The sequence below is a fragment of the Balearica regulorum genome, chromosome 3 (assembly GCF_011004875.1).
Source record: "Balearica regulorum gibbericeps isolate bBalReg1 chromosome 3, bBalReg1.pri, whole genome shotgun sequence".
NCBI classification, from domain to species: Eukaryota; Metazoa; Chordata; class Aves; order Gruiformes; family Gruidae; genus Balearica; species Balearica regulorum.
The window spans coordinates 115,324,696-115,435,321 of record NC_046186.1 but is presented as its reverse complement, the minus strand read 5'-3'; the positions used below and the strand labels follow the sequence as shown (position 1 = coordinate 115,435,321).

General features: G+C 42.8%; 2 protein-coding genes and 1 long non-coding RNA gene across 4 annotated transcripts; 2 read left to right on the top strand and 1 right to left on the bottom strand.

Annotated features, from left to right (window-relative positions):
• The first annotated feature begins 19,225 nt into the window (after nt 1-19,225).
• Nucleotides 19,226-72,067, top strand: VPS54 (VPS54 subunit of GARP complex). The gene is made up of 24 exons (XM_075749672.1): nt 19,226-19,384; nt 19,839-19,948; nt 29,661-29,822; nt 30,691-30,932; nt 32,921-32,999; nt 35,951-35,985; nt 37,310-37,441; nt 40,084-40,469; nt 45,038-45,164; nt 46,157-46,264; nt 49,440-49,495; nt 51,336-51,432; nt 51,912-52,249; nt 54,132-54,261; nt 54,711-54,892; nt 55,693-55,805; nt 57,145-57,208; nt 58,949-59,054; nt 62,571-62,658; nt 64,327-64,448; nt 64,560-64,640; nt 68,331-68,438; nt 69,379-69,473; nt 71,444-72,067. Exons 3-24 carry the CDS (start codon nt 29,687-29,689, stop codon nt 71,547-71,549), a joined length of 2,931 nt encoding a protein of 976 aa, XP_075605787.1. The 5' UTR covers nt 19,226-19,384; nt 19,839-19,948; nt 29,661-29,686; the 3' UTR covers nt 71,550-72,067.
• Nucleotides 72,068-72,689: 622 nt separating this feature from the next.
• UGP2 (UDP-glucose pyrophosphorylase 2) lies at nt 72,690-98,903 on the bottom strand. 2 transcript variants are annotated; one of them, XM_075749674.1, is made up of 10 exons: nt 98,885-98,903; nt 92,402-92,529; nt 91,743-91,850; nt 79,564-79,749; nt 78,031-78,164; nt 77,072-77,369; nt 75,803-76,000; nt 75,373-75,615; nt 74,771-74,875; nt 72,690-73,795 (listed from the first exon to the last, which is right to left on the bottom strand). In XM_075749674.1, exons 2-10 carry the CDS (start codon nt 92,513-92,515, stop codon nt 73,688-73,690), a joined length of 1,494 nt encoding a protein of 497 aa, XP_075605789.1. In that variant the 5' UTR covers nt 92,516-92,529; nt 98,885-98,903; the 3' UTR covers nt 72,690-73,687. The 2 variants fall into 2 exon arrangements, with proteins under 2 accessions (XP_075605789.1, XP_010303261.1); XM_010304959.2 differs by lacking the exon at nt 98,885-98,903 and adding an exon at nt 98,240-98,587.
• A 3,524-nt stretch (nt 98,904-102,427) lies between these two features.
• On the top strand, nt 102,428-104,338 carry LOC142601334 (uncharacterized). The gene is made up of 3 exons (XR_012834937.1): nt 102,428-102,535; nt 102,966-103,104; nt 103,995-104,338. It is a non-coding gene; the product is annotated as an uncharacterized LOC142601334 (long non-coding RNA).
• Nucleotides 104,339-110,626: the final 6,288 nt, after the last annotated feature.

Genomic DNA, 110,626 nt, shown 5'->3' with positions numbered 1-110,626 from the left:
CTGGATGCCGGTGTGGAGCCAGTAGTGCAGTTGCGTATGTGCGTGTCTGACTGTAGAGGGGAAGGAGAGGTTCATGCCTAACACACAACCATTGTTAAGCCTCTACCCCATTAAGATGATACGTTATGTTTTCATTATACTTCTCTATCCCTGCTCCCACCTCCCAAAAAAACCCCCACCACAGAATAAGGTGTAGTCTTAGCAGAACTGGCTGTTTCTCTGGGTAGCGTTATGCAAAGATAACCCTCTGGAGCTACCCCCGTGTTCTCTGCCTGTTGTGTACTTTTCTTGACCCAAACTGGGCTTGTTAATCCCATTTTAAATGGGCAGAACATGGACATTCAAATGCCTGGGACACAGAAATCCCACTGTCAAAAGCAGGATAGCAGTGGTTGAGTAATTGGAGGAATAATTCCCATACAACATGCAAGCTAACTAAAAGCAGTAGCTTTGTGGTTCCCTATTTGAGTTCCCCCTTGGGCTTCTGTTCTTTAATAAACAATTTAAACAGAAGGTTTTGTGCTCTGTAAACTGTAAAATGTATGTCAGATTAAAAAGTAAAATGATCCCTTTGACTCAACCAGCTGACTGAAGTGCTCTGAACTGCAAGGCCTTTGCTTCTGAACACATTTGGGAGCTGGGAAAAGTGCAAAAGGTTGCGCTGCTGCCTTTGAGATGATTACAGCTCTGCTTGCATGCAGCCTAAATCAGCGCCTTGTACCTGCAGAAACCAGCCCCAAAGGAGATCTGTGCCCTTAACCTGCTTTCAAAGTTTGTTTGAATGGAAAAGAGGCATCAATGATGGGACAGAACTATTCCCTGGCAGATCTCCATAGGTATGTGGGACTGATGAGGGAGTGCATGTGGAAAATGAGGTAAGTGTAGGCCCTTTTCTAGCTGTAAAGTTTTGTGAAGATCTGCAGAAGTGCAACTGGAAATCAGCAGGTAGCTTCTTGCTGTTTCTTTGTGCATTGCTGCTGTGTTCTGTGCAGTTCTGTGTGGTGTGTAATGCAGGTGATTTAATGAGCCAATTTGCTTTTCAGCTGTAGGAAATTGCATGGATTTAGCACTGGTAAAAGGCAGCAGCTTGGCACAGCAGCTGGCTAATGAAGCCCCCTTTTTTAATATTTTTTTTCCCAAAGCAGAAGTGGGGCAACTGTTGGTGTGCTGGCTCACAGCAGGGCAGGAGCATGTTGATGGGGAGGTTGCTGGGGGCTTTTCTGGGGAAGGTGGTGGGTAACCCAGCACCAAAGGAGCGCGCTGTTCCCTTCAGCCATTGGGTTCAGGCAATACCACAAGCGCGTGGTTAGGCTCTGAGATGTGTGGTGCAGGCTGGGGATGAGGTCTAATTCCATCTGAGCTAGGCTTTTTATACCCACAAGAATAAGACTGGTATCCTGAAAGGTTTAAGGATGTGATGAAGTCACCCCAGCAGTCCTGTACTTGAAGGTGCTCTGCAAATCCCATAATGACCCTGCTGTGGCATGCTTGATCTCTTTCTGAAGAGACACTTTCCAGGCCCCATTCTAAAAATACATTTCCAGTTTTGCAATATAAAGCTATTGTGATCACTACAGCTACCTACCTGCATGCTGTCTTTCTGCCTGGATTGGGTCTGGCTGCTGTTGAATTAGAACCAATTTCCTGGTCCTAGTCTTGGCTTGTGCAATCCCTCCTTCCTTTTCTGTAAAAACACTGGCAAAGCTCATGTTAAAAATAGACACCATGCCTGTTTTTAATTCTAGCACTCGGCTTTAACATAACGGCTGTGATCATCCTGGAAATGCAGCTTCTAAGGCTCTTTCATGGCTATGGGAGATCACTTGTACACATGCTGTTGTGCATACTGGGAAAAAGGTCTGGGAAAGCGTCTGTGGGAGCTACGATGGTTCCTGTGACTTGCGTCAGGGGCTCTTTGGCAAGCGTGGTCTCTGCAAGGGCAGCAGGCAACCTGCCCCTTCCCAGGTGCTGCTTCCAGGGCAGCAGCAAGAGCTCAGGATCCTGTTTTGCTTGCAGTGAACAGTGTTGTGTTGAACCAACTTCAGATGCGGTATCCCATGGTAACATGCATGGTGACAAAAGCAGAGCTGGGAAGCACTGGTGTGTGCTATTGCACAAGAAACAGTCGGCTGCTTCAGCTGTGCTGGGTGCTACTGGTTGTTGGTCTGGTCCTGACTCCCTCCTGAAAGCAAAAGTAGCAGATTTGAAGAGCAGAAAAAAAGTGGTTTTATTCCCTCCAAGATAACCTGCCCCTGTGAGAGCAGCCATCCTGAACACAGCCTCGGGGGACTGCAAAATCTGCAGGAGGACTGGTGGCTTCGGACATGCCTGTGCATCAGTGCAGTGGTAGGGAATAGCATTAGCCATAAGCCCCAGTGCCTGAATCTTTACGTTCCTGCCTTGGTCCCCCTGTGAGCTGCTGCTGATCCTCTTCCTCTCTCCAGCCCCGGCAGATTTGGTCATTTCCGCAGCTGCAGTAAGCAGGTGACTCTACAGAAGCAGGCCTGTGTGGTTTGCCTGGCGCTACCTTGTGTGGGATCAGGTTAGGCATCGGCTGGGGCTGCATCCCCTGAGGCTGAGCTCGGGAGGACGAGTAACCAGAGGCAAAGCATCAGCTCTGGCAATCAGGAGCTCCTTGCCTGCTCCCTGCCCCTCTTGATTTTGCTGCTAGCATGCCCAGCTCTGTCGTTGTCCTACTGCCCCTCTTGCTGGGCTGGCAGGAGGAAACAGGAGCTAGCACCAGCGTCGCCCTATTTTCAGGCCTGTGATGTTTGCCTGGCTCTGCGGATGAGGCTATGTTTGTGGCAACACCGAAGGGACCAGCAAATGCTCTGTTCTGCCATCCCTGCCGAGCGCCTAGTGCTACAATGCAGGGAGTTGAGACATCTCTCATCCTCTGCGTGGGCGTGAGTGACCTTACAGATCAACTAGAGAAGCACTTTCCTGCTGGCAGAAGCAACTCCTGTGTAATTTGGCAATGTCTGCAATATCGTGATGTTTTTATTTTGAATGCTTTTGCTGATTTACTGTCCCTAAACAGCTCTGAGGCAGGAGTAAATCATTAATCTGCTCTGACTTCCTTCCTCTACCCTGTCTACGTACGTAATAACAGCTCTGTACTGAGATCGCTACTGGAGATGTGCTCTTTCAAAAACACGATGAGGGTAGACTCCTTTGGAGTTGTAACTCATGCCAGGATTGTCTATTTTTCCTCTTTCTAGTGGAAAGGTCTCATTAAAAGGCTTCCCCTCCATAGCACTTGCACAGCACATGATGGACTCCTGAGGATTCCCTGTGAGCGCATCGCATGAAGTGTGAGCAGCATGGAGAGGGTAGATAGGAAATGATAGTTCACATTTTCAGACAGTAGATGGAAGTGCAGTACACAAATCGCGGGGGGGGGGGGGCGGGAGGGAGCAAAAGCTTCCTTATGTGTATTCTTTATTAACTCCCAAGATCATTCTGTCTGCTTATTTATAGCTCATTGTCTTTGTCCTTGTATTTGTTTCTGCTCCAACCTCCCAAAAAATTAAATCAGATTCACTTTTCTCTGCAGTTTTATCTGGCAGTTTCTCAGTCATGTTCACTGGGGCTATGGTTATTTTTTAAGTGCTTCTATTGAAATATGTGACTTTTAACTCATTGAACTATGTTGGCTGGACTCAGGCCCTGCAAAATGTGTTTTGGAGGGGGTTTTTTTGGTCATCTTCAGCCTAGACAGGCTTTCCCTTCAGTCTCTCCTGAAAAATGCTGGAAATGTGAGCTGGTCAAGGATAAGGGAAGAACAGTGGCTTTCCTGGGAAATCAGCCCAGGATGACTCTTGTGGTAAGCCCAGCCTTTCATCTCTGGGCTGAGAGGATCTGCTTCTTTCCCTGGGTCATGCTGAGATCCCCAGCACCTCCCACACACCAGCGCTCTGACACCTGTCAAATAACTTCTTCATATGACTACATTCCAAATGGGATCTACCTGTGCTATTCCCTTTGGCTGGCTGCAATTCAGGAGCTGAATGAATACAAAGCCTTTAGTGCTTCCATATCCTCTTGTCTCCAAAATAATATTTTTAGCTAATTCCAGAAGATTTGAAACAAATGCATGCAGCGATATTCTAAACTTGCCTGGACGCAGAGCTAAAAACTTCAGTTTGCTGTCATGCGCTGTAGGAAAGGAATTGAGTCGACTCATCCTTTCCAAAAAAAACATGATTTTTTTTTTTCTGTCGTGTGGGAGGAGGAGAGAATTAGTTATTCAGTGGAATGAGGACAATTAAAAGCAAATGCAGCTTCCAGCAATGCCATCATCTGTTCTGTTAGCCCTGAGCAACATGGAGACAACCTGGCTTTTTAACTGGCCTCTTTTTTTCCTGTCTGGCCTGTGCTTCCAGTTGGCACAGTGACTGACATTTTCAAAAGCCTCCGTAGGACTGAGATACAGGTGTGCACCTGCTTTCATTTTGCCTGGACAATCACCTTAAATGTGACTTTAAAGGGGATGAAAGGCTCCAAATTGCAGTGGATTGAGAGGTAATGGTCTCACCTGCCCAGTTTGCCTTTCCGTGGAGTGTTGCCCTGTAGTGGGGACATGTCCATGGGTCCTACCACGGGAAGAACCTGTGGTGCCACCCTCCACTGTTGCTGGAGGATAAACGTTGTCTGAGATGGGTCGCAAGGATGCGATCACCTCTCCCATCTGCTGCCCCTTCCCCACAGCCTGTGGCCGTGGCAGCTGGCTGGGCAAAGCCAGTCCCAGGCTGTGCAGAGCACAGCTGCTGGGGCCTCAGTTCATTTAATTAGCTTGCTTCACTTCTAAAGGGGAGCTAAATCAATCAGAAGATCTTTTAAATGCTGCATAACACCACGGAGCATGGATATTTAACGCTTTTTCACTTATTCGCATTAAAAGTGGATTCAATGCAGCTTTCCTGAGAGGCAAGGTAAGCGATACCAAAGACCTCAGCTCCACCATCGCTCTGGCTTTTTTCAGTGTTACTCAGCGTTTCTGCCAGCGTCACTCTTTATATCATTTGGAAATCTCACTCCTCCTGTTCTCGAGCAGGAGAAGCAGAAGGTGTGTGCAAGCGCCTTTGGGCGTTGATGAATCAGTGCTCACGTCGCACTCCTTGGCAGCTCCTGCCAGCTGCCTGCCAGGGAACGCCATCACCAGAGCTGGGGCAAGTGCCTTTGCAAAAGCGGGGCTAGACTAGAGACTGTGCCAGCCCTAAAGGAAAAAACGCCCCAGCAACCCCATCCTTAAAACAATATTGCCAAATGCACAGTATTTATACAGTAGAGTGTTTTTCATATGGTGGAGGTCTCGAATTAGTGTTCCACACAACAGCATAAATATATTTATAGACCATGTGTGTCTGCATTTTGTTATATTTTTATCTTTATAGCCTAATGTTTAATAAAGTCAGGCTGTATTTATGTTTCTGCAGAAAAAAAAATGTTGAATGGTATCATGCAAGAGGCTGAGGCTCTGCTAGCCCCAAACAATCTTTCAAGATTGTAATTTAGGGGATAATTCTCACTACTGAAGTATAAAGGTGGGATGTCAGAGGTTGGCTTCCCCAGGACACAGCAGAGGAATAGAAGAGCAGCTGTGGGAGTCCCCAGGGTGGAGGTATTTAACCCACCTTTGCTCTTGGAATTCAAAAAAATAGCAATGCATCCAGTGTATTCTGTGTAGCAGCAGTTTCTGAATGACTCTCCTCACCCCAGCCTGCCGCCTGGCTGATCCTTACATCCTGTATGCGCACTGTCAGTGATCACCTTATGTTTGCTCCCAGATCCTGAGCAGCAATGTGAAGCAGCATCAGGTCCGGGTGCCTCCCGGGTGATTCTGTCCTGTTGGTGGCAGAGCCTCCACTGGGGAGCTGTCAGCTAATGCATTTAACGTGGGCTTTTCTGACAGTGGAGAGTGCTGTTAATCATAACATTGCTCCATACTTAGTCAAATGTCTTAGAAAACTCCATTACGACTGCCTTTTATCTGCCAAACTTGTTATCTCAAAGGAGGAGAGCTGGTTTGCCAGATGTGAGTTTTTCTTCCAAAAAACCCCCCATGTTCATTGGCATTATGTTATTGTCCTTTACATGTGAGCTCTGACCAACTTTCTCTTTATTTTGCTTAGTATGGATGTCAGATGAGCTAGTCTAAAATTGTAGTTCTGGCTCTCTTTTGAGTACCACATCTCAGTGTCTCTGGAATTTCCCTACTATTTCAAGGGGGGGGGGAGAAAAGAAACCAATAAGAGTTCCCAGATTGCATCAAGCAATTTTTATATGAGTTTTAGATGCAAGCTTCTTTGCATCAGCTGATTTTAAAATGTATTGTTCATAATGTAACTACAAATCCATGGAAGGTCCTCTCCTGCATTAGTCTGCCCCATGGCAGGGTCAGCTCTACCCAAATCCTGCTGGCGAGCGTTCATCTCCCTTACCTTTTCAAAATCTGCAGAATAATGGAGACGCTGGAGCCTCTCCAGGTAGCCTGTTCCTCGGTTCAACTATTCTCCTAGTGAGAAATTGCTCTTCATGAACTTAAAGCCCTCCAGAAGGAAAGCTTTAGCATGTTACTTGTTATTGCCTCCACAACCCAGAGGATGTGGAGGCAATAGTTTTTTCTCCCTCCTCCTAGCAGCCTTTTACATATGTGAAGGCTGTGAGCATGTCTCTTCTCAGCCTTTTCTTCTCTACGCTGAAGCAGTCCTTTTGATCTTTTTTCATAGGTTGTGCTTGCCAGATTGCCAGGATTCTTGCTTCTGTTTCCTGAGCTCTGTCTTCAACTTTGTCACGTCTTTCCTGATTCCTCCACTCGCTGAGTGAAATGAGAAGGTCCCTGCACGCTGTACGTCCCCTCCAAAGCCTCTTACCCATCTCCTCCAGTGAGGAAAAATATCCTGATGGTTCTTTGTTTCAGCACATTTCTGCATGTCAAGAAGCATTTCAGTTTTGGGTGCCTGAGTCCCGAAGGTTGAGCAATTTGGATCTTCTGCAGAGTCCTTTCAGGTTTTAACTGCAAGGTGAGGGGAGTTATCCACACCAGAACAACCCTCCGCAAACAAATATTAGTGCTGCTGGCAGTGTCACTGCTGCACCTGGGAGAGGGGCTCTGCACCCCTAGGACAGGGGTAAAGCAACTTCCACCCTGAAAAACATGACGGAGAGGCTCCCTCCCTGCCGTGGGCTTCTGCGCTTCTCCTGGAACACCCCCGATTCATCGCTCTTCAGGGGAAAGATCCTGCATTAGGATCGGTCCTATGCAGACCAACAGTCTTACACAGCCAGGCTGCTCACATCTTCCCCATGAAACCAACTCATTAATGAACGAAGCTAGAACTCATCAACTCCCACTGTAATAAGATAAACTGAAAAGCAAGTTGAGACCAAAGATTTACCTACTGTTTGGGTTGTTGGGGTTGTGTTTTGGTTTGGGTTGGGTTTTTTTTCTTAAATTAAAAAGCAACCCAAAGCAAGAGATTTTGTATTCTAAGCACTTGTGCAGAGTTTGGAAATGAAACTGTTACAACTTTCTGCAAAAGGTATGCCTGTTATTGATTGACAGCTTCCCCTGCATGACACTGAATGAACTCGTCCAACAAATGGACCTAGCAAAAAAAAAAAAAAAAAAAAGGAGGAAAGGTGCCTAACAAGCCTTAAACCTCTGATATTCAATTTATTAAAATTTAATGATGAGTTATTAATAATGAATGCAGCCAGGAAGATGGGAGAACTGCAGTATAATGGCCTTGAGATTTCTAGTTAACCAGATTTCTCTACAGAGCTGCGAAAGAAGAGGGCAGCTTTCAAAAGGATGAAAAGACTCCTCTGAGGGACAGATCTAAAGCAGCAGTCTGCAACAGTCTCTGCGGGCTGGGTAGAGTGGTTGGTGGAAGAGTATTTTAAGTGTTTCTTTCATTAAAAGCTGAACTGGGGGTGGGTGGAGGCCATGTCTTGTAAGGAAAAGATGATTTCGAATGCCAAGACCTTGAGTATAACCTAGGGAATTGGGGTCGTTTCCTCACTGATGTTGATTTCCTGTGTGAAATTAACTCTTTCTCCCCTCGGGGTACACACACAGCAACACAGCCTCCTGCCTCTTCAGCCAGATTTCGGGAGCCAGTGTTCCCATGGTGGTGGCTGTCAGGGACACACCAAGGGACGTGATGAATGTCATACCCTGACTAAAGCAACTCGCCTGTCCACCTCACAGTAACGTTGTCTAGACTGTTTCCTTTGGTGGCTGTGTGAGCCAGTGTTATTCAAGTGAAGATACAGCACATCTGTGACTTCCCTTTCCTAGCTGCCAGGCCAGCTGCCTTATCAAAGAGAGAAATGGAGTTGGTTAGACACAACTTGTTTTTGTAAGCCCATAGTGCTTGCTTTAGGATCATGTGGGTTTTTAAGCTTGATTAATGCTGTATTTGGATGTCCCCCTAGATATCAATAATAGGTTCTCTGGTCCTGTGGGAACTCTCCTGTCCCCAGAGTTTATAAAGTCTTTCACTGACAACCATTTGATTAGTTTCTTGAAGGCTCCAGAGTAAATTTTACTCCGCCCTGCTGACTCTGAACTCCTCTCATCTCTCTTAACTATTGTTTAAGCTATTCTTTCCCTCATCTGGCCTGTATTTCCTGTCTCTGGTTGTTAGTATGAAACGTGTTAATAAGCATCTGGATGCTATTAACATATTTTGTGAGAACAGAAGCAGGATAAAAAGTAGCAATCGAAGGCAGAGTCTAACGTAGAAGTAAATTTGTGTTCTTTTGTGTTTGCATCAGGAGCAACCTCCCAGAAGAAGGCATCTTTGCACCTCTCTTGTGCTTTTGAAACAGACCACTAGGACTGATTAATGCCAATCAGGTAGGTATAAAAACATAGTACAGACAAGGGAGTTGCCATGTGGTAATAAGGTGTGCTTCCACAGGATCTAGAGGGTATTAGAAAGAGCTTGGTGTGCCTGTGGTCATCTCAAAAAAAAACCCCTGTCCCAATAAGCATTCCTGTTCTGCCTCTGCAAGCAGAGAATAAAAAGGGGCAGGACTGAAGTGTGCTGATCAATTTTCTCCTTGAAATCTCAAATACCAAGTGTATCTGAGGCTCTTTTGAATAGTCACCAGCAGACCAAGTAATTCGAGGCCTCACCCACACCACAGTTTATTCAGCCAGCTACTGTAGGTCTTTTAACAGAGGTACTTTTTACTATGGCACAGGCAGCTTATTAAATCAAGCACTGAAAAATGTCGCTTTGATTTTGACACACTACCCACAAACTCTGATGTATTTTCTGTTATGTGTTGTTGTCAAGGTGAAGAAATTATTTAGTGTGGATTTTTAATTACTTTGATCTTGAACGCTGATATAATTTGGAACGGAAACCATCCTAGACAAATAAAGAGGTGGTGCAACAGCTGACCAGACCTCTGCTGAAGAGCCAAGCTCTGCAAATCCAAGGAGGTGATTTTGGTCTCGTTTCTATCTCTAGCTTCTTCAATGTAGTTGCTCGGGTCCTACGGAGGTTTCTGTCAAGTAGACACCAGGAGACAAGACAAGACATGTATTGTCTGAAATCCAGGTAGGCTTCATTTCGGGCAATTTGGGGAAAGGCTGCCATCTGCTGTAAGACAGAGCAGTTGCTGGAAATAAATCTGACCTAAATCAAATAGTCACGTTGAAGCTATGATTATCTTAGGATACAAGCAAGGTAAGACAAGCGAAGACAAACTTTGCGCTCTACAGGCACGTTGATGTTTTCCACAGGGATCACTCTCCTAATAACAGCTATTATCTATCGCTATAAAATCATGCCCTTAAGGGAAAAGAACCGTCCTCTTGGTCCCCGTCTGCTTTAATCCCTTTCCAGTTGAGGTCAGAGATGGGCAGAGGGGGATTGAGGCAGCGACACATGTAGCACTGTTCAGGCTGGGGGAGCCTGCTGCGAGGGGACAGTGTGCTGCTTCCTCAATTTAATCTAGGTGCCCATGGTACTTCCACTCTCAGCTGTAGAATTTTAAAATGCACAAAGGTGTGTGTTTTTTCCTCTCAGTGGTATGTGTGTGATACCTAAGACAGCAACAAGTTAGCTTGGCCACTTCTGCATTACTTGGTTGAGATTCCTGTGGCGGTACTCTCTACCAGTGGACCTTGCAACCTACAGCACAGCAAAGTCTAAAAACCTCTATAATTCAGGGCCTTTATCTCTGATCTTTAGAATAAAATCTGTACTGAACCCTGTGGTAAAACTAGAATCGAATTCATATCTCTGGAAGTTCCTAAGATCCCAGCCTTGCTTGCTTGATACCTTCTTTAGACATCACCAACTTGGTCTGCTTTTTCTGTACTTTTTTCTCACTCCACATCATCACTTGCTTTGAAATGGCACATTTTTGACTCACAAGTACTCTTAGAAACAAGAGCTTTAGTTTGCCTGAGTAAAGACAGAGTAAGAGGCCAGAAAGAATTGTTCCAAATAAAGGAGGTTGCATGTTTTGCCCGCTACCTCTTCCAATTACTATCCTTACCTCAATTTTCTCGTGCCCCGTGTTGGGCGCCAAAAAAGACTGTGGTGGGTTGACCCTGGCTGGGGGCCAGGTGCCCACCAGAGCCGCTCTATCACTCCCCTCATTCATTAGACAGGGGAGAAAAAGTACAACGAAAAAAAAGCTTATGGGTTGAGATAAGGACAGGGAGAGATCATTCACTAATTATCGTCACGAGCAAAACAGTCTGAATTTAGAGAGGAAATTCATCTAATTTATTACTAAGCAAAACAGAATAGAGGAGTGAAAAATAAAACCAAATCTTAAAACACCTCCCCCCACCCCTCCCATCTTCCCGGGCTCAACTTGACTCCTGGCTTCAACCTCCGCTCCCCCCTCAGCAGCACAGGGGGACGGGGAATGGGGGTTACGATCAGGTCATGACGCGGTGTTTCTGCTGCTTCTTCATCCTCAGGGGGAGGACTCCTCTCATCGCTCCCCTGCTCCAGCATGGAGTCCCTCTCATGGGAAACAGTCTTTCACAAACTGCTCCAGCGTGGGTCCCTCCCACGGGGTGCAGACTTTCCGGAAGAGACTGCTCCAGCGTGGGTCCCACATGGGGTCAGAAGTCCAGCCAGCAAACCTACTGTGGCATGGGCTCCTCTCTCCACGCATCCACAGGTCCTGCCAGGAGCAGGCTCCAGCGCAGGCTTCCCACAGGCCAGAGCCTCCTTCAGGTGCCTCCACCTGCTCCGGCGTGGGGTCCTGCACAGGCTGCAGGTGGAATCTCTACACCCCCTCATCCTTCCTCCATGGGCTGCAGGGGGACAGCCTGCTTCACCATGGTCTTCTCCACGGGCTGCAGGGGGATCTCTGCTCTGGCGCCTGGAGCACCTCCTCCCCCTCCTTCTGCACTGACCTTGGTGTCTGCCGATGTTCTTACATCTTCTCACTCCTCTCTCTGGCTGCAAAAGCGCTAACTGTTTTTTCCCTTCTTAAACATGTTATCACAGAGGCGCTGATTGGCTTGGCCTTGGCCAGCAGCAGGCCCATTTTGGAGCCGGCCGGCATTGGCTCTGTCAGACACAGGGGAAGCTTCTAGCAGCTTCTCACAGAAGCCACCCCTGGAGCCCCCACCCCGCTACCAAAACCTTGCCATGCAAACCCAACACACATGGAAAAAGGTGGGAATAAAGGACAGAAGCTCCTGACACCCTGCTTGTTTTGTAAAAAGAAATTTACTGCATGCCTGTGGGGTGGCAACTCCAGTGGATACATGTTCCTGGAGTCCTTTAAGAGTCAAACACCTCCTCTCGCGCATGCTCAGACAAAAAGGATGGACTTAGGAGATGTAGTTTCTAAAACATTTGGGTTGTGTATTGTCTGCCTGCTTGTAGGCACACATCCATCCCTCTGCCAGACGGTGCCTAACACACTAAAACCCAGTAACATCAAGATGTTTTGCTGGGATACCAGGATGGTTGGAAACAATGAGGTCTGGGAAGGAAAATAATTGATTTTTGGCAGTGTTATGTTACAGTGGTCAGGAGATCTAACATCAAATATTGCTGAAAAGATAGTCAGATCAAGATGATAGGTACTCAAGCCTAAATGGTGGAAGCAGAAAGATGCCAATAAAAGACAGGCAAATATTTGTCAGCAGTACAAAGGTGTTGGTCACACTGGTGAAAACACCCAGGGTGAGATGTAGACAGAAAAAAGAAATGAGAGAGAGAGAGGGGAACTTCAGAAGTATCTCAAAGAGCAGCAGGATTACAGAAAGAGTCTACAGCTGCAAAAGGAGAAGTCTTACTTATACCTTGATAAGGCATCTTAATCCCCACAGATGATGTAAATAAATGCTATAGGTGAATTCCATACGCATCAGGCACTCTTGGTCTTTACACAGCGATTCCTTGTTGCCAAACAGGAGAATCTCCTATATGGTTTTCAATAACTTCCCGTTATTTAAGAGCAAAGCCCTGTGTGAGTCCATGGTTGATGATATTGGAGCTGCAGCTCAGACCAGACTGTTTCCTATGACACTTCCCTGAAAGCATCCCACTGGAATCCCTTCTTTTGTAATGTTGGGGTGGCAGTGGCCGAATTCAAAGGGAGCATTGCACATAACAAAGCTAGCCTGGAAAGCTGACATAAAAAAAGCCAGAGCTCCTGATGACTCAGGTATTAATGTACTCCACTTCATCAGAATAAGCTGCTATCTGATAAAATGTGCTCACTCCAGATACAGAAGCAAGAGCTTTTAATTTTATGCAGCCTCTTTATTGGAGGCTAACAGTACGAAGAAGAAACTGGGTTAAACGTGGATACATCTGCAGCCTGTCTGACATGCTGAGGAATGACTTAGAGCCAGGAGGAGCTCTGTTACCATTGCAGACATGGAGGAATAAAAGTCTTATCATTTAGGAGCAACGAGAGAGATTTGGCATCCCTGTTTTAGGGGCTGTCCTTGTGTTGTGACAGTGTCTTGATGGAGTCTATTAAGAAACCATCCCAGATAGAGCCATTGACCTCCATTACCCTGATCCAGCCACTTTTCGTTCCTGCAGGCCCCTTCTTCTCACACGCTGTGCACTCTGACATGCAGTAGTGGCACTCTCATCCTCATCCACACTCATCATGAGTGGTGGCACACTCTCATCTCTGAATGAAAATGTGGGTATTGTCCTCCAGGGTCAGACCAGGCACCCATCCTTCCCTAAATCTTGCCTCTAGCAAGGATACAGCATGCCAGGTGGTGCCCATGAGCGCAGAGGTGGGCCAGTCATCTCTCTTCTTTACATACACGGGTCTGATCCTGAGGTCTAATAGTTAGCATTTGGTTGACATGATAAAAATAACCTTCAAAATGGTTGTAGGTGTTCATTTTGAAAGCTGCTAATGTTGCCCTATAAAACTGCCATCCCATTTTGCATTTTTCTAAGCTTCTGTCTTGAAAAGTTTCTTGTGGCATTGAGCGCCACGCTCCACTTACACAAGGCATGGAAATGTTTTCCTTGCTATTGGCATGAAAAATTCAGTCTTAATATCCCTTCACATCACTGAAGACAAGGAGAGCAGAAACTCCCCATCTGCTTTCTCTGCAGTGTTCATTACTTTACATATTTCTTTTATAATCCACGCTTCCTTCAAGAGCTTTTCCTTGATGTTTGGTTGTTCCTATCATTGTTTAATGCTGCTTTTTTAGAGACAAGGTTACCCACTACCCTCAGGGTTCCTGGGGGACCTGCCCCTCTAATTACATTTAATCATTATTTTCCCTCCTATTCCTTAAGGATCCCAATACCTTGTTCATGTTTTACTTATAGTATAAACTGAGCAAAGGTTTTCTGTGAAAGTTTCTGCAAGCAGGGACCTTCCAAAACACTATACCATCCCAAGAAAGGAGCCCAGATATTACGAGACAGAACCCAGCTTTCACAATACTTGGCTACTAGTTCTGCCACCGAGCAGTAATACGCATTTCCTTACTTTTTATTGTCTCTTGCATTTTCTCATATCTGGGGAAACATCGAGCTATTTTGTTCTTTTTACTGTTTATTTTCTACATCACAAACCCCACTGTTTCCCTTGTTTCTTTTCCAGGAAGACTCTGCAGAAGACTCCTGAACTAGAATGAGTGTAGGAAAAAACCCCGTCACATTTCTGTTGTTTTTCAAGAATGCTATTTTAACTCACGTATCTGAAAAAGTAGTGGTAGAAACTTTTTCCTGGCTAAAACTACTGGGAACTGGACTTGTTTGCCTAGAAGACTCTTTGTAGGACTATGCCCCACGTGCACAGGAATAAGGATGTTTGTTGTTTTATATCACCAGGGCACTGTAACACACTGGCAGCACTGAGTCACGTTCTCCTGCAAAGCCAACGTGGCCCTTCACAATCAGCAGGAAGCAGAGATAACTGAAATGCTACAGTCACAAGATTTACCGTAAAAGCGTACTTTACAGACATAAGTTGTACTTGAAGAGGTAGATGGACAACACATCAAGTGAACTATGGTTGACTGACTCACAATTTCCTCACTAAACTTTGCTGGTAAAGAAAAGGCCGTTCTTACCTGCACAGAACTGCCAGCACATTCAGGCTACGAATACGAGAGTTTGCAAGACCGGCCATGCTGCATGCCCAGGGTAGTTTGTTATGGTTTAAACCAGCCTTTCTTCTCAAAGTCACTAGAAACCCCCCATGGAGTATCCTACAGTCTGGGGGCAGGAGATATCTTGGGCTGGAGTGGCGGTGTTACTGCCACCATGGTGTTTAGTCAAAAGATGACAGTCAGAAAAGCAAGCAGCAGGAGGTAACTGCACGCCTGTCACCCTTTCCTTCTGGTCCACAAATATTATGCAGCATTAGTTTATTCTTCCCAGGGGGAAGAGAGGGCTTTGCTGTTAGTAGAAAATGCAATAGAACAGTAACAACATTTAATTCAGAGATAACGTCAATGAAGCATAAGGTAGAAAATCAAACAATTAAGGGAGAAAACCAAACTATTTGTTACTTTCGTTGTGTGAGAACAAGACTCCCTTCATGGCAACTGAAAAATATTAAAGGTCATGGGAGGGTGCCTGGCTAAAAGGTCACTTTGAGGGTATGGCTTTCCCCTGTGTCTTTGGCACAATTAATCATTGTGGATTTGAATGTACCTCTCTGGTGAAAGCAAAACACAGACCTGAAGCTTTCAGCAAGATCAGTACTTCCTGGGCAAATGTCAACTGAGGGGTAGGTCCACCTCCACATAAAGATCATTTCATGCTAAAAGTGAGTGATACAAAATTTTTTTTTTTTTTAAGCTGCTCTAAGCAATCAGCTGAGATTAACCTTGCAAGATGTCTCCCTAGTTAGGGTGAAGATGCTTCAATATCAGAGGTCTGAAGCTCACCAGCTCAGCACTGAGGTCAGTCCTGCACAGTAGGAGTTGGCTCCAGCTCAGTTTGCAGACCAGGACTGGACACATTGCAGCAGTAAGCGTCTCAGTCCACAGCACATCCAAAGGAGGCATAGAAAATGGTATCCATGCTGCAGCACTCACTTTCAGCCTCAGACTAACCCATAGGGCTGAAGAGGAGAAACTTGTTTATCACTGAGGCTGTGGGAAGGGCTTTCCCTTCACAAACAGCAGCTCTAGTTAATAACCACCCACAGCCCCTCCTCTGCTAGGGATTCCCTTTCTTTTTGCCTTTCCCCTCCCTTCCCACCTGCCACTTTGCCAGTGGAAGGTGGTCATGTAGATACTCCCAGGCCCCTTTCCAGAAAGCCAGACTACTGAAAGCAATCAATGAATATGCTTTGGGCAAATGCAAACTTTCTGTCTCACTTGTACTTGCAGGAACCATGGGAACACCCCCAGCGAGCTGTGAGCAACGAGCAAGGCAGAAACACCATCCTCAACCCGCATGGCTGAGGATATTTCATCTGAGACAACAGTAAGTAACACAAAGTAGAACTGCAATGGAGGACAGGGCTAACGCCACCTCCATCCCTCCCACAGCCTCTCTGATTTCATTGACTTTTTCCACGTGAGTAAATTCTGCAAACTCAGTCTTTCTGCAGTTTGCATCTATATACAGTGATCAGTTTTACGTTATGCTCGTGATCTCTTACTTTATTGCAACTGTGTTGTGTTTTGGGGATTAGAAGACAGATAGGCTCCAACTAATGTGATCCCCAAACAAAAAACAAAACAAAAAACTCCACAAAAAAACCCACCATGTTTTCCCCATGGGGAGTGTGTTGAATGTGTGTGTCTGCAGTCTGAATATGGCTGACTAAGAGACAGAGACAAAGAGATTTCTGCCAGGTAGGGGAAAAGATGCTATGAAAATATTGTGAGTGACGTTTGCAGGTTGCTGGAGGGAAATTCCCATTGGCTTCCTATCAAGCATTTAATATTTAACATGGTTTTTTTAACTGCTTTTGCTGTTCCAGCTTCGAATAAAGCCTGTTTGAGCTGTGCTGAGCTGATATTAATTCCAGCACCTCAGAAAGCCAAAGATGGTATTTTGAAGCATGAGAAGGTATATCTTTATTTTCTAAAGCACATCTAGGAAAGGTATAATGGATGTAAAGAGAGCGCAGCAGTGGTGGTAACGACCACTGACACTGAAGCCAACAATTATGAAGTCATAATACTAAACTAGTATTTCTTTCTGGTATGCTACATTTTCTGCTCTTCAAAGTCATCGTATAAACCAGTTACCTCTTGCAGGGTAAGATAGGAGATCAGATTTCATTGCACCTTTGCATGCAAAGCAGCAAATGGTGCTATTTCAACCTACAGCAGCATCTCCTGGACTGTCACATGTGTGTAAGTGGCAATCAGCGGACCAGGCTGAGTAGCCAGCACTTCAGTCCACATAGGAGCATGTTAAGCTGTCCTTTCAATAAGCTTTGTAATGAAAACTTTGGTGCTGTGTGAGCTGTGAGCTGCAAAGACATTGTAAAAACTGCTAGGCATATTCTATTGCAAAAAAACATTGGGATCCACAGCAGCAGTTTTCACTCACCAGTTGTTGCAGTTTTAGGACATTAACCTGCATCAACAATAGCACCACCACCACCAGCAAAAACACCCAAACATCTATCTTCAGTGCTAGGCGTGAAATGATCACTTCCAAACAGGGCTGGAATATTTTGCTGATACTGTAAATAAAAGGTAGTCAAAGGTGCTCCCCATGCCTTCGATAAATTGTGATGTTGCACGACTAGGGCTGCCAGATGTGCAGGCCGGGGCTGTGATTATCTCAGAGAAGGGTCCTGGACTGGTCTCCACCATGTTCATGGGCTTCCATGTGGAGTGTGGATGAGGAATTTTCTTGGCTTTGTAACATGAGGCCAGGTGGGGCCTTGCAGATTGGAAAGTGAGTGGGGAGTAATTGTAAGCTAGGCATCTTAAGATCCTTATTTGTGCTCCATGGCATTACTCGGTATTTTACAATCAGAAGTCTGGGGAGCCATGGGTGCATCCAGATGTGCAGTGGCCTGACAAAGTGAAATTAAGCAGGGAAAGCAGGAAAACTGCAGCCACAAATTTCCACTGGCCTCTGAGGGGAAAAGCTAACAAAATCCTCCCACCTGCTTCTCTCAAGTGTTCCTTTCTGCAGAGCTGATGGCAGGAATGAAATGGGATACTGCAACCACAATATGCAGCCTCTCCAAAATTGTGTCTGGAACAAAGCAAATAACATCCTTAATGCAGGGTTGTGTGGGGAACAAAGTGTCTCCACAGTTCCCTTGTATTTTCTTCCTGCTATTTATCGTACGTGTGTATGTATGTCTTTCTCTCTTCTGCATCTACAACTCATTCCTTCTCTTGCAAAAAGCCCAGCCTGCCACACCAGTGATTGGTGCGGGGTCGTAATGGGTGTCAGCAGCTTTCTGTTGCCTTTAGTACATGCGACAAGAAAAGCTGAAGGCAGGAGCCTGCTACCTGGCAGAGGAGCATCCCCAGCCAAAGGATGAACACAGGCCAGGTCAGACACATCTCTCGAGGAAGCCATCGAAGAGTCCCTGTGACTCCCGGGCACCTGATCCTGGCAACAGCCATTTGGGATTTACTGGTCCAGAGTGCGCAAAACAAATTGTACCGAACAAAGGTCTGTCAACATTGCCGAATGAGGAGCAAAGAAACATCTTCAGCCCGGCTGGGGTGACACTGGTCTGTCTGGCGTCAGCCCAGCTGGGCAGACACAGAAAAGAGTTAGCCAGGGTGTGAACCTGTGGATTTCTACATATGTGCATTTATGCATCCCGTAGCCACGTGCCTCTGCTTGCTAACACAAATGGAATCACTGCTATTAATTAATCAGAGCCTCCCTGTGTTTTGATACCTGTTGTTGACTGCTGCAGGACTATGGCTGAGAATTTACCTTTGGGCATCAGGCTGTTATTGCTTTATTGGCACCTAACGTATCCCTGTGTTTCAACATCTTTTGTGGCCTGAGGAAGAGTTACAGCCTACAATATGTCTGAATAAGAAGTTACCAGCCAGGGGGTTGCTGGGTACGATGCCCGATTAAAGTCTCTGAGTGTGACTGAGGCCACCTGGTATGATTTCCCCCACAGCTGTGCAGCAGCCGTGGCCAAAACCCATGCAGAAGCAACCATGGTCACAGAGCCCATCTGCTGTGGCTCCCCTCCCCTGCTCACTGCTGGCTTGGGGGGAAGCTGTGAGGCCTCCGTGGCACTGAGGAGACCCTGCTGTCCCCAGCCGGGGGCTCTGCTGTGGTGCATTTGTGGGACACCATGCACTCCGGGATGCCAGTGCTGTAGCTGTGGGGCACTTGTGATTCTCAAATGGCAACATCTTGGCTGTGAAGCCTTTCAAATAGTGTGTGCTTTGTGGGGCACTTGACCCTCAAACCACAGCACCTTGACTGTGGGGCCTGTCAAATGCCGGTGCCTTGGCCATGGGGCACTCATGGGGCCTCCTGCACTCCGGGATGGCGGTGCTGTAGCTGTGGGGCACTTACGGGACCTTTCAAATGGCGGCGCCTTGGCCGTGGGGCACTGCGGAGCCTCTCGCCCCGCGGAACGGCGGTGGGCACTGCGGGTAACCCCCTCCGCCCGGGACGAGACGGCGGCACCTCAGCCCTACGGCCTCCCCCGAGGCGGGCCCCGCGCCAAGGCCCAGAACTACTCCCGAGGGGACGGAACCGCAACCCCCAACGTGGCCGGGCAGGGGCAGCCCCTTCCGCCGGCTGCGGCGGCGGCTCCTCCCCCGGGCGGCGGGGAGAGGCAGTGCCTCGGCTCCTCCCGCCGCTGCCGCCGCTGCCGCCGCCCGGGCCGCTTCCTGCGCCGCGCCGCCCTGCACGGGGGGGAAGCTACGTGTCGCCGCGGAGGCGCCGGCGCCGCGCTAGGCCGCGTCGCCCGCCCGGCGCCGCAGGTAGGCAGCGGGGAGCGCCCGGCCCGCCCGCCCGCCGCTAGGCCGCCGGCGCAGGTGCCTCCCCGCCTCCGCCTGCGGCCGGGGGGCTCTCCCGGAGAGCGGCCGGGAAAGTTGAATTTTCCAGGGTGTCCTTTGTTTTTGCGGCCCGGGCCCTCCGCGGGGCGAGGGCTGGGGGGCGGCCAGGGACCGTGTGGGAGAGAGAGGCGGGTGTGAGGGAAGGGGTGCCCACTTTGAGGTGCGGGGGGTGCCGCCCGGTTCTCCCCTTTTCCTGCAAATACACGTTTTGTATTTCCATGGTAACCCCACGATGGGAAATAGGCGGTATCTGAAATCGGTGCCTGTTCCTGGCAGGGACGTGTTGAGTGTGTGGAAGTGTCAGCCTCAAGCCAGGCTTTCCTGGGCTGCCCTGGGCACGGCCGTCGTGGCCCTCTCTCATGTGGGCTCTCTCCTGCAGGTTACTGACGCCGTCCCCAAGCTCTGAGACTGGGCAGTTTTCCGTACAATGCGACGAGGAGAGATATGACGACGGCTTCCCTGAGATACTCCCGGCGTGTTCTCGCTAAGGTACGGCCAGCTCTTTGCGTGGCGATGCTATACGCGTCGGGCACGGCTTTTATAAGCAATTGGTGCTGCCTGCGGAAGTAACGTTTGGAGCAACCATTTGGAGTTTTTCTGTGTAACGCTGGCACACGACACCCATGTTGATGGCAATCGGGATGGACTGGGATGTGGAGACCTGCAGTTGTTGGATCGAAAAACTATGTAGGATTGCAATGGTTCCTGGGCTTGTAGGCAGTCCTAAAGTTGTGTGTGTAGACAAGCATTGTTTCTTACCTTTCCTTACTGTAATTTTTCAAACACACGATGTCCTGTTGAGAGAAATACCCATATGTATTTGTAAAATACTGACCTCATGCACTTTCAACAAAAAAAATTAACTTTTTGACTGTCTAGTTTCAGCCTTAGTTTTTTATTGATTCTCCGTTCCTTCTCTGTTTTTCTTATATTTTAGAAGTACTTAGGATTTCTGTTACAGACCAATTGAGAGATCCCAATTGTGTAAAGTACCTATTTTAAAGAACATAAAAATATTTACTTGATTACAGATTTACCTGTATGGTTTTGAGAGTTTTAAAGTGCAGGTGGTGTGTTGACTTTACTGACTTTCCTGTACCCTGTCTGATAGAGTCCTGAGCAAGAAGAATTCCTGTGGACTTCTGTGCAGCTGTGGTGCTGTGCAATCACAGCTGCTTTGCAGCCCTGTGAAAAAATGCCGTTACTAAAAAACCTGACTGCAGTATGTTAATTGTTGTAGTGGCTGCAGTAATTGCTAATTTAGCCTGAGAGCCCCTGGGACTCCTTCCCAAACTGTAGATTAGACAAAAGCTATAGTTCCCTTGAAATCCTTTGGGCATAGGATGGTGCTTCTGTTGGGTAGGAAAACAATGCTTAAAATGAACTAATTGACAGGAAGTTCTATGGCTGTCTAAGCAAAAGCTGCTGTTCATCTTGTGGGCAACCTCACCAGTGAGGTTTGAAGGCTGCACGCTGAGAAGCAGCTCTACCTCTCCCATCCCATTTGCCGGTAATGGGATCTGTCCTAGGTGGCCCTGTGTCTTCAGTACTGTCTTTCTCTGTGGTGGGATTCTGCTGCATGTGTGGAGGAATTTTGCTTTTCCTCATGGGAGGAGAAAGGGACATACATTTCCAAAGTTGGACAGGAATATTGTTTGCCTGAGAAGTGTAAGGAGCCGCTAGAGAGAGTGAAGAACGCAGACCACAAACTTGCTCTTTGGCAGTTTGTGTGGGAAGAAGTTGGGAAATGGAATCATCTAGGTATCGTTTCTTCTTTTGGGGCAGCAACTCTGTGTAGAAGCCACTTCTGCTTTCCTTCTTCAGACTTTTGGGGAAATGAGGAGCTGCAAGTTTCTCAAGAAGAGTGAAAGGCCACGAGTATTTTATCATCCTTCCAGTTGGGAGTCTCAGTGTGCTTTTGGTTTCTGTTCCTTTTTTTTTTTTTCACCTGATTTTGTTTAGTCCTCGTTTTATTTGATTAATATAGCATAAAGAAAGAAAGGGTGAGTGTGAATGGATGGTCTACATATATATTTCTGGGGCCTCATATGATTAAGACCAGAGATGTATTTACCAGCACATCTAAAATTTGTCTTCCCTGTGTTTTTAACTTTTTGCACCCACCTCACCTAGGTACTAGGTTTTAAAAAGAGATCTGAGTATTCTTTTCAAAAGGTGAAGAATCCTTAATGTATTTCCCCTGTACTCAAAAATGGCAGATCCATTTACTGATCAGATGTTACAAAATATTCATCTTTGGATAGAGAAAAAGCTAGCATATTTCAGGTACTAATCTGTTCTTAAAACAGAAAAAGAAGCCACTTCGGATGTGGGGGTGTGCGTATTTAAGATAGGTTATTAGAATTGGAGTAGCATATCTGGTGCTTTGCAATATGGCATAGAGTTCCCATCAGTTTTACATAGTTACTGTTAGCAGCAGTGTAAGACCTTCCTTTTATTTTTTGGCATTCTAAATGGAGCATAACCATACTGTTTTTTACGTTTATAGAAATATTTATTCTTCTTGTAAATGGAAGCTATTTGAGGGATGAAGTGATGTGAATAGAGGTGATCCATTTCATTTGATCTTCTGCAGGGCAGGTATTAACACCACAAGAACTATCAGCTCACAGGGGTGGCACTCTCTGGTGCTCACCAAGGAAAAGTTTGGGTGGTCTTGTTTGCTGAGTACTTGCCATGCAGAGTGACTTACTGTCTTCTGCTAGTGGGCTGGCATCCTATGTCAAGACTGCTCTATAGGACTTGCTGTGAGGTATGCTGTGCCTGCTTTTGGATAATCCCAGGTCCCAGCTTTTTGCATAATGTCAAAACTATTAAATAGTTTTGGCTCTTTCATAGCTACTTGCAGTTGTTCAGGGCTTTGGTAAGGCTTCAGAAAGACATGATTCTCATGAAAAATCACATTTTTACAAAATTAGTTTCAGATTAACAAATTGAGCCCAGTCCCACTGAAGATCGCAAGTGGAGAGCCTGCACAGGGAAACCTGCTGTTGATGCAAATTGCCGTCAGCTTCTGTCCTTTTGTAAAGTTGAGGCCTTAGTGTTAGAATTTTTGCTCTGGCTGGTGCAGTTCTCCTGCCTTTCCTCAAAATGTCACTGCTCCACAGTCCCTGCCTTTGACAGACTTCTAGCCGGAATGCCTGCCAGGGCTGCTTGATCTTTGTTCAGCTGCATGTACCTCTGTGCAATGATATGAGTTTTTCATATTTCACCATTTTCCAAGAGGATAATGCACACTATAATGCTGATGCCTGAATAAAAGAGTACAAAGTGATTTCACTCTCATCTTGTGTGATAGTGGGGGCAACTAACCACAAGGGCTTTTCTTTTCTGACATATATTTTTACTGCTTTGTTAATTGCTTCTGAATGATTCTGCCACCCCTGGCATGGAAGAACTTGATACATAATGACCTAAATAGCTGTAGGAAGGTCTGTTCCTCCGGCACAGAAGCTGCTTTCCGATTTCAAATTAGTGTTCATCATTGGGAAGTTAGGTTTCCGGATGAGAGGAAGTGCATTTGGTACATTGGGTATGTCACAGATGTTTCATTCAGTACCTGAATAAAAGTGAAATATTACTTTTAAGATAATTTGTCTATAGGGAGATAAATTGCTTTCCAATTTTTGACAGAATGTTTATGCTTGTGTATTCTAAATAACGTGTGTGTATGTGCATGCAAATAACGATATGTTCAGTGATGAGGCCTTTTGGGGAAATTTTTTTAAGATGATCTTATTCTTGTATTTAAAGAAGTGAAGCTCAACTAAAGCGCCTTTTTTTTTTTTTTTTTTTTTTTTTTTTTAAATCTAGTGTTGAGGTGACTTCAGCTGGGGGAAGGAAAAAGAAACCAGTACAAAATATAATAATACGAAAATCGGATGCTGTTTTACCCTGCCCTTGTAGTTGACCCACAGTGCTTTGCAGTGGGGATGCAGTTGTCCTGCTCTTTCTTTCTAGTCAGATTATTTTTTCCTTTCCTGTTTCCCCGTGTGAGGAGAGCATTTTGAAAGACACGATATAAGGGGAGGGTGGTGGCATTACTCTTTAAGCTTTTCAAGTGCTCCTGCTTTTCCACAGTCCCCATTATGCAGTTTGCTGAGAAAGTAGAACAGTCTGGCTCAGCTCAGCACCGTCCAAGGAATTACAGAATTTGCTGGATCGTAACAGCACATGTGGCTAAGCAGGGCTGATGAGAAACACAGATAATTCATATAGAGCTTCCTTCTCAAATTGCTTTTATCCCAGCAAGGCTAATCTGGATGGTCATCACTCATGCTAACTTTGCAGAGAAGGTATACCCTCAGTGTGGGGACATGAGATTTGGGATGCTATTAAAAAATGTGCAGAATGCACCAAAATATATGTGTGTTCATGAATACAAATATGCGTATATTTATTAGGCTTTCAGAAAGGCCAGGCTGACACAGGCTTCTCTCCAAGTTGTGTAAGGAGATTTGATGTTGGAGTGCGCATCAAATGTAGATGGCTTGCCACGGAGACAAGTCACAGCTGTTGTCTGACTCTAGCCTCCTCACCGCCCTGACAATCATCTGCTTCCCACCCTAAAACCCCAGGGTGGAAATAGGCGTTCAGAAAGAGCTTGAGTTAGCAGAAGAGCTTCCGCAGGCATAACCTCTTTCTCTGAAACTGCTTAAATATTTCTGCTGAAAGCTAACCTTGACTTTCCCACTGAAAGAGGGATGTCCATCTTGGGGCACAGGGGCAAGTGTGGAAATTTCAGCCCGAGGAATTAACTGGTTGAAAAAAATTGAAAGCTTGTGTTAGTCCAGGCTGGTTCACTTTGTCTTACAAAGGTGGTGTGTACTTTGCTTATACCAATGGTTTCCTTGTTACAGGGTTAAAGCCTGCTGATTTAGCAAAAAGAGTTGTATAATAATAGAAACCTAAACTTTGAGGGCAGAGTAAATGTATTAGACCAATAGTGAGCACATTGTTGGCTGTTATGGTCCTGGAAGAAATCCTTTGTGCATTTTTCTCTTTTCGTTATGTTTCAGGTATCCTTTTCCTTTAGTATCTCCAGTATTTATCACTTCTAGAAATGGTGAAATATTTTGCTTTACAATGACTTGTGGGTGGCTTCTGATGGTTTTCTATTCTGAAGCATCTTGGGTAACCAGCACAGTACTTTGAAATGTTTTGATTTCACTCTTTTGCTGCGAGACAAAGCCATGAAAAGCAGCATTCATGTTCACAGAGAAACTTTTCCTTGCCTTACTTTTGGGATGCAGAGCGTGCCTCTTGAAGAGTACCTAGCGGCATCCAAGTGTGGCTCATCATGGCCAGTGTGGAATACTTAGAGGAGAACTTGCTCAGTGCTGTATGGTCAGGTGGAAGCCCTAGGCTCTTTCCCCTGGGTGCTTTGTGTCTCATCTCAGATGTCGCTATTTTTGAAGCCAAAATCGAAGTTGGAGAGCAGATTCTATGAATTGTATGAAGGGCTGGAGCTAATAAGCTCCATGTTCCTGGGTGCCCCTTGTAGTACCAGCTAACTTACCTTCAACTTAAATTGGTAGTTTTGATATTATTAGCAGGTTGTAGATTTATTTTCATTTGGGAGGGAGAGCACAGAGAAAGGAGAAACATGAGTTTTTTTACTGCATAAATTGAGACTTATTTCAGACACCTTGCAGGGATTGTGCCGGCTTCATAAATTCTAATTTGGATTGTTAATACAAATTACAGCTTTACAAACTGAACTATGTGCACATGAAAATTCTCAGTAAAAAATAATTAACTCATGTAAAGCTGTGACCTTAAGTTGGAAGTAGAAAATTGGTTGATAAGGCTAATTGAAAACTGCCAAAAAATGAGGAAATATGAAATTAATATCCATGAATAGGCAAGGCTTAGTTTGCACCTTCTCTAATATTGTGTTTGTATAGAGATAATACTGAATGTTTTGATAGTGAAGAGTTGCCATCTGAAAAACAAAGAGTGCATATAATACTCAGAATATGGAAAGACAGTTTCTGAAGAACTTTGTGCAAGTGTTAATACTTACAAAACCAAGCACATGCTCAAGAGTTATAACCATCCCGTGCAATTACTTCTGAGTAATACACTTCGTTGTTTGTTGTGCTGATCTTCTAACTGCTGAAACTTTGGGTGTGAAACTCAAGGGTCAGAGAGTAGTCATCACAAAAGTAACTTCTTAAAATTCATGTGATTAATACGTTACTAACTGCACAGATCTTCTGCTTTGGTGACTATCCAAGCATGGGGTTATTACATTTGTCATCGCAGTCATTTTATTCTGTGCTATATGTTGTACAACTGTGTCATATCATAGTTGCTAAGCATGTTCTTGAGTAAGGATATTTTTTAAGAGGAAGCTGTAAGATTGTTGAATATGCATGTGTTCAGACTGTAAGAATACCATAAATTCAAATCATCAAAGCTATTTTCATTATTGTGATAGTTGATTTTTTAATGTTTAACTTCAGTGATATGAAGTCATTAAAGTGACAGTGTAATTTAATGTCATTTTTTAAACTAAGGAAATTAATACAGTATGTACAAAATAGATTTAATATATTGAAGGCGTGTTGCAAATATAGCTGTTATCCTGTAAGTATTTCCATCATTATTCCTGTACCTAACCCCTAAAGTTTTTTTTTATTGTGTTAGTTTAATACATGTTGCTAGATAACATGTGAGTAAATTATGGTGATTACTGGAGGGAACTGAGTTAATCTAGCCCAGTTTTAATTGGATGTAATTTAAATATTGATGTCATTAAGTTACACAGTTGCATATTCTCATTGCTGCACATAGGCTGTTCTAAGTAGAAGGCTCAGGGGACTCACCATTGCATAATTCATTCTGCACAGGTTGTGCAATTAACTACATTTACCTGCATTTGACTTGCACTTGAATGAGTTAAAATATTCTGCAGCAATTCTGTTCTATGTTAACATTGAGTTTCATTTCTTTGGTATGTTTAAATCAGCAAATTTATATATTGTTGCATATTTAACAAAGCTGATTCAGGAAGCTGGTTATAGATTCATTTGTATATAAAATGTTTAGTAGTGTAGCACAAGGAAGGGCTGTTGGTGAATGAATAAAACTTTTTCAGTTGTGTACAAGGTTAGTGTACACAGCAGGGCTCAGGTGTAGGGCAGGATTTATGTCTTCGGATAGACTTGACACATATTCCTTTGTAATTCAAAATTAATTCAGGTAATATTGTCCAGTTTTCTTTCTCTCTCTGAAGCTATACTTACTTGACTAATTTAAGGACTGCAGTTTGAGGAGTGCCTGGTTTTGGGCAGTACAGATGGGTTTATTCCTGGGCATATGTGGCTGTTCGTTGAGGTTAATTATCCATAAGGTCCTGACTTATGAGGCTGCTGGAATAGCTGGTTAACTATGAATAATTTAGTACAGCGTCATATTGCATGCCACTTAAGAAGGCTTCTGCCTGTGAATCCTTATATCTTGCTGAAATCCACTCAATAGTATGAAGGTTACTGTTTGCATTGATATTTTATTCTACTCTTTTCATTCTATTTTAAGATTTGTCAGTGTACAAAGGCAATGTGAATATTTTATGGTGATAAGTAATAAAAGTACCTGTGCAAGAGTAGGTATAGTTTATTTTTTAAAAAAAGCTGAGGTATTGAGCTAGTCTTCAGTGTTAAATTGTTTTTTAAATTTATTTTAAATCTTGGACTAGCATTTTCTCCACTGAGATTTATGTAGTTGAGAGAATTCACATCTTAGAATATACTTTTAGGCAGTACTTCATTATGGGGAAAGGAGAGAGGCTTAATGAAAGACTTGCTAGCAAGAGTACAAGATTTCAGTGCATTCTACAAATTGCCTTAGTTGCTCATACATCTGGCTAGAGCAGACTGTGTCTCATATTACAGAGGCTTTTTCAGAGAAAAACTGCAAATACAGAACTTTGAAGCAGTTCCAATTGCAGATAAATTTACTGTATGCCTTTAGGAGACTTGATCATTATAACTTAGCACTGGGGTGTGTTTTCTTTAAGAATGCTAAAATGAGAGTGTTCTGTCATTATCATAAACTAGATTTTTCACAAAAACACCCCAAAACATTAGAGAAGAGTTTAATGCAGAAACAAGTTGCTTTGGAAATGTTAAGGGCAGAACGTAAGAATATGAACATGTAACACAAGTAGTAGAGAAAAAGTTTTCTTTGGGTCTTTTTGGGGAGAGAAACTGATACTTTATGTAGGGAAGGTCTTTCAGATGTCTGCAATGGTTTTCTCCCTTTCTGACTACTTCCAGATTTCCATTAGTGCTCCCATTCTCTATCTTGACTAGTAAGTTTTTCTAGTATAAGAAGGGAATCCTCTCCCAAGAAAACCTAGGAGACAGGTTTTCAGTCCTTGTGCAGTATTTTTAGAAAGGGTTCTGGTGGTCTATTGTCACCCCTTCTAAAAGTCACTTCTGCAAATGACAGTGGAAGCACATTATCCTCCTTGTCTTGCTGCATGGTCAGATAGAAAGGGAGAGAGGCAGGTGAACATCAGGAATGGTACCCAGTGGACAGAGTTTTGGGCAAAATGTGTGTTTGTTAGTCATTATGGGTCCATTTATTGGGATGCTCTATTATAGCTGGACGTATCTTAACTCGTCTTTAGAATTGTTTTATAGGACACTTCCAACCTCGTTTAGAAAGTAGAACTTTTTTTCTTTTCCAAATTAGATTTGCTGTAATAGATGTGATGCTGTTAAAAGTTGACATGGTGACGTACAGTCATCCCTTGGCGCCCGCTTCAGCGATTGAAGATGAAATATGCCTTTTATCTTTTTGTGCTCCTTCACAGGGTAGTAAGTAATTTAGGTGTCCCTTAAGGGTTGGTAGTTAAATGCTAAGATCTTGCTAGATATGTTTAGTTCTCCTTAAAGACAAGCATTCAGATCGGTCCCTTTGAACGGGCACTCTTTGAGCTGTACAACATGGGGATGTTTTAGTAAACTCTCAAACCTCTAATAGTTCTGCAGTTTACTACTGACTCAGTTGATACTTTGATGGAAATGCAGCTTTGTTTACAGATGGAAAGAATTCATTGCAGTGTTTAGACCTGGTGTAAATTTTTTAAGGCTGTTTATTTTCAAATTGGGAGCTTAAAATTCAACTAAAAATTAGTGGGCCTTTCCATAATCTGGAGGTTTTTGATCTATGCTTTAATTGTCTTCTCTCTGCAAACACTTTTTATGCTGAAATAAACTGTAGTTTAGTTTACTAGGCAGCCATGAAAAGTTGAATTGTCAATTTTCCTGATTCAAATGATAAAAGATGTCCATGTTCTATGCATAGTATTTGCTTGTGCTTTTCTGGTATGCTTATATTCTTCAGATCCTGATTTGTCTGAAATCTGATGATTTCAATTGCTATAAATCATTAATGACATTGTATCTGTGGGCAGCTGTTGCTGGGCTTGTCTGAATCACAAATGTAGGTCACAGACCTCCTCCTTTGGAAAAACCACTGCATCTCCTGTTGTCCTAACATTAAGGCAGTGCACCAGTTTCAGGCTTCCAATCCTGGCCTAAGCCCATCATGCAGATGGGGTAGTTTTTCTGACTGCCACTAGTTGCTGGTCTGTGACGCAGTTCTTTGAAGGCTGAGATCATTTGTCTCTCCTTGCCCTGCCTGGGCTGTTGTGGTTGTTGTGGAATGCAGCCCCCAGGACAGTGGAAGCACTGTGGGGACCAGATGTGAAAGGTGATGTGCTCCCTGCAGCCACTGAGGATAGTAGCTAGGTAGGAGGACAGAGGAGGTGGAAGGTTCTACATTTGCCCACCCAAGCTTCCTGATATCTGTGAGGAAGTTCTACTGTGAATGTGTGCTCTATGGCTGCAATAGTTATGGCAATAGAAAGGAAGAAGTGCCTGAAAGACTTTTTTCTTTTTTTTCCAAACATACAATTTTATTGGTGCTGTGTGCAAGAACAAACTATCCCCCAAACCTAGAGGTGTAGGAGCTAACAGACTATGAAGTTACATTCTGTCTTTTTTTATTTTTGTGTTTAAAATAAACTTTTCCCTGTTGCTGTTGATATGTGTCTCTTAGAGTTGCAGTTAAAAAAATACAATGTAGCTGATGGGGTGTCATTGTTTTGATACAACCTGTAACCAGAACTTTATGAAAGCTTTGATATTTTTTGTTTCTTACGTAGCTTTCATCAAGTGGTGATTTTATGCAATGGCATCAAGCCACAGTTCTTCACCAGTGCCTCAGTCAAACAGCAGTGATGCTTTCTTTAAAAAGGAAATGGATGCCACAAAACGCTTTCGACCGGTGCAGTCACTGCCTGATGTGTGTCCGAAGGAACCTACAGGTAATGTCGGTGTGCAAGGAGAGTGAAAATGCAGTTATATTTTCAAATCCATTTACAATTGTTCAGTCATATTTTCTCATAAACTGGGTGGAGTGTACTAAGCTATAGTCTTATTTCAGAGTATGCTATAATCCTGCTTTACACTACTCAGCGTCCCTTTGGAGCCATGGGAGAGACTTCCTATTTGCAGCTTGTTTTTAGGTGTCTACATTATAAATGGGATCATGCTTGTGTGATTTCACATTATAGCTATGATCCATACTACATGCAAGAAGAAGGTATATGCTGTCAGAGCCTGTGACTGACCTGTCCAGCATGCTCGGAGTCTAGGTGCATTACTTCTGTGAAACACCCCAGCCCTCTTGCAGTGGGAAGCAAGAGACCAGGACCTGTCTCTAGCACTGTCATAAGTCTCTAGTGCTATCATAAAATAGCAAAACTGTGTTTTGGTCACAGTTATAGCTGCTGTGGTATCGCAAAGCTTAGCTTATAAAAAGGAGCAGGTGGGGTAGGATCCTAAGAATTAGGAAATATAATGGTAAGGAATTTCAACTGTCATTCTGATTGAGTTCAGATTATTAAAAATATGTTTGTGGCTGGAATTTTTTTCTCTTCAATAGAAGCTAATGTTGAACTAAATATATTTAATGAGTGTCAATACACCACTGTGTTCAAAACTTGTGTTGGTTAATCTGATGGAAGACATGCAAGTTGAAGTGTTGCAGGAGAGTATCATGTGTCTTTTACATAGATAATTCTGATCCACTATGTCATCGTGGAAACATGGTTTGCTTAAGAACCACATTTTAGCAAAAATACAACTTTCAGTTTCTCACCTTAACAAGCTGTCTTGTTTTTTGTGCTGCAGGCGATCCCAGTAATTTATGTGACAGCCCATCTTTAGTTGTGGATCAGCACAGATGGACTATTTATCATTCCAAAGTCAATCTCCCAGCAGCACTAAATGATCCTAGGTTAGCAAAAAGGGAATCTGATTTCTTTACAAAAACATGGGGAGTGGACTTTGTGGACACTGAAGTCACGCCTTCATTCTACCTCCCACAGATCACCAAGGAACATTTTGCATTATACCAACAGGAAATCACTCCGGTAAGAACTCACAGTTAGATGCACGTAGTGCTAGCAGCCAGAAGGAGACTTGAGATCCTTCTTCTAATTAGAGATTGTCCGTGCGAGTAGTCCATCATACAGCTAGCTGGTAATTAATTTGCTCTTCAGTGCTTGTTTACTCTTCATTAGGCATTTCTTCTTTTATAATCATAGTATTCATAGTATGGAAAATGCTGTCTAAATTCTCTCTAGGCAATTTCATTATTTTTTTTTTTCATTTGTATTTCTGAATACTGAGCTCTGCACCAGGCCTGATGGTTCATATTTATTCTTTCTGATTACCAATCCTTTTTCTGTAAGGATTGGTTAATGATTGGGCTCTGCAGTGCAACATAGCGTTTTCAGACCTTTGGATCAAATATAAAACATGACTATGTGCTGCAAAGATTGGAGATATTTTTTAAGTGTCTCTAATTTAAGCATTTATACATTAAGTTCTTAAACTATAAATAGGCCTGTCTTGATGATTTTTTTTGCAACAGGAAAGTTTAAGCTACATCTAAGGACACCAGGACCAGTAGGAGACTTCTACAAACTCTTAAAAACAGGTGTCAGTAAGTATGTAGTATTATTTTATTTTTTTTTTTAACTGAAAGAACATGTAGAAGTCTCCCACTGTTTTCTGCTTCCTTGGTTTGTAACTTACTTATTTTTTTGCTGGTACAGAATTGGCTGCAGGAAGTGTTACTTGTGTAAATCATAGCTAAACTGTGTGTCGTGTTTTAACCCCAGCCAGTAACTAAGCACCATGCAGCTGCTCGCTCACCCCTTCCCACCAGTGGAATGGAAAAAAACCTCATGGGTTGAGATAAAGACAGTTTAATAGGAAAACAAAGGACGATTATAATATAATATAGAAAGGCACAAATGCAATTGCTAACCACCTGTGCAGGGAAAAAAAACCCCAATGCTCAGTCTGTTTCCAAGCAGTGATCCCACCTCCTGGCTAGCTTCCCCAGTTATATACTTAGCATAATGTTGTATGGTAGGGACTGTCCCTTTGGTCAGTCTGGGTCAGGTGTCCTGGCTGTGCTCTCCCAGCTTCTTGTGCATCTGGCTGGGCATGGGAAGCTGAAAAGGCCTTGACTTAGTGTAGACACTACAACTACCTAGCAACAACTGAAAACATCAGTGTGTTATCAATACTATTCTCATATTAATCCAAAACACAGCACTATACCAGCTACTAGAAAGAAAATGAACTCTATCTCAGCCAAAACCAGGACAGTATGTATATTCCTGAAAAGGGAATTGTCTGTAACTGAACTATTGCTGTTAGTTCACACATTCAACGTTTAAAACATGCAAGACCTCATCCATTAGCATATAATGCAATGACTGAAAAATGAAAGGTTTTAGGAAGAGGGAACTGACCCATGATGTAGCTTCTAGCAGAGTTCTGTCTAACATCAATGTTCTTTGGAAATGTAATTTCTTATCACTATAGTCTCTGATGGTGTTTACACCTGTAGATAAGTAAGATGCTCAGCATGATGAAACAAGATAAGTGGTTTCAGCAAGATGCTCATTAATAAGATGTCAAAGCAATATCTACTTTGATTTGATTTAATTTAGCAATGAAAAAAGCATTCATTGTGTGTTAGTGTGATTTCTGGATTAGACAGCAAATAGATGTTTGGATATGTAATTACAGTTACTCTATGGTCATAATTATGTGGAGAAGTTATTACTCCTCTTCAATAACTTAGGTGTTCGTGTTCTCTTGAGACGTGAAGATACTGAAAAAACCAACATACTGACCAAAAATTTCAACCGGTGGTACCGTTCACCTGGACAAACATCATCTGAGCCTTTAAGAGGAAAAAAGTGTTATTGTGAACTTGTCAGAATTATTTGGCATAACACAGTGTGTGTCACTGAAAATGTTATGAATGTTCTGTTTTGAAAAAAAATTAAATCTTTTTAAAGCCTCAGAGTAATTCTTTAATATATTTTCTTTTTAACAGAGAGAGAAGGTTCATGAAAGATGCAAGAATATTTATACTCCTAAAGATACCTTTGACAGGACTCTATTACACACCCACGGTACAGTCAAAGCCTTCCTTTAGTTGTTAAGAAGTAATTGCTTTAATGAATATTATAACATACCGATCTTCTCCTTTACTTGCTTGAGACTTTCACGTGCAAAAATAGCTGCTGGTGAACAATAATTGAAAACCCAGATATGGTTGACTAGAAACTTTCATAACCACTACTGCTATTTTGTAGGTCAAAATGCTGGTGATACCCACTCTTAACGTTTTCCTTGGCATATTTGCATTCATGGCAGGTCATTATGTCCCTGGCAGTGTTTTCTTTAACTTCCTTTTATTTAAGATCCATTGAAACTGTTGCATCAAATTTCTAGCGTCTGTTGACTTTGCAATGAAGAATGGCAGTGCTGGGCCATTCCCGTCTCTCTGCCATGAGGATCACGGAATGGCTGAGGTGGGAAGCAACGTCTCAGTATGTTCTAGTCCAACCCACCTGCTCGAGCAGGGTCACCTATGGGAAGACAGTGTCTGGCTGAGTTTTTAATTTATCCACAGATGGAGATTACACAACCTTTCTGGGCAACCTGTTTCAGTGTTTGATCCCCTCACAGTCAAGGTGTTTCCTCATGTTCAGATGGAATTTTTTGCCTCCTATCCTGTCACTAGGCACCACTGAGAAGAGCCTGCTCTGTCGTCTTTACACCCTCTGATCAGATATTTAAAAACACTTATAAGATCCCCCTGAGCTTCTCCAGTCTAAACAGACTCAGTGCTCTCAGCCTCTCCTCATACGAAAAATACCCTGGTGTCTTAATCATCTTTGTAGCCCTTCACTGGGCTCGCTCCAGTGTGTCTAGGTCTGCCTTACACTGGGGAACTCAGAACTGGGCACACTGCTCCAGGTGTCTCACCAGTGCTGAGTGGAGAGGGTAGATCACATTCCCTCAACCTGCCAGCAATTCTCTGATGCCTAATGCAGCCCAGGATGCTTTGCTGCAAGAGTGCACTGCTGGCTTATGGTCAGTTTGTTGTCTGCCAGGACCCCAGGTCCCTCTCTGCAGGGGTGCTTTCTAGCCACTAGACCCCTAGCATCTACTGGTGCCTGGGGTTATTCCTCTACAGATGTAGCACTTTGCCTTTTCCTGTGTTGAAAATGAAGTTCCACTCTGGCCAGTTCTCTGCTTAGTATTTCTCTGATTACTGTTAGCAAAGACTACCTGGCCTTTTTTTTTTTTTTTTTTTTTTTTGGTGTCTGCAGCTCTAGCAAGGCTAGATTTCAAGATTTTGTGGAAATAGTTCAGCTAATTTGATACTGGACAAAGGAAGGCGAGAGGCAAAATGAAAAAGACAAGCAAAGTGAGAAGAAACACTCATAACCTGGAGCAAGCTTTTAATATTTAATTTATTTTAATTTATTTTCTCAAAAATGTTAGCATAAAAGGGTTCATTTGCCAATCACTGTTTGATCTGGCTTGTCTATATCAATGTCTACAGGTAATCACAGCTTCAGGAAGCATTCAGTAGTTTATTCCTTCTGATCAATATCTTTCCATTGGCTTTCTTCCTCCTTTTCCATGCAAAAGGAAGGCCTTCTGTAGGGTTTCTCTGTGCTTGTGTTATTTTGGAATAGCTGTTCTTGAGTGAGTCTGTGGCACATACAGCAAAATAGAAGTTCCTTCTTCAGGGTTAACTTAATCCATTTTGAAAGAGTCTTCTGTTTTTAAAAATAGAAAATTACTGTGTCACCAAAGTAACTGAGATCTTTCCTAGTGGAAACATTGTTTGGTAAACTGAAACTCTTTATTTTCTATAGTTTCTTTTGTTAGCATTGCCTGTCTTCCTCTAAGTCCAGCCCACAAGACTTAGCCTTTCATTTCCATAAGAGTTGGTCTGTCCAAAGACTGAGGACAACAAGATGATTCCTAGGTTGCCTTTTGTATTTCAGTACAAATAAAGAAAGATACAAATAAAGAACCAAAGAGGTGAGAGAAATGTGGGAGATAATGCTGATGTAGCACTTACCATGTTTGTCAAGGATGAGTAGACCATCCAGCTCAAGTACAGGCTTGTTGCTTTTAAAATCCTCACATTTTTTGGCCTCCAGCATGCCCCCTCTTCATAATGCACACTAAGTTAATGAGTCAGAGAGGAAAAGGGGATTTTGGTTGACCCTCAAAAGTCTGAATTTGCCTTTTCTTCAAGTCCTGCTGGGGTACAATGATGCACCTCTTTTTCTCAGGTCAACTGTCTTACCCTCTGCAATTGTCAGGTCAGCTTTCTTCAAGGGAAGGGATACTTCTGTGCTACTTGCTTAGTGTGCTTGTATCTGTGTTCTGAGTCCTCATTCATTTTTCTTACTAGCCTTTGTGCATCCGTCTTCTAAATGCTGTGCAGAAGTGATTATATGGGCAGCTTCAACCTGGAGCATCAAAGTTGGGGTAATGTTGGAGGGATCTTTTACTGGCCCTTGCCAGTTGATTGAACAGTGTGTTAAGGAATGCGAAGTGCTAAGTAGATTGCTTTGTACGACTAACATTTTTGCTGTCAAAGCAGCCTTTGAAAACTCTGAGCATGAGACCTAAACTACAAAGGGCAACAGAGTGTTTCAAGGAATCGGAATGTTTCAGGTTGGATGGGACTTCAGAAGATCTTTACTGCAACTGCCATCTCAAAGCCAGTTCAGCTGTGAGGTCAGGCCAAGTTGTTCAGGGCTTTATCCAGTTGGGCCTTGAAAACCTCCAAGGATGGAGAGTATCAAGCCCTTCTGGGCAGCCTGCTGCAGTGCTTGATTGTCCTCGTGGTGAAAAAGGTTTTCCTTGTGTTCAGTCAGAACGTTTCATTTCAATTTATAAACACTGTTCCCTGTCTGCCCACCCTGTCCACCCCTGTGAGGAACCTAGCATTATTGTCTTGAAAACTTTCTCATAGGGTTTAATAATGTTCAAAGTAATTGTTTTCCATTGTTTGCTCATGAATGACTGCTTGTACTCTGTTTAATTTTAGATAAATCCAGGACAGATCTGGAACAAGTACCTAAGGTATGGTTCCTGTGCACTCTAAGGCTTTATAAGGATTTCTCACATGTAGTCTTGAATATATGAATGTACTTTCTTCTTTTGTAGAAATTTTGTCCAAGCTGATTACTTGAGCTGATTCTCAATAGGATCTGCAGTGCTCAAAATTTACAAAAAGAACAATCTACTTTTTCTTTCTTTTGTTTTTTTTTGTTGTTGTTTTGGTCTTGATTTTTCTTTTACTTAAAGTAGAATACAAATGCCATTACTATTTTATCTTTAATAGTTGAAACCTCAGAGCTGGGCAAAATTAGCCACTCTGTGTTCTAGGAGAAAAGGGAAGCTGAAGAGTTTGATAGAAGCTTGAATATTGCATATTGTACAACTTAGCATTAGGTTTAACTCCTTGAATCCTTAGGCAAAGCCCTCTTGCATATATGCTTGCAGCATATATGATGTGGGTTTTTTCTGACAGGTTGACAAGACACAACTCCAGATTCCATTTCAGTCTGAGTAATTTTTTCTAGTACATTAAGAAGTCAGCGTGTTAATACGGGTCAGCATCTCTGTGCCAGTCGTGTAGACTGTTACTTGAATAGCTGTCACTGCAATGTTTAAAATCCTGGAAACAAGAATGTTTGAGTGTGGTGTGATGCTATGTTGAACCTTTTAAAATTACACTTCATAAATACAGGGAAAAGGGTACTACTGTCTGCGTGGAAGCTCAAGGTTTGTACCAGTTTTGTCAAGTAAAAATGATGTTATCAGAGAGAATTTTAGATTAATCGCACTCTGAGATGTGTACTTAATGTTACATGATACTGACTCTTTCTGTGACCAGCGCGTTTGCTGCATTGTGCTAAAGGAGATCAGCTTGAGGCTCTGTTCCCTCCCAGGCAACACTTGCTGCACCCTGGCAGCTGGCTGGATCCTCAGTCTGGTAGAAGTTATGGCCCCGGAAATGAGCAGATCAGCAGTAGGATGCCCCTGCTATTGAAGAACATTTGCTCTGGTCCTTTGGAGGACCCACCTGCAGTTTAATGCTGCCTACGTTTTCACACTCAGGATGTTTAGATCACCTTGGGTGCTTGATAACATACGTAATTTTGGAGCTGTGCCTTCCACTTTGAGGAAGATAAGACTTTGTCAGATCACACAAGCTTTTAAGGTGTAAAGTAAATAGGTTGTAAAGCCTGGAATGAATTTGTTTGCCTGGATAAATGAAAATTCAGGTTTTGAAAATCAACAATGTCCCTGTTAGCTTCATGAGACAGGAGTTGTGTTTAACTGGGGACGAAAATGCAGGGGTGAGGGAGGTGCATTTATTTCTTTTGTTTTTCTGTTTCAGATTTTTATGAAACCAGATTTTGCCTTGGAAGATTCCTTAACATTTAATGCCGTTTTACCATGGTCTCATTTTAGTACTGCTGGTGGAAAAGGAAATCGTGATGCAGCTTCCTCCAAGTTACTTCAAGAAAAGGTACAACTTTGATACAAGATGTTGTTATCCATTGCAGCTGTTACTACAAAGAAACTCCATTGCTGCTGTTCTGTACTGTTTGTTGAGGCATCACTGTTGTGGGCTTTGTTTTATCTCATTTTACATCAGGCTGCAGATTGCTAGTAGACGATGCAGGAAGCATCTTACTGAAAGAGAATTTTTTTTTCCCTGCTAAATAGATCTACCTATCAAATCTGGAAAAAGAATCTGTATATGGTATAATAACTGGCTCTTTATAAAAACTTAGTGAAGCAGGTATATATTGAGAACTTCATAGATGTGGAGCTGTTTGTTAGGGAAGAAGAGTAATTCCACAAGAAGAGAAAGCTAAAGCTTGTACACTGTCTGTTAAGGCTATTGCTTTCTCACATCTCAGGAAAACTCCAGATTCAAGGCACAGTGGTTTCTGTGCTAAAAGAAATACTAAATCCTGAGGTTTTGTATGTCAGGAGCTTCCTCTTACCTTTTGTTGTCATGTCATCTGCACTGATCCATTTTTGCATTTCACAAAGGACTTGAGTGCATTGGAGAGCATGAAAGCAGAGCTGTTTCTTTCCTGTTGGAAACAGTAGTTTTTACTTGGTCTTTTTAATTATTTTTTGTTAGTTGTGTAGAAAATCCCATAATGAATCATTTTTATGGTACAAATACCCATAAGATGCTTATAGAAAATCTACACAATTTTGGAGTCTGTTTTCTAACTTTAACCTACCAAAGCTTCTGGGAACTAGGGGAGAGGAGAAAAAAAAATTAGTGAGTTGCCTTAAGAAAAAATAACATGGGATCTTCTGGAAGATGTTTCCGAATTTCCAGGAGTTAGTCTTCCTGCTCTCCCTCCAGGTCAGGAGGAAGAGACAGGCTCTGCTGGAGGCTAACTTGATCTTTCATTGGGTTGTCCTCCACACGTAAAGTTGGAGGAGTAAGTCTTTGGAGTTTCTTGTGGCAGTTAACGTTTGAAGATGAAAAAGCAGCGTCTGGCATATGCTTTAAACTCACAAAGTGTGCCTGGGAGCAGCAGGGTGGACACTCAACATGAACTTTGAGTGAAGGAGACCCAGAGCCCTCTCTGATGCAGGAAGTGAAAATAAAACTTTGAATAGCCGTGAGACATGCTGCTTTGGAGAGGTGATACAAATCCCTAAACAGCGTTCTGTTGCCTCCAAAGCCACATGCCTGGCAAATTATTACACTGCTTCATATTACTGAAATGGGCCTAGATTTTTTGTTTTACTTTTTAAAGAGTCTGAACTGCTTAAGGTTTATACTTACCATGTGTAAATAGGCACCCTGCTGCCATAAATATGCTTAGCTCCAGGCACCATTTTTCAACAGGATTTTGAAAACCCTGCCTTAAGCACACATGCTTGGGCTATTAGTGCTTTTGGACTGCTGCTGATTTACTTAAACAATTTCCCCTGATGTTTTTCTCTTTCTTACTTCCTTCCATGTCTTGCCCCGCATTGGGATTGTAAGCTCTTTGAGGCAGGTACTATCATTTCGTTCTGTTTGTTCTACTTCGCTTAGCATAGTGAAGGGACTTGGGGCATCTGATTGGTACAATTGCATAAATAAATTATCATAATAACCCTTTCTTTGATCCCTGTGTCACAGTCTGTCTCAGCTTTTCTTGTGGACTAGGTGTGTCACAGCTGTTTGGAGGATGTTTTTGATGAAACATATTACAAAAAAAGATGGGTTTGCATATTGTATAAATCCTCACCGTTAAATACATGCAGGATGAAAATAACTATAAGAAGGAAACATCCTCCAGCTGATTTTCTTTCCATCTCTGGATGGGCCTTTTGAAATTCAGCATGAAGTTTAAGTGCTTGGCACCTCTTAGAACCAGATCATGTGAGTATTAGAATTCAGATGAGCATCCTAATGCCTCAGTCCTTTGAGTTTGCATATTCAGCATAAGCCAGAACACAGAGCTTTTACAGCTCAAATAATCAGGCCAACCCAGTGGTCTGGTAAGTGTTTGACATAGAGAATTTGAATTTCACGTTCTAAAAGTGTAGGCATACTCTGTCTCAGGGAGTCCCACAGTACCAGCGCACATGAAATACACTTAATAGGAACTCCAACTGGTGGACAAAAAATAACTGCAGCCAGAGATATCCTGAGGATTTTCCTACAAAGAAGAAGCTGCAGCCTTTTAAATGAACAGAGCCATTCCAAAACCATGTTGTCATCAAGTGCAGTTGGGCTGCATCTTTAGCAGCTTCAATGACCCGAAGAACATAGCCTAAGTTCTTACTTGCAAGCCAGTATCCAGAGCTGTCTCCTGGTTAATGGCCATATTCTAACAGTGTGAACGTGCAGCTGTGTGGTACAAAAGCTTGGTTATTTTAAAATTGTTTGGTTTTTTACCTTGTAATTTTCAAGCAGGAGAGGCATCAAGTCAGCCTTCCCAAAGTGATTTTGAGCCTATTTAAAAACAAATGATCAAACCACAATGGGTAGTTATTTGCTTGCTAATCTGACAAAAGGTTTTAATTTTTATTAGCAAAATTTCCTCATGAATCAATAAGACAAATACCCGGAAAGTGTATTTGCATGGTGATTAACTTGCAAAGTCATAACAACACTTCATTTTTCCTCCTTACTCCTCTTTTTAGCTGAGCCATTATCTGGACATTGTGGAAGTCAATATTGCTCATCAGATTTCTCTGCGCTCAGAAGCATTTTTTCATGCAATGACCTCTCAGCATGAGTTGCAGGACTACCTCAGGAAAACCTCCCAGGCTGTAAAATTACTTAGAGAAAAAATCTCCAAAATTGATAAAGTAATGTGTGAAGGATCACTTCGAGTTTTAAGACTATCACTCACCAGAAATAACTGTATAAAAGCATACAATAAATTGAAGTTAATGGCTACTGTACACCAAACACAGCCCACAGTACAGTTGCTGCTGTCCACTTCTGAGTTTGTTGGAGCTTTGGACTTAATAGCAACAACACAGGAGGTGTTACAGCAAGAGCTTCAAGGCATTCACAGTTTCCGGTAGGTAACCATCTAGGTAATTAATAAAATGCAAGTAGAGCTAGAATGTGTTGAGCACATTATGTTGGCTGAAGGGGTTTGTTGCTTTACCTTTGTTTGCTCATTCTTAGAGGGCATAGTACAAAAGGTAGAAAATGTAAGTGTGGCGTAAGCAGAGTGACTAATGCATGTATGTGCCAGAGATTTTTTTTTTTTTTTTTTTAGGGAAGGATGAATTTTTAACATCTAGATGCTTTGTACTCCGTTCTTGTCTGCAGGTGTTTTACTGGTGCAGGGATGAGAGCCAAGTAGTGGCTGGACCTTCATCTTGCAGGGCTTGTAGCCCATAGCTGAGAGATGGTCTGCAGTCCTCATTCATGCAGCACCCCAGAGATACAGTTCTTGCTACACAGCTCCACTCCAAAGCCCCTGTTGAGTGACTGACCTAGGCATGAGGTGTTACAGGAACATGCACGGACCATGTGTTGATTAGGTCAGCTTCCAGCCTGTGCTTGTGCTGGAGGAAGCTTTGCAACCAAAAGCCAGTACAAAGCTGTCAAACCACGGCTCAAAGTGTGGTCTGAGGTTCACAACTGGTCAGATGGGACACGTTCAGCAGTGTCTGCTCTTGTGGAGAGCTGTATTTACAGTGACCAGGGAGCGCTTCCTCTTGCTCTGTCTGACTGAGAAATCCAGTTCTGTGAGCTGCTGAAATCGGGAAGGGAAGAAACAGTGGGAAGGTGCTGCCCAGGCTGCTGTTGCTACTGGTTTTTCACCCATGTTTGCTGCAGTGATGGGATTTAGTGAGTCCAAGGTCCCATGCTGGCTGCTTCTGTTAACAGTGGATGCTTAGAGCTCAACTTGGGAGATGCCGCTGCACTGGGCAAGGTCCTCTGTGATATGCAAGAGTATTAATACAGTAGAATCCTTTTAGCTGATGTAAAATAAACCATTGTAATGGTCATCTAAAGGATAGAAGTGTTGTATGCAAAGCTGCCACTGTGGTATGATGCTAGCAGAAATAGCATATGTTAAATCGGCTCTGAGACTTGCATAAGCCGGTTGAGGTGCTGTATACTTAGTTTTATAAGTTGATGCTGGGAGGGGAGGTTTTTCTGTTTAGAGGTTGTGTGGTTCCTGCAACCTAGTGGTTCCCAGCTTGCATAATAAAAGCATGATCGTTGCTCAGTAACTGTAACATGAATGTTAAGAACGTTAGACAGTTACTACTCTTGTCTGTTTGTTCTGATGACCTCTTCTTCTAACACTACTGGTTTGGAAAAAGACTCAAATTTTATGTAGAAAAGATCTCAGAAAAAGTCTTTAAATATATATATAAAAGTAAATACTTTTTTTTTTGAAAGAGCTAATAAACTATTGGGAGGAAAGCTGTTAGTCTTTTAGCTTAAATGGTCCATCTTCAGACACCTCAGCACAATTTCTTTCCTCTTTACTGTTCCTACTCTCAACCACTTGATTATGGTCAAGGACTTGACTCAGTCCTTGACTGAGTCACTTCTGTATTTACCTAGATGGCAGTGAGTGTACTTTACAACCCTGTGACAACATCAGTCAGAATTAGTTGTGTTTTGCAATCGAGTAACCTATGTGCTACATCAGTAGGGAGTGCAATTCTGTTGTCATTGTGGTTGGTATACGTGATGTCCAAAGAATGTGCTATTATTTTAAAATTACATTCAGATGTGGAACATATTTCCAGGTAAATAAATATTCATCTTGTCTGTAAAAAGCAATTTCTATGAATAATGCTTAGTTGGTTGCTTTGGTAGAGTTAAAAATAGTGATGTGAGTGATAAAAAGCAATTTAAATGCAACCTATATCATCACCCCCACCAGAGATGCAGATGCAGTTGAGACGTCCAGCACGGTTGTTCCCATGTCTCAAAATGGCCTGTGTGTATAGTGTGTCTGGAGAAATAATGTGCAATGGAAAGATGGAGATCTTGGTAAAACTTCTCAGTAGAATGTTATGTTTCTAAATATAAATAAAATTTTAAAAAATCTAAATTGATGCCATATGCACACTTGAGCTTTTTCCAAGAAATACCAAAGGGATGTTCTTGTTTTGTTCTGAGCAAGAATGCTGCAATTGTCAAGTGAGTTAAATACCTGATTTATTTGAAGAAGAGATTAACTTCTAAATCAGTATCTCATTTTTCTAAGTAATTAGTGTATTTTTTCCCCTAAATAATTTTAATCTTATTTAAAAAAATAAAAAACCAAACTTGTTGCTTTAGTGTTGTACATGACAGCTTGTAGAACTTGCTTTTGAATAGACAGCTATAAATTCAGTCATCTCACAGAATCATTCAATATAAAGCAGTAACAAAACTACTCAGATCATCCATACACAAAACTTTTTCTTATTGTCATGCTATATGCAGAAAAACATGTAGTTTTCTTTTAGTTATAGCAAAAAATGAGAGCACCTTAATGGTGCTGTGAAGTAATAAATTGGTGTCTTTAGGTTAATATCTCCAGTGATTACATTTATTAGTCATAACTGTATGGGTATTGTTTGCTACCACTATAGGATAGAATTAAAGTTGTAGAGCTCTTTAAGCTTTTCAGGTTCATCTTTTTAATTTTACAAAAAAAATTAATACTTGCATGTTACCTAAATTACAAATCTGCACTGCCAGTTTTTACATTGCTTTCACAATCCCTGTTGGGGTGATGGAGATGTGATGTTGGGTTTTTTTGCACAGGTATGCTGGGAAACCACACTTTTATACTTTTTTTTTATATACAGTAAAACACAGATACTTGGAAAAATAGTTCTCATCTGTGCATTTTAAAAGAATTTTTACCCTGAACTCATAATTTTACATAAGAGAATTGTAGTATTCAGTCATTGAAAGGACCTGATGTTTGACTGATACCTCTTAAGAGAGATCATTGCCAAGGCATTTTGCTGGAGTATGAATTAAGGTTTGACTTATTTCTACGTGTTTCAGGGTGGAGGGATTTTTTTTGTTGTTAGGGGCTAGAACATCTCGGGTGAAGTGGTGGCAGCAAATGCTGGGAACCCTTCTTGGACGTTTCCATACTTGAGATGTAAGAGGGTAGGTTACGTTGTGTTTCAATGTAGTTAAGCACAGTTAAAGAAATAATTTACCGAAGAGCATCTTTGTGCTTACCTAAGTTGAGAGGCTTTGCGTTGTGGGTGCTAGTCCTGCAGTAAGTTCTGCAACTCCAGTCTTTACATTGCAAATGGTAATCTTAAATTTTGTCTGTTGAGTTTGTTTTGAAATATCCATGATGCAAGTGGCTTGGATGTTTTTCTAGAGGCCAGTTTTGCTTAAATACTCATTTGATATGTGTCCACTCTGTCCATTCCAGCCAATACTTGACCAACAATTTCAAAAGCAGACACATCCCTGATCATTTTAAAATTAAAAAAATTAATCCACTCAAGTCAGATCCAGCAAGATTTGTTCAATTCAGCTCAGTGCTGGCCTTGTGGGCTTCTGCAGGGAGCAGCTACCCTGGTTGGTGCTTCCTCGCACCCTGGCGCTGACTTTGCCCTAAGTGGGCTGTGAGGCCAGATCGTGTGGGCTTTGCATTGGTACAGCAGTGCTCCTACTGGGGAGTCCTAAGATGTTTTTGTTGCTCTACGCAAGCTAGCGGTCTAGCAACACCAGCACTGAAGTAAAGCCAGTGAGCCATGCAAGTTCATTTTCCCCATTTTGTATCCAGGTTTATCTAAAATACCACAGCTCCTGTTAATTCTCATTGACAAAGTGTCTATTTCTTTTTTCTTTTTTTTTTTTTTAAAGTCTGATTTTTACAGATACTTCATGCTCTCTCAGCTGTCAGTAGAAGCTGGAAAAGCCTGCAGTATTTGACATCTCTGAAATTCCCACTTTTAATTTTACTCTGCTCAAAGTTTCTCTAGCTACACAACTTTTAAAGACTGGTTGACATTTCTGATGTGAGAAATTCCCTTGTGGTTTTGTGTGACAACAGTCTGCAAAATGTGGTTTAAAATCTGCAATACATGGAAAAAGTATTTTTCATTTAGAGTAGCATAAAATTGGCAAATTTGAAAACTATTCTGTGTTCTCAGAAAGCCATCAGGTCATGTAAGCTATTACTGTATCTCAGTCATGTGAATTAAATCTGTCACCACATTAAAAGCTCAAATGTTTGAAGTGGAAGAACTTGCAGACTGATGAGCTGAGGGACTGGATGAGCAAAAGTAGTATTCTTTCTTTTTTAACACCTATATACTGACAAGCACTGAGTATTCTTGGTTCTGGTTCACTTCATTGGGAAGAGGGGTACTTGGCACCTTCAAAAAAAAAAAAAAAAAAAAAAAAAAGCCCTACATCCAATTTTTACCCTCCATCAATATTCAAGTCCATATGTTTTGCTGCAAGGTGATGGTGCCCCTGAAAAATGCATGGTTTCAGCTGCTCTAAGAAGTGAAAGATTTGAGCCCCCCATTAGGCCAGTGTTGATTGCATGGAAATTACCTACTGGGTGGTTATTTTCTTCAGCTGTGAACTAATGATTCATTTTCAGGTTGATTATTTAGCTCATATCTCAATGGCTGTTTTTCTTAGGCATCTTGGCTCACAGCTTTGTGAACTGGAAAAGCTGATAGATAAAATGATGATTGCAGAGTTTTCAACTTATGCTCGCAATGATTTAAATAGACCCCTAGAAGATGATTGCCAAATTCTAGAAGAGGTATGTCTGTTACTGAAATAAACTGTCTGATGAATATGTTTGCATCTCTAACACACTTAATTAGCACCAACTAATTCACTCGGGCCCCTAGTAGCAACATTATAATTTTATACTATTTTTCTTCTTGTCCAAACCCCACCCCCTCCCTTTTTTTTGGTGCTTGATAAAATTAAGTAATTCTAACTAAACTCATGGAACTGTGATCCAGTCCTACTTTATTTTTTCAAAATAATCAGATCTCTTTTCTCTGATTAAATGTATACGGAGTTCACTTCATGAACCTCAACGTGTAAGTGGAAAAGAACATGGACTGTCCTATCTACTTGACTGTAAAAATTCAGTTTTGCAGTGAAAGCTGATAGTTGCATGTCGTTCTCATTCTGTCTCCCTATGCATTTATGGGTGTTTGTATCAAGCATGTGGTTGCCCTAAATACAGGCTTCATTTGCAGTATATATTCCTCATTCCTTTGAAGACTGTAAACTTATGAATATTAAGCTGTTGTGATTGTTTTCTAGCCAGGAAATTTTTTTTCTGGATTTTGCCTGTACTAGTCTTCAGTAATTGCTAGACCCCATTAACTGTTTAGTCTTGTTTCATCCATGGGTTTCATGAAATACAGTGAATGGCAATAGCACTTAAATACTCCCATTTCTGCCCTATATTTTCTTCCCACATCTGTGCCGGAACATGATAGATTCTTACTTGTGCTGGTACAATTGTATTTAGTGTCATTCTTGTTCAGGGTAAGGAAATTCACTAATCTTTAGAAATATCCATATTTTTAAGCACAACTGAGGAGCAGGCATGAAAGGGGCTGGGAGGAAGGGACTTTCTTAGCTGGTGTTGCCACAGGGAACTTTGTATACTTAAAGTATGGCATTGGTCTCAAGGCACTGGACTGAGCTGAATACTATTCACCATTGTTTCTTTTCCTCACCTTGACATTTTTAGTGTGTTTTTTATTTTCTTTTTTTTTTTTTTCTTGATAGGAGAGACTTGTATCACTAGTATTTGGACTTTTAAAACAAAGAAAGCTAAATTTTTATGAAATATATGGAGATGAAATGATTATCACTGCAAAGAACATCATTAAACAGGTAAGCCAAATACTTCTAATGTATCTGACAAGGTTGTCCTTAGAAATTATTTTTTAAGTAATTAAGAACAATTCTGATGAAGTATTTGGTGGCCAATGGTCTCTCATTTAGAGCACCTGAGCTTGCAGACACTGAGGACTTCCTGAAGCACAGAGGTCTGTTTGCAGAAAACACCTTCTGGAAGGAGTAGGTAGCATAAGCAGATCACAGCTTTCTCTGTATAATTACCATTGTTCTGAATACCCTGATTTTAGCTTAGTTTGTTTCTTTCTCTTAATGAAATGGTTTTCCCAAATAGTATAGTTGTGTCATAACACTCTGTTTAAAAAAAAAAAACAAACCAAAACCCACGACCAATCCAAAACCCAAAAAAACCTCCACCAAACCCCCAAACCACACCAAAAAGCGCTTCCCCCTGTCCCAACCCTCCAAAAACCAATCAAAACCCCCAAGTTATTTGTGTAAATGCATAAAAGAGAATCAAAAAGTTGTCAGTTGAAACAGTAGAATTCCCAACAAATGCTACAGAAAACATGGCTTGCCTGAATGTTAGCACAGACTTAGCATAGGCACATGATAAAAGGTTGGAAAACATCGTTGCCTCTTTCTAAGAGAGCAAGGTGAAGTAATGAAGAACGTAGAAGTAGTGCTAGCCTGTAAAAATTATTTAAAAAAATTAATTCTTGACCACATTGCTGCTGCTGTTTGCCATTTAGGGTAGCTTATCTATCTTTTCAAACCAAGAAGTCTTTATAGATAAAACCAGCTAAAACCAACACATGCACAAAGTTTAGATGACTTCTTTGGGGAAAAATACATGGAATGTTTTGGACAGTAACATGATGGCTTTTGTTTGCAAACAAAAACTAGAGTAACAAACTAACAGTTTGTTACTTTTAATTTTACTTGTCTTGTTTGTTTGCATGCATGTGTGAGAATATTGTGCAAGGGGTGTTTTTCTCCCCTAAAGATATGTGATTGTTTCAGGAGTCATGTTCTGATGTGTTATGAGCCACCTCTGATTTGTATCTCAAAGGCTGGGAGATAGTCAGGTGGTGGGTTTGCCAGCAGATGAAGACAGTCTCTCCTGTCCTCATAGTATAGCATGAGGTATAGTATAGCTGTGTTGTGAACCAGGTTGGGAACCTGTTATTATCATAATTATTTATTATTTTGCTTTAAGCCAGATTGGGTCCCCCAATCCATGTCACATTGCGGCCCCGTGGTTCTGTTGATCTGTTTGTGCAGAGTGGGTATAGATAACACAGGTTGATGTTGCTAGTGAATATTGTGGCAGAATTAGAAAATAATAGACAGTGATATGTGCAACTGTACCACCACTTCTTGTAAGGATTTGGCAATGATTCACTTCTTCACGATGATTCTCTTTTTCATGGGACCTGAATACAATTTAAATGGAGTAAGCACCCCTGCCCCTAACTGCTTGTTCTCTCCCCACCTGAAAGCGATGGGATGCTGGGCTGGGTCATTGCCCTGATCCCTGAAAGATCAGCAGGGTGGGAGTGAGCACTACTTTCTAGTTATTATTGCTGTATTACTGTAAGCTTGGGAAAACAAGAGCATACTGCTCTGGGCCTTCACATAAGGTGTAACACACCCACACACAAAAAAAAAGCATGAATGAATAACACCACGATAAAACTGTTCATCTGCCCGGCAGTGTCCATTGCCTTTTCACTTGCCTGTGTCAGCAGTCATGAGGAGACATTTTTTCCTTTACGTTGTCCTTTCAGTTGGATAATTGGCAAGAAGTGCTCCCTGTTTTCCTGCTCACTCTTGATTCCTATTCTGCTGGGAATATTTGTCTTTGTGTTGGGTTTTTCAGGTGTCACCTCTGCTCAGTAATAGATGAGGTTTAATCAACTTCTAACGTAAGTTTCTGTTGAATAGGGAAAATAGATGGGATCAGAGTATTTCTGTGTGGTTTGTGTAACACGTTTGCATTGAGGGCTATTGTCTCAACTCTTCAGGATATTTTTCCTTAAATGAAACTGTTTCCTTCCCATGTCTCAAATGTGCTTCCTGTTCAAATGCATTGCTGCTGGGCTGTTTTGGGCAGTACTTTAGTAGCTGCCAGGCAGGTGAAAGAGCAGAGGTTTGTAAGCACTGAACACGCTGCATGGTTCAAGAACAAGGTCTGCTTTTAAGAAGCTTCTGTACTGACACCACTGTTATTCAAAGCACAGGTAAAATCCATGTAGCTTGAGATGGTGGCCATCAGTCACCATTTGGATTGTACATATTCACTTAAAGGCAAGATGAGTTCGTCCACTCATTTGATCAGGTTATTGATTGACATTTGGGAGAAAACCCCAGTTCAATCTAAATGGAGTCGATTTGTACCTAGGGCTTACAAGTAATGTGAAAAGAGATCAGTGAACAAATTGCCAGAAAACAATAGATATGTTTCGAATGAAAATTGATCATTCTTGACACCTAAAGAAACTGGTCAGTTTTGTATGTACTAGTTGAAGAACAAATGTTCTTTGAGGAAAGGCCACTGTGTAGCAATAAAGATGTGGAAAAATCTAGGGACAGAGGCAGGTGGTGTGCTGGAGGTGAAGAGGAGGGCACACAGACAGCAAAATACCGTGTCTGCTAGGAGGGCAGCTGAAACTGGGTCTGCCTTAACAGTTGAAATTACAGGACTGTAGGGGTGTGCTTCCACGCTTCCCTGCTGCTGTTCCTTCCAGGTTAGGCTAGTTCCCAAGTTCCGTATTTAAAGCTGAAAAGGATGTCAACCAACATTTTCCAAAGCCAGTCACATTGGAAAGGGGAAGAATATGGCTTCTATTCTTAAGTACCTGACTTGAGAGACATTTTTGAATTGGGCTTAGCATCCATACTCAGAAAAGCAGATCTCTTTGAGATGGAGTCAGTGTGCCCTCCAGAGCTTAGTACACAGTTGGGAATGTTTTGATCATCTGTATTTTGCAAATAGATGTTTGGGTGGTTGGCTTTGGGGGTTTCTTTCGGGGTTTTTGTTTGGTTGGTTTTAGAGAAACAAGTTGTTAAATGATACAAATATGTTTTTCCTTTATTATTTTACTTTTCCTTGTTTAACTTGAGGTTTATTGTGTGTGTTATGAAACTCAGCAGCAGTTAGAAGGAAGCTAAGATCTTTTTTTGTTTTTTTCCCCTTTAAATTTGACAGTGTGTGGTTAATACGGTATCACAGATAGAAGAAATAGATACAGACGTGGTTGTTAAGTAAGTATACAGCCAGATATTTTTTTTTTTTTGGTGGTGGGTGGGGATAGGAGATGGATGCTTTTTAGCACAGATAAATTTACCATTCTAATTTGTGCTTAAATTTCCCTATAATTCAGGATTATCCATCTCTTTTACCTTAAACTTCTGCTTCTGTCTGCCTCTGTGAGAATATTGTGTGTTCCCCTTCTCATTCAGATTCTAATGTTACCTTAAGCTTACCTTTAAAATAAATACTAAAATTCTGTGCACCTCATTGCATGAAGCATAAACTACTATATTTAGGCATATGTCTCTTAAATACTTGAAGGCATTCCCTGTTGTCATAATCTGGGATTTTGTATGAAAACGTGTCAGTAGTTTCAGTACCTCCTGCATGAACGAGAATAGGAGCTATCCAGGGAGGAGATCAGACAGCTTCACACCCAAGAAATGGGTGGGCAGGAACCTCACAAAGCCCAGCAAAGGCAAATGCTGAGTTCTGTGTCTAGGAAGGAGCAACCCCTTGCAAGAGGAGAGGCAGGAGCTGCTTGGCTTCAGAGCAGCTTTGCAGGGTAGGACCTGGGGGTCCCTGGTGGAGAACTGGTTGGCCATGGACCAGCAGTGTGTCATTACAGCCACAGCCTGGGCCACGTTAGCACAGGCAGCAGGTCAAGGAACAAGTAAGACACTGAGGTCCTGCAGAGGCCACTGGGGACTGAAGTATGGAGCGTAGGAGGAGCAGCCAAGGGAGCTGGGTCCCCCTCCAGCCTGGGGAAGGCAAAACTCGGGGGAGAACTGCCCACAGCTACCCCATGGGATGGGGTAGCTGTAGACAGAGCCAGGCTCCTCTCAGAGATGGGCGGGGGAAGGATGAGGGGCAATGGGCACAAGGTGAAAGGTGAGAAATGCTAGTTGAGTCTTAGGAAAAATATGTTCCCTGTGAGGATGGTCGAACACTGGAACAGTGGCCCAGAGAAACTGTGAGATCTCCGTCGTGGGACATGGTGAAGCCTTGACTAGGCAGAGCCCAGAGCAACCCAGTCTAGTTGGACCTGTATTGAGCAGGGGTTGGACAATGCACCTCCAGAGGTCCCAGCTCCAGAGGCCCTTGCCAGCTTCTGCTTTTCTGTAGCTTCCTGATTCATTTGGCTCGACAAAGGGTTACCCCAAGATAATAAAAACAGACCAGCTGATAAAGCAAAGTGAGAGGCAGAATCTGTACAGGATTCATACCCAGACTGGGAAAAGACTGGGCACAGGGTCATTTTTAAACATTGGGTATTTGGTCACTATTCTCCAATGTTTACTATTCTGCTGTTGGGTCCTAACTGTATTACAGGGTTTAATTTTTGTTCTATCAACAACTTTTCTGCCTTTTGCCACAGACAGCTGACTTGCACTTTAATAGCAGAAGTGGTCTCATTGCAATGCAACAAAATGGACTTAATAACAAGGCTTTTGTAACACTTACAAAATATTTTCATTTAATTTTTTTTGTAAATTTTGTTTTTTCCCACATGATTTGTGAAAATGTTATTAACCCCCCCTCCCTTGTTGGTAACACATACTTATCCCAGGGAAAAGAACATTATGCCCTGGAAAAAACTAAATGGTAAATATGAGGCTTTCATTTTTTTAGTATGATCTATTTTTATATAACTCCTTCCCCATTCCACTTGCGTACGTTGTGTTGATCGTGACTGTTGTTCAGGTGATGTCTGTTGTTCTGCCAGATAAGTCTATGCAATTTTCCTTATATTTACAATTCCATTTAAAGCATGTTTTTTTTCTTTATGTGCCAGTGGGCATCATGGCCAGTAAACATTTGCTGTTTACTGAATACTGCTCTTTTTTTTAGGCTTGCAGACCAGATGAGGATGATGAATTTTCCTCAGTGGTTTGATTTACTGAAGAATATTTTTTCTAAGTTTACTATCTTCCTCAAGAGAATAAAGGTAAGACAGTCATTTACCAAGAGCTTCATGTAGTTCAGACGTGAAATGGAATGAAGTTACTTTCCACTTGAAGTCTTAAGGTGTTGGTTTTACTTATAGAGTTCAAATTTTATATTGAAAGAATGGGACGTGAATATCGGCATCCAGGGCAAAAATGATTAGTGCTAACAAAGAGAGCAGTGGGAAGGAAAATAATACCTCTTGTTGCATGATTACATCCATTTCAGGCTGTTAGGGATTAGGGCAGAACTTTTGTATGTGTTAGATTGCTCCAAATGAGGTTTCTTTCACTGTTCTCACAAATGTCTGGTATTAGTTACCATCAGACAGACGGATCTGCCTCCAAATGCTAATTACACAATAGAAAATAAAGCCAGGATTTAGTTTAATTTTGTGGGTAAAAGAAAATCTCTTTCTAGGACAAGCTAGTGGCACAGGGTTTTGGGGTTTTTTGTAATAAAAGTTATATTTGATTCTAGGCAACGTTAAATACTATCCGTAGCGTGGTTTTCTTGGTTCTAGACAAGAACCAAAAAACCACAGACCTGGAGGACACCTTACAAAAGAACTCTGCTAAAGACAGTACGGTGGACACAGAAGTGGCTTACCTGACTCATGAAGGCATGTTTATAAGCGATGCATTCAGCGAAGGGGACCTCCCGCCTGTAGCAGCTGACACTACCTCTCAAAGAAACACTTCCCCTAACAGTGAGCCCTGTAGCAGTGATTCGGTCTCTGAACCAGAGTGTACTACCGATTCCTCATCCAGCAAAGAGCAAACATCGTCTTCTGTCACTCCAGGGGGAGTAGAGATGATGTAAGTAAATGTGCTGCCTGGCTTCACTTTGCAGCATGTCAGAAACAAGGTGTTAGGTGCAGGTGGTTGTTTCTGATGATACAGTACAAAAATTGCTCTGAAGGAATGTGCTTTCTAGGTAAGTAAAATGCAGCACCATTGCCCCTAGAGACTGCCATCAGACTGCACTGTCCCCAGCTCACCTTTGTTTCATTTATTTGCCTTGTTGTCACCTCTATATGTAGTGGTATGGGGACTGATTATGTCACTTACAGAAAAGGACCCCTTCTCCATCTGTTCTGCTGGGGACCCCACTTCTGTAGGGAGCAGGAGAGATGTATGTCTAGCCTACATGAAAGACATTCTTTGTTATGCCTTTAGCTGGCAGAGGCATCTCTGTTCCCTGTTCATGTTCTCGGTGGCTATTTTTTCTGGGTTGTTTTGGTTTTTTTTTTAAGCTGGCTTCATGGAATACACCTTGATACATTCTAGAGAAAAATCTGCTGTTCATTGTCAACTATTTGACTTGCATGGTTAAATAAATCCATCTGGGTGTGTTGGTACCATAGGCAGTGCTTCCCTGTGGTGCTCCACACTCCACAGTTGTAACCTTTTTGGCAACCTTTTATGCATACCTTATTTATGGCTGGAAATCAGAGCTAACATGTTAAAAGAACCAGGCATAGTGTGTGTGGGACTCAGGCATGAGCCACTTCAAAAGCCAGCGTGTCTGGATACAGAGTTTTGTGAACCAAAATTGAAATACCACTTGTTAACCAGCTGAAAGATGGAAGGTAGCAAGTAGCTTGCTCACCCTAGCTGATTCTTACTCAAGTACCCATACTTGTGTGTTGAAGCAACTGTCAGTTTTGATAGAGACCTTCCTCCTCAAATCACAACGCTGGCTGAAGGAGATAGATTTAAAATAAATATGCTGTGCATAAAACAAATTCAGGCCTCTGTATGTCCGAACATCTGTTGTATGCTGGAAGAGAAATGCAATGTGAAGAGGGGTCCAGGGTTACAGTGAGGAGAAGGGAATTGGATCCCAACTGGTCTGGAGCACTTTGCCCAGTTAGCTAAAAATATACCACTCAGCTAGAGCTCTGGAGCAATAAAGTTGTTTCTGAGGCTGGTTGCATAACTGTTCTAAAATGAACTTGCTTCATCCCTCTTCTGGTTTTCTTTGTACCTCTGCTCTGTGTTTGGAGCAGGCTAATAAAATTACTCAGTTATGACAATGTTAGCCCAGTTGCTGCTCTGTAGCGTCCTGAGTTTTCTCTCTCCTCTCATACTGTCAGCCCCTTGAGCAGTCACACTGGCGCAAAAGGTTGTTATCTTAACTAATTACATGAATGGCAAAGCTGTGCTACAGGCTAGCCTCAAAACAGTAGACAAATCACAAGGCTTTTTAAAAAAGCACCAGCTTAGAAGCCTGAAGTCTAAAGAGTGAATAAAATAACTGTCTATAGATTAAGGTGGTGGGGAGTGCAGGGTATTTATTTTAGGCCTCACATTTGGATTGGAGAAAAAATGGTGTGTTTTATGTGTTGTATGCTTGTGATGCTGAAGTGTTACAGGAGCTGGGTAAACTTTAGCTCAGTAAGCATTAATAATATTTGTTGGTTAGTAATGGCTATATCATGTTTTCTCTTAGACCATTAATAGCAGCTAGCATGTAGATTTAAAACGAAATACAAGGATGTGCAGTTGTGCATTTCCTTGTTACAGGGACTGACGTGACACTGACAGCAGCTTAGAAAATCCCATCTGTACAAAGTGACTTTGGTGATTAACTGTCTGCATTTGACAGTTGCTGCAAGGCTCTTTCCTCCCTCAACCAGAAATACTGGCATATTTTTTTATAAATTGATGCTCATCTAACTGGTTCTGTCATTTGTAGGATCAGTGATGACATGAAGCTGACTGACCTGGAACTGGTCAGGCTGGCAAACAGTATACAAGAGTTGCTTTATAATGCCTCTGATATCTGCCATGATCGTTCAGTCAAGTTCCTCATGGCAAGAGCAAAGGTAAGGAGCTTGGGTCAAACTACTGTCGGTGTCTCATCCTTAACGAGAATTTACTCCACGTTACTGGATTAATGAGTGCGAGTTCTGAAATGGTCTTCGCAACTGAAATTAAGTAACTGTTCCTGCTGCCACAAGTGCTTGAGCACGCCTGTCCAGAGCACGCAAGCATTAACATATCATGTCATTGCAAGGCAATGTGAGTTTCTGCTACTTTTTTTTTTTTTTTAGTGCTTTTTAATATTCTGACTTGCTGTCTCTCCATGCAGAGAATGCGTATCTATGACAAGGTAGCTGCTTGCACTGCAATCTCCCTTTTCTGTCCCAAGTAAGGTTAAATAACGTGCCTCTTAAAATAGTAGTACCCCTCAGACGTGCTGACTAGTTATTTCTTTACATCTCTGAATTTTTGTGGTGCTATGTCTGCTTACAGTGGTTTTCTTTGCATGTAGGATGGCTTCCTGGAGAAGCTGAATTCCAATGAGTTTGTTGCTCTTTCTCGCTTGATGGAAGGCTTTATCTTAGATACTGAGCAGATCTGTGGCAGGAAAAGTATGTCCTTGCGAGGAGCACTTCAGAGTCAAGCGAATAGATTTGTGAATAGATTCCATGAGGAGAGGAAGACGAAACTAAGGTATCTCTGAGTGTAGAAGATCTTTATATTCTTACATGAATAATTTTATCAATCGTATGGCAGGCAAACACAATCTTTTGTTGCCCAGAACACTAGTAAGCCAGTTGTACTTGAGAGGGTGAAAAAAACCTGTATTAAACCCCCATTATTTTCAATCAACTTAGACATTTACCATTTTCATAACTTAATTTCTTCAAACTGGATTATTCTACAGTTACCTGAATAAGGACAGTAATAGCTACAGGGAGTACTCGGGACTGACATAGAAGGGCAGAATTGCTCTGTCTCAGGGGTAGAGTAACTTCAGGATAATCACTTCCAACTGTTAAAAAGCAAAAAAACCAAAACCACCACCAAAATACCACCACCAACCCAAAACACCTCCAACAAGACCAACAATAAAAATATAAAACCCAAACACTTGGGGAACAGCCTTGCCATTAACATACATCAAGTCTTTTTGCTTTCATCCATCAAAAGCTCTTAAAATTCCAGTATTTACACATTACTTCAGTGGCAGTGATCTCATAAGGATCTTCATTGCCTAGCGTAGTCTTTTGTCCTCTATAATAGATGGAATGAATGAATCATGAGATCTCTAGGCCGACACAGTGTTTTTCTGTTTTGCTGCTGTCAATTGTTGGGCACCTCTTTCTAATAAAGATGAAGAACATAACATTTTGGCCCACTGACTTTTTAAAAATTACTGTAGTTTTGCTTGCACAGCAGTACAGGCAGGAGAGGTGTTAAGACAAGGTATTTCATTTTCTCAGCCTTCTCTCTTTTGTGTTTAAAACTAGCCTACTCTTGGATAATGAGCGCTGGAAGCAAGCTGAAGTTCCTGCCGAGTTTCAGGATCTTGTCGATTCGGTGTCACATGGCAGAATTTCTCTCCCTGAAAAAAAACCAGCAGGTGTGTATCTTGCAGTCTTACTGTTAATTGAATTTATTATCAGCAAATACTGGTATTGAACGTTGATGGACATATTCTGACATCAGTCTTGATCTGTGTTTGCTCGCTGTCTTTTGGGGGGTATCAGAAGGAATCCGATACCTTTCCCCCCCCCCCCCCCATCCTTTTTTTCTGTTACCAGTGTTGAAACTTCTTGTGCTGACCTTAGTAAGATTATTTATTTATTTTTTGGAAACCCATTCAAGTGTTAGCACAGGGTGGGAGCTACTTTTTTATACAAGTATTCCCAGTGTAGAGGCTTACAGTCTTTGCACAAATTCAGTCTGTCCCCAGAAAATATCCCTGAAGTGTTGCGAAGGACTGAGGAGCATGTGTGTGTGCTCAGCCCTCCTTGTGTTAAACAAAGCTTGCTCCTTTCCGCTGCTTCATCTGCCAGTTGTTCAAATGAAAAACAGCATGCTATGTGGCTGCTCATGGAAGTGAAAACTCATGTACATTCAATTATTTACCTTGCCACAGAAACCTCATATGACCTCAGACAAGTCACTTTTTTCTCCTCGTGCCCTACTTCCGCATGTGCAAAACACGAACACATAATGCGTTCTTACCTGGTGAGGGTTCTCATCCAATATTGCAGTGATGAACGTGTGTGAATAGCTAGAACAGGAAGAAATCATACATAGAGGGGAAAGAAAATGGCAATAGATGAGAAGGAAGAAAATACAGTAATGTCATGATGGAGAAACCCTGACCCCTCAAAAAAGAAATATATCGGAGAGAGCGGGCGTATTAGGCAATAATCACTCCGGTTATGAAACATGACACCAAAATATGTTCATCAACCATTGCTCTTAAAATAAACTCATACAGCTTCCTTCAAGAAGATATAAAACTGGTGGTATCAAATTTAGCATGAAAAACTGCATCAGTAAGAGCTTCTACTATGAAGCCTGGGGAAGAAGTGGTTTGAAGCTAAAAATATTAATATACACAGCAAATCATTTGAGAATGTATAGTAGAAAACCTGATGATTTTTTTCTGCTTCTACTACTTGTAACCTTTTGTATTTGAGGTTTTGAAGTCCATAATGACTGTGGGACTTTGGGGGATTTTTGATCTAAAATGCCAGCAGATAATAAAGTAACTTTACAGGTCATAATAATTATGATGGGTGACCAACTATATAATAAATACTGTAAAAGAGAACAATGCTCCAAAGATTGATTGTGGTTTTTTTTCAAGCCTTAGCAAGTGAACACTAAATTTGTAGAAACTAGCATTTTTTTGTGCTTGTTTTTAGTTCAACTAATCCCTTTTCCTTTCTTGCTAAAATGTCTAGCTACCGAAGAAAGAAAGCCAACTGATTTCCTTATTGTTGAAGGACAAAAATATGCAACAGTTGGGTAAGATGCACTCTTTTCTATTAGCAGTGGGTTAGTTGGCAAGAAGTTTTGAGTAGAACTGTGATGAATACTAACAGCTTTAGCAATCTTATTTAAATAAAAAAAACCCTCCTTCCTTCCACAGATTAGTTTCTCTTTAGTTCCCAAACAGTTACAAAACATTGCAAACTCTTCTGCACACTAAAAAGCTGTTTCTTCTCTGAATGACTAGGCTCAAATTGATGTTTTCATTTGAATATGTTTTTTCCAATTATTTCATGAAAACACGTAGTCATGAAAATACAGGTTTGTCTTCATAGCACACTGTTGTTATTTCTTCCATTATAGGTTATCTCTGGCAAAAATACATGAGTACACTATTGAATGAATGCTTATCTTATTCAGAATAAGAAATAAGATATGGGCTATCTCAGTAGCTGCATATGCTATTGCTTTGGATCAGAAAGGAGTTTTTTAAAGCTGGTTGTATCAAAGACATTTTAAAATATATAACGCTCACATACTTCTTTCATTTAAAAGCATGCTGTGTTTCCAAAGGCTGTGAGGCTTAAGCATTAAATATACACGAGAGTGTTTTTGGGGAGGAAGTAAAACGTGGACATCTCACTTCCCAGAGACCTAACATCAATTTGCCCCAAACTTAAATGTTCTGATTTACATAATGTCTTTGACCAGCTGTCATTTTATGAGTTACTTCATGATGATGTGTCATTGTTCAGTTAGAAACAGAAGCTGATGGCTCGGAACTTCTGTGCCAGCCAACTGATACCACTGCAAAAGACCATTTAGAAGCATTTGAACATTCTTTAAAGGATAAAGTTTACTTAATAGATGATGTGTTTGATAATCCATCTCTGCTCATTTGAAACTTGTTATATTGTCAGCTTCATGTTATGCAAATACTTGTTTTATTTGTACACACTTCTACATACAGTTACATTGTATTTAATCAAATAAAATGCATTCACCAAAAAGAGCCAAGATGTTCCCCAACATTCTCCAGGTGTTTCAGTTGATTGTTCATCCTCTTTCTGCACTGTACTGCCTAAAGGAAGAAAGAGATTTTATTTTTTGAAATGTTAGAATATCTACTCTGAACACTTGATCTTGCCTTAGTTTTCTTGCCTTCTGTGTATTTGAATTCTAAGGACCGTACCTGCTCTTTGTGGAGCTTTCCTAATTCCATCCTGTAGTTCCCAAATTCTCCAGTCCCACTAAATTCAGAGGAAGTTACAGGTGTTGAGTGTCTTTAAATATTTGGTGCTGTTTCTTCACAGCTGCCTTCTGTCTTTGTGACTCCTTAGCGTATTTGTTACGTTCTTTTCAGTGGTGGGGGTTGTCTACATTTTGTGGATTTTTATACTTACTCAAACTTGGCCAGAGTTACACAGTAGTATAAGAAAAGAGCTCTGGATTTCTTTTGTCTCCTGCCAACATCTGCGTGGAAACTTCTGCAGTTCCACAGTAGCTTTTTTGGCAATTAAACAGTTAACACCAATACACCTTAGAGACTTTCATATATGTCAAGTACTTTTTCCACACGCCACCCTGTGGAATGGGTATTCTTTATGTGTATATCTTTTATGTTTTACTTCAGATCAATTAGTGAGTTTGTTTAATGCTATAATCTCTAGCATTAGGTGACCTTCTGTCAACATGACCGACTTCTGTTTGATTTTTATTTTTTTTCCCAACATCTGTGCACTGAGATGACACATTTGGCTGTTCCCTCTCTTGTAGGACAGTATTGCTGTTAATAAGAATAATCCTCGAGTACTGCCAGTGTGTGGATAACATTCCTTCCATCACCACTGACATGCTTACCCGCCTGTCTGATTTACTGAAGGTATGACTCCAAACATACCATCTGTGCTAACAGGGGTATTCAGGGTGGAGAACGTGTCTTACTCCGTAATGCTTCACATGCTTTTATGATTTCATATAAATGATATAAATTGTCTAGAAATGATTGCATTTGTTACTGTGCCGTAAGGTAGCCTTTTAAGCTAAGAGCATTAAAGATGCAATTTGTTGTGTGAATTAACTTCAGGAAGGCTGTCTTTCCTCTTGTTCGCCCGGAATATTGGAAATCCCATCTAGTAGTGCTTGTTAGAGCTGCTTGTCCTTCAGGCTGGGTGTAGGATTAATGCAACTGAAGAAAAACAATTTGATCCCAGGTGCCACAGAGATATATCTATATTCAGGAAGGAGACAAGTCCTTTGTTTTTTTACAAGTCAGTAGAGGTATAGTCAGTAGAAGCATGAAAAATACTATGGGATGAAGCTTCTGTTGTGAAATGTAAAGATGATGAAAGACCAGGACCTTTTTGTCATTTATTTCTCACTAGAGAAGGGGAAAGCTGGTAAAGCTCAGATACTGCAAGGTAATATAAGTAAACGATAATAAAAGGAGCCCATGAATGCACCCTAAAAGTGTCATATATAGGCTCCAAAGCCTAGCAGTTAATTTATTTCAAGATTTTCACTTGTTTCTTTGTCCACAAAGGTTATGTCAGGTCTAAGAGTTCTGAACATAAGCATGATTGATAAAAGACGAACAGATTTTATGCTCTGAAAGTATATTTTACATAAGGTGGGGGACGGGAGAGGGGAAACACACCCTGGGAGATGGACCTTTTAAATAATCTTCCTGTTGGTTCCTTATACAAATAACCACATGTAGGAGTGCTCCTCCCTGCAGTCATCATTCAGATTCATTCACAAACCTTCCCTTTTGAAAGCACTATCCAAGAGAAATCAGTCACTCTGGGGTTGGGGATGCCCCTCTTCACCTCTCATTCTCCAGCTGCTGCTTCACTCAAGGCCTGCAGCACTTTTTTGCAGGCAGGCAGAGTAGCAGCAGATGCCTCAAACTTGGTCAGATTTGCATCTCTGTTACTTCTCTTTCCTTACCATATCTTAGAATCGTAGAATGGTTTGAGTTGGAAGGGACCTTAAAGATCATCTAGTTCCAACCCCCCCTGCCATGGGCTGGGACACTCTCCACTAGACAACGTTGCCCACAGCCTCATCCAGCCTGGTCTTGAACACTTCCAGGGATGGGGCATCCACAACTTCTTGTTCTAGCTCTGTCATTTGTAGTTTATTCCTTGGTATTCAAATGTGTGCAGCTTAATTATTCTATTTCCTATCTGGCACGAGGTGCCATCAGTTGGAGAGATGACAAGAACAGCTAGCAAAAACAAAAGCTCGTTTATTACACTTTGGACAAAATAAGAGCCACTCAAGGTGTCCTTGCAGGTCACTAAGCTTTTTGTTTGACAACTGTCAGACCTATCAAGCTTTGAAGGTAGTAATAGCTAGTCTTTACTGTGATGGAAACAACTGTAAAGTGTTCCCAGGTGATGGAATTTCAGGCCGTTTTGAACTGTGGCTGCAACCAGAGTGAAATGACACCTGTGTATGGACAAAACCATGATCATAATTATTGGAGTTGTTTAGTTGGTGCAGACAAGAGAAGGCTTGCAGCCACGGTGCCAAAACACAGAAATGCTTTCCTCCAAGCAGTCACAAGGAGGGGGTATTGCTCTTTTGATGTTTTAGGCATGCTACTTCCTCTCTGCTTTGTCTGCAACAGGCTCAGTAGCTGAGTAATACAGTTCGGTAACTGAGTAATATTCACAAAAGGCAGGGGGAGAGTACGTGGGTCCATCATCCTTTATAGAGCGTGTTTTTAATGGTCTGCCATGCAGTCAGTGAGTTGGCGCTAGCCTGAGCTCAATACTTCAGAGCAGCTTAGTCTGTGAAGGATACATCTGTCTTTGGCTCAGTGGATCTACTTCTAAAGTCCACCAGGAGGCATAAGAAAAGATCTTGCTTTTCAGGAGGAGGAGGAGGAGTTGAAGTGAACGTTTCAAATCCTGACTTCTGTCTGCCTCTCACAGGTCAAGGGGCCACATGTAGCTCAGGTTCAGTTGTGGCACTAGGTCTGGGTTGCTTTTCTGGCCCTGGATACACCACTCCAGCAGCCCAGAGTGGGTGTGCGGTGTTCAGAGCATATCCTCTCTGGTCCTGTGGTTTTTGACTGACTCTAGGCAATAGCCAGAAAGATTATTTCTTGTTTTTACTCAAGGAGGGTTGAAATTTTGGGTTTGTTCTTGCATTATCATGAAGCAAGACCTGTGAAGTAGGATTGTGGCCCCAAACAAGTGGAGCTCTATGTGATGGAAATCCTCTGTGTTGCAGACACGAGCTGCACGGCAGCCTTGTCACAATTTCTTGTGAATCTTTCTTCAGATGCAAGAGAAAGGGTCAGCTCTCTGTAGGTTTTGCCTGCCAATTTCAACAGAAAAGTTCTGTTCAAACACAAAGCCTGGGACTTCCGCTCTCCATTCAGAGCAGGAACTGGGGACAACAGCAAGGGCTCTTCTATCTCTGCTGCATCACCCAAGCCAATCTAGAATATCTTGTGTCTTAAGCTGGGTGGTAGAGTGGAATTCCAAAATAAGACAGAATACGCTAACAGGAACTGTCTTGCTGTCCAGAGACCTTGCTAGCCTGTGTCCATTTAATGATAATTTTTTTCTGCTGGAGCTAAGTTAGGATGACCAAGTCCTGAGCCATCCAATATACCTGGAATTCCTACAGAATTGGATTTTGATGTGGCACCTTCTGTGCATTGTTTTCTAATCTCAGCATTTTGTAGTGTTTCAAAGACAGATTCAGCCACCTTAGCAGCAGTGAGTTACAGTGCTTTCAAGCTGTCTTTAACATCAGCAGTGGGGAAGGTCTAGAGCCAGAGCAAAAACTTGTTCTTTTGGTATTTTCAACTCTGGTATTACACTGGTCTGGTCTACTAGCAAAACTAGTGAGATCCTTACCCTTTACTCCACCCAAAGCCCTTGTTTGAGAAGTATTTTTTATAGACTTCTAGTACAAAGCTGTTCTTGTGTACAGCTTTCAAAGTAAGGCTGAACATAGCTAGTCTGCAGCAGGTCTGACTTGCTGCTTTCATGCTGACAGAAGCCTCACCCAAAGGTCTCATAGAGAAGTAGATATTAGTTTCCGGATCGAAATCACTGAGTAGCTAACTGTATTTTTAATAGCAGTATTTCTACTTCCCTTTGCTGAAAAGCTGCTTTGAGTGTTTTAATGTAAGCTGAGTTAAAAAATACTACATGCCAGTGACTACTGAGAGTGGTGAAAAAGCTGCTTTTGTCTTACTAGTTAACAGTCATGGACTCCTTTAGCAAGGAGTATGTGAAACCCTAGTACTGGCCTTCATTTATTTTTGTAATAATCTGTTTAATCTTACAGAATTCTATTGATAGTATTTCTAAACTGTGGTGTGTGTAGTTGTTAGAGTCAGCATAAATTGTCACTGTCTTTTTCTTTCTCACAGTATTTCAACTCTAGAAGTTGCCAACTAGTGCTTGGAGCTGGTGCATTACAAGTTGTTGGTTTGAAAACAATCACTACAAAAAACCTAGGTATGGATTTCTATATTTAAAATGTCAGAGTTGCTCTCCTGCTTGTTAAAAAAAACAAACACAAAAAAACCCTAAACGTTTGTGATAAGCTATGTTTGTGTCATGGTGCCATGCATGGAACACAGAGGGTGATAAGACCTTGCTGGTTAGGGGGTAAAATACGTACAAAAGCTAGTGAATTGTCTGATTAAGGGGTGCGTTAAAATCCATTAAATTCCTTTACTGTCTACTGGACCACTTTTAAATTTAAAGCTTCGCTGTGTTACATGAAGGAAATATAAGAACAAATGTACAGGCTAGCAAGTTTTCCATGAAAACTTTTTGACTGTGGGAAGGTGTAGTTACTTTTTCAGTGGTGACTTTGGCATGCTTGGGAGCTGCTTAGCACTTAGATCTTGAGACTGGAATTAGGTAGGTTGAGGAATGCAACCAAACCCCTGTCTCCCCATGCATTTCGCTGAGCTGTGCTGTCTTGTCTGCCCCATGGTGCTGTATTCTGTAACGCTGTGTCCACATGCAGCTCCTGTGGGTTATAACCACATGTCAGTAATGCACAAAATTATTTCTGTGGGTGGCTCTGAATTGAATAGTTAGCCTTTATGTGGCTGAATGTCTCGGCCCAGTCAAGTAACTTAGGGCTCTGTGTTTGCATGCTGAATCCGAACTATGGTTTGAGCTTTAGAGTTTCTCATTTTCAGTGTGCAGCTATTCACCTGAATTGCCGGCCCCAAGTTACCCACCTGGACTGCTTTAGCTGCTTTTCAAGCTGGGGAGAACTAGTTGCCCAGTACCATACTACAGAAAAGTCTGACACACTACTTGAGACCCCCGGTTTTAAACTATCTCCTGAAATTAAGAGCCTTTGGTTGATGGGTTGAAGCAGATGTTTGAACTTGCAGTTGCCATGTTTCAGGGTGTCCTGATTGCCAGTCTGCATTTTCTTTTTTAAATGGAATACCTTGAGGAGGATGGGTTGAGAGGCTTCCTCGCAAGGGGCCGTGGTGTTGAAGCAGACACAAGGGAGCAGAGAAAAGCTGGGTCAGGTCTGCTCCAGAAGGCTTGGCCAGTGTGGTGACCATGCTGGCACCACCATACGTCCTGCTGCCGGCTCAGGCCCTCTTGGACACAAGAGAAGCTCGATTTTGAGAATTCTGCCGGTACCGCAGACACGAGCAGGTTCAGGCTCTGGGCAGCTCAGCACTGGCAGGGCAGGGTGTTTATGTACACCTCCCGCAGAAGAAATATTGATGCCTTGAGAATGCGGTTGCCGAGGTTAGGTAGCTGATGAGTCAGGTCTTTTGAGATCTCTGATGCCTGCATGTGCTCAGGGCTCAAAATGTCAAGTAGACACTTAAAGCCTCTTGTAAAATTAGTCCCTTATCCCGTATCTTACAGAAACTGGGTGTGAATAGCCAGGTACTAGTCTGGCGTCTTCACTGGGTAGGGTTTCCCAGTGGAAACAAATGCTTACCTCCTTTTTAAAAAAAAAAAAAAAAAAAAATCCCAAACGGTCAAACAAAAAAACCCCAAGCCACAACCCAGAAAATGCATGTTAAATTGTGTCAGATCTGTTATTTACGTTAAAGGAGGTACAGTCTATACAAAATTACTCTTCCTGTTTAATAAATAATTTATTTTTCTTTTCCTCTCTCACTTCTGGATTTACAGCCCTTTCTTCACGTTGCCTACAGCTAATCGTACACTACATTCCTATTATCAGGGCTCATTTTGAAGCTCGACTGCAGCCGAAGCAGTTTAGCATGCTCAGGCATTTTGACCACATTACAAAGGTAATTATTTTGGCATTTCCTAATTAAACGCAAAGTTCTGCTTTTTAACTGTGCTCTGAAGAATATGAATGCCATTAGATAGTAAATAAACCCTGCTTTCTTCCATTACAGGATTATCATGACCACATAGCTGAAATTTCAGCAAAGCTTGTTGCCATAATGGATAGCTTATTTGACAAACTATTATCCAAGGTAATGATTTATGGAAATAATTTTACACTCTCTAAATTGCAGTTGGAGGGCTCATTGTATACAGTCTAGATGTTTCAAATGGAGTCTTAAACTTTCCTAATCAGGAATTGTTTGAACTTCTTTAAACTGTATAAATACAAAGCTCTGTTCTGTACTTGTGAATGTGTTTTGTCTTAACACTTGCCACTTGAGTGTCGTTCACCTTCACCCCCACAAAAAAAAAAAAAGTGTTTACTCCTTCAGCAGTAACAGAAATGCTTTGGCTGGCGCAGATGCTCTGGTGTTTAGAAAGAGAAGTGCTCTCCTACCCTCGGCAGTTTTATCCACTGACAGCTCTTATCTGCAGTCAGGCTGAGCCAGTTCCCATTTCCTGCTCTTCCCAATGGTGCCTTTTTGGAAGCGGGGAGCATGTAATTTCCTGCAGCTGAGGAAACAGCAAAAAACTGCTGAAGAGGAAGAGTTTTTGGAGGGGAAGGACCAGCTCATCTATTGGGCTGCAGGCCAGAGGGGCTAGAGGTCTGCCCTTAGCAGTTCCTGCTGTGTGGTGTTAATAGCTGTCCCATGAAGTGCTCTTAGGTTTTTTTTGGTTTTTGAACGCTCGTCAGTGGAACAGGTTGCACCTGGGCTGGATCCACTCACTCTGACTCGTAACCAGGCAGAATACGCTGAGAGAGACTGCCCCAAGATGGGGCCTCCTGGGCCCACAGCTCTGGTAGATGAGCTTTTAAAGCTTAGTGTTTTGCTTTGGATCTTATGCTCTTAAAAAAACCCCAAAAAAACCCCAACCAACCAAAACAAGCAAGCTGTTTCATGAGAGAAAAACATTAATTCTTTACTGACTGACTTGATCGATTAGCCTGGGTCACCCTCTTCCTTGTAGGAGCTCGTGAGAAGCACAGCATCTCCCTGCTGGAGCACAGGTCCGGGACAGGCTGATGGGGGCTGCAGTGAGGCAGCTGTAACAGGCAGCATTTCTGTCTTCCTTGCTGTTTCTTTTATTTTACTGTTTATTTTATGTTGTGCTTTTTCTTTTCATCTGTTTCTTTGGGCCATCAAATAGTGTTACCTAAACTTAGGGGGGAAAAAAAGCCAAAGCATTTAAATTAGGATTCCCTGCCCCATGTTGTGTTTGCACTTTTTAAAATGTGTTTATACCCTTTTCTAAAGATCCAAATAGCGGTCTGCTGCTTTTTTGGTTTTTTCCCCCACATAAAAAATACCTGTTCTATGAAGTAACATGTCACTTTGGTTACTTTACCTCTTATCTCTTGAAAATAAAAGACAAATGCAAGAATTTAGATTATTGATACTAAACAAGCTAGCCAACAACAAACCAGTAACACAGTCTGTGTTCTTGATGGAAGTTAATAAGCATTCGTCACTTACTGTCCTTCCATCTCCACAGCCTGTTCTCCCCTTGTGAGATACAAACTGAGAATATTCCTGTCCTTTAGAGCTCTTAAATGCTTGAGTGAGAGTGTCTGGCTCACATGAATGGAACCCACAGAGTACAGGAGAAAAGGAGACCATGTGTTGATTTGCCTCCATTCCTAACATACCCCATAATTTGGCTTGTCTTGTTCCTGAAATAATGAAATCTTGGCACTGAAGGCTGTGAAGAACATAAAACCAGGACATTTGCAAATGGGCATGTCAGTACAACCGTGTCAGTATGTTCTTTGTTTTACATGTTTTTGTGAGAGTCCAAATATTTCAGTGCCTTGTGGAATAAAGTGGTCACCTGCTAAAGTGTGTAAATCTGAATGAGTGAGCAAACGAGTTTCATAGCAATGCATATCCAGCGTGCTTTAAAAACAAACATTGCACGATCTAGAAACCCGCTTTGTAGGAGACAAACGGTTTGGTCCAGTAGATGGGACGTTGACCTGGCACTTGGGTAATGCGGGCAAGTTACTTTTGTGTTTCCAGGCTCTGCTTCCCTCTGGGAGCTCCGTGGAACAGGAGCTGTCTTCACACAGTGCCACTGGGATGAGGCTGTCCACTCAGTGAGGCGTTTCACAACAGCACGGACAGTTCCCAGCATCTGTCTATTAACTTTGGCATGGAAATAGTACAGGAACAGGGGCATTTAACAGCTATAATTAACAAGTGAAAAAGGCGTAGGATTTTAAAAAGGGATAAATGTTCATGGAAAAAATCCAGTGTGAGTTCTTAGTTTCTCTTGAAGCTTGCTGTCTTGTGACTGTTTGGACAGAAGAGCAGTAAATTTTTGTCTGATCCCTCATGGCATTACATGCTGTTGACCTTAGCTGGAGATAAAAATGGCTAACAACTTGCAGGGCTGGAGCTCATGTTTCTTTCAGGTGCTGTTGGTGTCGTCCCCCCCCCCCCAACAATAGTGAGTTTGATTTGTCTGTAGTCATGCAAGGGCCATCGCTGCAGCTTGCCAGTTCCCTTTGGCTTTACAGCATACTGGTAAATTGTAGATCATTTGTTGCCTGACTCTTGTGTCTTGAGGCACAATCCTGTACGCTGTGCGGTTGTCCCATGCAGGGAACAGGGCTCCTATAGCTGCTTTTGTGCTACTTCTCCTTTTAGAATAGGTTGTCAGTTTGGCTTTTTCATGAAGACTTTCTGAAAACTTCCCCCCCCCCCCCCTTTTTTTTTTTTTCCTCTTGCACCCAGCCAAGCTTTGTTCTATTTCACAGTTCAGGGAGGCATGAGAGAGCACATCTCCTCCCATGTGTTTATAAATAATTTGGTTATAATGATTCAATTCTTCCACTGAATTGTGCAAGGCTCTGTGGGGAAGTATCACCCTACCAAAGATGACCTACCAGTGTTTAACCCAGGCCTGTGCTAGCTCAGGCTTCCCACCAGGAAATGAAGAGCTGACCTCACTGTTTCTGGGATAGTGTTTCAAAGTGCTTCTGAAATCACATTCAGATCTTCCCTGTTCAGGGAGGGGTCGAAAGAATTTTGTTCTCTTAGTAGCACGTCTCTTGCCATCTGGTGGTTTCCAGTGTCTTGTTTCTTGATCTCAGTCACTGGGAAAAAAGACATTTTCTACTTTGTTTTCCAAGGTATTTCTGCAATGTTTTTGTGTTGGGGTTTTTTTGTTGTTGTTTTGATGTTTTTATGGCCAATATTGAGTTTTTAGGAGCTTCTATTTCTTTATGCTTTCCTTTCCTTGTTTCTTCAGAAATTTGGATGTATGTGATCTTAGAAGTAGTTTTCTCTCACGAAGTACTTGAGGGACATGTTCATCAGAGGTAGAGTTGCTTGTCTGTCATTGACTCAACCAAATTTGATGGAGATGGCCAGCTAGCGGGCCACACAGCGGGCATCTGTGTGACTGGCACAGTGATTATCCTCTCTCCATCTGTAATTCATAGGGTAAGGGAAACCAACAAAAAGTAATGAGCAATTCAGAGAAGCAATTCATACTACCAAAGACGAATAGATGAAGTTGGGAAGTCCTCAGATTTCATATGGGTTGGAATGTTACTGTCTGCTTATAAAGAAAGATTGTATGATAGTCCTTGACTGAATCAGATCATGCCCGGCGACCATTTTAATTTGTGATATGCTAAATGAGCCTTGATTCATGACATTATTAGCAATGCAGGGCTTCAGATGGCTGTTGGAAATTCTCCTCTATAAACTGTTTCAAGGTGGCAGAAAGGAGTTTTGTTTTTATTTCCAAACTGGTTTTGTTTTTATTTCCAGTATGAAGTGAAAGCTCCTGTTCCTTCAGCATGCTTCAGGAATATCTGCAAGCAAATGGCAAAGATGCATGAAGCTATATATGATCTCCTTCCTGAGGAGAAAACTCAGGTGAATGTTATTTTTGAGATTCATGTAACACCTCCCTTGCAAATGCACACCAACTCTGTAACAAAAGAGACTTCTGCTTTATGTAGGGGGGGGAAAATATCTTGTTTTGAGTCTTTGCAAAACCCACATGTGAAAGGGGTTGGCAGTAGTCATGCAGACAGCTTGGTCTGAACTGAAGTAAGTGTTTGGATGTGCAGGAAGACTGATGAGACATGCAAAACAGACAGACTGATTCCAGCATTTTGAGCTGCATTTTAATGTCTAGAGAGGTGAATTCAGGAGTTAGCGCTGAAACTATACACAAATGGCAACACTTTGGGGCTCGAGTACAGCGCTTTTAGGGAATTCTTCTGTAATGCTGCTCAGACTTAGTGGCTTTCAAAGGTCCCTAAATGTATTATGCAGCCAAATTGTACCAGATGTGCCTTTTCAGTATTTCGCTGCAGTTATTGCTACTGCAGAGTTGTAAATCTAAGGACAGAAACGACCAATCCAGTCACTGAATACACTAAGTTGTAGTTTCTCTTTTACACTAAATTAAATGGTCCCTTCAAACTCTTTTACACACTTTCTCTTGGAAAAAAAGACTTAAGTAGTTATAGCACAGGAAAGAGATTAGTTATCTTCTCGCCTTAATACAAGTTGCTGGATGCTTCAGACAACAGGGAGGAAAAATTCATGCTTCAAAGAACGTGTCCTTTAAGTGCAACACACAACAAGTAGGTGAGGGTGTATACTGTCCTGTATGTTACATATTGTATGTGGCCAGAAAGATTAGGAGGCCAAAGGACTGGCAGAAGGGGAAAAAAAATAATCACATGAATTGCAAAAACAAACCCAAAGGTTAGTGATTAAAGGTGTTTGCAATGTATTTCCTTTCTGTATGCAGTGATGCAAGCAAGGGGATGGTCCCTTACTCTGGTTCTGTGGTTTCTTCTAGATGTTGTTTTTACGAATTAACGCAAGTTACAAACTTCACCTGAAGAGGCAGCTTGCTCACCTAAATGTAGTCAATGATGGAGGACCTCTGAATGGGTACGTTTGAGCACTTGGTTGGGTTTTTTTTTACTGCTTAATTTAAATAAGCAGACTCTGTCTTCTGCAGGAAAGTTGTGATTGCAGAATGCAGCCATGCTCCATGTTTTAGTGTGCCCCGTTTGGAGCTTTCTTACAGTAAAGGACATGACTTGTGCCTTTCCATAGGAACTAGGAATGCAGTCAGCATGGTAATAGATTGGGAGTTGGGCATCATCTTACTGGAAACCTGCTATAGGTATCCTCAGTTTGTGGATTGCTTTTTCTCCTTTTGTGTGACAGCAGTAGCCACAGTTTAATTTGCAAGGACTGTGTGATTCATGAAGCAGTTTTGAAATGTGGATGATGACTCATGGCACTAGCAAAGCAAAAATAGGAAAAAGTGGTATTTCATCTGTGCAATGGGCAGCTTCTGTACAGAAATTGTTTTTACAGCAGAACTAAATTTGAAACAGAGATTATGCCCACAGAGCTTCTCCCCTTTCCTGCCCCAGCCCAGCCCTCTATCACCAAAAGAGGTCAGTGGTACCTCTCCCGAGAGAGTGTGGTGGCTGTGTCTGCTGTCCCATACCTCCCGGGAAAGTGCACAGCCTCCTGCAGTCTGAATCCTGTTCTAAGTTGGATTGTCCCCTGAAACAGTGGGGTTCTTAATGACCCAGGGATGTTTATTTGCCATGTAGTAAGGGTGAAATTCAGTCGGCCTACCCACATGCAAGAAAGCATTGTTTAGGTTGATGAAGCCAGAGAAGGAAGTTTATAAATGTTTCAAATGTTGCTGGAATGAAGAAGAGTTTTGCTTCTGTCCAATTTATTCTTACTTGTCCTGCTTAGACTCTTTCACAGAGTACAAGGATGAATAAGCTTGTCTGGAATGGTTTTCTGTGCTTGTGGTGTATTCAGAAGATGACATCAAGTTGCCTTTGGTGCTTACTGAGGTGTTTGGATGAGGAGTGAGGCCGCAGCGACCCCAGCTGAAATGAGAGCCCCCAGGCTGTGTTCGGGAGAGTTTCACACTTGGGTCTCTAGCACAGTCCCGAACAGTGTGCCCTGCGCTCCTTGCGCTGCTCTTGCCATTTTTGTTTGATGCATGTGGTTGGATGGCCTAAATGGGTCCTTTGGATAGGAGGGCGGGGCGGGTGTTCCTCGTGACATCCTGCAGGCATTTCCCAGCAGCTGGAAACAGTAATGCCCTGCATCCGTGTCTCCCCTGGCAGCAGTTACATCCTTCAGAACAAAGCTCTCTGGGAGCACCTAGCTGGGGCCCTTTGAGAAGGGAAACATCAAATGCTGGATTTCACTTGCTGTTTTTTCAGCGGTCTTCATTTGACCTACTTTTGAATGTGCTTTTCTGATCCTCATCCCATCTTAAACTGCCTGTTTCGGTAATAATAGTAAAAATCCAGGTCTGTGAATCCTGGTTAATTTTTTTACTATGAAAATACAACTTCTATGCTTACATCTCGTTGCTTCCTAACTGGAAGGGTGATGGTGTTTCTGTCATTCCCTGTTATGTTTCAACAACCTATGAGGGATTTTAGCTGTGTATAAACTGTTACAAACAATACTGCTGTTTGGTTGCTTTTACATTAAGCTTGTAGAATATAGATGCTAATGTTGTAATTAATAATTAATAATCTAAGTTGTAGGGGTTTAAGTCAAGCTAAGCCTGGGATTGCAACAAGATAATAGAAGTTTTAGATGCCCAGTTCCTTCTAGTCGTTTGATCTCCCTTCTCTATGACTAGTTTTACACCTAGCAGTAGTCATGTCCTGTCACTCCTGTAAAATAAACCACCTCTGTAGCATCAAGTTCTGAACTGATACTTACAAGATCTAACCAAGACATCATATTTTAAGGTGCATTGGTGTAATTGTGCGCCTGATTTGTAAACAAATGCTGATTATTTTTCTGAATACCCCAGATGGATGGGATGGGTTGAGGTGCTAATCGTGTTATATGTTTCACTGCAGACTGGTTACTTCTGATGTAGCGTTTTACACTGGAAACCTTCAAGCTCTGAAAGGCCTTAACAACTTAGACCTAAACATGGCTGAAATTTGGGAGCAGAAGAGGTGATAATCCACTGGGAGCAGTCACTTGGCTCTGACAACAGACCGACTTTCTTCTAAGCAGCGTGATGACTGTGAGGTGAATACTTAAGACCCGGAGTCCAAGAAAGGACACTATTGATAGTTGGGGAAACTAGACTCAGAGTGAGCTGCAGGGAGTGATCTTCTCAGTGTCCTTCAGCAAGAAACAAGTGATCAGCTGTCTGTGCAATGGTTTGTTTTTTTTTTCATTCTCTCTGGAAACAGACTCAGGTTTCTTTGGACCAAATCCAAAAGAACACATAGCTGTAACACAGCTGTAGTTGTCTAGAATGCTCTGTATATCTTTATATTAAAAAGATGCTTTGCATTTCTTCTAGTGCAATGAAATTCACATGGTGTCCCACCTTATTTAATGATGGTACAATATAAAAATCTTGCAGTTGGAACTCTGTAGAAAATGTTTTTTCTCTATGAAACTATGCTGTTCTAAAATTTATTTTTTTACAGAACTTTATATAAATAAATGTCTTTTGATTGCTTGCACATAGGATTCAGATTTGTTAGGGAGCAGTCCTGTTTCAGGGGATTTATCACAGCTGGGCTCCAAACTGCCATCTGAAGATAGGATTTTCTAACACCCTGTCAGGATAGACTTGTGGAAAGATCAGCAGTAGCAGTGATGACCTAACAGTGGGCTTCTGGTGGCATCTGAAGGTAGCAGAAGGGCTGGAGTGGGGGTGGTTTCCTGCAGCTCATGGCCACGAGCAGTAGGTGGTCAGGGCTTTGCAACAAAGCCTTGGGTTGAGGCTTGTGAGAGACAGAGGAGGACACGGAAAACAGAGCAGGAAGAATTTTAAAGTTTTTAAGGCTGCTTATGTACGGTTGCACCATTAAGGACGGTGCAACTGAAATTAATTTATTTCAGAGTTTTTAATACTACCTTTTAAGACTGGACGCTGCCAGTACTAAGTAAAAGTGCCTGTGTGTTTCACCTCACACCTCTTTACCTAACTGTAGTCCGAGTGCCTAACCCTGTGACGATCATGTACAATGGAATGGTCTACAGTGCATGTGTGTGCCTATGGTTTCCTCAGACAGGCATGCTTATCTGTTAGCATAACAGATGTCGCTAATTGTCAGTCAAAATAAAGCTATAAAATCACAGTTGTTTTTAAAGACCAACTTCTTTAATGATACATATCAGTGTTATACTAAGCTTATAAAATAAAGTTGTCTGCATGTAAATACAAGAGAAACATTAAGAAATCAATAGTGATCAGGACAGGGATTTCAATTCCTGTACAAATTTAGAAATGACTCAAGAGAAGATAAATTAACATACATGGCTGTGACAATATGAACATGGGTATAGTCAACATGATCCATTTATTGAAAAAAAAAAAGAGGGCAGATAAAGGATTGAGATATGAACAGGAGATCCAGTCTTAAATGGGATGTGAAAAAAGCAAACACCACACATGGGTACTGAGGCTTTTTTTTTTTCCTCAAGTATTTGATTCTTTGGGCAATTTTGGAACATCAACAATTCCTGTTCTCACAATACAGAAATGGAGGTATTAACAGCCTTACTGCAGGATCTTGGCAGACAGTCATGCCTGTATTTCATGGGGGGTGAAGAGGGCTACAGGGTGGGATGGTTGTGAGCACATGAAATACAGGGTTTAACAGCCCATTTAGCAGTAGTGAAACTTTTGGTTTTTCAACTGTGCCTGCCATTTATACTTCATCAAAAGTCACATGAGTAGCTAACTGTATTGTCCCACATGTATTGCTTCACAGCTTTATTTCTGCAGTTACAAGCAATTCAAAACTACTCTGTGTTAGAGGCAAGCCTCTTAAGTTATCAAAGAAGATCTGTCCATCTTACCGCAAGACAAACAGTATTGCACTTCAAGGTTATATTAACTGAGTTACAGAATCTCTTTAAGGACTGAAGCATTACTTACGCACATCCATTGCGCTATGTGTCTGCTTAAAAAGATAAGCAAGAGAAATTAATTTTAAATTAATACTGCAGGGTACTGTGAAGATGACAAAGCATAGGCCCTCTGTGTACTTATATTTCTAATGCTTAAAAGATTCTTCCATTACAAGCTGGTTTAGCACAGCAGTCTACAGAACCAACCGTGCCATTTCACTAACTCAGTGGTCCAAGATCCGAAGATTGCCAGATACAATTTTGTTCTCTAGTAGAGCGCCAGCTGGGATGTCAATTCTGTCACCATGGTTTGCAATGATGATAACTGTTCCCTGGATTTACAGGAGAGAAAAAGACGTTATTAAAACTTTGTACTACCTGTTGACTTGGGACAAGCAGGAGTAGGGCTGTCTGGAAGACCAGTTCAGTGTCAGCTGTAACACAGCCAGATCATGGATGCATTTAGACTGAACTGTTGCTGCAGAGACTTTTTTATATTTCCTCTACAACAAAGGTTTTAAACAAGCAATATTGGAAATGCTGTAATAACTGGCATGCCAGATACTATCAGCTTACAAGGAGACCTGATGCCTTCTTTGAAGCTATATGCTTGCTGTAAGCACTCTTATCATGTCTGCTTACTTTTAGGTGGAAAAATGTTACCCACAGCAGTACGTCATGGCACAGCTCACCATGACAGCTCTAAGGCAAATACACAGAAGGAGCTGGGGATGGATACACCTGTGTGAGCACAAGGTCTGGTAATAACCTAAGCTGGTTCCAGTGCCAGTTGTTGCAGCCCCACCTCACACTGATCAGTGTCAGCAGCTAAAATGGCCTAGGCTAAGAGACATTGGAAGGCCATTTTAAGGAAGACATTGAGAAACTAATTTGCTCAGCTCCAACATTCACTAATAAATCAAGAACCCCAAACTGATAAGAAACAGCCTGTGGCTGTAATGCCAGCCTGGGAGGTGAGGTAGTGCATGTCTCGTAGAGCTAAAGGACAAATATGTTAAGCATTGTTTTTGAACACAGAGTCATGAGGTTCATGGTGTTTTCAAGATTCACAGACAAGCCTCAGCTCTCAGTGAGCCTGGGGAGAAGCAGATGTAGTGGTAACACCTTGCTTTCATCATTCATAAGGGTCACTGCTCAGTCTTGGCCTCTGCACTCCTTGGACAGTGGCTTGATTCCTAGGATAGCTTCCGTGGGCTGTGCTTAAGGGCACTGACTTAGGCAGGACCAATTACCAAGGAGCAGAGATCAGTCACATTTATTCAGGAGCATCCTAATTACACACTCACCTTTAATGAAACATTCTTCCCAAATGTAACATCACCTGAAACCGTGAGATGATCCAGCTCCAGCATATCTGGAATACTTTCAAATCTCCGCAGGTAATCTTGAACCTTTTGGAGAGAGGAAAGAGTAGAGACGACAGTTTTAAATCCATCTGTGGATTAAGACAAGCATGGGCGCTTCTTGAAAACTCCTTTCAGGGATCCTTCTGGAATCTGCATCTTACAAATAGAAGAGTTGCTACTTGGAAAGCAATGCAGTATTGTCATTTCTGTCAGCAATAACGATGAGAAACACTAAGGGGAGCATCCCACCAAAGCTGGGTGAGCTCTAGAGAATGCACACAACCCAATTCACCTGCCGTTTCCTCAGCTGATGGGTAATGGAGCAGCCAACAGCAGTGTGACATCATGCACACATGCTAAGTAGTTTGTATTCTAATAGCCTGGCAGTTCTTTACAAAGAGCAAAAGGGAATGCCAGATGGGCAGAGGTAGATGCAGTAAACCTCACTTTTAACTTCTTTATTCACTTTTAACTTCTTTATTGCTACAGACTGTATTTTTATTGAAAGAGATAAAACCAGAAGTATAATTATGGGAGTTTACCTTTGTGAAAGAACTTCCCAATTTGACAAGAGGCACTGTTGGAAATTCACGCTTCTCGCTCATTGTTAAAGATCCAGCATTAAGGCTATACAAATTAGACATCACAAGCAAGAGATCTGACGTGGTCTTAACAGGCAGAAAACGACTACGAGGTACGTTTATTCCCAGAGAGTTCTCAAAACTCTTAATGGCAGCACCAACTGCAGTCTCCAGCTGGATAACATTCAAGCCTCCATCCAGAGTCTGGAAGAGAAAAACTCCTGTAAACACAACCAGCAGGTAACAGCGTTCAGAACTAGACAAGTGCAAGTCAGAGCTCTGCATTTACCAGCAGGCTGGCTCCTTTTTGAAGGCAACAGTCCATTTAGTTACCTAGAAACAAACAGTTCTTTTTGAGTCCGTTTCCTCTAAAATCGTCCTAGCTGATTACCTTTGGGTTAACAATGATCTCCATGTCAATAGCATTTTTCTCTTGCAGCCTTTTAATCGCAGACAGAGCAATCCACAAATTGTTGGTATTGAATATTTTGAATTTTGACACGGACTTGAATTCATCCACATGTGCTTTTGGGACCTGAGCTATCTCCACCAGCCTCAGCTTGTTTTCGTATTGTGTAAGCGTGCCACCCTGCAAGGGTCAAAGAAGAAGTTTTAAGTCCTGTTCATGAGATGCCAGAGAAACCCTCCCCTCACCCCAGAGACACACTGTTTTGTTGGCATTTAAAGTTCAACCTCAGTGAAAACATCTTGCTTGTGTTCAGCTACCAGGTTACTAATTATAGAGTATGTTTAAAGTACAGTCAGAACTGTCAAACGATCATGTTTCAGCACTCCAAGACAGTTAATTCTTTTAATGAAAGTAAGTTGTTCAGAATCTTTTGCAAGTGACAAAAATCATCTTCAGCAGTATTTCACTACATGACAGAGCAAAATCCAAATTAAATCTAATCTGTATTTGTGGCACGCACTTACTGGAGAAACAAGTGGTACTTCAGTAACCTGAATTGTATTCTTACAGTGTGTTTCTGTTTTTTATAGGACTAAGTCAGAGCTTTCTTAATACCTAATGAATACAGAGAAAAAAACCATGTTTCCTCCCCATCCTGCTATTTAAAAGGACAGAAGCAAAGTAAGTTACATGACAAGTTAGAAATACTTGATACGTGCCATAAACATCTGATAAGTTGTCAAACCTGGACTTCGTACAAAGTCAAGCACTTAGGGCAGGAGCAGAGCAGCAGCCGCACCAAGTTGAGTTGTGCAATGCACACCTTGACAGCTGCAAAGGCAGTTTAGACATCACTTCAGCAGTTTCCAGAGGTGCAACTGCTGTATCCCACCCCTCAGTGCTCTGCTTTTACCATCCCCAAATTTCTCCCGTGCGACAGTTTGGAGAAGGTTGTGACTTGCACCCTGCAGCAATTACTTGTGTTTTCAGTAATCGATCAAGTCCAGGCTGTCCTTGTTCTGCTGTTGCCCACAACCTAGATCAAATTTGTTCCATGAATTAGAACTTCATAAACTTGCTGATTTTGTGCATCTCAAATTAGATCACAGCTGATGTGTTAAATGGTGTCTGAAATAGCTATAAGATGATTTAATGTATGTCTGAATTCATGCATAGAGAAGAGACAAGAGGCTGAGATTTTCACCAACATGCCAGGCATTCGGACAGACTTGCACAACTATTTCCCTTTACCTTCACATCCGCCCTGGTTTTATTTGTGACTTCCATGACAAACTCACAGCGCTTTCCATTGGGTGGGTTCATAAGATGATTAAGAATGTAAAGGTCCACAGTGGCACCCAAGTTATCTATATTGGATACAAAAATATATTCCTTCCCCTCTCCAATAAGGTTATCCAGCAGCCCAGAGTTATAGAAACTGGCATAGATATCTCCATGGCCTGGGGGATACCAGCACTCCGTATTCTCTCCTGAGTAAGATACATCCTTGGCAATTGGCAGCAGAGTTTCCTTGTTAATTCTAGGATACCTGAGGAGACAATGGGTTTTGTTAAGTTCTCACCAATGTCAGACTAGCATAAAGAAAAAACAAAATACAGTAATAAAGGTGCAACTACATGGGCTTTCTCGTACATCTTCTGAAGTTCTGCTTTCTAGGTTAGTGTAAGTACTCTGAATTGAAAGACCCATCCAAATACTGAGCTGTCACTGACAAGCTGCAGAATGCAATCTCTCATTCAAGAATTTAAAGCCACAGTTCTCCCACCGTGCTGTAAAACAGCTTTCCTCTGACACGCAGGTTCAGAGCATGCCAAGCACACCTCTGACATCATCAACCACTTTAGATTAGAGTTTGTTCTTGCTAAGGAAGCCATGTTCTGTCTGCCTCCAGAGCCCAGGTACCCTGAAAGCAAATGCAGGAATCAAGCAGCCAGCATGCAGTACACACACTTCTGGAAACTGGTCTCCCCCCACCCCTCTCCCTAATTCTAATACATGGCCTTTGACTCTGCTTAACACCCTGATCTTTCAGTCTTTCATAGAGGCCCAAAATAGAGACCGAACATGGGTACAGAAGACACTATTGCTGCCTCAGCATCACAAGCTAAAAAGCCTACACCACACCATCTGGAGTATGGAGAAATGCAAGCTAGTTTTTCTTTTCACCCCAAGTGGAGAAGTTTTGATACCTGCTTTGATTAAAAGTATATATCTTCACACGGCTGTGACTGTATTTCTGCAAGATTTTCTTTGTGTCGTCATCAGTGTTGAAGGAATTCATGAGAACAAGAGGAACATCGGTGTTGTAGGATTTGTTTAAATGCTGAAATGGGAAAGAAACGGTAAATTCAACATGTATTATTAGCTTTAACTCTGCAACCTAAGATTTTGGAAGAAATAAATTATTAGCTAAAACAGACTGGAAATAATAAATGCATGAGATGAGAGATGTGTATGCCTGCAGAAAGGATAATAAATCAGGTAAAGGAAAACAAACCCTTGTAAGTGGTAAAGATAAGGCCCACAGTAATAAATATATAATTAATCTTTGTTTTTAAATCCACATTGATATTCAAAATTTGAAAAGCACAACACCAAAAAATGATTATTTTAAATTTCAGCTATTGCTGATTACAAAAGGCGTGGTTTTCCCCCAAATTACTGAAGTCTGTCAGAGTAAGGTTTCAAAACCTTCTCTGCACAGTAAGCTCTTCTGAGCCTTTTTGGCGGGCTATGAGATGGACAATAGTATTGAGAGTACATAACTAAATGTCACAACGTTGATTATTTGGGCATCTGTAAAGTGGACTTGAAATACACAAGAGCATTTCCACGTGGACAGCACAGCTCTGGAACAGACACACCCAACTTCCTACTCTAATGATCATCTTAATTATCTGCATTAAAAACATAAGCTGAAATGTCCTCTCTCAAGACCAACAGCTGTTATTTTCTTTTACTTTTCTTCTTCAGCGGAAAACGCCAGCAATCATTTCCAGCGCGAGAGTTTTAATTCGACAAGGAACTCAGAGCTGCTGTGAATGCATGTGAAAAAAAGCTTTTAAAAAGCTAAACTTAGACTTGCACCTGGAGGAGTCGGAATGAAGCCCAGGAGTTAGCTGTGCCAGGCCAGCTCTACAATTGGATTGCTTGTGTTTCTGGACACAATCATCACTGTCCAGGTTGGTGTGCACAGGCTGAATTACACTTGTGCTAACGTGTGTGGAGCAGAGAGAGTTCAATCACCAACTGCTCCATCCCTTTTATCTAACGTGTGTGCACATCACACACTCATTCTTTCCAAAGCAATTGTCCACCCCTAGCACTGTGACCAGACCTTGTTTCCCTCTCCTTTTCCTTTTGGCAAGCCTACACTGTGATATCTCTTGATATCTTGAGTCATACAGGTATCAATTGTGTGTCAATTCCTCTGGTGGAAAAAGAAAGGGAATATTCCAAAGTACAACTCGGAAACCCAGCATACCCAGTGATCATGGCATATAATGCAAAACAAGAATTGGATCCCAACTTCCCTTACCCCAAAAAGGGCAAAGTCTGAACAACTACTTAGTGGGCCTTGTCTTTAATTAGGATCAGATTAGTCAGGGAAAGCGTTTCTGTACTGGCGAGAATTTCAGCTCCAGGTGGATTTCAGGTTACGTCCCAGCACCCAGATCCCTTGAAGTGTCCACAACAACTCTTCAGAGCCTGTCAAAAGTTACCTCAATCTGCTGAACTGTCAGATCCAAGAAGGTGTTCTCGTTCCGCACTCCAATAAGACTTTTTGGGCCTTTACAACCCATGCTTGTGCCCAAGCCGCCATTTAGTTTCACGACCACCAGCTTGTTCAAGACAGAAGCAATGTTATCGGGCAGTCCTCTGGCCTTTATCTTCTCATAGGGCTGGATCTGTTAAAAAAAAAAAAAGTGCAGCTGTCAGCTATTTGAAAAGAAATTGCTTTCTTCTAAAACCCTACAAATTTAGTTTGGCAACAATACCCACATTTGTTTATATGATTTATGACATTAAAGAATATTTGCAAAATGAGTCTACCATAACCTGATTTGTTACAATACAAACAATTTGTTACTGCAATAACCTCTTCTCTTGAGAAGTTCCATAGACTTCGTGACACCTGTCACAATTAGCTTCATCCAGATGAAAGAAAGTCTCATCGGCTCTTCCAGTAAAAGGAAACCTACTCAATAGTAAGGTAGAAGTCAGGCCAGTTACAACACTTACCATCCTCTTGCCTTGCAGCAGGTCTCCTTGTGAGCCATCTAACTCACTTTCCCAGTACAATGCCCCCTGCAGCCAGACCACACCTGAAGAACACAGGCCCTACATGCAGGACATAAAACTTTTCTTCCCTGAGCAGCTTAAACTCACAGATTTATTTTGATACTTTGCACTGAGGTTATCAGAGGCAACATTCTTGGCAAATGGTTGGTTCTTTGACTCAGTCTAAACCACTTTTTATTCCAACTATTAGTCCTATATAATAATTCATCTCTCACAATAGCATGCTACAAAGTGGAAAAATTCCTAGTTCTTATCCTGCTATTTTCAGGATGTGTTCATCCAGCTCACATTACACTTCGCAGAAAGTGTTCTACCTTGCTGACAGCTATATCCCACAGCCTTAAAACCAGGGTATGGGCTACATTTGGGGCTAGTGATGGAGAGCAAAACCAGGCTTGTAATGACAGTGTGCCTTGCATTAGGCATTACTTGTCTCCTAATCCAAAGCACCTAAATCAAAGAAACAAAGGTAACAATGCAATGATAAGTATCATGCCAAAACTGTTAGAACTAAAATCAATACAATTATTCTTTAGCCTGCCCTTCTAGAGATTTTCTTTTGAAGAAAAGCCTTGGTGTTTCAGTGCTGTGTGTATTCTAGCAGCAAGAAAATGATTTTAGTTCTGATAAGGGGTGTGTAAGATCCACAGCTGATTTGCAAAAACAAATACATACAGAGTAGTTTTCAGAACGGTGTTTGCTTTGGGCAAGTCAGGCTGGGGTTCAAATGGAAATTCACACTGCACTGGAACAAGAGTCATATTTCTTACTCGGATGTGCGGGGGCAGAGAGGAGAGTTTGCGCAATTCCAGCATTCCGGTATGCCACAGGCAGCAGATTAGAGCAGATCCCTCACATTAGGAACATTCTGCCTTACGCAGGATCTGGAAGGCTTATGGTATATATTTAAAGATAAGATCACTCCACAAGTTACAGCATAATGACTAACTAAACTCTCATTACTCAAATAGAGGAAGCTGGCCCAGGAGGAACATCTTGATGCAACTGCTTAAACTCATTCTGTTTAGAAAAATTTCCCAATGCGTAAGATATGTACTCCAAAAAAGCAAGTCATTAATTTATAACTTGAAAGCCCTACTTTCTCACTAAAATATTTTTAACTAATATGAAAACATAAAATATAAGAATAGCACCGGATTCCCTGTTGAAACACTCTAGCTGTTGAACATTAAAAAAAATATATGTCAATGTTGTGACAATTTTTGGCTCAGTGGGCAGTGTTACTGGGGAACAAGACAAATTTTGATAGTTTTGTGATATGTACCCATCAAAACAAAGATATGCAACTAAAATGATGAGGCTTGACGAGTAAGCCTAGTAATTACTGTCTTTTAATGCAATTTTTAAAGCTACATTCTGCACAAATGCCAGGAACTTTGCTGATTGTTTCTGGCAGGCACTGGGAATACAGGTACCCCCAGACTACACTGTTCACAGGAGAAGAGGGAACATCCAGAGCTGAACATGACCCTATATTAAGATTTAACCAGCACATTAAAGAAAGAAATGTTTCCATCTACATGCTCTTAACCAAGTGCTTGCATTCCTACCTATCAAGTAAGTTCAGACTTAACTGTACTTCTCCATGTTTCAAAAGCAGCAGAGGTTCCCTCTGCCAAAAACCCTTGAGACAATGTATGCAGGTAAAGGGCTTTAGGAGTAATGCACAGAGTATCCTAAGTGTTATTGTCCATTCAAGATAAATATAATTTAGCTTGTAAGAGTAAGAACAAAAAGGAAAATCTTATGTATTTAAGCTACCACTTTCCAGCTAAGTCACAGTTGCAGACATGGTAGTTAAACAGTTTTTATTTCACTCTTTCAGCTTGCTAGAAGGTAAATCAGGAGTTACCGTGGCTCAGGCAGCAAGCAGTAACATAATCACTGCTGCAGTCATCTGCTAGTAGTTCTTCTTAGTGAAAGAAATTTACTAACTGATGAAACAAAGCAGGTGGTGTTGGCATGCTATTTCCCATTTAATCTGCAGAGAATGCTAGCCATACAAACAACAACCCATTTTAGTCATTGACAAGAACGCAGATGTGTCAGTAAAACCTGCATGGATCAATAAAGGACAAGGGAGAGGAAATTTACCAGCCAAGGCTTTAACCTGAACACTAACCTTCGGACAACCAGATCTTTGATCCCTAGAAATTTACCTATGTCACCGACCAGATCTTTGATCCCTAGCAATTTACCTACATCACCACGACTTGATTCACACATCCAAGAAAGAGATTTTTCAAACAAGGTTTCAGGGGGTCCCAGCAGTTTGACAGGCAGTGTCTCAGTGTTGACTTTGTATCACATGATTATGAAATAAAACACAACACTTAGACAAGAACGCATTACTCCAAGTGACCCATGTAAAAAGTATGCTAAATCAAAATGATTGCTCTGGATTTCTGCTACCTTGAACTGAGAATTAAAAACAGTCTTCCTTGTTAACTAGCTGGTTAAAAACAGCTCTCCAAGATCCCTTCATTAAAAAGGCTGACAGCTTTAAATGTGTGGCTTAACTGATAACTTCACAACTCATTATGAATGATTTATGCAAATTTCTATTGTAGACCAAATATGTTACTGAAAGGTATCTTAGTTGGACCACTTTGCTAGGGAAGCAATATGGTAAAGTCTTCCCATTCCAGCTTCCTCATGTGAGGGTGTGACTCCATTCATTTTAGGCAAAAAGGTTCTTTATCTAGTGATATCAAGAAATTAAACAACTGTTCTAATCACAAACACGTCTTCACAATTAGTCACACAGTGCCTAGAGATAACAGCATTGTACCATATATTACTCCAAGAAACAGAGGCAGAATATGAAATATTGTGATCAGAAGGAAAATATTCATCCATTTTTGCTTTACTTTTTTGTCTCCATGGCCTCCCTCAGATTTGCTGGTTATGATCTCTGGCCAACTGTAGCCTTCTCCCACTCTCCCACTCTCCCTTTTCTACCCCAAACCCTGGCACAGCTTCCTGCCTTCAGGTTATAAATTCTGCTCAATTATATCATCCAAAGATGACAGAAGGTTGAAATAAGTAAGGAAAGAGACAGCTGAGGTTGATAAGAGGGAAGAAAGTGGAAGATAAGGTGATAGCTAGAAATGAAGGGAGTCGCAGGGCAGAGGGGCAAAAGACCCTAAACCAGACCTGAAATAACAGAAAATAAGATACCAAGCAAACTGTCAGTTTTCCAGTACAAAACTCTACCACAGGGGTCAGGCATGAGACTTTGCAGAAGATAACAGTGATGCCCAGTAACACAAACATCAAACCAGTACATCTTATCAAAACATTCCTCTTCACATTTTAAATTTAACAGCAGCATTTTGAAAGCATCTCTACAGCCCTACTTCAGCAAAGGCTTAAGAGATGCCTAACCCAGGATAAGCAAAATTGGGAGCAGCCAAACGTGGCTTCAGAGCAGTTGGGGTGTCACTGAGCCCTGGGATAAAATCTTCACCACAGTGCAGCTCAAATGCCTAGCCTTCCTGGAAGGAAACAGCCTGGCAGCAGCTCCCAGGAAGGCTGTGGTGGGATCCAGCCCTACACCCAGGTCTGCACCCTGGGGAGCAGGCACCAGTTCCCAACCACAAACTCCTCCAGCAGCATCTGCCCTTGGGTCTCTCTGAGGTAAGGCTCTTAAAAGATAATTTTTTTTAATTTTTATTTTTTTAATTTGGTTTTGTGCCTGTGAAGTTGGGAGCTCAGCATCCTGGGAGTTCTACAAAATTAGAAAAATTACAACAATCCGTTGTTGTGCCTCTTTTTAATGCAGAAAATTCATTCACAAAGTCTAAACAACCCACAAAATATTTTTTAAAATTTTAACTGTACTCAGACTTTTGATAAACAGCAACATCTGCACTCATATGAAGTTGTAATGATACGGGGGAAGATGTAAAACATTTCGCTTGTTTTTTGAAGTTACGTGTTCTCCACATCAAAGATGCGCAACACCAGCCTTGATGTTTCCTGCTCCTTAAAGGGGTGAAGAGGGAACAGAATCAGGACCAACCTAGTAATGGTTACACTATTTCAGAAGTTTGTACTTTTCCTTCCCCCCACCAGAAGTGGTGGGAGGTGGACGACTGGAAAAGTCAAATCAACAGCAGCTTTATAAAGGAAAGCTAGCTGTGAGGTGAGAAACAGGGCCTATCTACCTGTGAGGTCTGAAGGAAATATCCTTCCCAGCTCTTCTCCATTTTGCCTAGAGAAAAGTAGGCTCCTGCCATTGCTTTCTCAAATACTGTTCTTCCTCCTCTGCAGGAGGAAGCTTACTGAGCTGTGTTCACATTACCCAAAGGTTACTAAGCTGCTAATACTTGTCACTTGCATCTATCCTGGTTTCCAACATAATTCTGCCACATGCATAAACAACTGTTGAAAGAATACCAGGATGAGGTTACTAAGTTGGGGCAGCTATAGCAACCTAGATAAACATCATGTTGAAGCCACTTCCTAAATACTCACATCTACAGATCTCAAAAAGGACCATTTCAGATTGCCCACACAAGCACTTTATGTTACAGAGGAACAGTACAGCCCTTCATTGGGAAACTTATGACTGGCAATAGAGTTATTCAGCTAAATTAAGACAGAGAAAGCTTTCAAGTGTGCAGAGTTGTTTTATTTATAACTTAGCTGAGAAGCTCATTTATTCCAGGAAGTGAGATGCAGAGAACTAGGAGACTAATATTTAGGGAAAAAGAAAAAGAAAACAGAACATATACATACAGGGCTTACCATATATGCATGTGCTGTGTGTACACACACAAGCATGCTCTTTGAACTAGAGAAGGCTATCTTGAAAATAATAAGAGATGACAGTAAATACTACAAGTCAGCTGCTTCTGGTATGAGGAAGTGGGAAAACAGATTATACATACAGTACCTTTCCTTAGTTGGACAAAAAGGCCAAATTATAAAATCTGCTGAAAGGGAAGCTTGATGTCAATCTTCACGACAAACAAATAAAAACTTTATCACTCATGTAACAGTGCCTCAAGGGATTGCCAATCAGCTACAGCTGACCTGAAAATATCACTAAACACTGGAGGTTTATGGAGCTTGTCACCAATAAGCTCAAAGTTCCTGCATGGCATGCCCTCCATAAAACAGAAGCAACTGACCTAAGCAAAACACTGCACAAAGCAGCAACAACAGCTCTAGCAGTTAGTTATCAGCAAGCAGTTCTGCAACCAAAGAGAGGCACACGCTAGACTGGTCTTGCATCAGCGATGCCTTAGCATCCCCAGATGTCTCTGTTCATGCAACACAGCACATCAGCACGACTGAAATAACACAAACCAAAGCTAGGGCAGCAGCACTGTCTGCATCTATTAGAAAGTCATCTATTAAAACAGCATCCACCGCACTTTCTGTGCGAAGACTTCAGCACTCCCTAACAGGATTGTGTGGCAAATAAGACAGCTTCATCTGTTCCCACAGATCATTGCCACAGGCAGTCCAGAGCAGCATGGCTGCTGCATTGGCACTATACTGCCACACACACTCACTGACTGCCATGAACGTTTTCTGAGGCTCTTAGGAATTAAGCAGGTGCGAGGGAGAGAATCTGAAGGTCACGGAGGCCAGTAATGCCTGGATGAAAACCACAGCTTCAAGCTGAGCTGTAGCAATGGGTTTGCATGTCAGATCTGGTCATCATTGCAGATCCAGAGGACAGAACAAGTCCAAGGAAGCTTTAACAGAACAGGACTTTTTTCATTTAAGATTTATTGCTAAATGGAAGCTGAGGGAAGGTGGAAAAAGGAACAATACAAAGAATTGCACTATTCTGGCTCCAACTGGAAGCTGCACCATTTTCACCAGTCATGCCAACTTCTCACAAAGGAGAATTTATACTTTAAGCACTCACTACCTTACAACGGCTATGCCTGTGCTAGACAAGAATAATAGAGGCACATTCTATAGCTTGAGGTAAAATCATTTTCATGCAGAACTCAAAGTCCTTTGCATCTCATGCATCCCCTTCCTTTCCATTAAAAAGACTACATACAAGAAAATCCTTTAGCAATCTTCTGGATACTATGTGAGGATCTTTGATATAAGCAGGTTTGCAGAATGTTAATATGCAAAAATCAAACAGAACTGGAGCTTTTTGATCTAGTGCAATCCCTCTCTTATTCCAAATGCATATCTGTTCAGGAATACCATCTGTTCATAGTTAGTTTATTCTATCCACAGTTCATTTATTCTGCTGTATTTTCAAAAGGAAACATGCAGAATAAATGAGAGAGGCAGGACATGGATACAGCATTTCAGTGTTGCAGGATGCATCTGAACAAACTATAGAAGGTAAGATCCTAGAGGTTACCAGCATGGATTTGTCAGAAAGGCAGGGACAGCTGATACAGTGCAAGGGGTCACGAATGTAGGAACTGACAGCAGATATCCAATTCCAAGTGTGCACTGAGAGGAATTAACAAACATGCACACATTCTATCAGTTCTTATCTAAAGAGACTGTTGCTCAAACTACTAAGCACTTTTTTTACTCTGTAACTACACTGATCCTTATGATCCCCATACCCACAGACCCTTACCTCCCAAAGGTCAATACTGAAATTAGTTACTCAACGGTCAGGGTAGCTACATGCTGTCAGTATAAGACTGCTCCCCCAAAAAAACCAACTACCACACAGTGCTGCCATTTCACAGAGGACATATGCAAGAACTTCATTCCAAACTTCCTAGAACTTTTCAGGAACAGAAGCGTGCAAAAAGCAGAATCTTGCTGTGCTTTGTCAACAACAGAGATTGTGTTCAGGCTGGGCAGACACCTTGAAAAACAATTGATCTTATTAACAGAGAGATAATAAACACTGATTTTAATGTACTGAAGGTACATCAGAAAGCTTAATGAACAGTTCACTACCACCAGGATCCTCAGAGAGTTACACTTGGTTTGTGAGAGAAACGTGACTAGATCCTCACTCCCTGCCATCACTTCCCATCCACTCTAAGGTCAATGCCACTACGTATTAGAGTACAAATGGATTTAAAACATTTAGGTTTGAGTTCTAGCTGGGTGGGATGCGAGTCACACCCACAATGTTCAGACACCATCTGAAAAAGCAAAAAAATTAATTTCAACTTTCAAGACTCACTACTTTCTTGCATCACTCACAATATAGCTCTCCAAAAAGAGGAAAGTCTGCAACTCAGTTCAGGGCCAGACTGCTTCAAAATCTTTTGCTTTTGCTAAAATGCCAACTACCCTTTTATGCCTTCACTATTATGCCTGAAACTAGCTTATGCAGAAAGTTCAGAGTAAAATCCTGATGAAGTTAACTGTTCCATCCAGGCCCTCCATCAAGGGATGGTTCATTGGATGTTGCATCAGCTACAACACAAAATTTGCAACTCAGCCTCACTAAACATTTCAGTTTCTTTTGGCATAAGCATTGGAAATGACAACTTGGCAATGAAGCCCTGGGTCTTGAAAGGTCTTTAATTCAGAGAATAACAAATGTCAAGAACTCAAATTCAAGCAGAATCCTTGCAGCATCAGAACTGCTGAATGCCAGTGCTGCTATCTAGCAGTTCAGTCAAATGTAAGCACTAATATGCAGAAATACCTCATCACCTATAAGCATATACACAAGCATAAGAAGTACTCCACAGTAATAAAAATCAATTCTTGCTCTGAGGATTTGGAATAGCGGACTTGACAAGTGCTGATGGGGAAATACTTCAGGAACAAAAATGGGCAGGAATGACATGGCTTATAGATGCATGACTACAGTGTTACTCATTTGAGATGTCTCAAAACTGTGGTTTGGGATTGCTCTAAGATGACATATCTAGCTTCTTTTGGTTTTGCAGACAATGTCACAGAAGCGATTTTCAGAGCAGTTGCATGAGGCAATGTTGGGAGTTTGACTAACAGATTTCAGAAGCATACTCCTACTGCAAGAACATTTGGAAGTTTGTTAGAGACAGACAAAATGAGTATCAGGGCTGTCATCATGGGTGGACTGGAAAGGAATACACCCATATTAGTCAATACGTACTTACAGAACAACAAGGAAATATTTACCCACTACCATGGGACAGTTTCAGAAATAGCACCAAGTGAACCCTTAAAACCTGTTTCTAGAGTCGAATATTAGGAAAACATTTTGCTTTTGAGTAAGAGCATGACGTTCTTTCTTTTCCTTCATGATATAGTTCACTGAGATGACAACTTCAGCTGCAGACAAGAATCCAGCCACTGGGGAAACAAAGCCTGTAATTGCCAAGCTCCTTTCACACTCACATCACTTTGGATGTTCTCTCTATATCCTAGACGAGGTTTTGCATTGCTATTCTGAGGTTAACTTGATCACTGCAGTTCCCTCAGAGGCCTCCCAGCAGGACTTTGCTATTGCTTCCAACTCAAACAAACAGATCACTGCAATCTACATCAACAGGATTAAATTCCACTTACCATGTCCACATTCTTTACCTCCTCTCCTTGTTAACCGGCACTCTGACTAAGTATACTTTCTTCTCTGAAGACTCTAACAGTAATGGGTCCTAACTATGCCAGCTACCATTGTAAGCCTTTGGACACACAGGAGCAAAGCATGCGGAAGGAAAAAACAAGTCAGAAGTTTACCAGTATAGTGTGAAATGGGTTCAATCTTCTGTTATCATTGTCTGGAGCTTACAGTTTGCTTGCCCATCGGTATTAGTTGTTACACTGAAAATATGGAGGTCAGGGATTAAATGTCCCTTTGCAGAGAAAAATGGAGGAACATTACAAGACAATCATGTCTGTTTCTATTTACTGACTGGAGCTTTTACTTGTCAGTAGATGCTTCAGGAAAGAACAGAAAACTACATTCAAAGAACAACGGATAACACATTAGATGACCCACGGAAGTCTGATCAGAAATTCTGGTCCTGCACAGTACAGTCCCATGACATTGGGCAAAAGCCTGAAACACTTTTTCTACATAACCTGAAACTCAGAAGAACCTTCTGTAAAATAGAAAATTGAAAGACAAAGCCTGTAAATGCAATAAACTATTAATGAACTTTTTAAAGCTGTTAAGAAAAAACCCAAACAAACCACAACCAACTCTGGCACATTTCTGGGGTGTTTTTATTCTTTATGTATATATAAAAATATATATATATGTGTATGTATACATACATATGCATACACATATATACCTAAAAAGATACTTTGAGCTCTACTAGGTATCAGCTGAAGATTACACATGCCAATATTCTCTGTGCTTTGGACTGAACAAGCAGCAAACCAATTCTGCACAAAATTATCACTCTTTATCCCTTCTAAAGCTCCTACTGTTCTTACCTATACTAGTTACACTGATAATTCTGGAATTCTGGTCTTGAATAAAACCATTTTTATCTAATAATTCCACAACTCATAACCCCAGCAAAGAATTATTTGGAAAAAGTTACACTGCAGGTTATCTGAAAAATGTTCCATGTAAGACACCTTTCACTTTCCATGGTATGTCCCCTACACGACTGACACATTAAAAAGGTGATGGAGGCAGGATAAATACAAGCAGGGTTTGAGGCTGACAGGAAAATGGAACTCTCACGGTCAGGAAAAAAAAAAATGGAAAAAATACTCAAGACTGTTAAGTTTGCTCTCAGTTTTTAAGAGCGCTCAACCCACCTCCTGTCAGGTCACAAAGTCTCTAATCATCAAGTTATCCAAAGAATCCTAAGACAAGAGATACTTCTTATGAAGTGAAGAAGGTACAGAAAGATGTTTGTGGGTATTTTTCTCTTTCTTCTGTGACATTTATCAAGTATGATTATTTGATTTGGAGTTTGTGCTAGGAAGCAAAATTTCCTCCAAGATCATGCATGCATCTCATCTAAGCCGAAGTGACCTGATTTTGCAGGACTCTTAATGGTTTGGGTTTGATTTCTTTTCCTTTTTGGTCAAAACTTGCTACATAGCTGAGAGACCCACATGAGAATGAGCCAGCGCAGGCCATAAGGAAGGAGAGAGACACTCTTTCTAATCTTGCCCTCCTTCCAGCCCTCTGTGACCTTAAGTTAGACCTTTGTATAACTTTTTTTTTTTTTTTTTACACCAGCTTGCCTTGCCTGGGACTCTCCCATCAGCCTATTTCAGTGTCTTATAACACTCCTGTTTGACATATCCTCCCAATGTCCTACCCGGTAATTTTCAGTCCTTTGCAGAACTTGAAAGTTTTTATGCTGAAGGTGTGCAAAACTTTGAAAATAGACAACAGGTCTCCCTCTCCACAAAGCAGCCCATTCACTCGCATCAAATTGCTGTCATTTAATACCAGGCCTTATCTTGACACAGAGAACAGTTTATTCCTTTCATTGTTGCAACTATCTTTTTACATATTTAAAAGACTTATCACCCCCCCAGAGTCTCACCCCCTCTAGACTAAAAGCAACCCCCTTTTCTTCAGCCTTCCTTGTAAGTCATGTTATCTAGAACTCCAATTTCTCACCTTGGCCTCTTTATTGAAGGTGGATTTTTCTCCCCAAAGCAACATTTCATTCAGTGTTCCAGTACAGAAGAGAGAAATCACATGTTTTTGAAGTTAAAAGAAAACACTCAACCTTGGAAAAACCCTAAACTTGCTCTAAAACAGCATCATTCTTCAACACTTTAGAGAGCAGCACTGCGTCTCTTCTGGAAGTAACTGGACAGCCTGCCTTTCAGTTGCAAACAGAGCCTCGATTGAATTCCCACAGAGAGGCTAAGAGAAACCACGAGGGCGTGAGGATACAGAAGTCCCACAATATGCCAAGATCACTACACTGGAAAAAGCAAGAATTCATAGCACAACTACACCGTCAGTTACGCAAGAGGCAAAAGACAGCCTAGGGCCACAGAAGAATCGATAAAATGAGGTTAGGTTTAATAGGAAGTGTTTATTTCGGTATTAACCAGTGCTGAAAAAAAATATTTAGTGCTTTTTTCAGCAGCAGCTCAAGTGGCAGGTTATAAGTTGTAACAACATAACTGACATTAGAAAATTACACTCAAAAAACCCCCACAGTCAACTACTTGTTTCAGATTCCTTGCTTTTACACTGAGAGCTGCTGTAGATTACAGAAGTTGCTAAATGAGCTATATAACCCAGCCCACTTGCCATATGTCCCTTTCAAATTATTTAGCAGGATGGATTGCTGGAAATGGTCTCATCCGCGATGCACAAACTTCTTTCATGGGCAGGAGGGAAAGGGGAACAATAAGGATCCTACCTACTTCCCCTCTACCACAAGTTACCATTTACTCCAGAGAAGGTACCAAATGGTAAGATGGCATCTGTCCCATTTTGTTCCTCCCCTGCTCAAAGAACAGCTAACAAAATAACACCAAAGAACTTGACACATATGTTAAGCAAGACCCAATGTTCAGGAACACACATGTCAATAAATAATTATTTTCCAGTTAGAACCCAAAGTGGTGTCCTACATGATTTTACAGAACCATGGCAGTGGTGTCCATTCTATGAGTGACTACATCATTTGCTACAGTAGCAATTATCAGTTTTATGTTCCTTACAGACTGTCACTTCATTGCAACTTACAGAATCTTCTGGAGGTCTCTGAATCTTCCCCCAGTCCACAGATGGTCCCTTTTCTTGTAGGAATCTATGAAAGAGCTTCTTAAATCCTTCCAGATCCTTTTTAGTGTGCTACAAAGAAGAAATGCATTAGTTAATGCTGGTATTTAATGCATACCTATTCAATCATGGAAGTATTTCTACAAACTTGATGTACAATCTATTCACAAGAGTAATTTTATCAGCACCAAAGTACAGACACACTAAAATTTAAGTAAATTCTAAAAGGTACCAGAAGTTCATTTCCACTAAAACTCAAGGTACAAAACCAATTTGGATACTTAAAAGACAAGTCTTTAGTCAAAACCATAACCATTAGAATTTGGCCCAATCTTTAGGACAACAGCTTTACCCTCCCTTTCTGTAATCCATTAAAGATTACACAGAACCTTTAATAACTAAAGATGATTAAACACTTAATAATAACTCTGTCACTCAGTTTATACGGAACTGAAAGTCTCCTGCTGACATTGTATCCAGGCTACTCTTCCATGCAGGATCAGAGCATGTCCTAAAAATAAGGATCACTGTATTTTGTGATTTGTCTCCCTGTATGCTATTTTCTTTAATTTCCTGCATCTAATTTCTCATGCTTTGAGTTGCATCCACATCATGTTCCTTACCTCTAGCTCATTTGAAGGTGCAGTCGCAAGTATCTTATCAAGTTCTACTTTCATTGAATACTCCAGCTCTTGTCGAATGACTTCCTGAAACTGTGAAGTGCCAGCTTGAGACATTGCTTTGCTGAAATCTTAAATAAAAATAAAAACAGAAACATGGGTTAAAGGAAAAAGAATAAAACTATCTCAATTAAGCTACAAATAGCCTTCATTTTTCCTTTAAAAATTAATAAACTCACATAATCTAGTCTCATTTTATTACTGTGCTACCACTCCAGGAATCTAATGTTTTTGGTTTTAGTAACTTTGAGAACAGACCTTAAATTGGGGCCACAGAACAACCAACTTCCTCTCAAAACTCAACAAAGTCCCAAAAGACCAATGATCCATCTCAAGAGATGTCCACAAATCCACAGCGGTACACTTTTTTTGCCAGACAGCCAAAGAATTCACATCCTACTGCACCAACATACTTTAGCAAGTAAAAGTGTGAAAAAGCTTTTCACTAAAAAAATTCTTTTATGTAGAACATTGTGATCGAGGGTATCCTTCTGTTCACACAAGCAAATAAAAACATATGCTTTAATTATTTATACAGTGCACTTTCACACGATCTTCAGTTTGTTCCAGTAATACTCCCTTACTTTTTCTTAGGAGTATTTTCACACTACAGCACACATTTCAGTTACTAAGCAACCTAGAAAATTAGTCTGTCTATCACTTCAGCATTTGTTTTGCTTTTGAAAGCGATAAGCTTCATACATGTGAAAAAGAGTAAATACACAAATGGTCTATATAGTAAAGTCCACATCGCAGAATGAAATGGGAGATAAAATGACTTTATTTTCCAACAGAAAGCATTTGAAGCAAGTGCATTCTCAAAAGACATTCTGAGTATGTTCTCTAAAGACCTCGGTTAATTTAATTTCTGCCAAATCCCTTGAGTAATCACTTCTCTGTAACACAGAGAGAGATGTATTGCCAAATATAGCTGGATTTTAGAAACACCCTGAATATTAGTGCAAAAAGGGACAGCAGGAAACTTTGCAAGTGAACAGAGCGATACTGCCAGAAAATATTTAGAAGATGGACCTGTGTTTAAAGTTTACTTATTTAGAACATGCATTAAAAGGCTATACTATTGAGAACATCTAAGAAAGCCAGAGGCAGTTCATTTTAATACAATTTTGATTTTATTTTTTTAAGCAAAGTATTCCACAGCCTCAGACTCAGTGACAGTATCTAATCCTTGCTTTGAAGCCCACAGAAGCCATTTTCCTGACTGTACTGTTTTGCAGGTAGGGGAGGAAAAAAAAAAAAAAAAAAAAAAAAAAAAGACAGACAAGTGCTGCAGTGCACATACTGTGTGTGGTGCAACACAGGGGAAACACCAGCTCAAGATGAGCAGTACAATGCACAATAGGTTCTTTTTTTTCACCAAATGCTTCATTTAGTAGTAAAAACAGGTAATAGTTGAAAGCCTGTTAGGCGTATCTTTTCAGGTCAGATATGTAAAAACACGGACAGCTCTTCATTAGGAAGCACCCTCCCCTACAGAGGATCAAGGAAGGCTATACCAGCCTAATACTTTTGTACCAAACTGCTACAAGTACTGTCTTTTCATTCACACAGTTTGGGTTGATACATATTGAAACATTGTTTAAACTTCCAGAGAAACAACTTCTAGAAGATACTTTCATATGTTTGTAATCCTCCCTGCAACATGTTGTAATACAGCAACAACAGCGGCCATTTCTCACAGTTCATCAGCCTGTAAAACATGTGAAACTCCCATTATGATGCAACGCATCTCAGAAGAAACTCTGCAAATATCAAGTATTCAGAGACCATCATTCAGGCTGTTAAACACAGCGAGGCTAAGTAAGGCAGAGCCAGCTATAGCAACTTTCCCAGGCTGCCATGTAGATAGAAAAGTCGTTTGCTCGTATTAGCCAAAAGACTTGTATCTACCAGATAAACGCATTTAGAGATTAAGTAACATCAAAAAAAAAAAAATCAAAAGAAAAAGGCATCATAAAAGTAAATGCATGATAATGTCCTAGTTGCCTTTTTTTTTTTTTTTTAATAATACTATAAATTCTTCACAACTTAATGAGCAAATGCTAAACACATTTGATCACCAAGGTCCTTGCAGAGGAGCAAAGCCAACCTATTGCTTCTTCCAAATGCCAAGTGTCAAGCAGGCAGAGCAGTCAGCTAGATGGGACATTTCCCCTGAAACCCAGACTGCCAAAGCTGCCAGAGCTGATGGCTGCACCCTCCATTAGCAACAGAGAATATTTAGGCTTTATGTTAACCATTTAACAACTACTGCAACCACCTAGTCTCATCCAGATTCAACGTGCCAGGGCATGATAGCTCGGAGAGAGCATTATTAGTGCTATTACTACTATTATTATTATTATTTTGGGGGAAGAGAGAGGAAGGACATGGCTGGAATCTATAAAAACATGTGTTTACCTGGTGCAGGAAAAGTATCTATTCTGCATATGTGAGAATTTGAGTTCTGTCACTAGGCAGCTGAGAGAAATAGCAACTCAAAGCTTTTCTACTTTTAACATGCCTTTGCAAGGCAGAGGCTTTCAAGCATTTATCTTAAGAGATGCCCAGCAGGATTTGGACTGGATGGGTATCTACAGCACTCTAATGTCTCTCCAAAGCAGGACCCCAAGGACAGCATTGGTACATCCAGTCCAAACAAATGAACTCAGCACAAGTTGCTCCCATGTTGCTGCCCCTCAGAGATTTTGGGAAGAAGCTGGTACTTATGCACCTCGGCCTACCGGTAGCAGAAAGGCAACTGCAGTTCTTTAACACGAGCTACTGTTAAATTTAACAGCCTGGGTGAAGGCTTATTTCCCTTTTCACCCTAGCGGCAACGAGGAAGTAGAAAGGCCAGCGCAACTGCATATCTGAAAGCAGTTATTTCCTACAGGCAAGTAAAATTTCCTAAGACTATAATGAAAAGTAGTTATTGTGCCTCTAAACAAAATCAGACAGGAGGCAGAGGTGCTGGTTGATCTAGGAAGATATTTCCAAGGGTACATGTGGCCACAAACTCCGAATTATTTTTCATAAGAAATGCCTCTTCCAAGCTATTTCACAACCAATGCCTCAGATTTCAGCCTAAGCCCACTTTTATGGGATCAGTATTCTTGAACACTCATCTGAAGGACAAGAAGGGTGGGATAAGGTAGTGGAAGACTGTTGGGGGACTGGCCCACGCAGGAAATTAGCACAGCACAGAAGAGCCTGACTAAATAGTTGAGGCTTCAGAAAACACTGGGCTTTGCAAAAATGACCACCCAGGACATCTTATTTTAATGGCTTCAGTAGAAAGTGCTTCCTCAAATAGTAAGGAAAGGACAGTTCTTTAATTGAGCTTGCAGTGGTGTCTGATGGGTGGAGAGATTCACTCAAACCCTCCTGCCCCCACTGTTATTTCAAGCACGCTTTTGTGCTCTGCTCTCACTGCTAACCTGCCCCCTGCCCTCACAGCACAAACTACTGTATGTGGCAGAGTATTTGCACGTTTATAATACATGACTTTATAACTGACATATGAAAAAACAAAATATGATAAATCAGATCAAGCTAATAAAAAGGTTTTCTTACACTATCAGAAATGAGGGACAGATCTCCTCAGGTAAACTGCACAAGAACACAACAGCAGCGACCCCTTACTTAGGGGTCTTTTCTTACTTTAGGATTCCTTTCTGCCATCCCTCCTCCTATTCTACATTAAAAGCAGAGAATGCATTAAGATTGCTTAGTTTTGTTCATTAATTCACTCAGATGAGAACTTCACTGCCTTGGTACTTGTTGTACAAGGACGCAGCACAGGAGTGAGTCATGGGACAAGTCAAGCAATAAGCCCCCCCTCATGAAAAAAATGAAAATCTTTTGGTCTGTTATGAATTGCAATTACTTTTGCAATCCAAGCAAGTATACGGAAAGACCTACAGTAGAAAATTATGTAGGTCTCCTTGGAGCCAGATTACTTTGCATAAAAATCAAGAAGGGTGGCCAGTAAGTTAAAACACGTAGCTGAACTTTAAATGCTCTATCCTTGAACTCTGTACCCAGGGTACAGAGTGAATGCCTTAAGTTCCACCAACTCTGCTGAAAGTTCAAAACAATTTTTATCCCTGATGAGAGTAAAAATCTCTTTAAATACCCACACGATAATGTGCAATGCTAATAAATATTACTTTGTTTCATTTTTAGAACTGAGCATACCCATTCAGCCCTTATGAACATTTTTCTTTTCCTACTACTAGCCGCAAAATTTGTCAACATATGTTGGACTGAAGCATACATTAAGTGAAACCTATACACACTCTCTCTCCTGAATGGATGAGCACATTGGCCTGAGCTAACTCATAAGTTTGCAACCTAGGAAGTTGTTCTTACCAGTTGCACCCACCAAGAGTTTAGGTGTTATTGTCAGACACAGCTGGATTTCTCAGTCTAGCAGCTGATCCTCAAGCTAAAAATATCAGTTGACACTGGCAACATGTTTTAGTACTATTGGCCTGATAAAAGAGCACTTTAATAGTGGTTACTTTTTTTAAAAGCTTTTAGGATCCTCAAATCCTTGGTCATACTTTAAAAACGGGTTATGATTTTTACATAGGTTTCTCCAGCTTTCAGTTTTATAAATAATATCACTTGCCTGCAAGATGGCTACCTTCAGCAGTTGGCTGAGATAAGCCAATTAATTCCATTTAAAAAGAACAATTCAGAATGTATTTTCATAATGTAATTACAATGTATTTCACAGCAAGAAGTGGCTTATCTTGACAACTTTCAGAGCGGCTGGTTGAACAACACGGCTGTAACACTTCACCCCCTTCAGCTCTCTGCATTTTTGCCCAGGTGCCACAGGACATTTGCGGACAGTTGACGTATTTACACAGCAAGCGTCACACAGTCCTAGACATCCACTGGGTGAGCAACAGCAACTTCCCAAAGCCTACGAAGACCCTCGGTTTCCTGCAACATCCAAGTTCATATAGCAAAAAGACCTACTCGTGTTCTTTCTACAGGCAGTGTTACATTTGTTGATAGGCCCGCGTAGATTTATACTAAGGAAGCCTACAGGCATGGATGTCATTACAAAAAGCACACATGCACCATTAGGACTGTCAGAAAGGAGGAAAAGAAAACTGCCACAGCAATGCACCAAAGTCATTTTTCTTCCTGAAATGACCTCTTGTGGGCTGGTTGCCTGTTTTGCAATAAAGGAATCTGAATCTCGGACCACGTATGCACACACTCACACATGCGGAGAGGTAAAGGAGAACACCAGAGTCTGCGGGGATCAGAAAATGCCAAAATATGCTCAAGCCTCTGAAAAAAAGTGAGGACGTTCGACCTCAGTGCTCTTCCTCCCCCAGCTTTAACAGACCTCTTAGTGGAGCGGGGGAGATTTGCACTTGGACAATCTCTCCGTACACTCTGGATCCTGCCTGTGCATCAGCCGAGGACAGGAGCCCTGCCGCTACAACTGCCCAGTTTCACCATGCGCCTGTACCACACAAGAGAGCCACGCATCCACCGAGGTAAGCAAACCGAGGGGAGCAGAACCAGCAGAGGCCCCACTGCCGAATAACAAATAACACTTTGAGGAAGCCTTTGCACATCACAACTCGGCTGCCGATCAGGCTGCTGCACCTACTGCTGCCTGCGCTCTACCAGGCTGCTGGAAAGGAGAGGAGGGGGAAAAAAAAAAAAAAAAAAAGGGGCAAAAAAAGCGCGCAGAGATCTATGTATACACAGCTGAAGAGTCATAAACAATTACGATGCACAACAGCTTACCTTTCGCAAAAGACGACATTTTCGCTCTTAAATAAAATTAATACTTTGCTCTTAGAAATACAGACTGAATTGTTTTGGGGTTTTTTTACCCCAAGGCCGGGAGGGCAGGCTGCCTCCCCGCGCCCCTGCGGAGGCTGGCCGCCGGCGATCGAGCAGCTGCGCGGCGGCGAAGCAGGGAGGCGGGAGAGACGGCGGCCCCGGCCCCGCTGGGAAGCAGCCCGCCCGCCGCGCTGGCCCCTCAGCCGAGCAGTCCCCTCCCGGGCCAGCGGGCGGGAGGCAAACCCCGAGGAATTTAAATTTCATCAATGAAAGAGGCGGACCCGCCGCGCCCCGGGTTTCGCCACCCCCAACCCTCCCCCTCCTCTTCCCTCCCCTCGCCTCGCCGCCGGGCTGGGCCGCCCGCCTCCCCGGGGCTCCCCACACGGCCCCTCCCCACTCCCGGACGGGACAGGCCGGGCCGGCGCGGCCGTTCCCCGCTCCTCGTGCCCCGCGCGGCTGTTAGGCCTGAGGGCGGCCCCGCCTCTCCCTCAGGCGGCGGGGGGGGGGGGGGCCCGTGAGGGGCCTCCCCGCCGCCGCCGCCGCGCCCCCTCACACCGCCCCGGGGAGGAGATGGGGGGGGGGGGGCGGCGGTCCCGCCGTACCCACCTTGTCGCTGCCGGCACCGCGGGCGGCGGGGGGTGGGGAGGGGCGGGGCGGCGGCGCCGAGACCCGCGTGCCGCGCGCGCGCCCCCGCCCACCCCTTCCCCCCTCCCCCCGCCTCTCTCCCCCCCTCCCCTCCGGCGAGGGTGCGGTCCCGCCCCCTTCCCGGCGGGCCCCTCGCGGCGGCGGAAGTGGGTGGGGCAGGGGGCGGGTCCCCCCGCCCCGCTGGCGGGAAGGCCGCGCCTGCGTAGGGGTGTGGTCCCGCGCGTGGGCACGGACGCGGAGGGGAGCGATGGCGGCGCGGCTCGGCTCCCCGCGCGGGGCAGCCCCAGGCAGGGTCCGGGCCCGGGTCCGGGTCCGGGCCCGGGCCCCGCGGGTGGAGGCGTCCCCCCCTTCCCCCGGCCTGCTCGGGGGGGATGGTGCGGGGCTGCCCCCGGGAGTTTGCAGCGGGGGCGATAGCGCGGGACCTCTCCTCTAAAAGCCGTTTGTCATTCGGCTGACAAACAGCCCTCCAGAGGTCATTCAGCCCCACGGGAGACGCGTGGAAATAAATCGCGATTGCTATTTGAGAGTGGGAGTTTGGAAAACCAGGGCTTGAGGCCAAGATTAAAGACAATTCAGTGCAAGGTATCTGTAATATTTCTGATTTCTGAAGCTTATCGTGAGGTTAAGCACCTCCACCCGTGGCTGAAAGGTGTGTCGGTCCCAGGCACCCTGCAGCGGGCCGTGCCAGGGAGGTACCGTGCCGGTGGAGCGTCTTCAGCAAGCAAGGAGGTGCTGAAGGCAGGGAGCGTTGCTTCTGACCTCGGCAGCAACTTCCCTTTTGTTTAATATTTTCCCCGGTTTTGATTGAAAATGCTTCCCAGCAGTGGCTGGGCTTCCTCCTTTAAGGTATTGACCCCCAATTATGGCTGAAAAGCCTGTGCCCCTCCCCACCATAAACCCTCCCCAGCACCCCGCAGGTAAATAGCGGCACCCTTCTTTTTATCGGTGGGTGGGAGCTGACAGTGCAGAGTCCAGCGCTGGCGGGATGCAGCAGCCCAAAAGGGCTGGGAGAGATCAGCTCTTTCTGGACTCAAGGAAGAGAGGCATAGGAATTGCCGGGGTACTGCTGAACCCCCGTTTCAAGAGAGGAATGGGTGGGAGATGCAGGCAGCCTTGCCTGGGGCGGGTAGGGTGGGCCTCACCCCTCCTGGCTGCAGGCACCGAGGCTCAGCCAGGTGCTTGAGGCTCCCCATAAAGTTGGGGGAAAAAGAGGTGACCTCCTAGGCTAAGCCTGGGGTCCCACCTGGATCTGCCCGTTTCTGCTTCTTGGCTTTAAAGAAAAGCAAAAATGTGAAGACCTAAAGTGCTCCGTGAATTCTGTATCCCGATCCACTTGACCTGGGAGCATCCCTTTGCGCTTCGTACCGCCAGATGGGTGCAGTGGCTCGCTGCATCTGGGAAGATCCTCCTCTTCTGCCCCGGATCCACCAGCAGGAAAGTCCTGGATTCACTCCAGGATTTCAGCAAAGTCCTGATCCTTCTCTCCAGACATCGATGGGAGCTTGCTGTTAATGCAAGAGCAGCCCCACTCCTGACCTTGCACTGTTAATTAAAATGCTTTGCTTTAAACTTGGTGCTCCGTTCCTACAGCTCAGCTCTGCTACGATCCCACATCCAACACCTGCCAGCCAAAATCGCAAACTGTATGATCGCTGTGTAGTACCAGAACAACTTTTTTTTTGTCACCATCCTTTTACAGGATAATTACAGACATAATTTTCAGGGTAATAGGGATAATTTTTTATCTGCAGGCAATAAAACTAATTTCAGCGACCTGTCTCACTGTGGTGGAACCAGGAGAAAACCCTCCCTCCTTCACGGAGTTTTATGGAAGTAAGGGAAAAATCAAGGCTGAGCACTGATGGTGTCGGTCAGGTCACTGCGTCACTTAGGATGAAGGTAACCAGAATCAACCCATCCAAAACCGGCAAATTTTGGTAAAATTCTGGATGCCCAGAGCTCTGACAGTGTCTTTTTAGGTACATTAAGGAAATGAAGCTGATGGGGCTGTGTGTTTGGTTTGCATGGCAAGGTTTTGGTAGCGGGGGGGGGGCTACAGCGGTGGCTTCTGTGAGGAGCTGCTAGAAGCTTCCCCTGTGTCTGATAGAGCCAATGCCGGCCGGCTCTAAGACGGACCCGCCGCCGGCCAAGGCCAAGCCCATCAGCGACGGTGGTAGCGCCTCTGGGATAACATAGTTAAGAAGGGGAAAAAAACCCTAGCGGGAGCTTTTACAGCCAGAGAGAGGAGTGAGGAGATGTGAGAAACTCTGCAGACACCAAGGTCGGTGCAGAAGGAGGGGGAGGAGGTGCTCCAGGCGCCAGAGCAGAGATCCCCCTGCAGCCCGTGGAGAAGACCATGGTGAAGCAGGCTGTCCCCCTGCAGCCCATGGAGGGAGGATGAGGGGGTGTAGAGATTCCACCTGCAGCCCGTGGAGGACCCCACGCCGGAGCAGGTGGAGGCACCCACAGGAGGCTGTGACCCCGTGGGAAGCCCACGCTGGAGCCTGCTCCTGGCAGGACCTGTGGCCCCGTGGAGAGAGGAGCCCACGCCAGAGCAGGTTTGCTGACAGGACTTGTGACCCCGTGGGGGACCTCACGCTGGAGCAGTTTGCTCCTGAAGGTCTGCACCCCGTGGGAGGGAGCCACGCTGGAGCAGTCTGTTCCTGAAGGTCTGCAACTTGTGGAGGAGACCCACAGTGGAGCAGTTTTTGAAGGACTGTAGCCCGTGGGAGAGACTCACATTGGAGAAGTCTGTCTCCCGGGAGAGGGACCCCATGCTGGAGCAGGGGAGCGATGAGAGGAGTCCTCCCCCTGAGGATGAAGAAGCGGCAGAAACACCACGTCATGACCTGACCGTAACCCCCATTCCCCGTCCCCCTGTGCTGCTGAGGGGGGCGGAGGTTGAAGCCGGGAGTGAAGTTGAGCCCGGGAAGATGGGAGGGGTGGGGGGGAGGTGTTTTAAGATTTGATTTTATTTCTCACTCCTCTACTCTGTTTTGCTTAGTAATAAATTAGATGAATTTCCTCTCTAAGTTCAGTCTGTTTTGCTCGTGACGATAATTAGTGAGTGATCTCTCCCTGTCCTTATCTCCACCCACAAGCTTTTTGTTGTACTTTTTCTCCCATCTAGTGAATGAGGGGAGTGACAGAGCGGCTCTGGTGGGCACCTGGCCCTCAGCCAGGGTCAACCCACCACAGGCTGAAGGGTCTGTCTGTCTGTCTGTCTGCCCCCAGCAATTCCTCCCAATTCCTTTGGCAGGTGTTGACTGAAGGACGGACTGAGGAGAGGCTACACGGCACATGTCCCTGGCCTTATTTTAAAATACTTAATTGCCCAAGAGTTAGATTAAAATGCGAGAGAGTGGACACGTGCAAGCTGAGGCATACAGCCTCCTGATGCTCCCAAAAACACCAACCAGGGATGTGCCGGGGGCGACATGCCGGCAGCCCGGTTGGTGTTTTGGTTTAACTAAGTAGCCATAGAAACACCAACAACAGGAGGTCGAAATGGCCTGAATTAAAAAATAAGCTTTTGATCCCATCATGCCTGATGTCACTGTATCACCCGGTTCAGCATCTTCCAGGAAGATTGGGCTGGACCACATCGCGAACGTAAGTGTAAGCAACAAAAGGCACCAAACCCAAACCGCAGGCTGGTTTTTATGCCTCATAAATAAAATTCCTCATAAATACGCCTCATAAATAAAATAAATAAATACAGTAATAGTGACTTCCTTTGGTTTCATCACCCTAGAAGCCGATGCCAATGCAAGATGCTGCCAAAAGAGCTGGTCCCATCCTCCCCCTACTCCAGCCCTTCTCCCCACCCTGCTTTTGGCGCTATGCCAGCGGGTTTTGGCTGGGACAGTTGCCTTTCAGATGGGCTCATTTCTGGCATGGTGGGAAGGGGAGGTGAAACAGCCCTTCTGGGTAGCCAGCATCATCCCTTCATCTCCCTCTCATTTCTTTCTTTCTTAGCTCTCCCCATTAAGTTTCCCACCAAGGACATCTATTTTCCTTCCATCCTCCATTTGTTTTTCAGCCACTTCATTTATTGCCAATTAACTGCCTCACCCAAGCTGAGCTGGATCTGCAGATGGAGGAAATCTGGGTGTTTATGGGGGAAAAGTCACAGCGCAAATGCCAGGGAAATGTGGCCAGGAGGTGCTTGGAAAGCCAAGGTGTGAACATTTTAATTTACTGACTAGGGAATAATAGAAAAATTTTTTTTTTTTTTTTTTTTTGTTCTCCAAATAATATAAATAGTAACACAGATGCTTTATGGCCATTTCTCTGCTAAGCTGAAAGGTGTTGTCCCAGTTAAGTTTCTTTTTTTTTTCCCTGCAAGGTGAAGCAGCATCCCCAGCCCCATTTGGCCAGGCAGGGGGACGCTCCTTCCCCATCACACCCAAGCTCTTCTCCCCAGGAACCCCTCGAGGCCATTTCAGAGCAGGAGCTTGAGCCTAATTTGTGGCATAAGGGTAGAGCAGGAACAGCCTGAGGGCTTGAATCTGCCAAGAGAAAAAGTCCTGGCCGGGTCCGGTGTGCACCAAAGACTGAGAAAATAGGGCTGGAGGTTGCAGCGTGTAATATTTTTCCTAATTTTATAGATCCGCACATCCTCTGAACTGGTCTCCTCCCAGTTTTGTTGTCCCTGGGTCTTGCCCTTAGTAAAAGCACTGTTTAATATTCTTGGATATTTATACATGTGTATATAAAAATATATATAATTACATATATTCTATATATGATATGTTTTTCTATATTACATACATACATAAATTTTTATTTGTGTATTTTTATATATATTTACATTGTGTACATATAATCCCAGGTGATGTGTCCGGGCATCCAGCAAAGCAGACATGCTACACACATCCCCAATAATTTATATAATATATAATTATATATATTATATAGATGTTCATATATTATATACATATATTTATATATAATATAAATGTGCACATATAAATATTTAATATAAAAATCTTAAAAATATAGAATATATGATTGCATATAGTAATATATTATGACAATAATTGTTTATTATTACTATTTTTACATCCAGGTTTTGTCAGGAAGAAACGACGAGTGGCTGGGAAACAGTAAAAATCAAACTCTCAGCCCCCTTTGCTGGGGCGTGCGGGGCACGTTCCACTTGAGCTCCGCCACCTCCTGTTTGTCCAGCGAGTGCAAACACCCGCCTGATGGATTCCCAGGTTGCTCTGGAGACTCGTTTCCTGTGACCAACACCCAGTCGCAATATTTCATAACGAGGAGAGGCTCATCAGCCAGCACCATCAGTCCCACTCCAGTTTCCCCTTCGAACTGTCGCTGCCGGCTGGGGAGCAGCCAAGTTAGAACAATACGCGCTCGGGTGTAAACCCACGAGGTGCTTCAGCCGATAGCTGTGCGGGCTTTTCCTCTCCAATTTTTTAAATTTAAATTAAATTAAAGCAAAATAAAATTAAAAATAATACTTTTTTTCAAATCCTATGGTTTTCTCTCTCTCTTTCTTTTACATGCTCAAAGCAAGGAAGTGCAGCACATCTTTGGGGAAGAGCTGAAAGCCACTGGATCAGAAACAAGCTTGGTCACACCTCAAAATCCCCCATTAACAACCTCAGCAGGCACTCTCCGGAGGTTTCGGGTGCGCCTGCTCACAGCTACAACGCTCTTTACAAGTGTTTTTGTACAAGTGTGTTTGTAACATAGCAACCCGGCAACACAACAGAGGCAGCAGGGGCAGGGTGTCCTGGTTTGAGAGCGGTTCGGTGGTGGTGGGAACGGCTGGAGCTGCTCAGGGGTCACAAGGTAATGCGGGTTATTTTGTCCACAAATAGGCTGGGCAATAGCTCTGGAATAATTCAGCATCTATTTTTAACTCCCTTTTTGCAGTAAGTGCCTTGCGGCGTGTCGGCATGCAAACAGCATGGAAGTCACTCCCCATGCAAAGCTGTGAGGGGTCTCCAGACCTTCTGGAGATGTTGGCGTGGCAGAGGGTAAGGCAGGGTTTCTATATGTCCTGTCCTGTGAGCTGCTTCTCCGCACACCCAAAGTCTTTCTGCTGATTTTTCATAGGCAATAAAGCCCTTGGGACAAGCCCTTACGGCAAATGACAGATGAGTCTTGTCTTTATCACCACCCAGTCGTCACCCTTTCACATTTGCCCCTGGACTTCTTCCCACTGCTGTAATTAAGGGCAAGTCAGGTGTCAGCTCGCTCCATTGGACATGGCCATAGAAATTCTTGGCACGGTGCTCTTCCTTTCAGGGCTGGAAGCCAAGGGGTGGAGAGATGGGAGGAAAACAGCTCGTTACCGCTGCGGCGTGGTTTTCCCCGTGCACCCGTTTTTCCCATGCACTCAAGGCTGGACCCAGGAACTAACTCAGACAAGGTGGCTGTGGTTGGACATCTGTGTGCCCACCCAGAGATCTCAGGTGGGGAGAGCCTCACAGTGTCATGCTGGGCTCACCCACCTCCCTGTGTCTGCACCTACAGTCAGGCGTGTGCCCTGCAACCAGGGGCATGGTGGACCTTGGTGTGAGGACATCATGCTGGCACTGCGGGGGCTGACATGGGTCTGGAGGTGATAGTAACGCTTTGTGTCTGCAAGGGATGGGCCTGAGCCACAGGATGGTGAGTCTCTCCAATGATCCCTAGCTGCCCTGCTGGGGTTGGCTGGGAATGCTAACACCAAAATGTCCTGCTCCGGGGTTGTTGGTGAAGCCAGGTGGGTGAGGAGGCCATGTCAAGAGGCACCAAAACTGGACTGTCGATATTTCAATACCAGCAAGAGAAATGCAACAGTCAGGGAAGCAAAACAGGGATGTCACAAACCCTAGCATCAGGATGGGGAGGAGCAGAGAAGGCAGCCACCTCCTCACCCTGTGTCGACACTTCAGGGCTACAGCTTCTCCCTCCACACCTGCAGACCTCTTCCAGGGACACAGGAGGTACAGCAAGGAGCACAAACCTCAGTGCTTGTCCAGGATGGGAAATCACACCACTGTTCTACCAACACAGCTCGTCCTGGAGCCCTGGGTGGCCTGACCCAGGCCAGGGCTGGGCATGACACCCTGTGGGCCAATGCAACTGCGTCTATGGGGTCACGGTGGCCTCGCAGGTCCACTACATAATGAGTGATTTTATCAGCCATGATAGCCTGTCGTCACAACCTACACTTCATCTTTTCTGATGATGAACCATCCAGGGCCCCATTTGGCTTAGTCAGGTCAGCACAGAAACTTTGATTAAAGTCCTAGCCCAGAGGACTAGGACTAGCCTTGCTAGTGACACCTCCTTTGGGCTTGGTGAAACATCTCAGGAGGATTTTGGTGACTGATGGGCAGCTGGAGGCAAAGGGAGAGAGAGGGTTACCCAGTCCTCTCTTGCTCCACCTGGCCAAGCAGAGCACGAAGAGATGTTTGACTGGCAAGTAATTAGGTCTTAAATGTTGGACCTGCAGAAAGAAAGGACATGCACTGGGGCATGGTGAACCTGGCAATTAAAAACCAAACACATTGGTTAAGAACAAGACTAAAGGATTGATTATAAATTCTTTGGTTTCTCCACGAATAGACCATGTGGTTTTCCTGATGAGTCGTGGATTGCAAAAGAACAGAGGCTGGTAGGGCCTCTGGAACTGGGACCTCTGAAGGTTCCTCCTCCAACCCCTGCTAGATCAGGCTGATCAGGGCCAAGGTTTGCATCCTCCAGGACAGAGATCCCACAGCCTTGCTGGGCTCACTTGCTGGATCCCCCTCACAGAGAACACATTTTTCCTAATATCCCACTGGCATTTCTCTTCTTCCACCTTGTGCCCATTGCCCCTCACCCTTCCCCTGTGCAGCCTCTGAGAGGAGCCTGGCTCCGTCTCCATCTCTGCTACGGCATTTGCCTTTGCTGGGCTTTGTGAGGTTCCTGCCCACCCATTTCTTGGGTGTGAAGCTGTCTGATCTCCTCCCTGGATAGCTCCTATTCTCATTCATGCAGGAGGTACTGAAACTACTGACACGTTTTCATACAAAATCCCAGATTATGACAACAGGGAATGCCTTCAAGTATTTAAGAGACATATGCCTAAATATAGTAGTTTATGCTTCATGCAATGAGGTGCACAGAATTTTAGTATTTATTTTAAAGGTAAGCTTAAGGTAACATTAGAATCTGAATGAGAAGGGGAACACACAATATTCTCACAGAGGCAGGCAGAAGCAGAGGTTTAAGGTGAAAGAGAAGGATAATCTTTAACTATAGGGAAAATCAAGCACAATTTAGAATGGTAAATTTATCTATGCTAAAAGCGTCCATCTCCTATCCCCACCCATCACAAAAAAAAAATCTGGCTGTATACTTACTTACCAACCATCTCCGTATCTATTTCTTCCACCTGCAATACTGTATTAACCACACACTGTCAAATTTAAAAAGGAAAAAAGAAAACAGAACAAGATCTTTGCTTCCTTCTGACTGCTGCCAGGTTTCGTAACACACGCAATAATCCTCAAGTTAAATAAGGAAAAGAAATTTACAGGAAAGAGCTACTCACATCGTTTAACATCGTGTCCAGCAGCCTAAACCTGCGCAGCAGCCCTGCCCTCCAGCATACTGAGGACTGTGCCTTTGGCTTCTGCACCAGTCCCGGCTCTGCACATCTGGCTTCCCACCAAATGTCCTTTCCAAAGAGGTGACCTTTTCTTTCCAAATCTGCACATTTTTAAATTTTTTTTTTTTTTTTTTTTTTGGTCATGGTTACCCAAGCAGCTAGTTTCTGAGGGAAAATGAAGCCTGTGCTCACAAGCCCATGTGCAGCAGCACGATGGAGTTTGTCCCAGACAGGGAACAGTGCTCTTCAGCCAACTCCTAGTCCTGCAACACTGCAAAACCAACCAGAAGACCAACCCCAAGTTTGTCCAAGTGGCCCTCTTTTTCCCCTGAAATGCATACAATAAATCCATTTGCATTTTATTTCTTGCAATGGTTGTGCCAAACCAGTACCTTACTGACAGATCACCACCCTCTTTCCCCAGCATGTGCAGGAGTATATACACCATGTTGGGGTTAGGAACCAAGTATCACCTGTTCTCAAGCATAAAATAAATTCTCCAGGCCACCTGATCTTTTCTGGGCCCATGTGGTTCTACTGAAGGAAATGTATCCCATGGTGGTGGCACTGCCAAGCACCCAGGGGATGGAGCAGCCCTAAGGGCCTGTGGTGACCCCCAGGTTTTTAGCTGTGCCATGTCCTCACTGCTGCTTTTGTAGGAGTCAGCTGAGAAACCACGGACCCACTTGCTTTGCTTTGTACTAGTGGGCTGCAGGTTGGGGTGACAGCATCAGGAAGATCTAACCGAAAGACAAGACCGAAGCTTGCTGCATCCCAAAACCTCATCGGCAACGTGAGGCTTCCTGATAGCCGAACACCTCTCCACAGCTGCTTCTTATAGACATAACACGTGGTATAAATACCACCTTTGTGAGGTCACACTGCAGTAATTTCACAGTGGAGGAATGAGGTATCCTCCCGGATATTTGGCAGGCTCTTGCTGGACCAAAAGTCAGGACAGCCTCAAGCCGGGATCCATGGCTTGATGACAATGTCCTGCCCCTGGGAGAAATCTGCAAAGAACATGTGGTCCCTTTGGGTCCCCAATGTCCTTTCAGGTGCTTATATTTAAGGAGATATAGGAGAAAGGCAAGAAATGCCAGCTGCTGACCCATTTCAAGTAATAGCATTGTTATTGTTGACTTACTGCTTTCATTTTGTTTCAATTTTAGATCTGCTGGGTTTTGGTGCATTCTCTGAAAATGAAGTCTATAACAGAAAGGAGAAGATCACATATTTATTGCTACAAGTGAGCATGTTTCTCATCTTTTCCATGTCTTGCATTTTTAGCCAATTGTCCATCACCAGGCAAGCTCCCCAGAGCCCCTGGGACACGCTCACAAGGATTTTTATGGTGGGACAGTGACTCCCCACAAAGACTGCCCTGCTCTTTTCCCCCTTCTCTGATGGAAATCAGTGGATTTCATCCTTTTAGTTCTTACCTGCTCCACACCAGACCTCCCTGCTCTGTTTCCACTGAAACAATCCTGTTTCACAACTCTCCTTAGAAAGAGTACTTAGTAAATCCTTTTAATTAAGGCCTTGTTTGCATGCCTTAGTTACAGAGGAACAAAAGATTTCAGCTGGAAACCCTGCTAAAATGTTTTCTTCATGGTACTAAATTGTCACGTAGAAGCCAGATGTAAAGTCAGCAAGCAATTTATTTCTAGTGCCCACACCACATATTGCCACCATAATCTCATTTTGGTGACAAATGTGGAGTCTCAGATGCATTTTGATGACATGTCACAGCTGCTCAGGTTTTGCTGGTGGCAGCACAAATTGTCTTGGAGCACCATCAAGCCGCCGTCCTTTCCACCCAAGCTCGGAGTGGAGTGGGTTAAAATTTGCCTGCAGTACTGTTCTTTAAATGTTGCATGATAAATCTGTTGAATGATAAATCGGTCTGTTGATTATAAATCACATCTACTGTGTTTTAGCCATTTTCAAGGAGATGCTTACTGAAGTACAACCCATGCCTTCAGTGAGGTCTTGGAGGCTTCCTGAGGGCAATCGTGGTCCTTCCTGGTGGGCCAGGCAGTGGCTGTAGGACTCAGCACTGGTGGAGAAAAGGACTGCAGCGAGCAGCCTCACACCACTCTTCTCCAAACCAAAGCCATACAGGTCTCCAGCAAAAATGGGTGAGACCGAGCTATCGTTGCACCTTGAAACATCTTGAGAAGACATGACGACACCTCCCCAGAGAAGAGATTTTCCATTTCTTGATCAGAAATAGTGACTCTAAGGCTTGTGAGTCCCTCCCATGCTTGTCTGGGCTGCCTGCATGCTGGGCAGCAAGGGAGGGAACCATGTCTGTGTCCTGTTTGCCGAGCAGTGTCATGTCTGAGAGGGCATCAGAACTGCTGGAGAAGGCTCCTAGAGGAGCGGTGCAATATTTTTCCCATTAATCATTTACTGCCCAGCAATTTTTTTCTTCAGCAGAAGTGGATGGTCCCGGTGCACACATGTTTTGGTTTTCAGCAGAAGTCCCAAGTGATTTGCTGCCTAACATAGCGTGTGAGTAAGAGGCACTAAAACCCAGCCAGGCGCACATTAGGTTTGTGCTCTAGTCTGCGTCCTCCTTGGCAGGGGAAGCCTGTCTCAAATCTTCCTCATCTGGCCACAGCAGACCTCTAGCAGCTTGTAGGAAGCATTGCAAGCGTCCTCTCCAAAGCCGTCCACACCTCCGTGGCCCAAATTTGGGAGTGAGTGTCCATGAGGAAGTCCTCATGGAGACTGTATCTGCAGGGGTAGCAACGAGGGCTAAATCCCGAGGTCCTGGCTAAGCTTCTTACCTAGCAGTGAAATTGTGCTTTGATTGCAGCGATGAAGAATGAAACATCACAAACATAAAGCCAGACCTTTCTGTGCCTGGTACATTTGCATGGAGACTCCTAAAATTTTCAATCCTGATCAAGTTGCTATTGGGGTAGAATCATAAAATCGTTTAGGTTGGAAAAGACCTTTAAGATCATCAAGTCCAACTGTTAACCTACCACTGCCAAGTCCATCACTAAACCATGTCCCTAAGCATCACGTCTACACGTCTTTTAAATACCTCCAGGGATGATGACTCAACCACTTCCCTGGGG

Coding starts and splice junctions, on each gene's coding strand:
- VPS54 (XM_075749672.1), top strand. CDS start 29,687: ATGGCATCAAGCCACAGTTCTTCACCAGTGCCTCAGTCAAACAGCAGT. Junction 33,000..35,950: donor GACTCTATTACACACCCACG/GTACAGTCAAAG, acceptor GTTTAATTTTAG/ATAAATCCAGGACAGATCTG. Junction 57,209..58,948: donor CAAAAATATGCAACAGTTGG/GTAAGATGCACT, acceptor CCTCTCTTGTAG/GACAGTATTGCTGTTAATAA.
- UGP2 (XM_010304959.2), bottom strand. Junction 91,851..92,401: donor CACCTTCAAATGAGCTAGAG/GTAAGGAACATG, acceptor TCTTCTTTGTAG/CACACTAAAAAGGATCTGGA. Junction 73,796..74,770: donor GGAAGAATGTTTCATTAAAG/GTGAGTGTGTAA, acceptor CTGTAAATCCAG/GGAACAGTTATCATCATTGC.